Source organism: Saccopteryx bilineata, chromosome 4 (assembly GCF_036850765.1).
Source record: "Saccopteryx bilineata isolate mSacBil1 chromosome 4, mSacBil1_pri_phased_curated, whole genome shotgun sequence".
NCBI classification, from domain to species: domain Eukaryota; kingdom Metazoa; phylum Chordata; class Mammalia; order Chiroptera; family Emballonuridae; genus Saccopteryx; species Saccopteryx bilineata.
In genome coordinates this window covers 298,829,523-298,958,428 of record NC_089493.1, presented here as the reverse complement: position 1 = coordinate 298,958,428, position 128,906 = coordinate 298,829,523, and the positions used below count along the sequence as shown (strand labels likewise).

The following is a 128,906-nucleotide window of genomic DNA, read 5'->3' as shown; positions in this document are numbered from 1 at the left end:
TGTGAGCAGTGGCAAAGGCGTACCTGCTGTCCGTGTAAATGTTGGCCACTTTGCCCTCAGCTATCTGGAGGGCCTGTGTAAGTCCAATTAGCTCTGCTCGCTGTGCAGAAGTACCTTTTGGTAATGCTCTCTGCCATAAGACACTGTCCTGGGTAGTTACAGCTGCTCCTGCATATCTTTGTCCATCTCGGACATAACTGCTTCCATCAGTGAAGAGCGTGAGGTCTGCCTTCTCATAGGCCTGGTCCCTGAGGTCCGGTCTGGCCCCTGTGACAGTGTCCAATATCTGTCTGCAGTCATGGACCACTGATGGGTCTGGCAACGGTAGCAAAGTGGCAGGATTTAAGACTGCCGTCTTCAAGAACTGCACTGCTGGGGGATTCAATAACTGTGCTTGGTACTGTGTCAATCGAGCATTGGAGAGCCACCTATCCAGTGGGGCACGCAGCACTTGTTCTAGATAGTGTTCTCCAATAACCTGGATGTCCTGACCCAATGTCAGTTTGTTGGCCTCCTTAACTAGGATTGAGGTAGCAGCAAGTGCCCTTAAACAGGTTGGCCAGCCAGACGCTACGGGGTCTAGCTTCCTGGATAGGTATGCTACAGGCCTCTTCTATGGCCCAAGCTCTTGGCTGAGGATTCCCAAGGCTATCCCTCCCTTCTCAGCAATGTACAACTGGAAAGGTTTGGCCATATCTGGTAGGGCCAATGCTGGGGCAGCTACTAGGGCCTCCTTCAGTGCCTGGAAAGCCTTCCTTTCCTTGTCTGTCCAAATAAACTGTTCTTCTTTGCCCTGCATCAATTCATGGAGGGGCCTGGCCAGCTCTGCAAATCCTAATATCCAGAGTCTGCAATATCTTACTGCTCCCAGAAATTCTCGCACTTGCCTTTTGTTAGTGGGTTCTGGGATCTGCAACACAGTTTGAATCCTTTGACTGGATAATGTCCTTTGTCCCCCTTGTAAGTTATATCCCAAGTAACTTACAGTTTGGGTGACAATCTGGGCCTTCTTGGCAGAGACTCGATACCCCATCTGCTGGAGATCCTGGAGTAGGTCTAAGGTGGCCGTCTTACATTGCTCTTCTTCGGCTGCAGCGATGAGGAGGTCATCCACATATTGGAGCAACACAGTTAAAGGGTGGGCAGCTCGAAACCCCTGCAAGTCCTTACACAAAGCTTCATTAAAGATAGTGGGAGAATTCTTAAACCCTTGAGGAAGCCTGGTCCATGTATACTGTCCCACTAGTCCATTTTCCAGATCATTCCATTCAAAAGCAAATATCTCCTGGCTCTTGGGGGCCAATGGAATGCAAAAGAAAGCATCCTTCAAATCCAGTACTGAATAATATGTACAAGTAGGGGGTAAAAAACTTAGCAAAGTGTAGGGATTTGGCACCGTTGGGTGAATAGTCTCTACCCGGGTGTTTACTTCTCACAGATCTTGCACCGGATGATAGTCCTGGGTCCCAGGCTTCTGGACTGGGAGCAAAGGTGTGTTCCAGGCTGACTGGCATTCCCGGAGGATACCTGCCACTAGTAAGCGCTTCAGATGCTGCGCTATGCCCTGCTTAGCTCGTGCTGGTATGGGATATTGCCTTACCCGCATGGGGCTAGCAGTGCTCAGCAACTGCACTATGACAGGTGGCTGATGAGCGGCTAAGCCTGGTGGGTTGGTTTCTGCCCACACCCCTGGCACCTTTTCCCATATTTCCTCTGGGACCCCGATGACTTCATCCTTACCTTCCTGTAGGACTGCCATCAAGTATTCTTCAGATATGGGCACCGTTACCTCGAGACTGACTTTTTCCTTCCCCTCCTGGGAACTGCTGTCCTCTTGCTTAAAGGTTATTGTTGCTTGAAGTTTCTGCAAGAGATCTCGGCCCATGAGAGGATAAGGACAATCTGGAATGACTAGAAATGAGTGAGTAATAGTGCCTCTACCTAAATTTGTGATTCTTGCGGTGGTCCGTGGATAAGCTACTGCTTTTCCCATTACCCCTATTATTTTTGTATTTTCTTTTTGTATGTGTCCTTGTGGCTTCTTTAAAACTGAATAGGTGGCTCCCGTGTCAACCAGGAAGTCTATTGGCTTTCCTTCGACTGTTAGGGTGACCATGGGCTCCTGGGAGCCGACAGAAATGGAGCCCTGGCCCCGTCAGTCCAAGGTTTGGAGCAAGACCTCTGGATCTTGCTTTAGCTTCTGACTGTTAACCCGTAACTTTGGGCAATCTCTCCTCCAGTGTCCTTTCTCCTTGCAATAGGCACACTGATCCTTGCCTATTTGCTTCCATAGTTGACCTGTCTCTTTGCCTATTTGCTGCTCTCCTTTTCACTTCTTCTCTGACTTATGAGCTGCAATGAGGATCTTGACAGCTGCTCTCCCTAGTTCTGAGTCATCCCTATTTATATATACTTTCTGAGCTATTTCAATTAGCTCACTTCTATTTTTCCCTTCAAATCCTTCTAATTTCTGAAGCTTCTTCCTAATGTCTGATGCAGCTTGTGTCACAAAAGCTATATTTACTAACCTGCGATTCTCCTCAGCTTCTGGATCTATAGGGCTATAAACCTAGTAGGCCTCCATTAGCTGCTCTAAAAATGTGGTGGGGGATTCTTCCCTTCCCTGGATAATCTCACTTACCTTACTGAAATTAGTGGGTCTCCTGGCTGCTGCTTTTAAACCCCACAACAGAGCCCGGTGATACTGGAAGAGTGCTTCCCTTCCCCCTGAGGTATTCGGGTCCCAGGCCGGGGGCTGCTTGGGAAGGACATTCTCGGCTTCCCCATCCATTCCCCCGTCCTCTAAAACTGCTTTTACTGCTTCTCTCATTATTCTATTTCTTTTTTCTGTAGTAAAAAGAGTTTGTAAGACCTGTTGGCAGTCATCCCACGTTGGCTGGTGGGTCCTAAAAACTGTCTCAAGCAAGGATATTAGTCCCTGCGGTTTCTCAGAAAAAGGAGGATTTTCCCGCTTCCAATTGTACAAATTACTTGTGGAAAAAGGCACATAGATGAAGCGAGGGGGTTTTCATGGACCAGCATCTGGTGCCGGTGGCGCTTCCTGGAGTGGTAAAATGGCTGCACTTCCCTTGGCACCTCCTGCAGGAGACAAATGCAAGATGGCGGCACCTCCTGTAGAAGGAGGCAAGATGGCGACACCTCCTGCAGGAGACAAAGTCAAGATGGTGGCACCTCCTGCAGAAGGAGGCAAAATGGTGGTGCCTCCTGCAGGAGACAAAGGCAAGATGGTGGCATCTCCTACCTAAGGAGAAGGTGAATATATCGCCCCTCCTCGGGTGTATGGTGGACTCAAAAATCCACTTACGTCCTGCTGCGTGGAATCAGGTCCTCCCTGGTGCCAATAGGGAGGAGGGAAATTTACTGGGTCTAAGGGATCCTCCAGTGGTTCAGGCAAGACAGGGTAAATTCTAGATGACGGTACAGTGGACTGTACCGGGGAATTGGTCTTCTCCTTTTCCTCCCTACTGCCTTTCCCTGTCCTCTGGTTACTTGCAGTTACACATATTGCCCTTCTCTCTCTCTTGCCATTCTTATTTATTTATTTATTTGTTTATTATTTTTTTTGCATTTTTCTGAAGCTGGAAACTGGGAGAGACAGTCAGACAGACTCCTGCATGCGCCCGACCGGAATCCACCTGGCACGCCCACCATGGGGCAACGCTCTGCCCACCAGGAGGCGATGCTCTGCCCATTCTTGGTGTCGCCATGTTGCGACCAGAGCCACTCTAACACCTGGGGCAGAGGCCAAGGAGCCATCCCCAGTGCCCGGGCCATCTTTGCTCCAATGGAGCCCTGGCTGCAGGAGGAGAAGAGAGAGAGAGGAAGGTGTGGCGGAGGGGTGGAGAAGCAAATGGGTGCTTCTCCTGTGTGCCCTGGCCGGAAATCCAACCTGGGTCCTCCGCACGCTAGGCCAATACTCTACTGCTGAGCCAACCAGCCAGGGCCTCTTGCCATTCTTTATGTACTTTCTGATATACCCTGTCTTATCTGTGGAAATATCAACCCACACATCTATATACAAATATTGGTCTGGATGGGGCACCTGGTAGATAATAGCTCGGACAGCAAACACAATAGGAAGATCAAAAGTTCCCTCAGTGGGCCACTCTACGTCAAAGGCGGGCCATTCCAACTGACTCAATGTCTGTAAGGTCTCTCGGTCTGGAGGTGGCCCTCCGTACCCCTGGGCTCTTTTCTGAAAATCAGAAAAGTTGTTTAGCAGGCACTCAAGTGGAGAACCGGGTACAGACTCTTGTTGTCCCATTCTTCTTTATCTTTCTTTGTCTGCTTCTAAACCTTCAAGAATTAACAAAACAATTATCAAAATACCCCAACCAATAAGCAAAAAAAGGCTAGAGTAAAAGATTGTCTCACACTCAATTCAGGCATTCACACACAGACAAAACGTAGTGCAGCGTGGCGCAGAGATTTTAATGTGACCGGTCACTTCTAGAGTTAACTCCTAGAGTTAACAATTCCTTTCAGAAAACAGCGTCCTCTTCTGAAAGCCCTGGGTAGGTTACCAGCGGCGTCCCACCTACTACCTCAGGTTTATATGCTCCGGAGCTCAAAAACAAAACCAAATGAGGATCCTCAAAGAGTACTTACTCAACTCGAGCTGTCCCTCTGGTCTCCGACCAAAAAACTTTACCAAGGGAAATCCCAGGCAAGCCCCCAGAGATGTAGCATCCACCGGGTCAAGAACAAACATCGGAGACTTTCAGGAGTATAGATGTAACTTTATTGGCCAGTTTTACCTGCGCAGGGGCAAATTCCCGAGGTGTCCAGAGACACCGTGCTCACAAGGAGCTACAGATGGGAATCGCACCTAGCGCTCACAGCTAAATCTTTTTATAAGCTAAGGAAGCAAGCCTAATACAGAAGCAGATGTGGTGGTAACCTATTTGCTAAGGGGGCTTCACATAGCATAGCAACAGGGGCTGGGGTCTAGATCATTGGCAAATTCCAAAACTAAACTTCTGATAAGGGTCTTTTAACCAATAGAATGCAAACCTTTGTCTCTTTTTCTTTTTCTTTTTGTCTTCTCTCTCAGCTTCCCAGAGTCCCTATCTGTCTCTTCTTCTTGAATGATCTTGGGCATGTTACTCCTAACAGAACAGGAGCAGGACCTGCCTGTAACCCTTAATTTCCCTGTTCCATTAGTGCCCTGCTTATTTTCTGATCTTCTCTTCGTCCTTACATTGCCCTGCCATACCTACCTGCTGGGTCGATATCCGGGAAGAGGAGCTCTCTTTACACCAGCTATGCTTCCCTCATGATTCTGTTGTGTTTAATGCTAGGCGGGTGGCAGGGGATGTCTGTAGTGCCCTGTGGTTGGCCATAGAGCCTGGATGGAGCTACTACAGTCTTCTATCCACATGCCCGGGAGGTGTAAACAGTGGTCCTCACTGGTTTCTGCAGTCCTGAGCTGTTTCTTCACCTCCTGCAGAGCACTCATGTTTCCTCAGCCTTCTCTATGCATGCTCTCTCTCTCTCTCTCTCACTTTCTCTCTCTCTCTCTCTTTCTCTCTAGCTTGTTGTGCAGAAGCTGTTTAGTTGTTTCTCAGTTGTCTTTCAGGAGGAATTGTTCTAACCAAAGGGGTACTGTGCATGGGTTTTCGGGAGGGTACAAGCCCAGCGTCCACATGTGCTATTAGGTTGGACCCACAGGACAGTTCTGAAATAGTCTGATATTGGCTGCAGCTACAGCCTTCTGCACTGATACATTCTTATTTTCCATATTCAAATTTCTATACAATTTTTGAGACAGTAATTTTCCCTCTGACTTCAACTACTTGTTGGATCCAGGAGGAATAGTTTATTTTCACCTTGTTTAGCGTTTTTCTCCTGTGAGAATGGGCATGATAACTGCCAAGCTTCTTACTTGTAGGACCAGAAACCGGAAGTCTTGCATTAGTCGCTTATCTCTTGGCTTTGTGTTCCCTATTTGTAAAATAAAGGGACCAGATCATTCCATGGTGCCTGAACTCCCTCTAGCTCCAGCATTCTGTTCATTCAATAGGCACTGACGTGTGAATGACAGTGTCAATTTGTGGCATTTGCTACCATTCTGCAGGTTGAACTGCATGTGGACAAAGAGAGGCACATTTTTTTCGAGTCCTCCCTTGATTACGTTTATGAAATCCAGAAGATTAGGAGTGCAAGAAATTCAACATTGTAGAGCCAGTAAGTTCCATTTATTTTTTGATGCTCTAAAAATGTTTTCTGAATACTTGGTAAATATGGAGAACTGTTTTTTTATTCATTTTAGAGAAGAGAAAAAAAGAGAGAGAAGTTGGGGAGGAGCAGGAAGCATCAATTCCCATATGTGCCTTGACCAAGCAAGCCCAGGGTTTCAAACCAGCAACCTCAGCATTTCCAGGTCGATGCTTTATCCACTGTGCCACCACAGGTCAGGCAAATGCAGATAAATTTTATCATCAGCTTGGGATCTCAAATATTGTGAATGTGTATAATTGTGATGAATCTCTTTAGTCCTTCCCATTTTTTCTCTCTAGCTATGATTTGTTTATCTTTTTATTTCTTCTTCTTTCCCTCCCTGGATTTCTCTATTACCCTTCTTTTCATCTTGTTTTCCTTCTTTCCTTCCTGCCATGCTTTCATAAAGCCTTTGAAAGCGCCCATTATATACCAGGCACTGTGCTCAGAACTCATGTCCCTGCACTCAATGACTTTCCATTCTACTATTTTTAATTCTGTCTTTTTAACTATTTTATTTAAATCTTCTTAATTTATTGTAAAATATGATGTACCTTGATTTGACAAGTATATTGAATTTTAACAACTTTTTTATTATAAAATATGTATTCTTATTGCAGAAATGCTAGAAAAAAATATGAGGAAAATAAAAGAACAAATTTTCCATACAGAGACATTTTCTTGCCATAGTCTCTGTGTACCTATTGTATTTCTCTATGTATATGTACCCAAGTATATTGGGTGTGTGTACATCTGTGTGCATAGATGTTCATTGCACATGAGCATATCTCTCTGTGTTCACAGTGTCTGTCATTTGTGTATATCTGTATATGTATACAAATGACTATTTATTCACTCATTCAATAAAACTTATTGTACTTCTGTTATGTGCCAGGCACTGTGCTCGACACTGGTTGTCTGTAGTGAATAAGACAGATTCACTTTCTGTCTTTATGAATACTATGCTGTCATGGAGTAGACAGAGGGAATGAAAAATATACATAAATAAAATAATTATAAGTTGTGACAAGCACTGGATTTGGCAGTGCAATGCCTTTGGTCCCAGTTTTGATTGATCATGGAGAGGTTCCTTATCTCAGTTTCTCAGAAGGCAGAGCTGAGACCTAAGTCTCAGTACTTTAGCAATGTGTGTTCTCAGCTATAAAACTGAGAAAATTTACAAGTGATGAAACAAAGACCCTGGGAGGTGTTCTGTGACCAAAAGAACCTAGCTTGTAAGTGGTGCCCCAGGCTCAGATAACTTCTGGATTCCCAGAGCTTAGGAGGTGTCTCAGTCTGGACTGCTGCCACAGCACAAGAGAAACTGCATGTTAGAAAAGGGATCACTTTGTGCTAAACTATTAGAAATAGTGTTTATGCCCCCTGACTGTCAAGAGCAAAGAAAAGGACTTCTGGTGTTGTCACCACAGCAGATTATTCTTTTATTTTTTAATTACCTCAGGTTTTCTCTGGTACTTTTTTCTCCCAAAAGAGACAATGGCTTGCTCTCACCAGAGAGTTCAGTAGGTTAGAGCATCACACGCATACACTAATGTCATAGGTTTGATCCTGGGTCAGGGCACATACAGAAACAGATTGATGTTTCTGACTATCTGTCTGACTGTCTCCCCCTCTTCCTCTCTCTAACATTAATAATTAAAATTTTAAAAAGGCTCATGACAATCCAAAGTGTCTGCATACATTGCAGTTGTCCCTGGGGCCACCATCCGACCTGGGTGAGAAACATGTGTTCAAAGATCATCCTGGAACCTGAATAATTATCCTGGGAATGTAGAAACCACACTCCATTAGTGCAGTGAGTTAACCTCAGAGGATTGAGGAGTAATCTAGAATGTTATCCATTGATGAATACGTAGGGTCACAGTGTTTTCTGTGTTGTTCTTCCTGTCTCAGTGTGTAATGTTATGGGGGAAATGTTCACATTCTGAGGTTTATAGTCAGGAAACGTTGAATGAGTCAGTTCTAGAATGACCGTCTTTTCTGTTTGGTTGAATGTGGAACCTCCCCATCAACTTCCTCAATGGCCAGGTGAGACTGGGAGCAAGGAAAAGGTGTAGGGTTCTGAGAAACTCGGTTTTCTCATGTAGCCTCTACGAGCAGGTAGTTATTGTCCTCCAGTCCTTCTATATGGACCTAGTGAGTGCATGGGGTGGAACAAGAGGAGAAGATGAGGAAATCCAGTCTGTAGCAGAATAGCTGTTCTCCCAGCTGTTTCGTACACTTTGGATGGGGTCTCTCTTAGTAGATATGGGCTCTATTTCTGTTCACATGTCAGAATCCAGATGTGAAGTGAGCAATGTGTGATACTAGGTAAGTGTAGGGGATGAGGTGAGAGAGAGTGGGGAACAGCTACAGGCAGCTTGTGAGGACCCAAAAAGGGTACCCAGACTATTTCTGAGGTACATGCCTCATGTCTCAAATTAGATGAACTATTCCCATGGGGCCACTTTTTGTGAGCCCTTCCTATAGATGCAAAGCAGATTCAGAAGCACACTGTGGTCCCAGTTTATTGACCATGGTGAGGTCTAACCTCACAGGCTTCCAGGCAGCAGAGCCAAGTCCAGAGCCTAGATGTGTGTTCCAAGCTCCAGAAAGAAGAACTTTTATAAGCAATAGGAGAAAGACCCTGAGAGGTTTGTTCCCTGGATCCACATGTCTGACATCTGGTGAAGTGGGATGAGGAGTGAGGTGACACCTGGAGGCAGACTTTCTATCCCAATTCCCAGCAACCATGGAAGAGAAGAGAGTACGTCTGGAGAAGGAGGCAGCTGAACTTGTGGCAAGTTTTCCATGGAGGCTTGAGGTCAGTGTGTGAGGGCAGAGCAGATGTTTTAGCTAAGGGATGAGGAGAGACCAGAGATGAATATTTATTTCCTCTGCATGCATCTCTTGAAGGGGGGCATGGGAAAACTGGAAGGAGAGACTAACCAGTGAATTTTCCCTCCTTGCTCAGGCCAGGATGGGAAGAGCACAGTGAGTCTTCAGTTCACTGGCCAGGAAAAACCGTGAGCAGGATTCTGCATCCCAGCTGCAGTAGCTTGTGTGGTGACAGAGGTCGTCTGGGTCTGAATTTCCACCCCTGCTTTAGCCAGAATAATGGGCAGGAGAGGTTTTCATAGGAAGGGGCCAGGAGAGGCCTGGAGGAGAACTGTTTCTCCTGACTCCAGCCCAGCATTTCATGGGCAGGTGGAGCCTCCAGAAACAGATGAGGAGAGACCTGGAGCCACTTCTTTCTTCCTGGCTCCAGCAGATCTGTGCTGGGCAGAAGGTGCGCTGAGGTCAAGGGTGAGGAGATTCCTGGACGAGGCTTCTAAACAGCCTGTGAGAGGTAGTGGGGTTTCTGGGGTGAGGGGTGCACTTCAGGCAGCACGAGTCTGGCCACGCCACTGCCGGGCAGCCCTGTCAAAGCTGCTCAGCTCAGGTCAGGGCTCACTGGTCCTGAAGCTTTCCCCAGCCGGCCAGGTTCCAGAAGCACTTCTCAGATCACAGCCTCCCTCAGCCTTTGCCCGTCTCTCCTCTGCTTTTCCCTCCCCGCGGTGTCAGGACCTGAGATGCCCAGTGCGGATGAATCTGCATGGGCAGATGTGGTGGCAGAAGTCGTTCGGGCTGTCAGGTCAGACAGGGTACAGGCTGCCAAGGTTCTAGTGGTGGAATATTGATGGGAGAGGGTGGTGATGTCAAGACAAATAACCTCCAGAAAAACAAGTGACTAGGACGCTGCCAGGTAGGGGAGGGGATGGGTGAGACAGTGGAGGAAGGAGTTCAGCTCTGGTGGGAGGTGAGAGAAGGGCTAGACTGGGCAAGGTGAGGAGTGTAGTGTAAGCGGAGGTGGAAGCAGGCGCGACCGCATCACTTTGGGGCTGGAGAAACCCAGGTGAGAAGGGAAGGGGCTGTGGCCTGTGTTTGGAAGGAGGACGGGGCTGTTGTGAGGGGCGCTATGAAGAGGTGGGTAAGGAAGAGGAGGGGTGTGTGCCTATGGTAGAGTAAGGTGCAATAAGAGAGGACTGAGGCTTTCAGAACAGAGAGCCTGGGTGCAACGAGGTCATGGAGAGAGAGAGAGAGCTGAAAGAAGGAAAATGGAATGGAAACCAATACCGTGGGATACCCGGTGACCTGTCTAAACTCCTATTTCCCCCGCAGAATGGAAGAGACAGCAGGGTCCACCAGCATCAGTTGCAGCCAATTCCAGTAGCCAGGCCTTCAGCTTTAAAAAATGTTTATTGATGAGGGAGAGATTTGTTGTTCCATTTACGTAAGCATTTACTGGTCGCAGCAGTTGGAGGACTCGTGACAAGACCCCCTAGTCCCAGGTGGGACCCCTGCACCCAATGACAGGGTCAGATCTCATGATTCAGGGCTCCGTAACACCTCAGGGAAGATCCCTGGGCACACTCAGTGGCGGCAGAGCCCATGTGACCGGACTCTCCATGCTGAGTGAATCCATGCACACACTCGGTACAGAGCAAACAATCTTCTCTGCTGCCATCTAGTGTGCACCGTGGGAACAGCACTCGTTTACCGAGCATCTGCTATTGTCATGTTACAGGGACACAGTGAATGTCCAAGGCGCGTCCCATCACCCCCAGCTCTGGATGTCTATGTCTCCATAATGGTAGGAACTAAAGTGCATGGGAGAAAGCTCACCACTCTGTCAGGTGGGACTCTTCTTTATGAAACAAAATCCAAAGGTCACATGACCCCCCCCTCACATGACCACCACATGACTGTGGTGGGGTCCCTCACCACAGTCAGAAAACACAGCCATGCTGAAACATGACTCCTTTGTTAGGACCCCATTCTTACATCACAGAGTCCAGAGCCAATGTGGTCAAACCCAAACCCTCTACTATCTCAGTTGTGACCCTTCCACACCGTCAAATGACACAGAGCATGTGTGATGGGATGCCCTATGCTCTCAGGGAAAGACATTTTCTTGCAATCACGCGGATCAAAAATGACGTGATGTCCTTATTACTCTCTCAGGGAGGGACCTCTCCTCATACTCACAGGTTCCAGCCCTGATGTGACAGGACCCCCTTCTCTCTGGTGGGCCTGTTTCCTATGCTCACAGGGAACAGAACCCATGTGACAGGACTCCCTGTGTCAGGCAGTACCCCTTCCACAATGCTTGGACCCAGAGCTTATGGGCACAACCCCTTAGTTTTACTAAGCAGAGCCTTCTTCCCGTGAGAGAACCCCCTGTTACTTTACTGTCTTGTATGAATATGAGTTCACTTTGAGCATGTATTATATGTTGAGTATCTCTTGTTCATTTGATTAAGTTGATTTGATTATTAGCACAGCTGTTGGGACTTACAAGGTACAAGGAAAATGTGTTTGTTTGTCTGTTTTTTATCCTCATCCTGTCAGTGAGCTGGGCATGTGAAGATAAATGATGAGAAACTAACTTCAGGGAAGTGCTGCAGCTGAGATGTGGACATCTGCCAGCTGGGGTTACTGTTCCTTTTGTTCACTGTCAGATGTTTTGTTAATTTTTGTAGAGTTTGGTGGAATTATGTAGTGCTTTCTCATTTACAGTGGCATGAAGACACATCTGAGAAGCTAGCTGCTTGGACTAAGAGAGTCATGAGTTTTCTGTATTGAGTCCCAGCTGTGTTTACATGGTAAGGATCTGGTTGAGATCTGGCATCTGCTGTGTGGAAACTCGGATGCGTTGCCTGGCTCCATGTCTGGAGTTTGGCTGTGGGGTCTCAGTTCCAGATGTGGATTCAGTCTGTGGCATCTGTGGTTGAATATGTGTTGAGCTGTGTGTCATCTGTGTGGGGTACCTCTGTGTGTCTCCATGTCCTGGTTTCCAGTGTGGGGCCCACACACTTCTCTAGCCATAAGATGTTGAAAAGCCAATAGCTATGGCCACCAATAGAGCTGCCTGGTCTGTGCAGGTTTGCATTAGATTTGGAGAGACAGTAATGAAACAATGGAACCAAGAACTGCTGGGCCATTGCCTTTAATTCTAGCTTGCACCCGGCAGGCAAGAAATACACACAGTGGGAAAACACTTTTCTTTTAATTCAGGGCTCCCAAAGGCACTGACTTATTTGAGTTTCCTAGAATCAAAGGTTTCTAACCCCAGGAGCCTTATTCATTCTGTTCCCCATCTCCTTCCTTCTCTCTGCACAAACTCTGCACAAACTGTCTTCTCCTTCAGCACTCCACCATCTTGGCTGCTTCTTCTTTTCTCCACGTGGCCTTTCTCTGCTCTCCTCTCTAATGCTAATCTCAGGAGCTGAGAGAGAGCAAGGTCCTGGTCTGTCCCACTTTATAGTGCAGAAATCAAAACCTTTAATCCAATATACAAACAAGGAAGTCTCTGAATCAAAGTCACTTATCTGAAGCATAATGGGATTCCTCAAAGACTGTATCACCCCCCATCATGCAACAGTCAAGGTTGTAGGAAAAAGCTTAGTCTTAAAACTAAGCCTTAAGCTATGACGACCCTGCCTGCTTACAGCCTGTCTCCCATAACCAATGCAAACTATTATATAAGCAAACAAACATATATATTATATTGATCAACATTTTACCACTTTTGCTCACTTCACAATCTAAAGCACAGGTATTCCTGCACAAGGAAATTAGGCATATTACATACATTATAATACATGACAAATTATATAATTTTGACCATTACAAAAGTATATTTTACCAGTCTCTGAGTATTTTTCCAAAAGCATAAAATGTCTTTGGCCTTTCTAGCCATTTGAAGAGGTTTCTGGGGCAGGGATGGTCCCCCAGCGGAGCCACCCCCACCCCTAGGAAAATATTTCACATTGTCCAAAATTTGTAAGTCCATCCAACAAAAAAGCTAGTGCCCAATCAGGTTGTAGTCCAGTAATCAGTCCGCACACATGGGGCCTCAGCCACCCCCCTCATCCCTGCTGTACTGGCAGGTCTTAAACTGTCCCAAAGAGCAGCATGTGGCAATGGTAGTCAGCATTTTCATCTTTGCTCTGGAGAGCATGATGGCAACCACTCCTATGTCCCAAAATCACAGACCTACCAGAGGCCTAGTAGGTACTCCTTGCTGCTGGGCTCTTACCTTCTGGAGACTGCAGACCACAAGTCCAGACCGATGCTCATCATCCTCCAAAGAGGAACTGAAAACTTCAGGTCCTGCTGTTGGGCTTAAGCCCTGGGCCTCCTGCTGCTGCTGGCTCTCCACAACGTGCAGAGCAATCTTCACCTCACGAACCTGTGATTGCTTCTCCAGCAGCTTTTTAATTTCCAAGCAAATTTCATGAACCTGGTCGGTCTTCTCCGGTGCTTGCTCCAGCTCCAGGGCCAGCATTTTTTCCCCACATTTGCTCCAGCTCCTTGCACTGCTCAGTTTGCGGGTCCCAGGCATCCTCTTTTACTGAGCTCTTGGTTTTCTTCTGCATGGCTATAAAAGTCAGCCAGCCTAAGGCCCCCAGAAGGACAGCCATGGGGAACCGTAACAGCAGCCAGTCCTCTACTTTACTGCTCAAAGGTGTTAGTAGCCTCATAACAATCTGTATCAAATCCTGCCAACTATGCCAAATGGAAAGCCAGTAGCCATGGCCACCATTACAGCCACCTGGCTTGTGCAGGTTTGCATTACTACAGACTACACCAAATACGAAGCCATTTTTATAGTGTAGAAATCAAAAGCTTTAATCCCATATACAAACAAGGAAGTCTCAGATACAAAGTCACTTATATGAGGCATAATAAGATTTCTCATATAAGTGTACTACCGCACATCATGCAACAGTCAAGGGTGTAAAAAAAAGCTTATTCTTTAAACTAAGTCTTAGGCTATAATGACTTTGTCAACGTACAGCCTGTCTTCCACACCCATTGCAAACTATAAGCAAGCAAACATATATATTATATTTACAAACTTATTTGACCAACGTATGTAATGCCAGGCATCTGGTGTGCAAATTCTTGTGTCAGTCTCTGGTGTCTGGTGCTGGGGTTCTCGTGTCTGACTTGGGTCTGCAGAACAGTTTTTGGTTTGGTACCTGAGGTGTAGGGTCTGACTTTTGTTTGGGGTCTATTGTTTAGGTGGAAAAATATAGGGTCTGTGTCTGGGGTCCTCAGTCTTCTCTGCTGTGACTTTGTCAATCAGCAGTTGTGGATCTTCTTCTGCTGTGACCTTGTCAGCCAGCAGTTGTTGATCGGCTCCCGACACTGGATCCATGACCTTGGTATAGAGTTTTATTTCCCATGTTTTTCCCTTACTCCAACTTGGGTCTTGAGGCCTTTTGATGGTGACAATGGTAGAGTTACAATTGCTTATAGAACATTGGTAATCTCCTGCATCAATAGGCTCTTTCCCTCCAAACTTAGTTCCCAGGCAAAAAAGATCTATGTCTGGGTCAGGTCTTGGTGGCTTCCATTTACTAGCAAGCGTTTCACACCCCCATGCCTTACAACAATAGTCAGTGGTAGATCCACAAGTGTGGCGCCGCCCTAGAAGAGGCTCAGGACACGCATAATGTGGAGTATACCACAATGCTCTATTATTGCGAGTGGGCCAACACACCTCATGATTCCATTGTGGTGAGCACAGAGGTTTTCTAGGTCCTAATCTTATAGACCCGTGTGCTGCAGGAGAGTCACAGAACTCATCATCAGAGAACTTTGAAAACTCTACTCTGAAAGTTACTTGGTTGCCCCATGTTTTGTTTTGTGCTATTATTGTTCCATCCGTTGTCCTGATTAATACCCATTCCTTTAATTCTAACCCATTTACAGAAAGACAATAAACAATTAGCAGTTTTCACATGAGAAAGTGAGTTTTAGAGGTTCTCCGGAGGTTTGCTTGACTTGCCATGTTCAAGACTCCTCCCCAGGGGGTTGAGCCGGTTTCACATGGAAAAGGTGGATCCAGTAAGGTTGACCGCAGAGGGGGTGCTGAGCAGTACCTGGAATGGTCGTTGCCACCACAGATCTAGGTTCCCTCATCGGTGGTTAAGGATCCAAACCCACTGTCCAGGGTCCGGTGGTGAAAACTTCTGGGTGTTGTCTCCTGATGCTGCAGCCCTCTCCTCACGTAGCTCTCTTACTTCTCTCCAGATCTGCTGCAATGCATGTATGGGCTTAAGGAAGTTATGATTAGATACCTCTATTTTCTTTCTAGTGAGTTGAGGAACTAGAGGAACTGGTTGTCCAAACATGAGCTCATAGGGGGTCCATTTATTAGTGTACAGTGTACATCTAACCCAGAATAGGGCAAAAGGGAGTAACTCTACCCAGTTTTTTCTGGTCTCCTCCCTCAACTTAATTACAGTTTCCTCTAAAATCCTATTCATTCTTTCTACTTGCCCTGAGCTTTGAGGCCTGTAAATACAATGTAATTTCCAATCAATTCCTAACCTCTTAGCTAACTCCTGAGAAATCTTAGAGATGAAAGCTGGTCCATTAGCAGATCCCATTGCTATGGGGATTCCATGTCTAGGGATGATCGCCCTTAGTAGGATCTTACAAACTGTGGAAGCAGTTTCACCCTTGGTGGGAAAGGCTTCTGTCCATCCTGTATAGGTATCTATTAGTACAAGTAGATAATTGTATCCTGGTTTTCCTTGAGTCATTTCTGTAAAATCTATTTCCCATAATTCTCCTGGGCACTCTCCCTTATATCTAACTAAGGGGGGAAGCTTCTTGTTTATGGCATTGACCTTAGCACAAGTCTTGCATCTGGAAACTATTGATTGTACTATATTTCTCATCTGGGGTCCCACATAGTACTTTATGATTAGTTGTTCTATCTTATTGTGCCCTAGGTGGGAACTTACATGGATTTCCTTTACTATTTCTCTTATAATTCCCTGGGGTAAGTAGATTCTGGTATCTGGAAGTTCTATCCATCCTTGCTAATTTCTTTTACCTCCTAATTGCTTTACTTCTTGCTCTTTTTCAGGAGTATACTTAGGGTCTGAGGGCAGCAAAGGTTGAGGCAAGAGTGAAAGAATGCCTGCAGTTCCTTCTTCCTCAGCTTCTCTGGCAGCAGTGTCAGCAAAACGGTTTCCTTGAATAATTGGAGAGTCCCCTTTTTGATGTCCTTTGCAATGAATTATGGTCACTTTAGAGGGAAGCCAAATGGCCTCAAGCAGGGCCAGGATCTCAGTTTTATTTTTAATTTCTTTTCCTCCAGTTAGCAGACTTCTTTCTTTGTAAATGGCACCGTGAATGTGGGCAGTGGCAAAGGCATACCTGCTGTCCGTGTAGATGTTGGCCACCTTTCCTTCAGCTATCTGGAGGGTCTGCGTCAGTCCGATCAGCTCCGCTCGCTGCGCAGACGTACCTTTTGTCAACGCCCTTTGCCACAAGATTCTTTCCTGGGTAGTTACCGCTGCTCTTGCATATCTTTGTCTATCTCGGACATAACTGCTTCCATCAGTTAACAGCATGAGGTCTGCCTTCTCGAAGGTTTGACCTGGCCCTTGTTTCAGTGCCCAGTATCTGCCTGCAATCATGGAGCACTGTTGGGACCGGTAAGGGTAGCAAAGTAGCAGGGTTTAGGGCTGCCGTCTTCAAAAACTGTACTGCCGAGGGAATTTATAGCTGCGCCTGGTACTGCGTCAATTGCGCATTGGAGAGCCACCTATCCGGTGGTGCACACAGCACTTGCTGTAGGTAGTGTTCCCCAATAACTTGAATGTCCTGGCCCAATATCAGCTTATTAGCTTCCTTAACTAGGGTAGAGGTAGCAGCAAGTGCCCTTAAAGAGATTGGCCAGCCAGCCGCTACAGGGTCTAGCTTCTTGGACAGATATGCTATGGGCCTCCTCCATGGCCCAGGCTCGTGGCTCAGGATTCCCAAGGCTACCCCTCCCTTTTCAGCAATATACAGCTGGAAGGGTTTGGCATGTCTGGTAGGGCCAATGCAGGGGCAGCTACTAAAGCTTCCTTCAATGCTTGAAAGCTTTCCTTTCCTTATCTTTCCAATTGAACTGTCCTTCTTTACCCTTGAGTCAACTCATGTAGGGGCCTGGCCAGCTCTGCAAACCCTAGTATTCAAAGTCTGCAATTGTCCACTGCTCCCAGAAACTCCCGTACTTGCCTTTTGTTAGTGGGTTCTGGGATCGGTAACACAGGCTGGATCTTTTGACTGGATAATGTCCTTTGTCCCCCTTGTAAGTTATACCCTAGATAACTTACAGTTTGGGTGATGATCTGGGCCTTCTTCGCAGAGACTCGATACCCCAATCTGCTGGAGGTCCTGGAGTAGGTCTAGGGTGGCCTCCTTACATTGTTCTTCTATTGCTGCGGTGATGAGGAGGTCATCCACATATTGGAGCAGCACAATCGATGGGTGGGCAGTGCGGAACCCCTGCAAGTCCTTGCTCAAAGCCTCATTAAAGATAGTGGGGGAGTTCTTGAACCCTTGGGGAAACCTGGTCCATGTATATTGCCCCACTAGTACATTCCATGGATCATTCCATTCAAAAGCAAATATCTCTTGGCTCTTGGGGGCCAGTGGAATACAGAAGAAAGCGTCCTTCAAATCTAGTACTGAGTAATAGATAAGAGTAGGGGGCAATGAGCTTAGCTAAGTGTAGGGATTTGGCATTGTGTGGTGAATAGTCTCTACCCGGGCATTTTCTTCTCGCAGATCCTGCACTGGGCAATAATCCTGGATCCCAGGCTTTTGGACTGGAAGCACAGGTGTGTTCCAGGCCAACTGTTATTCTCACAGGATGCCTGCCATTAATAAGCATTTCAAATGCTGTGCTATGCGCTGCTTAGCCCGTGCAGGTATGGAGTATTGCCTTACCCATCCTGGGCTAGCGGTGCTCAGCAACTGCACTGTGACAGGTGGCTGGTGAGCGGCTAGGCCTGGTGGGTTGGTTTCTGCCCACACTCTGGGCACCTTTTTCCACAACTCTTCAGGGACCCTGGTGCCTTCGTCCCTAAGCTTTCTGCAGGGCTGTCATCAAGTATTCTTCAGATAGGGGCACCGTTACATCTAGGCTGACTTTTTTGCCTTCTTTTTCGGAACTGCTGTCTCCTTGCTTGAAGGTGATCATGGCTTGAAGTTTCTGCAAAAGGTCTTGGCCCATGAGAGGATAAGGACAATCTGGAATGATTAGAAATGAGTGGGTGATAGTGCCTCGGCCCAAATTATTAATTCTCACAGTGGCCCATAGGTAAGCTTCTGCTTTTCCCATTATCCCTACTATCTTTGTAGTTTCTTTCTGTATTTGGCCCTGTGGTTTCTTCAGAACTGAGTAGGTGGCTTCTGTGTCAACTAGGAAGTCTATTGGCTTTCCTTCAACTGTTAAGGTGACCATGGGCTCCTGGGAGCTGATGGAAATGGAGCCCTGGCCCCATCAGTCTCAGGTTTGGAGCATCACCTCTCGGGCTTGCTTTGGCCTATGGCTGTCGGCCCTTCACTTTGGACACTCTCTCCTCCAGTGCCCTATTTCCTTGCAGTATGCACACTGGTCCCTGTGTATTCGCTTTCGCGGTTGACCTCTGTCCTTGCCTCATTGTTGCTGCTTCCCTTCTCCTTTCCCTTCAGACTTATGAGTGTCAAGGAGGATTTTGACAGCCGCTCTCCCTAAGTCTGGGTCGTCCCTATTTATGAATATCTTCTGAGCTATTTCTAGCAACTCACTTCTATTTTTCCCTTCAAATCCTTCTAACTTCTGAAGCTTCTTCCTAATGTCTGACGCAGCTTGCGTCACAAAGGCTATATTCACTAGCCTGCGATTTTCTTCAACCTCTGGATCTATGGGGTATAAACCCGGTAGGCCTCTATTAGCCACTCTTAAAATGTGGCAGGGGACTCTTCCTTTCCCTGGATAACCTCACTTACCTTACTGAAGTAAGTGGGTCTCCTGGCTGCTGTCTTTAAGCCCCGTAACAGAGCCCGGCAGTACTGGAAGAGTGCCTCCCTTCTCCCAGAGGTATTTGGGTCCCAATTTGGGGGTTGTTTAGGAAGGACATTCTCGACTTCCACATCCGTTCCCCCATCCTCTAAAACAGCCTTTGCTGCTTCTCTCATTATCTTGTTCCTTTCTTCTGTAGTAAAAAGAGTTTGTAAGAGCTGTTGACAACCATCCCACGTTGGCTGGTGGGTCCTAAAAATGGTCTCAAGCAAGGATATTAATCCCTGCGGTTTCTCAGGAAAGGGGGGATTTTGAGGTTTCCAATTGTATAAATCACTGGAAGAGAAAGGCACATAAATAAAATGGGGTGGCGCACAGGAACTCGCATCTGGTGCCGGTGGCGCCTCCCAGAGCGGCAAGATGGCTGCCCCTCTCGCCGAAGGAGGAACGGCCACACATCCTGCCAAAGAAGGGAAAATGGCGGCAGCTCCTCCCGCCAAAAGAGACAAGATGGCGGCTGCTTTCTCCGCCCCATAAACCGCCCCTCCTCTGGTGTAAGGTGGACTCGAAAACCCGTTCACAACTTTTTGGGAAGAATCAGGTTCTGCCTGCAGCCGATAGGGTGGAGGGAAATTCACTGGGTCTAGGTGGTCCTCTAGAGGCTCGGGCAAAACAGGGTAAAGTCTAGATGATGGCACGCTGGGCTGTGCCAGGGGGCCAGCTTCTCCCTTTTCTTTCTTGTCACCTTGCCCCGCCTTCTGATTATCTGCTTTAAGGCACACTGCCCTTCTCTCTCTTGCTATCCTTTATGTATTTCCTGATATAACCTGGCTTTTTAGTGGCGATATCAATCCACACATCTATATACAAGAATTGGTCTGGATGGGGCACCTGGTAGATAATGACCTGAACAGCAAACACAATAGGGAGATCAAAAGTGCCCTCAGTGGGCCACCCTATGTTGAAGGCGGGCCATTCTAACTGCCTTAATGTTTAGAGGGTTTCTCCATCTGTATGTGGCCCCCTGTACCCCTGGGCCTTTTTCTGGAAGTCAGAAAAGTTGTTTAACAGGCACTTGAGTGGAGAACCGTGCACAGACTCTTGTTGTCTCTCTTGTATCCTGCTCTGTCTGCTTCTAAACCTTCAAGAATTAACAGAACAATCATCAAAATCCCAGCACCAGCCCTGGCCGGTTGGCTCAGCAGTAGAGTGTCGGCCTGATGTGCAGGGGACCCGGATTTGATTCTGGGCCAGGGCACATAGCAAAGGCATCCATTTTCTTTTGTACCCCTCCCCTCCTTCCTCTCTGTATCTCTCTTCCTCTCCCACAGCTGAGGCTTTAGTGAAGCAGGGATGGCCTGGGCGCTGGAGATGGCTCCTTGGCCCCTTTCCCAGGCGCTAGAGTGGCTCTGTTTGTGGCAGAGCAATGCCTTGTAGGGGCAAAGCATCGCCCCCTGGTGGGCATATGGTTGCCCCTGGTGGGCGTGCTGGGTGGGTCCTGGTCAGGCGCATGCAGGAGTCTGTCTCACTGTCTCTCCTTGTTTCCAGCCTCAGAAAAATACCAAAAAAAAAGTCCTGGAATGTCAGGAACCCCTCCTGGGGGCGGCTTGTCACCTTCTTGGAATTCCTGACTCAGGGGCGATAGTCCTGTAAGGATAAGGTCTGACAGATAAGCGGAAAATCAAGAGGGCAGTTTTATATAGTGGAGAGAGAAAAGCAATTTTTTATTTCTTTTTCTTTTTTTTTTTTGCTTTAGACTGACAGAGGGACAGATAGGGAAAGACAGGAAGGGAGAAAGATGAGAAGCATCAATTCTTTATTTGGGCTCCTTAGTTGTTCATTGATTGCTCTCATATGTGCCTTGACCAGGAGCTCAATCCAGCAACCTTGGGCTCAAGCCAGCAATCATGGGGTCATGTCTATGATTGGTGTTGACCTTCCAATAGCACTTAAAAAACCGTTTGTCTAGCTCATCTCTTATTGTGAAAGCAAAGAATTTGTTTAACCAGTTACATCTGTACAAATTACTCTTGTGAGGGAAGGGGTCAGTAAACTCCTTCTGAAGTTACCTCAGAGCTGGGATATGACCCATGTAATAGCTATGGCTGTGGAGATGCAATTTTATGCTAATAACTTGCTACCCTCTATGCAAACATAATGCTTCTCCCCTGAATGTGTTCTCTGGTGACTGAGGAAATGTGCCTTCAGTGTAAAGACTCACTCACACACCCTGCAAACATAGGGCTTCTCCCCTGAGTGTGTCCTCTAGTGTATAAGATTTACCTTCTATGTTAAGCCTTGCTTGCACTCCCTGCAAACATAAAACTTCTCCCCTGAGTGTATTCTCTGGTGTCTAAGGAGCTGGAATTTCCTTGCAAAGCCTCGTTCACACTCCCTACAAACATAGGGCTTCTGCCCTGAGTGTGTCCTCAGGTGTGTGAGAAGATGAGAATTCTGTGCAAAGCCTTGGTCACAATTTTTGCAAACATAGGGCTTCTCCATTGAGTGTGTCCTCTGGTGTCTCAGGAGATATGATTTCTGGGCAAACCCTCGCTCACACTCCCTGCAAACATATGGCTTCTCCCTTGAGTGTGTCCTCTGGTGTCTGAGGAGATCTGCCTTCCATGCAAAGCCTCGCTCACACTGCCTGCAAACATAGGGCTTCTCCCCTGAGTGTGTCCTTAGGTGTGTGAGGAGATGAGACTTATGAGCAAAGCCTCGTTCACACTCCCTGCAAACATAGGGCTTCTCCCCTGAGTGTGTCCTCTGGTGTCTGAGGAGATTTGACTTCAGTGTAAAGCCTCGCTTACAGTCCTTGCAAACATAGGGCTTCTCTCCTGAGTGTGTTCTCTGGTGTCTGAGGAGATTTGACTTCCTTGCAAAGCCACGCTCACACACCCTGCAAACATAGGGTTTCTCCCCTGTGTGTGTCCTCTGGTGGTTGAGGAGATCTGACTTACACAGAAAGCCTCGTTCACACTCCCTGCAAACATAGGGTTTCTCCCCTGAATGTGTTCTCAGGTGTTTGAGGAGATGAGACTTATGTGCAAAGCCTCGTTCACACTGCCTGCAAACATAGGGCTTCTCCCCTGAGTGTGTCATCTGGTGTCTGAGGAGATCTGCCTTCCGTGCAAAGCCTCGCTCACACTCCCCGCAAACATAAGGCTTCTCCCCGGAATGTGTCCTCAGGTGTTTGAGGAGATTTGACTTCAGTGTAAAGCCACGCTCACACAACCTGCAAACATAGGGTTTCTCCCCTGTGTGTATCCTCTGGTGGTTGAGGAGATCTGACTTACACAGAAAGCCTCGCTCACACTTTCTGCAAACATAGGGTTTCTCCCCTGAACGTGTCCTCTGGTGTCTGAGGAGATGTGACTTCTGTGAAAAGCCACGCTTGCACATCCTGCAAACATAGGGTTTCTCCCCTGAGTGTGTCCTCTGGTGTCTGAGGAGATCTGCCTTCTGTGCAAAGCCTCGCTCACACTCCCCACAAATATAAGGCTTCTCCCCAGAGTGTGTCCTCTGGTGTCTGAGGAGCTCTGACTTCCATGTAAAGCCTCGTTCACACTCCCTGCAAACATAGAACTTCTCCTCTGAGTGTGTCCTGTGGTGTCTGAGAATATGTGACTTATCTTCAAAGTCTTGCCCACACTCTCCATACTTGACAGCTACAATTCTTGACATTCCCACTCCCATAGATACTTTGCCTGTGTCCACTGAATTTACTTCCTGGCCTGTGCTGGGCATTTCCTGCATCATTCTTTCTTGCTCACTAGAGCTTCCCATGTGTCCTTTAGGAGGTTTGAAAAAAGCCCTTGAAATACTCCTCTGCCTGGTCCTTTTAAGCAAAGGTCTGGACTTTTCTTTGTCATCTTGACCTTCAGATTTGTCATCCCAGCTGTGTGTATCAGTATGTTGCTGCTGCTGATTTGGATCCTCTGGGCAGGGATCCTTTGATTGGAGCTGTTTTCTTGTAGATGTTCCTGGGAGAATCTCATTGGGGTGACTGCGTTTCACGTGCTGGGTGAAGAATTTCTGACTGGAGAAGGCCAGAGAGCATGAAGAACACAAATGTATCTCTGGCTTTGGTTCTGCGGAAAGAGTAAATTTTTGTCAGGGTAGATGTTGATAAGAGTGTGTGGGTCATATGTTTTGTCTGCAGTTAAGACTTCTCTCATGAGTCATTCTTATGGGGTTCACAGTGTAAGCTCTGTCTTCCACAAAGTGGTTTGTTTAAAAAATATTTTATATATTTATTTTAGAGAGGGGGGGAAGTAGCAGGAAGCATCAACTTCCATATGTGCCTTGACCAGCCAAGCCCAGGGTTTTGAACTGGCGACCTCAGTGTTTCTAGGTTAACACTTTATCCTCTGCGCCACCACAACTCAGGCCCACAAAGTGTTTCTTTATATTGTTTTTTTTTGTTTTTTAGCGGTTTTTTTTCTGAAGCTGGAAACAGGGAAAGACAGACTCCTGCATGCACCCGACCGGGATCCACCTGGCACGCCCACCAAAAGGCAATGCTCTGCCCCTTCGCGGCATTGCTCTGCTGTGACCAGAGCCACTCTAGCGCCTGGGGCAGAGGCCAAGGAGTCATCTCCAGCGCCTGGGCCATTTGTTGCTCCAATGGAGCCTTGGCTACGGAAGGGGAAGAGACAGCGAGGAAGGAGGGGGGGTGGAGATGCAAATGGGTGCTTCTCCCATGTGCCCTACCTAGGAATCGAACCCGGGTTCCCCGCACACCAGGCCGACGCTCTACCACTGAGCCAACCGACCAGGGCCTGTTGTTTTTTTTTTACAGTCTGTTTTATCTTTTAATTTTTGTACTGTATCTTTACAAATACAGAAATCCCATAAAAGGGTCCTTTCTGTGCATTGCCAGATTAGGGACTGTCAGGGGCTGTTTCACCCCTTGTGTGAGTGGAACAATGCTGACCTTCCTTATATACACCTAGCTTTTAACACAGTTGTTTGGAAAGACAATTGGCCCCAATTAACATTTGCTTCCCTCATAGTTTCCCACAGGTGATACACTGAAAATGTCCTTCCTCAAGCCTCACACCAAATATTCATACTTGATTTTATTTAGTGTCAGTTCATTTCATATACAATGGAAAGTCCTGTTTCAAAATATTTTTCTAACCATACTTTTTAAAAAATTGATTGATTTTAGCGAGACAAAGACAGGAGGAAGAAGTAGAAGAAGAAAAAGAAAAAGATAGAGAGAGAAAGATAAAGGCATTTATTCATTTTTCTACCTAGACATGCAGTCATTGGTCATTTCTCGTATGTGTCTTTACCCGGTTCAACCTTGGTATTACAGGATGCTGTAACCGACTGAGCTAACCAGCCAGGGCCCCCAACCATACTTCTAACAAGCTTTACTCCTATCCCTCTCCAGCTAATCTACCATCCTCTCTCACTTGGAGATGAAGTAATCTCTGAGAGAATTCCCCACTGAAGTGCATTTTCAAAAAATTAACAAAGCAAATCTTAGAGAATAAGCTGAGAACAGCACCATTGTCCCACCTCATTCAGGAAGGTTTCCAGTGTCTCAGCTTAATCACAGCATTGTATTTCCAGACTGCTGGGCATCTATCCGACATCTGCTCTTACCCTGTATGCTAGACAAGTGCGGCCCTCAGAAAACAGGCCCTGGCCTGTTTGCTCAGTGGTCAGAGTGTTGGCCTGGCATGTGTAAGTCCTGGTCAGGGCACAAATGAGAAGTGACTATCTGATTCCCTTCTCCTCGCTCTCTCCCTTCTCTCTCTCTTCCCCTCCCAGAGCCAGTGCCTCAACTTGTTCAAGCACCAGCCTGATATCTCAGTTGGGTCAAGTGTTGACCTCTGGCCCTGAGGATAGCTTGGCTAGTTAAGCGTGGACTTGAGACTAGGGTTGTTGTGTGGATCCTGGCCGGGGCACATGAAGGAATCTGTCCATCTCCCCTACTCTCACTTAAAAAAATTAAAATTAAATCTGAAGTAAAAATATAAAGATTTTTCCTAAGAATCAAAGGCATATGAAATCAATCCTTCATTTCTGAAGCATCTGATTTGAAATCTTACTGACTTTAGAGTGTACTGTGAAAATTTCTAAGGTGAGTGCTCTCTTTTCTTTCCATTTAGAAGAATAGTTGTGCCCACCTCCAGCTGCTGCGAGCTCACTCTTCTGCTTGCTGCCGCACTTGATGCCCAGCTTCTGGCCAAACTCATCAGTGTACCCAACCAGCAGCTCACAGTCTGGCCTGATGACCCGGCAGGTACGGTAGAAAATCTGCCTGTGATACTGAAAGGCCACCAGGTTCTGCTCTTCATCATCCTGGGCACAGTTCACATACCTGGGATTGAGGCAGATGAAAGAAAAGAAACCCACAAACGAAGAGTTCTTACTACCTTTCAGATCCACGTCTATCTCTGCCCCTGACACTCAGGCTCTGATGTCACTCGGTCCCACAGTGTTCCCGGAGAACCTCCTGTTCAATGTCTGAGCCTGTCACCATGTCATATGACTTCCAATGTCCAGGTCCTGCATACGGTGCTCATCCTGCCTAATACCATTTTCCAAAGCCAATTCCACACATACCCTTTACCCTGATTGGCCATAAAACCCAGTGACCTCTAGCTTCTCTAACTCGGGTTCTTTTTTATATCACAGAACTTGCTACTTGATGTTGAAATCTGTGCCTAGATTAGTTACATCATTCAATACTCAGCCCAAGTCCATCTTTTCTTGAGAGGCTTTTCTCCATTCTCCTCACATTTTATTTAGGTAGCATTTGATGCCTCACCCAGGTTTTCATAAAAACCTGGAGGTCTCCTCCCACCCCAGAAGTGGGGAGGCAGACAAACTCCTGCATGCGCCTGAGCGGGATCTGCCCAACATGCCCACCAGAGGGCGATGATCAGCCCATCTGGGGCATTGCTCTACTGCAACCAAAGCCATTCTAGTGCCTGAGGTGGAGGCCATGGAGCCATCCTCAGAGCCGGGGCCAACATTCCTGCAATGGAGCATCAGCTGTGGGAGGGGAAGAAAGAGACAGAGAGGAAGGAGTGGGGGAGGGGTAGAGAAGCATATGAACGCTTTTCCTGTGTGCCCTGGCCAGGAATCTAACTTGGGACTCCTGCACTCCAGGCTGATGCTCTACCACTGAGCCAACCGGGCAGGACTTGGAGGTCATTTTGTCTTATCAAAATCATAAAGAACAATAATAGCTTATTCACATTCTGTAGCACCTGATAAAAGATCCCCTCAGGAAAGTGTCCCTTGATCATTGATCTGCAGGCTTCAGAACTCAGTTCTAGTTAGAAGGGAGGCTGGGATAATTCGCTGCCCTCACAGGTTTAGGCCAGTGGTTGGCAAACTCATTAGTCAGCAGAGCCAAGTACCAACAGTACAGCAACTGAAATTTCTTTTGGGAGCCAAAATTGTTAAACTTATACTATATAGGTAGGTACAATCCTTATTGAGGTAGTGTCTGCATGTGGTATTTTCAGGAAGAGACACATTCACGGGTCCAAAGAGCACCGTGTGGCTCACAAGCTGCAGTTTGCTGACCACTGCTTTAGGCTATCCTTGGTTTCAGTATGCTGGCACTGTGCAGTTCTCAAAAAATAAAAAAAATTAAGTTTTGTAAAATCAATTGTTTCACTGTGTCTGCAACTAGTTCTACATAAGAAGATGGGTTATATGACCTGCTTAAGTAATGAATACCTTCCTGTAAACTGGAATATAGGAAGAGCTTAAATAATGTTTATTAGATTAATTAAAGTGTAACCCAGGACCTCACAGTTTTTCTCCAGTGCCTAAATTTTGTCTAGCATAGAGATTTATATTTTGAGGACATATGCTATAGTTTTTATCCCCTGTTTTCCTCTATATACCTCTTGCTTTGAAAGAGGACCACATGGAGAAAAAAGAGGAACAGATGATTGAGGGAGGCCACTGAGGGAGGCAGGATGAGAAGGAAAGATGTATGGACCTGAGAGGGATGAGTGTTCTCATGACTCCCAGAAACTTCTTGGCTTTACCTCATCCAGTTGGCCCAGGATTCATCCTTCCCATCCACATACTGATAGCAGTTTCTCCCTTTAGTGATCTGCATTTCAGGAAAAAAAATTAAAGGTTTTTTTCTGTTGAGGAGGTAATAGAAATATTATTTCACCCTACTGTCAACAAAGCTCTTTCAGCTTGCATGCATTGCCACTTGTGACCACATGATACTTTTCTTACTCGTCACATCTGAGTTGACCTGTCCACTCAGGGCTGGGAGGAGGCATTCCTTTGTGTTTGTACCATTTTGCTCCCACTTAAGCTGCGATCCTCAACAGGAGCTCTCTGGTCTGCAAAGTCTACCATATTGTCTCCATCCATGTCCTAGCATGTAGAAGGGCAGGTCCCATCATGCCATGGGAAGGATGTGGGAAGCCACAAGACAGAGGAAGAGGTAAATACTTCTTACTTGCCAGGAGTATCCGTTGTTGCCTGCCTCTTCATCTTCTGTGATCTGGCCCTTATAAGGGCCAAAGTGCAGACCCACTGGCAGAGCAGATTCCTCGTTCCACACTCCAAGACCAGCCTCAGGGATGCCCGATGCTCTGATTCTCAACCCAGGGGGCAGAGTGAGGGCTGCGTTGTTTGGATGTTCCTTATCCACTGCATTGTCTTTTACAAATGTAGGGGGCACATGCACATCACAACTGTCAATGAAGGAGTTCTGACACTTCTCACAATCTGGGGGTGAGAGCATCAGGCATTAGGGAAGGTGTAATGCATGTTCTTGGATGTATAGAGCTTCAGAGAGAGAGCCCAAGCACTCATATCATTGAGCCTCAATTCTGTAGTGCATGTCCATAGGGGAACAGAATGCCCTAAGGGCCAAATAACCAGATGAAATTATTGTATGAAGACATGACATGCTTTCAGAGGGTCACTTACAGAGGTAGTCATCATCCTGGGGTTTGCTGACCTCTTGGTGCACATGGCCTTTTCTTTCTCGTAGGCTATACATCTTTACTTCAGTCTCCTTTCTTTTGGTTCTAAGTTGGAGAAGAGTGAGTTTGGTACAGTTTGGAGTGTTAGTGTCTATTTTGTCAGAAAACACACAATCTCCTCCCATCAAATTATCACCTGTCTTTCTACATACTCTGGTATTTTCCTTTGTCAACTATTGTCTCAGAAATTCTCTACAATAGTAAGCCTCTACACTGACTACATATGGCCAATTCCATTTTTGTTTCTAGATCTTCCCATTCTGAGGTTTAAATTCCCAAATTTTGTTATTCATAAAATATTTATTAAGGGCACAGTATATGTTAGGTATTGAGGAAAGGCCTGGTATACAACACCCACAACATATGATTGCTGTTATCAGAGATATATTTATCAGACAACGTGTATTTGTCAGATATTTTACATTGAATTTAAGCTCTAGCCAGTGGCTCAGTGGATAGAGGGTTGACCCAGTGTATGTCCCGGGTGTGATTCTGGTCAGGGTACATAGGAGAAGCGACCATCTCCTTCTCTACTACTCCTTCTCCCTCTTCTCCCCTTCTTCTTTTCCTACAGCCAGTGGCTCAATTGGTTCAAGCATTGGCCCTGGGTACTAAGAATGGCTCAGTTAGGCAAAGCACATCACCCTGAGGTGCTAAAAACCAGCTCAGTTCTCGAGAATTTGGGTTGCCGGGTAGACCCTGGTAAGGGTGAATATGGGATTAGCCTCACTGTCTCCTCTCCCCTTATCTAAAAAAATACATACACAAATAAATAAATTGAATACTGTCCAAGAATACATGCTCGTATCTTCATCTTACATATTAGCATTTAAGAGGTCAGAGAATTTGTAAGATTTTCCCAAAGCTCCAATTCTAAATTCACTCTCAGTTTAGTAGAGCTTAAATCCAGGCCTATCCAAAATCCACCCCACATACCTAAGCTATACTTATTAGCCTTTAGAGGACTCAGAGGAACTGAAATCTACCAATGGTTTTCTCCTATCGAATTTTTATCCAGAGTGTTGTCCAGAGGGTCTTGCTTCTCCAGGATGGACTGTGATGCTGAGGACCCAGGTTTGAAACTGGGTCCACTGAGTCTGCCGGCTTAGGTGCGGGCTCATCTAGCTCTAGTGCAGGCTTACCAGCTTGAGCACAGGGTTGCCAGCTTGAGCGTGAGATCATAGGCATGACCCCATGGTTGCTAGCTCAAGTCCAAAGTAGCTGGCTTGAGCAAGGGGTCACTCACTGTGCTGTAGCCCCCTCAGTCAAGGCTACTATGAGAAAGAAATCAATGAACAACTAAAAAGCTGCAATGAAGAATTGATGCTTCTCATGTCTCTCCCTTTTAGCCAGTCTGTCCCTCCTTCTCTATCTCTCACTAAACTAAAAAAGAAAAAAATTGGCTGTTTGGCCCTGGCCGGTTGGCTTAGTGGTAGAGCGTCGGCCTGGCGTGCAGAAGTCTTGGGTTTTAGTCCCGGCCAGGGCACACAGGAAAAACGCCCATCTTCTTATCCACCCCTCCCCCTCTCCTTCCTCTCTGTCTCTATCTTCCCCTCCCGCAGCGAGGCTCCATTGGAGCAAAGATGACCCAGGCGCTGGGGATGGCTCCTTGGCCTCTGCCCCAGGCACGAGAGTGGCTCTGGTCGGGACAGAGCGATGCCCCGGATGGGCAGAGCATCGCCCCCTGGTGGGCGTGCTGGTTGGATCCTGGTCGGGCGCATTTGGGAGTCTGTCTGTGTCTCTCCGTTTCCAGCTTCAGAGAAATACAAAAGAAAATTGGCTGTTCATGTCAAAAATAGAATAAAGGTCACTTAACTGGACAGAAAATCCACTTCTTTAACATAAAAATTTCTCTTTTCTGTCTTTTTAATTAAAAAAAATTTGCGTGACCTGGGGTGGCACAGTAGATAAAGCCATGACCTGGAACACTGAGGTCACCAGTTTGTAACCCTAGGCTTTCCTGGTTCGGACATATACAAGAAGTAACTACTAGAAGTTGACGCTTCCTTCTCCTGTCTGCCTCCCCCTTCTCACTTTCTTTCTCTCTCACTCCTCTCTCTAAAATCAAAAAATTAAATTTTTTTATTGATTTTAGAGAGAGAGAGGAGAGAAGTGAAAGAAAAACATTGATTTTTTGTTTCACTTATTTATGCATTTAGTGGTTGATTATTCTTTTTATTTTTTTATTTTTTAGATAGAGAGACAGACAGGAGGAAGGAAGAGGAATGAGAAGCATCAACTTATAGCTGCATCTTAGTTGTTCATTAATTTCTTTCTCATATGTGTCTTGACCAGGGGACTCTAGCTCAGTCAGTGACCCCTTGCTCAAACCAGCAACCTTAGGCTCAAGCCAGCAACCTTGGGCTTCAAGCTAGTGACCATGGGGTCACATCTATGACCCCACGCTGCAGCCAGTGACCCCACACTGAAGCTGGTGAACCCATTTTCAAGCCACAACCTTGAAGTTTGGAACCGGGGTCCTTACATCCCAGGTTGATGCTCTATCCTCTGTGCTACCACCTGGTCAGGCTTCAGTTGTGGATTCTTATATAGGCCCTTACTGGACATCAAACCCAGAACCTTGCTGTATGGGGACGACTCTCTAACAAATGAAGCAACTTGGCCAGGGCTCCTTTCTGTCTTTTTGTTCCAGAGTGGCCTTTTCCAGTCTAATGGTACAGTGACCACCTTGCCTCCTTTCCATCTTATCCTTTCAACTTTACACATTTAACCGTCCTTGCCCTTCCTTTATCACCAGAGACTTTGGACCACAGAAACCATTTGGGTCAAGTTAGAGATCACATCTGGACTTCCGCTGTGTTTCAATGCTTGACCATGAACGCAGCAGAACCTTTCTGACCACACCCTCATAAAACCAGACACACTGAAAAAATGGCTGACACAGGGCCTGATACAATGGTCCCTACCCTGGCCCACAACCCCAGCTGCCTTAATCACCATGAATAATCCTTTCCGGTCTGCATGTGGCTTGTGCAGCCAGGCAGCCCTGTCCTGGAGCACTGCTCACCGGCCAGACCTTCCTCCTCCTCTTGTGATGAGAACTGTTCTGAATGAGTTATTTCTTACATGCTTTTATACATTTATACCGTTCCTGCTCATTAACACATCTATAAGTACGTGTAATCATTTACACATGGAAGCAGTGGAGCAAATCGCCCCATACTGCACAATGCCCTGTTTGCATCTGGCTCATTTGCTAAACTCAAGCTCTTTCTCTTGTTATTGTTGAGACGCTGGGGACCTGACCCTGGGTCGGTTTCAAATGGGCAGCGCCCCTGCGGCCCCTCACCTCGCTGCCTCTGAATCCATTCTTCCTGCGAGTCCTCAGTGTCCTTTGCCGTGGTCTAGTGGCCTGCCGGCGGTGAACCATAAAAGTGGGCCGATGCGCTCTGGGCCCTGAAGAGAAACAAAATCGTGGTCTCGAAACCGAAGCACTAGTAGGAGCAGCCCCGACACTTAGCCGGCCCTCAAGTCGCCTGCGATTCCTGCCCGCGCGCCGTCACCTTTGCGCAGCAGCGCGTCCAGTTTCCTCTACACGTTGGGGCAGCGCGCTTTATCCCAGTCAAGCATGGCCGCCACCCATCCCGGGAGAAGTAGGCGCGTACGTCCCTGAAGGCGTGGAGCCTGGGGGGAGATGCGGCCACGTGACCCCACGTAGCTGCCAAAAGGGACCGCCTCTCGCCCCGCTGGGTTCTGTCCGCCCAGCGCTCACCTGCAACGCCGCCCACACGCTCCCTCCGCGCCGCTCCGCAGCCTCCTGTGCGCGTCATGCTCCAACCACCGGGCGCGCCCTGCCCCGGCGTGGCTGCACAGGAGAGGGCGCTGAGGCTGACTGCTTGGCCCACAGGGTGCTCATGTGGGGCCCGCCCCAGGAACGCAAGGACGGGTCAGACTGGTGACTCCAGCCATGTCAGTGACCCCCTTGCTCAAGCCAGCAATTTGGGCTTTAAGCCAGCGATAGGGTCATGTCTATGATCCTGCGCTCAAGCCAGTGAATCTGCGCTCAAGCCAGATGAGATTATTACATTTTCTTGTTGTTCAAGCGCTCTCTTGAGTTCTTTTATTCTACTCTGAAGTGTATTGAACATCATTATGACTGTTTGCTTGGAAGTCTTTATCTGTCGGATTACACATCTCCATTTCATTAGAATATTTCTCTGGAGTTTCTTTCTTGTTCCTTCATTTGGTGTATATTCTTCTGCCTCCTCATTTTCTTTGACTTTCTGTTTTTGTTCCTTTTAGTTGAATGGAATAGTCATCCCGCCCAGTCTTGAAACAGTTGTCTTTGTTACATTGTGTGTTAAGTAGCTTCAGCCTGCCAGTTGTAGTTGGGGGGGAGGTGCTAGCAGTGCCTGTCACCTGACCTGAAGGAGTGGGTTCTGAATGGGTCACCTGGGGTGTGTGAGTTTTGGGCAGATACTATGCTCACTTTGTTAAAAATAGCGCTGCCCATGTGAGGCCATGGCCCAGGTGATATTAATTTGTGTTGAGAATTATTGTAGCCTGGGGCTTGGTTTTTGGATTAAGCCTTTCCCACCCTTTTTGATGTGGGGTTACAATCCAATCATGCCTCAGAGAAGTGACTTTGTATTAGAGACTTCCCTATTTTGTATATTGGATTAGAGGTTGTGAAGCTACAATATAAAATGGGGGCAGAACGAGAGTTTGTTCTCTTGGTTCCTGGGATGATTAGCATGAGAGAGCTGAGAGAGCAGAGCAGAGAGCAGAAAGAGGCCATGTGGCCAGGAGAAGCAGCCAAGATGGCGGAGTACTGAGTGAGATGCCAGTTTGTACAGAGTTTGTATCTGGGATAAGGATGGAGATGGGGAACAGAGAAGAATAAGGCTGGTAAGCTAGAAACCTTTGATTCCAGGAAACTTGGATAAGTCAGTGGCTTTGTGAGCACTGAATGTGATTGGGTTTTGGAGCCTAGTGTGTGTTTTTACTTGCCCGCCGGGTGCAAGCTAGGATTAAAGACTATGGCCCACCAGTGTGTGGCTCCGTTGTTTCTTTACCGACTGTCCGAATCCAATGCGAACCTGCATGAGCTGGGCTGCTGTGATAGTGGCCCTGGCCATGCCCCCTGGCTTTACAGTGAGTCTCCTTCCCTTTTAAATTTTTATTTATTTATTAATTTATTTTTTACAGAGACGGTGAGTGAGTCAGAGAGAGGAATAGACAGGGACAGACAGAAAGGAACAGAGAGAGATGAGAAGCATTTATCATTACTTTTTATTGTGTGTTGCAACACCTTAGTTGTTCATTGATTGCTTTCTCATATGTGCTTTGATCGCGGGCCTTCAGGACACCGAGTAACCCCTTGCTTGAGCCAGCGACCTTGGGTCCAAGCTGGTGAGCTTTTGCTCAAACCAGATGAGCCCGTGCTCAAGCTGGTGACCTTGAGGTCTCAAACCTGGGTCCTTTCACATTTCAGTCCGACGCTCTATCCACTGCAACATCTCCTGGTCAGGCTCCTTCCCTTTTAATCTGGGCAGGACTCCTGTTGTAAAAAGGGCTGCATTTTGTGTGCTTTGCGTGTCCTGTTTTAATTATCTGTTGTCAGAGCACAGTGTGCGCTGTGTTACCTGATTGGTTTCTTGTGTCTCATTCTCCATTAGATCCACCCTTTGTCCTGGTGGGGTATCCTGGGTGCACACACAGCCTTAATATGTTCATTCTTCACCTTCTCGGGGCTTGGCAGCCCTGTGCACATGCACGGCATTGCCCCCCTCACTCCTCACTGGGCTGCAGGGTTTTGCTAGCTTTGTGCTTTTCTTGGGTAGAGCAGCTCGACCAGTGTGAGCAGTAGTGCACCCCAATCTCTGCACTTTCTCTGGGTCGAATCGTCCTGCAGCTGGTACCAAAGTGCTTTGCTAGCTCTGCACTCTCTCTAGGTGGGAGGCCCAGCATGCACATGCAGCTCAGTGGGTGAAGTGCCCCCAGCCATACCTACCTGCTGGGTCGATATCTGGGAAGAGGAGCTCTCTTTACACCATCTATGCTGCCCTCATGTTTCTGTTGTGTTTACCTTCAGAAGGGTGGCTGGGGATGTGCTGCAGTGCCCTGTGGTTGGCCATAAAGCCTGGATGGAGATACAGTCTTCTATCCACATGCCTGGGAGGTGTAAACAGTGGTGCTCACTCATTTCTTCAGTTCTTAGTTGTTTTTTCACCTCCTGCAGAGCTCTCATGTTTCTTCAGCCTTCTCTATGCGCTCTCTCTCTGTCTCTCACTTTCTCTCTCTCTTTCTCACTTTCTCTCTCTCTCTCTCTCTTCTCTCTCTCTCTCACTTGTTGTGCAGAAGCTGTTTATTTGTTTCTCAGTTGTCTTTCAGGAGGAGTTGTTATAACTAAAGGGGTACATTGGATGGGTTTTTGGGAGGGTGCAAGCCCAGCATCCACATGTGCTATTATGTTGGACCCACAGGACAGTTCTGAAATAGTCTGATATTGGCTGCAGCTACAGCCTTCTGCTCTGATACATTCTTATTCCCCATATTCAAATTTCTATTCAATTTTTGAGACAGTGGTTTTCCCTCTGACTTCAACTAGTTGTTGGATCCAGGAGGAATAGATTATTTTCAGCTTGTTTAGTGTTTTTCTCCTGTGAGAATGGGTATGATAACTGCCAAGCTTCTTACTTGTAGGACCAGAAACCGGAAGTCTTGCATTAGTCGCTTATCTCTTGGCTTTGTGTTCCCTATTTGTAAAATAAAGGGACCAGGTCACTCCTTGGTGCCTGAACTCCCTCTAGCTCCAGCATTCTGTTCATTCCATAGGCACTGACGTGTGAATGACAGTGCCAATTTGTGACATTTGCTACCATTCTACAGGTTGACCTGCAGGTGGACAAAGAGAGGGGCACATTTTTTTTGAGTCCTCCCTTGATTACATTTATGAAATCCAGAAGTTCAGGAGTCCAAGAAATTCAACATTGTAGAGCCTGTAAGTTCCATTTATTTTTGATGCTCTAAAAATATTTTCTGAATGCTTGGTAAATGCGGAGAACTTTTTCTTAATTATTATTTATTTCAGAGAAGAGAGAGAGAGAGAGAGAGAGAGAAGGTGGAGAGGAGTAGGAAGCATCAACTCCCATATGTGCCTTGACCAGGCAAGTCCAGGGTTTTAAACTGGCAACCTCAGCATTCCAGGTCAAGGCTTTATCCACTGCACCACCACAGGTCAGGCAAATGCAGAGAACTTTTATTGTCAACTTGGGATCTCACAATTTTGTGAATGTGTATAACTGTGATAAATTTCTCTTAGTCCTCCCCATTTTTTCTCTCTAGCTATGATTTGTTTTTTTCTTTTTTCTTCCTGTTTTCTTTTTTTTTACATGAATTTTTGTATCACCCTTCTTTTCCTCTTGTTTTCCTTCTTTCCTTCCAGCAATGCTTTCATAAAGCCTTTGAAAGTGCCCATCTTATACCAGGAACTGGTACTCAATGACTCATGTCCCTGCACTCAATGACTTTCCATTCTACTATTTTTAATTCTGTCTTTTTAACTATTTTATTTAAATTTTCTTAATTTGTTATAAAATATGATGTACTTTGATTTGACAAGTATATTGAATTTTAAAACTTTTTTATTATAAAAAATATATTCTTATTTCAGAAATGCTAGAAAAATTATGAGGGAAACAAAACAACAAATTTTCCATACAGAGATATTTACTGTTAATATTATGACATTTTCTTCCCATATTCTCTGTGTACCTATTATATTCTCTATCTGTATGTACCCAGGTATATTGGGTGTGTATACATCTGTGTGCATAGATGTTCATTGCACATGAGCATATCTCTCTGTGTTCATGTGTGTCTGTCATTTGTGTATATATCTGTATGTATACAAATGACTATTCACTCATTTAGGAAACACTTATTTTACTTCTATTATGTGCCAGGCACTGTGCTTGACACTGGTTGCCTATAGTGAATGAGGCAAACTCACTTTATGTCTTTACAAATACTACACTGTCATGGGGTAGACAGAGGGAATGAAAAATATACATAAAATAATTATAAGTTGTGATAAGCACTGGATTTGGGAGTGAAATGCCTTTGGTCCCAGTTTTGATTGATCATGGTGAGGTCCAATATCTCAGCTTCTCAGAAGGCAGAGTTGAGACCTAAGTCTTGATCCTTCAGCAATGCGTGTTCTCAGCTATAAAACTGAGAAAATTTACAAGTGATGAAACAAAGACCCTGGGATGTGTTCTGTGACCAAATGAACCTAGGTTTTGAGTGGTGACCCAGGCTCAGATAAATTCTGAATGCCCAGAGCTTAGGTGGTTTCTCAGTCTGGACTGCTGCCACGGCACAAGAAAAAGTGCATGCTAGAAAAGGGGTCACTTTGTGCTAAACAATGAAATAGTGTTTATGCCCCTGTCTGTCAAGAGCAAAGAAAAGATTTCTGGTGTTGTCACCAGAGCAGACAGATTATTATTTTATTTTTTAATTACCTCAAATTTTTTCTGGTACTTTTTTCCCCAAGAAAAGATAACAGCTTGCTCTCACCAGAGAGTTCAGTAGGTTATAGCATCACACGCATACACTAATGTCATAGGTTTGATCCTGGGTCAGGGCACATACAGAAACAGATTGATGTTTCTGACTATCTGTCTAACTGTCTCCCCATATTCCTCTCTCTAACATTAATAATTAAAATTTTAAAAAGGCTCATGACAATCCAAAGTGTCTGCATACATACATTGCGGTTGTCCCTGGGGCCACCATTCAACCTGGGTGAGAAACACATGTTGAAAGATCATCCTGGAACCTGAATGATTGTCCTGGGAATGTAGAAACCACACCCCATTAGTGCAGTGAATTAACCTCTGAGTATTGAGGAGTAATCTAGAATGTTATCCATTGATTAATACGTAGTGTCACAGTGTTTTCTGTGTTGTTCTTCCTGTCTCAGTGTGTAATGTTATGGGGGAAATGTTCACATTCTGAGGTTTATAGTCAGGACATGTTGAATGAGTCAGTTCTAGAATGACCGTCTTTTCTGTTTGGTTGAATGTGGAACCTCCCCATGAACTTCCTCAATGGCCAGGTGAGACTGGGAACAAGGAAAAGGTGTAGGGCTCTGAGGAAGCTCAGTTTTCTCATGTAACCTCTACGAGCAGGTAGTTATTGTCCTCCAGTCCCCCCCATGTGGACCTGGTGAGTGCATGGGGTGGAACAAGAGGGGAAGATGAGGAAATCCAGTCTGTAGCAGAATAGATGTTTTCCCAGCTGTTTAGTACACTTTGGATGGGGACTCTCTCAGTAGATATGGGCTCTATTTCTGTTCACATGTCAGAATCCAGATGTGAAGTGAGCAATGTGGTCCAGGAGATTCTAGGTAAGTAAAGGGGATGAGGCAAGAGAGAGTGGGGAACAGCTAGAGGCAGCTTGTGAGGACCCAAAAAGGGTACCCAGACTATTTCTGAGGTATATGCCTCATGTCTCAAATTAGATGAACTATTCCCATGGGGCCACTTTTTGTGAGCCCTTCCTATAGATGAAAGCAGATTCAGAAGCACACTGTGCTCCCAGTTTATTGAGCATGTTGAGTTCTAACCTCACAGGCTTCCAGGCAGCAGAACAAAGCCAAGAGCCTATATGTGTGTTCCAAGCTCCAGAAAGGAGAATTGTTATAAGTGATAGGAGAAAGACCCTGAGAGGTTTGTTCCCTGGATCCACATGTCTGACATCTGGTGTCCTGGGGTGAGGAGTGAGGTGATACCTGGAGGCAGACTTTCTATCCCGATTCCCAGCAAACATGGAGGAGAAGAGGGGACAACTGGAGAAGGAGGCCACTGACTTTGTGGCAAGTTTTTAATGGAGGCTTGAGGTCAGTGTGTGAGGGCAGAGCAGATGTTTTAGCTAAGGAATGAGGAGAGAACAGAGAAGAATATTTTTCTCCTCTGCATGCATTTTTTGGAGGGGGTTATGAGAAAAATGGAAGGAGAGACTGTCCAGTAAATTCTCCCTCCTTGCTCAGGCCACGGTGTGAAGAGCACAGTGAGTCTTCAGTTCACTGGCCAGGAAAGACGTGAGCAGGATTCCGCATCCCTGTTGCAGTAGCTTGTGTGGTGAAAGGGGTCGTCTGGGGCTGAATTTCCACCCCTGCTTTAGCCAGAATGATGGGCAGGAGAGGTTTCTCTAGGAAGGGGCCAGGAGAGGCCTGGGGGAGAATTGTTTTTTTCTGACTCCAGCCCAGCCTCTCATGGGCAGCTGGAGCCTCCGGAAACAGGTGAGGAGAGACCTGGAGCCACTTCTTTCTTCCTGGCTCCAGCAGGTCTGTTCTGGGCAGAGGGCACCCTGAGGTCAAGGGCAAGGAGAGACCTGGGCGTGGCTTCTCACCAGCCTGTGAGAGGTAGTGGGGTTTCTGGGGTGAGGGGTGCACTTCAGCCAGCATGAGTCTGGCCATGCTACTGCCAGGCAGCCCTGCCCCAGCTGCTCAGCTCAGGTCAGGGCTCACTGGTCCTGAAGCCTCCCCCAGCCGGCCAGGTTCCAGAAGCACTTCTCAGATCACAGCCTCCCCCAGCCTTTGCCCGTCTCTCCTCTGCTTTTCCCTCACAGCGGTGTCAGCACCTGAGATGCCCAGTGCAGATGAATCTGCATGGGCAGACGTGGTGGCAGAAGTCATCCGGGGTGTCAGGCCAGACAGGGCACAGGCTGCCAAGGTTCTAGGTGAGGAACGTTGATGGGAGAGGGTGGTGATGTCCAGACATATAACCTCCAGAGAAACAAGGACTAGGACGCTGCCAGGTGGGGGAGGGGAAGAGGTTAGACAGTGGGGGAAAGAGCGCAGCTCAGTTGGGAGGTGAGAGAAGGGCCCAGGCTGGGCCAGGTGAGGGGTGTAGTGTAGGCGGAGGTGGAAGCGGGGCGCAGCCACATCACTTCGGGGCTGGAGAAACCCGGGGTGAGAAGGGAAGGGGCTGTGGCCTGTGTTTGGAAGGAGGACGGGGCTGCTGTGAGGGGCGCTATGAAGAGGTGGGTAAGGGAGGGGAGTGCATGCCTATGGTAGAGTAAGGTGCAATAAGAGAGGACTGAGGCTTTCAGAACAAAGAGCCTGGGTGTAACGAGGTCATGGAGAAAGAGAGAGAGAGAGAGCTGGAGGAAGGAAAATGGAATGGAAACCACTACCGTGGGCTACCCGGTGACGTGTCTGAACTCCCGTTTCCCCCACAGAATGGAAGAGACAGCAGGGTCCACCAGCATCAGTTGCAGCCAATTCCAGTAGCCAGGCCTTCAGCTGTAAAAAATGTTTATTGATGAGAGAGAGATTTGTTGTTCCATTTAGGCAAGCATTTACTGGTCGCAGCAGTTGGAGGACTCATGACAGGAACCCCTAGTCTCAAGTGGGACCCCTGCACCCAATGACAGTGTCAGATCTCATGTCTCAGGGCTCCATACCCCCTCAAGGAAGACCCCTGGGCACACTTAGAGGAGGCAGAGCCAATGTGACCAGACTCTCCACGCTGAGTGGATCTATGCACACACTCGGTACAGAGGAAACAATCTTCTCTGCTGCCATCTAGTGTGCACCGTGGAAACAGCATGCGTTTACCGAGCATCTGCCATTGTCCTGTTGCAGGGACACAGTGAATGTCCAAGGCGCCTCCCATCACCCCCAGCTCTGGATGTCTGTGTCTCCATAATGGTAGGAACTAAAGCGCATGGGAGAAAGCTCACCACTCTGTCAGGTGGGACTCTTCTCCACAAAACAAAATCCAAACTCACATGACCCCCTCCTAGGTGGGGCCCCTCACCACAGTCAGAAAACCCAGCCATGCTGAAACATGACTCCTTTGTTAGGACCCCCTTCTTACATCACAGGGTCCAGATGCAATGGGGTCAAACACCGACCCTCTACTCTCTTAGTTGTGTCCCTTCCACACCATCAAATAACACAGAGCATGTGTGACGGGATGCCCTATGCTCTCAGGGAAAGAACTTTTCTTGCACTCACGTGGATCAAAAATGATGTGATGTCCTTCTTACTCTCTCAGGGAGGGACCTCTCCTCACACTCACAGGTTCCAGCCCTGATGTGACAGGACCCCCTTCTCTCTGGTGGGCCTGTTTCCTATGCTCACAGGGAACAGAACCCATGTGACAAAACTCCCTGTGTCAGGTGGTACCCCTTCCACAATGCTTGGACCCAGAGCTTATGGGCACAACCCCTTTGTTTTACTAAGCAGAGCCTTCTTCTCGTGAGAGAAACCCCTGTTACTTTACTGTCTTGAATGAATATGAGTTCACTTTGAGCATGTATTATATGTTGAGTATCTCTTCTTCATTTGATTAAGTTGATTTGATTATTAGCACAGCTGTTGGGACTTACAAGGTACAAGGAAAATGTGTTTGTTTGCCTGTTCTTTATTCCTCATCCTGTCAGTGAGCTGGGCATGTGAAGATAAAGGATGAGAAACTAACTTCAGGGAAGTGCTGCAGCTGAGACATGGACATCTGCCAGCCGGGGTTATTGTTATTTTTGTTCACTGTCAGATGTTTTGTTAATTTTTGTAGAGTTTGGTGGAATTATGTAGTGCTTTCTCATTTATAGTGGCATGAAGACACATCTGAGATGCTAGCTGCTTGGACTAAGAGAGTCATGAGTTTTTGGTATTGAGTCCCAGCTGTGTTTACATGGTAAGGATCTGATTGAGATCTTGCATCTGTCGTGTGGAAACTCGGGTCCGTTGCCTGGCTCCATGTCTGGAGTTTGGCTGTGGGTTCTCAGTTCCAGATGTGGATTCAGTCTGTGGCATCTGTGGTTGAATCTGTGTTGAGCTGTGTGTCATCTGTGTGGGGTACCTCTGTGTGTGTCTCCATGTCCTGGTTTCCAGTGTGGGGCCCACACACTGCTCTAGCCATAAGATGATGTAAAGCCAATAGCCATGGCCACCAATAGAGCTGCTTGGTCTGTGCAGGTTTGCATTAGATTCGGAGAGACGGTAATGAAACAATGGAAACAAGAACTGGTGGGCTATTGCCTTTAATTCTAGCTTGCACCCAGCAGGCAAGAAATACACACAGTGGGAAAACACTTCCCTTTCTATTCAGGGCTCCCAAAGGCACTGACTTTTTCGAGTTTCCTAGAATCAAAGGTTTCTAACCTCAGCAGCCTTATTCATTCTGTTCCCCATCTCCTTCCTTTTCTCTGCACAAACTCTTCAAAAACTGTCTTCTCCTTCAGCACTCCACCATCTTGGCTGCTTCTTCTTTCCTCCACGTGGCCTTTCTCTGCTCTCCTCTCTAATGGTAATCTCAGGAGCTGAGAGAGAGTGAGGTCCTGGTCTGTCCCACTTCATAGTGCAGAAATCAAAACCTTTAATCCAATATACAAACAAAGAAGTCTCTGAATCAAAGTCACTTATCTGAAGCATAATGGGATTCCTCAAAGACTGTATCACCCCCCATCATGCAACAGTCAAGGGTGTAGGAAAAAGCTTAGTCTTAAAACTAAGCCTCAGGCTATAATGACCCTGCCTGCTTACAGCCTGTCTCCCATACCCAATGCAAACTATCATATAAGCAAACAAACATACATATTATGTTGATCAACATTTTACCCCTTTTGCTCACTTCACAATCTAAAGCACAGGTATTCCTGCACAAGGAAATTAGGCATATTACATACATTATAATACATGACAAATTATATAATTTTGACAATTACAAAGGTACATTTTACCAGTCTTTGAGTATTTTGCCAAAAGCACAAAATGTCTTTGGCCTTTCTAGCCACTTGAAAAGCTTCCTGGGGCAGGGGTGGACCTCCAGCAAAACCGCCCCCACCCCTATCAAAGTATTTCACATTGTCCAAAATCTGTAAGTACATCCAACAAAGAAGGTAGTACCCACTCTAGTTGTAGTGCAGTAATCAGTCCACACACATGGGGCCTCAGCCACCCTCCTCATCCCTGCAGTTCTGGCAGGTCTTAAACTGTCCCAAAGAGCAGCATGTGGCAATAGTAGTCAGAATTTCCATCTTTGCTCTGGAGAGCATGATGGCAACCACTCCTGTGTTTCAAAATCTCAGACCTACCAGAGGCCTAGTAGGTACTCCTTGCTGCTGGGCTCTTACCTTCTGGAGACTGCAGACCACAAGTCCAGACCGATTCTCATCATCCTCCAAAGAGGAACTGAAAACTTCAGGTCCTGCTGTTGGGCTTGAGCTTTGGGACTCCTGCTGCTGCTGGCTCTCCACAATATCCAGGGCAATCTGCAACTCATGAACCTGTGATTGCTTCTCCAGCAGCTGTTTCATTTCCAAGCAAATTTCATGAACCTGGTTGGCCTCCTCCGGTGCTTGCTCCAGCTCCAGGGCCGGCATTTTTCCCCATGTTTGCTCCAGCTCCTTGCACTGCTCGGTTTGCAGGTCCCAGGCAGTCTCTTTTACTGAGCTCTTGGTTTTCTTATGCATGGGTATAAAAGTCAGCCACCCTTATGGCCTCCAGAAGGACAGCCATGGGGAACCGTAACAGCAGCCAGTCCTCTACTTTACCGCTCAAAGGTGTTAGTAGCCTCATAGCATTCTGTATCAAATCCTGCCAACTATGCCAAATGGAAAGCCAGTAGCCATGGCCACCATCACAGCCACCTGGTCCATGCATGTTTGCATTACCACAGACTATGCCAAATAGAAAGCCATTTTATAGTGTAGAAATCAAAACCTTTAATTTTATATACAAACAAGGAAGTCTCTGATACAAAGTCACTTATCTGAGGCATAATGGGATTTCTCATAAGAGTTTACAACCCCACATCATGCAACAGTCAAGAGTGTAGGAAAAAGCTTATTCTTAAAACTAAGCCTTAGGCCAGGGTTTTCCAAACTACGGCCCGTGGGCTGCATGCGGCCCCCTGAGGCCATTTATCCAGCCCCCACTGCACTTCCAGAAGGGGCATCTCTTTCATTGGTGGTCAGTGTACTGTATGTAGCGGTGCCGCAAAGCATGGTGTCACTCACATACGGTACTACTTCTGGTGACACGGGACAGATGCGTTACGGCTCCTGGAGCGTGTCATATCACTTGTTAAGGCTAGCAGTGACAAATATGGAACCAGACATTTACCTTCTCATTAGCCAAAAGCAGGCCTAAAGTTCCCTTTGAAATACTGGTCAGTTTGTTGATTTAAATTAATGTGTTCTTTATTTTAAATATTGTATTTGTTCCCATTTTGTTTTTTTACTTTAAAATAAGATATGTACAGTGTGCATAAGGATTTTTCATAGTTTCTTTGTAGTCTGGCCCTCCAACAGTCTGAGGGACAGTGAACTGGCCCCCTGTGTAAAAAGTTTGGAGACCCCTGCCTTAGGCTATAATGACTTTGTCAACTTAGAGCCTGTCTTCCACACCCATTGCAAACTATAAGCGAGCAAACATATATATTATATTTACAAACTTATTTGACCAACGTATGTAATGCCAGGCATCTGGTGTGCAAGTTCTAGTGTCAGTCTCTGGGGTCTGGCACTTGGGTTCTAGGGTCTGACTTGGGTCTGCAGAACAGTGCTTGGTTTGGTGCCTGAGGCCTAGGGTCTGACTTTTGTTTGGGTCTATTGTTTAGGTGGAGAAATGTAGGGTCTGTGTCTGGGGTCCTGAGTCTTCTCTGCTGTGACTTTTTCAATCAGCAGTTTTGTATCTTCTTCTGCTGTGACCTTGTCAGCCAGCAGTTGTTGATCGGCTCCCGGCACTGGATCTGAGCCCTCGGTATAGAGTCTTATTTCCCATGTTTTTCCCTAACTCCAACTTAGGTCTTGAGGCCTTTTGATGGTGACAATGGTAGGGTTACAATTGATTATAGAACATTGTAATCCCCTGCATCATTAGGCCTTTTCCCTCCAAATTTAGTTTTTAGGTGGAAGAGATCTATGTCTGGTTCAGGTCTTGGAGGCTTCCATTTACTAGCAAGCGTTTCACACCCCCATGCCTTACACTAAAAGTCAGTGGTAGATCCACAAATGTGGTGCCGCCCTGAAAGAGACTGAGGACACTCATAATGTGGAGTATACCACAATGCCCTATTATTGCAAGAGGGCCAACACACCTCATGATTCCATCGTGGTGAGCCCAGAGGTTTTCTAGGTCCTAATCCTATAGACCTGTGTGCTGCAGGAGAATCACAGAACTCATCATCAAAGAACTTTGAAAAATCTACTCTGAAAGTTACTTGTTTGCCCCATGTATTGTTTTGTGCTATCATTGTTCCATCAGCTGTCCTGATTAATACCCATTCCTTTCATTCTAACCCATTTACAGAAAGACAATAAACAATGAGCAGTTTACACAGGAGAAAGTGAGTTTTAGAGGTTCTCCAGGGTTTGCTTGACTTGCCATGTTCGAGACTCCTCCTCAGGGGGTTGAGCCGGTTTCACATGGGAAAGGTGGATCCAGTAAGGTTTCTCAGCTACCTTGACTGCAGAGGGGGTGCTGAGCAGAAACTGGAATGGTCCTTGCCACCGCGGCTCTACGTTCCCTCGTCGGTGGTTAAGGATCCAAACCCACTGTCCAAGTTTTGGTGGTGAAAACTTCTGGGTGTTGTCTCCTGATGCTGCAGCCCTCTCCTCATGTAGCTCTCTTACTTCTCTTTGAATTTGCTGCAATGCCTGTAGGGGCTTGAGGAAGTTATGATTAGATACCTCTATTTCCTCTCTAGTGAGCTGGGGAACTAGAGGAACTGGTTGTCCAAACATGAGCTCATAGGGGGTCCATTTATCAGTGTACGGTGTACATCTCACCTGGAATAGGGCAAAAGGGAGTAACTCTACCCAGTTTTTGCCAGTCTCCTCCCTCAACTTAATTAGAGTTTCCTTTAAAGTCCTATTCATTCTTTCTACTTGCCCTGAGCTTTGAGGCCTGTAAATACAATGTAATTTCCAATCAATTCCTAACCTCTTAGCTAACTCCTGAGAAATCTTAGAGATGAAAGCTGGTCCATTATCAGATCCTATTGCTATGGGGATCCCATATCTAGGGATGATCTCCCTTAGTAGGATCTTACAAACTGTGGAAGCGGTTTCACCATGATAGGAAAGGCTTCTGTCCATCCTGTAAAGTATCTATTAGTACAAGTAGATACTTGAATCCAGTTTTCCCTGGAGTCATTCCTGTAAAATCTATTTCCCATAATTCTCCTGGGCACTCTCCCCTATATCTAACTAAGGGGGGAAACTTCTTTTTATGGCATTGACCGTAGCACAAGTCTTGCTTCTGGAAACTATTGATTGTACTATATTTCTAATCTGGGGTCCCATATAGTACTTCTTGATTAGTTGTTCTATCTTATTTTACCCTAGGTGAGAACTTGCATGGATTTCCTTTACTAATTCTCCTATAATTTCCTGGGATAAATAGAGTCTGGTATCTGGAAGTTCTATTCTTTCTTGCTTATTTCTTTTACCCCCTAATTGCTTTTCTTCTTGCTCTTCTTCAGGAGTATACTTAGGGTCTGAGGGCAGCAAAGGTTGAGGTAAGTGCGGAAGAATGTCTGCAATTCCTTCTTCCTCAGCTTCTCTGGCAGCAGTGTCAGCAAAACTGTTACCTTGAACAATTGTAGCGTCCCCTTTAGATGTCTTTGCAATGAATTATGGCCACTTTAGAGGGAAGCCAAATGGCATCAAGCAGGGCCAGGATCTCAGTTTTATTTTTAATTTCTTTTCCTCCTGCAGTTAGCAGACCTCTTTCTTTGTAAATGGCACCGTGAATGTGGGCAGTTAAAAGGCATACCTGCTCTCCGTGTAGATGTTGGCCACCTTTCCCTCAGCTATCTGCAGGGCCTGGGTCAGTCCGATCAGCTCCACTCGCTGTGCAGACGTACCTTTTGTCAACGTCCTTTGCCACAAGATTCTGTCCTGTGTAGTTACCGCTGCTCCTGCATATCTTTGTCCATCTCGGACATAGCTGCTTCCATCAGTGAACAGCGTGAGGTCTGCCTTCTCGAAGGTCCGGCCAGGCCCCTGTTACAGTGTCCAGTATCTGCCTGCAATCATGGACCACTGTTGGGTCCGGCAGGGGTAGCAAGGTAGCAGGGTTTAGGGCTGCTGTCTTCAAAAACTGTACTGCTGGGGGATTCGATAGCTGTGCCTGGTACTGTGTTAATCGCACATTGGAAAGCCACCTATGTGGTGGTGCACACAGTACTTGCTCTAGATAGTGTTTCCCAATAACTTGAATGTCCTGGCCCAATGTCAGTTTATTAGCTTCCTTAACTAGGGTAGAGGTAGCAGCAAGTGCCCTAAAGCAGGTTGGCCAGTGAGCCGCTACAGGGTCTAGCTTCTTGGACAGATATACTACGGGCCTTCTCCATGTCCCAAGCTCTTGGCTGAGGATTCCCAAGTTACCCCTTCCTTTTCAGCAATATAGAGCTGGAAGTGTTTGGCCATGTCTGGTAGGGCCAATGCAGGGGAAGCTACTAAAGCTTCCTTCAATGCTTGGAAAGCTTTCCTTTCCTTATCTTTCCAATTGAACTGTCCTTCTTTACCCTGAGTCAACTCATGTAGGGGCCTGGCCAGCTCTGCAAACCCTATTATCCAAAGTGTGCAATAGCCCACCGCTCTCAGAATATCCCGTACTTGCCTCTTGTTAGTGGGTTCTGGTATCTGTAATACAGTCTGGATCCTTTGACTGGATAATGTCCTCTGTCCCCTTATATGTTATATCCCAGATAACTTACATTTTGGGTGATGATCTGGGCCTTCTTGGCAGAGACTCAATACCCCATCTGCTGGAGGTCTTAGAGTAGGTCTAGGGTGGCCTCCTTACATTGTTCTTCTTCTGCTGCAGCGATGAGGAGGTCATCCACATATTGGAGCATCACAATCGGTGGGTGGGCAGTGCGGAACCCCTGCAAGTTTTTGCTCAAAGCCCCATTAACGATAGTGGGGAAGTTCTTGAACCCTTTGGGAAGCCTGTTCCATGTATACTGCCCCACTAGTTCATTTTCTGGATCATTCCATTCAAAAGCAAATATCTCTTGGCTCTTGGGGGCCAGTGGAATACAGAAGAAAGCATCTTTCAAATCTAGTACTGAGTAATAGATATTAGTAGGGGGCAACAAGCTTAGCAAAGTGTAGGCATTTGGCACTGTGGGGTGAATAGTCTCTACCTGGGCATTTACTTCTTGCAGATCCTGCACTGGGTGATAATCCTGCATCCCAGGCTTCTGGACTGGGAGCAAAGGTGTGCTCCAGGCCGATTGGCATTCTCGAAGGATGCCTGCCATTCATAAGTGCTTCAAATGCTGTGCTATTCCCTGCTTAGCCCGTGCAGGTATGGGGTATTGCCTTACCCGTACTGGACTAGCGGTGCTCAGGAACTGCACTATGACAGGTGGCTGGTGAGCGGCTAGGCCTGGTGGGTTGGTTTCTGCCCACACTCCGGGCACCTTTTCTTACAACTCCTCTGAGACCCCGGTGGCTTCGTCCTTACCTTTCTGGAGGGCTGCCATCAAGTATTTTTCAGATAGGGGCACCGTTACCTCTAGGCTGACTTTTTTGCCTTCTTCTTGGGAATTGCTATCTTTTTGCTTAAAGGTGATCGTAGCTTGAAGTTTCTGCAAGAGGTCTCGGCCCATGAGAGGATAAGGACAGTCTGGAATGACTAGAAATGAGTGGGTGATAGTGCCTTGGCCCAAATTAGTAATTCTCGCAGTGGCCCTTGGGTAGGCTTTCGCTTTGCCTGCTACCCCTACTATCTTTGTAGTTTCTTTCTGTATTTGGCCCTGTGGTTTCTTCAGAACTGAGGAGGTGGCTCCCGTGTCAACTAGGAAGTCTATTGGCTTTCCTTCGACTGTTAAGGTGACCATGGGCTCCTGGGAGCTGACGGAAATAGAGCCCTGGCCCCGTCAGTCTCAGGTTTGGAGCATGACCTCTGGGGCTTGCTTTGGCCTATGGCTGTCGGCCCTTGACTTTGGGCACTCTCTCCTCCAGTGTCCTTTTTTCGTGCAGTATGCACACTGCTCCTTGTGTATTCGCTTTCGCGGTTGACCTCTGTCCTTGCCTCGTTGTTGCTGCTTCCCTTCTCCTTTCCCTTCAGACTTATGAGTGTCAAGGAGGATTTTGACAGCCGCTCTCCCTAAGTCTGGGTCGTCCCTATTTATGAATATCTTCTGAGCTATTTCTAGCAACTCACTTCTATTTTTCCCTTCAAATCCTTTTAACTTCTGAAGCTTCTTTCTAATGTCTCACGCAGCTTGCATCACAAAGACTATATTCACTAGCCTACGATTTTCTTGAGCCTCTGGATCTATGGGGGTATAATCCCGGTAGGCCTCTATTAGCCGCTCTAAAAATGTGATGGAGGACTCTTCCGTTCCCTGGATAACCTTACTTACCTTACTGAAGTTAGTGGGTCTCCTGGCTGCTGCCTTTAAGCCCCATAACAAAGCCCGGTGGTACTGGAAGAGTGCATCCCTTCCCCCAGAAGTATTTGGGTCCCAATTTGGGGGCTGTTTAGGAAGGACATTCTCGACTTCCACATCTGTTCCCCCATCTAAAACAGCCTTTGCTGCTTCTCTCATTATCCTGTTCCTTTCTTTTGTAGTAAAAAGAGTTTGTTAGACCTGTTGACAACCATCCCACGTTGGCTGGTGGGTCCTAAAAATCGTCTCAAGCAAGGTTTTAATTCCTGCGGTTTCTTAGAACAGGGAGGATTTTGATGTTTCAAATTATGTAAATCACTGGAAGAGAAAGGCACATAAATAAAATGGGGTGGCACATGGGGACTCCCATCTGGTGCCGGTGGCGCCTCCCAGAGCGGCAAGATGGCTGCCCCTCCCGCCAAAGGAGGAACGGCCACACATCCTGCCAAAGAAGGGAAAATGGTGGCAGCTCCTCCCGCCAAAGGAGACAAGATGGCGGCTGCTTTTTCCGCCCCATAAACTACCCCTCCTCGGGTGTGAGGTGAACTAGAAAGCCCGTTCACATCTTGTCGGGAAGAATCAGGTTCTGCCTGCTGCCGATAGGGTGGAGGAAAATTCACCGGGTCTAGGTGGTCCTCTAGAGGCTCGGGCAAAACAGGGTAAAGTCTAGATGATGGCAGGCTGGGCCGTGCCAAGGGGACTAGCTTCTCCCTTTTCTTTCTTCTCACCCTGCCTTGCCGTCTGATTATCTGCATTAAGGCACACTGCCCTTCTCTCTCTTACTATCCTTTATGTATTTCCTGATATAACCTGGCTTTTTAGTGGCGATATCAATCCACACATCTATATACAACAATTGGTCTGGATGGGGCACCTGGTAGATAATGGCCTGAACAGCAAACACAATAGGGACATCAAAAGTGCCCTCAGTGGGCCACCCTACATTGAAGGTGGGCCATTCTAACTGGCTTAAGATCTGGAGGGTTTCTCGATCTGGATGTGTCCCCCCGTATCCCTGGGCCCTTTTCTGGAAGTCAGAAAAGTTGTTTAACAGGCACTCGAGTGGAGAACAGTGCACAGACTCTTGTTGTCTCATTCTCTTGTATCCCGCTCTGTCTGCTTCTAAACCTTCAAGAATTAACAGAACAATCATCAAAACCCCAGCACCAAGAGTCAATCCAATAAGAGTAGCAAATTGTATCACACTCAACTCAGTCATTCGATCTCAGACAAAACGCAATGCATTGCGGCGCAAAAATTTCTAATGTGACCGGTCACTCCTAGAGTTAACAAATCTTTTCAGAAAGCAGCGTTCCACTTGTGAAAGCCCTGGGAGGTTACCAGTTGCGTCCCACCTACTACCTCAGGTTTATATGCTCCAGAGCCTAAGAGCCACACCAAATGAGGATCCTCAGTAAATACTTACTCACCCCGAGCTGTTCCTCCAGTCTCTGACCCAAAAACTTCACTGAGGGAGATCCCGGATGAGCCCCCAGGATGTAGCATGCACCGGGTATGAGAACAGACGTTGCAGACTTTCAGGAGTATAGATGTTTCTTTATTGGCCAGATTAACCTGCGCAGGGTTGAACTCCCAGGTGTCCGGAAACAACGTACCCACAAGCAGATACAAACGAGAATCGCCCCTGGCGCTTACAGCTAGGTCTTTATATATCCTAAGTAAGCAAGCATTAAAAGAAGCAGATCTAGTAGTTACCTATTCGCTAAGGGGGTCACACACAGCATAGCAACAGGGGCTGGGTCTAGCTCATTGGCAAATTTCAAACATAAACTTCTGATAAGGGTCTGTGACCAATGGAATGCAAACTTTTATCTTCTTTGTTCTCAGCCTTACAGGGTCCCTATCATTACCTCCCTGTCTCTGCTTCTACACTCTGTCAATCTTAGCACACTTTCCTAAATCTAACAATTTGAACTTCCCTTGGTTCTTTCAATTCCATGTATACAAATTCGCTGGGCTAGAAAGAGAGAGAGAGTAGGAATAAGACAGGAATGTGGCCAGTCCCCCTGCCCCTAGACCTATTTTTGTAGAGATTTTTAAAGCAACAAGAAGAGGGATTACCTCTACAGCTTGCTTGGACCTTAGATTTATGACTAATGTACTAGGAATTAAAAAAGGCTCATGGGGTAGGATTAGGTTGATATTTGGGGTGAGATAGATTAGGGTACAGGTTTCTGTTCAATTAGTAAGCAGACATATATAGGTGTTGGTCCCATATGAAAAAAACCCTGATTTGGTGAGGCAGGCTGAGACATGAATAGAGACTAGAAGGACAAGGGGTCAATTTTGTTTCTCTGTTTCTGAGCTCTAGATGGTCAGGGTGGATGAAAGAGTCACCCTTAGCAGCAGTGGGAGTTGTCAGGATCATGGTGTGTGGACTTGTCTGCATGAAACTCAGTCCTTTTGTGATGTACTGCTGGAAGCGCCTCTTGGACAGTCTTTGAACAGTTTGCTGAGTAAACTATAAATACTGCAAGTACTTAGGGAAATTGTGGTAACAGTTCTATATTTTGCATTAGAGTTTAGGTCCTATTGATCACTGCTTCTAGCTGGAATTTGCAGCAGGTTTCAGCCCACCATAGGAATGGGGCATTGAGACAAGAGGTATAAAGGATATACTATACATTAAATATAGCAACAAAATCAAACTGTCAATACCCACAGTAGAGATCTTTGAGGGATAAATAAAACTCAAATATTCAAGTAAGGCAGTGTAGATGGCCTTTGTGTTTACAAGAAATGAGATTAGTTTATCTGCTATTTGAAAGAAGTTCTTTAGGTTCCTGAATGATGTCCTTGGGCCTTCAGTGGCAATTCCCAGCATGCTGGGCAAGGTCATATAACAGGTAGCTGGAGCAGGGCTAGAAGAGACCGAACCCTCCTTACATGGAGCAAGGGAACAGCTTACCTTCTCGTATTTTTTTTTCCACAGAAAATACGTGTCTATAGGTGTGGCTAGGAAGCCTGGCAGACTTCAGTTTAATGACCTTTCTTTCCACTCTGGAGGAGGGCCCTGATGATATCCTATGAAGCCCTTTATGGTTCTGAAGCCTTTAAGAGCATATGCCAAAAGCTGGTATTTCCTGACTTCTTTAGGGTCTTATTTTTCTTTTCTGGTACTTCCTTGGTCATTATAGACCTTAAAAGCCATGTACAGCAGATGTCACTTAGGGGCTTGACTAAGAGAGCAAACTTGGGAATCCAGTGTCTAAAAAAGCCTATTAGACCATAAACAGAATATATTTGATTTGTGGTGGTAGGTGGTTGGAGATTATGGAGGTTCTGAGTTAGATCTAGGGTGAGACTTCAGGTGGTGGGGGTTAAGGCGATGCCCAGATAGATTACAGACTTAGAGTGAAGTTGAGCCTTAGCAGAGAAGATACGATATCCCTTCACAGTGAGGAAGTTAAGAATGGTGCATGTGTGTTTCCTTGAAGCAGGCAGGGAGAGGCTGCAGAAGAGTAGATCATTTACATATTGTAAGAGAGTACTAATTTTGAGATTGCATGCTGCTAAATCCTGAGCTAGTGCCTGCACAAACAGGTGTGGGCTTTTTTGATTGCCTAGGGTAAGACAGTCTATGTACAGGTAAACAGAAAGTAAAGAGTCAGGGTGTAGAGGATGGTAAAGAAGACATTCTTGAGGTCCACGATCCTGAAGTGAGTGGTGTTTGAGAAAATATGTGACAATAACTTGTAGAGATTATGGACTACTGGATGGAGGGAAACTATTGCCTCATTGATTAGGCATAAGTCTTTTAGGAGGTGATAATCCCCTGAAGGTTTTCGGACAGCAAGGTTGGGAGTATTGCAGGGAGAGTCTGTAAAGAGGAGGAACCCTGGTTTAAAAGATGGGTAATTATTGGTTTAAGGCCTTAGAAACAGACACAGTTACACATTAAAAAAAGACTTTACATAAAAGTTATGCATTAAGGAATTTAAATGAATGGGCTTTACTTGTTTCAATTCAAATTATACTAGAGATATTTTCTAACAAAGAAACATGACGGATTACTTACATAGCTTTATATACAATTCTGCTTTTTAAAGTTTTTCGAGATGGCAGGGGGTTGCCATAGAGGGGAGGAAGTGGGAATGCAGACGATGGACAGTGTGAGCAGCTGGATGAAAAAGGAGGGTCAGAATATGCAGGACGATGGGGAGAAGGGCACAGCTATAGCAAAAACTGGTGGGGAGAGGGAAATGGGTAAAATACAGCGAAGCCAGTGGGGAGGGGTCAAAGAAGAGAGACAGACACTGCAGCCAGAAACACAGCTTCTAAGGAGAGGGGAGGGAATGAAGAACACAGTGGAGAAGTGAGGGGGGCCCTTGGAGGGAAGAGAATAGAGCAAAAGAAATTTGTAGAGGAATTAGAGAAGGTTCCTGAGAGAAGGGTGCCCTCGGAGGTCAGGCAGGAGAAGGAGAGAGTTGGGAGTCCACGGAGAAAAAAATGTTAGGAGCAGAGGTTTTAGGTGAAGTTTGTTTGGCCAAAACCGGCCTGCATGTAGAACAAGCAGTACAGAAATTAAGGACAGGAGAGAAGGGGGAATAAAGCCTGTTACTCTGGTCTTCTGGACTCCCATGTATCCGCTCATTTAAATTCCTTAATGCATAACTTTTATGTAAGGTCCAAGGCCTGCACACGTAAGGAATCTCTAATGCCTTCCCCATCCGGTGGCAGAAATGGTCAAGACTCTTAAGATATAGTGATGGTACTAGAAAGCAACCTGGCAAGGTTCCTAGACTTTTAAGGAAGTGTGTAGAAACTAGCCGCTCAGAGTAGAAACCTCTCAAACTGTGAAACTCAGAGAGTAGGTTGAGTCCCGAAGGAGTAGAGGAGTAGTCTCTGAGGCCTGAGATTGGGAAAAGCCCATGTTCCGAGGGGAGCCTGGCTGGACGGTTTGGATGGATAGGAGCCCACACTTGAGCAGAGTGGTGAGAGAAGGGGGGTCCCCGCCTTCAGTCACATTTCTGAGAGGAGAAAATCTCCATAGAAAGAGAGACTCAGATAAGAGGTCGTCACCCCAATGCCGAGATCCCAGGACGTAGTAAAAGGCCTGGCTAGGCAGGCCCAGATTTTTGTATAAGTCCATAAAGGAGTAGAGGCAGACCACCCATAGATATGGGGTCCGAAGTCAAAACCGTCCATCCAGGAAGGGGTGTTTTCGATTGAAATGTGGAGGCCAACCTGGAAAGGGGAAGGGAAAATATTTTTATTTTTCTGATTTAGCAGGGGTTCAGGACAGGGTTAGACTACCGGCCAATCAACCTTACAATTACACGTCCAAATAGAATCAGGGAGTAAGCCTGGGACGAGCTGCCGCTGCCCATTACTTCCCTGTTTTAAGTTTGAACGGCAAAGAGGGATCGTCCAGGCAGTTAGTATTCTGTCCCGGGTTCGGGCACCAAATGTTGGAATCCATGGGAGTCCGGAACCAGAGTAACAGGCTTTATTGAAAGGAAGAAAGGAACCCTGCCGGGCACTTCACCAGGCAGAAGAGCACCAGCTACAAACTAGGGGCGAGTTATATAGTTTTTAAAAGAGCCTGAGGGGATACTGAGGCAAAAGTTCTGGTATGTCTGGAACGCTCCTCCCTGGGGGGGCTTTGAACAGGTGGGTGTTGAATCAAAAGACCTGGTATGGGCCTTGGCTGGTTGGGTCAGTTGTAGAGCGTCGCCCCGACATGCATGGGACCCGGGTTTGATTCTGGGACAGGGCACATAGGAGAGGCGCCCATTTGCTTCTACACCCCCCTCCCCTCCTTTCACTCTGTCTCTCTCTACCACTCCCACAGCTGAGGCTCCAGTGGAGCAGGGATGTCCTGGGCACTAGGGATGACTCCTTGGCCCCTGCCCCAGGTGCTAGAGTGGCTCTAGTCGTGGCAGAGTGATGCCTCAGAGGGGCAAAGCATCGCTCCCTGGTGCATAGAAGGTCGCCCCTGGTGGGCGTGCCTGGTGGACCCTGGTCGGGCGCATGCAGGAGTCTGTCTGACTGTCTCTCGCCATTTCCAGCTTCAGAAAAATACCAAAAAAAAAAGTCCTGTTATGTCAGGAGCCCCTCCTTGGGGCGGCTTGTCAGCTTCTTAAAATTTTTGTCTCAGGGGCAATAGTCTAGTAAGCATAAGGTCTGACAGGTAAGCGGAACATCAAGAGGGCAGTTTTATATAGTGGAGAGAAGCAATTTTTTCTTTCTTTTTTTGCATGAGACTGACAGAGGGACAGATAGGGAAAGACAGGAAGGGAGAAAAATAAGCATCAATTCTTTTGGGGGGCTCCTTAGTTGTTCATTGATTGCTCTCATATGTGCCTTGACCAGGAGCTCAATCCAACAACCTTGGGCTCAAACCAGCAATCATGGGGTCATGTCTATGATTCCACACTGAAGCCTGCAACCTCACGCTCAATCAAGCTGGTGAGCTTGGAATTTTGAACCTGGCTCCTCTGTGTCCCAGTTTAGTGCTTTATTCACTGCTCCACTGCTTGTCAGGCACCATTCTCATTTTATAGAATAAAATTTAAAAAAAAAGGAAGTTGAGAAGCTTGCCTTAGGTAGCACAGCTGGTGTGGGCAGAGCTGAGATTCAAAGCAACTACTGAATGATCCAGAGTGCATGTAGTATGCACTATGAGATTCTTACCCTGTAGAGGCCAGTGAGGAGAGTGAGGGAGACCAGGTGCCCAGACTGAGCCAGGTACACAGACATGAACAAGCACAAGCACATGTTCTTCACTGGTTTGCACCACTGAGACACAGAGGTCAGAGGAAATATGACAGGAGCCAAGAGAAGCCCAGGAAGGAATGTTTTGAGCCTACTAGAAAAAAAGGCTCCACTTTTTGGGAATCAAGGAAATTCCTTTTCTGGTGAGTCTGTCACAAATCCCTCCCCCTGGGCAGTAAGGGAAGTAGATTGTCAACAGACTTCCACATTTCCAAGGGTTGAGTTTCTGTGCATGAGTGGGTGAGTTCTCTGTGGCTCTCCTGGAACTCTCTGGTTTCAGTGACAGGAGGGAATGAGGTTTGTGCTCTTCAGACTTTTTTTTAAACTTTATTCATTTTAGAGAGGAGACATAGAGAAAAGGGAGGAGCAGAAAGCATCAATTCCCATATGTGCCTTGACTAGGCAAGCCCAGGGTTTTGAACCAGCGACCTCAGCGTTCCAGGTCAAAGCTTTATCCACTGTGCACCACAGGTCAGGCGGTCTTCATAGTGTTATTGTGATAAGATTTATTAGAACAGGAGGCCAAGAGACCATGGAGGATTGGTGTTGACATTCCCATAGCACTTAAGGGACCGTTTGTCTAGCTCATCTCTTATTGTGAAAGCAAAGAATTTGTTTAACCAGTTATATCTGTACAAATTACTCTTGTGAGGGAAGGGGTCAGTAAACTCCTTCTGAAGTCCCCTCAGAGCTGTGATATGACCCATGTAATAGCTATGGCTGTGGAGATGCAATTTTATGCTAATAACTTGCTACCCTCTATGCAAACATAAGGCTTCTCTCCTGAATGCATTCTCTGGTGACTGAGAAAATGTGCCTTCAGTGTAAAGACTCACTCACACACCCTGCATAGGTCTTCTCCCCTGAGTGTGTCCTCTAGTGTATGAGATTTACCTTCTATGTTAAACCTTGCCTGCATTCCCTACAAACATAGGGCTTCTGCCCTGAGTGTGTCCTCAGGTGTGTGAAAAGATGAGACTTCCGTGCAAAGCCTTGGTCACACTCCATGCAAACATAGGGCTTCTCCCTTGAGTGTGTTCTCTGGTGTCTGAGAAGATATGATTTCTGGGCAAAGCCTCGCTCACACTCCCTGCAAACATAGGGCTTCTCTTCTGAGTGTGTCCTCTGGTGTCTGAGGAGATCTGCCTTCCGTGAAAATCCTCGCTGACACTTTCCGCAAACATAGGGCTTCTCCCTTGAGTGTATTCTCTGGTGTTTGAGGAGATGTGACGTACATGTAAAGCCTCGTTCACACTCCCTGCAAACATATGGCTTTTCTCCTGAGTGTGTCCTCTGGTGTATGAGGAGATCTGACTTTCGGGCAAAGCCTCGCTCACAGTCCTTGCAAACATAGGGCTTCTCCCCTGAGTGTATTCTCTGGTGTCTGAGGAGCTGTGACTTTCTTGCAAAGCCACGTTCACACACCCTGCAAACATAGGGTTTCTCACCTGAGTGTGTTTTCTGGTGTATGATGAGATTTGACTTCCATGCAAAGCCACGATCACACAACCTGCAAACATAGGGCTTCTCCCCTGTGTGTGTCCTTTGGTGTCTGAGGAGGTCTGACTTGCATAGAAAGCCTCTCTCACACTCCCTGCAAACATAGGGTTTCTCCCCTGAATGTGTCCTCTGGTGTATGTGGAGATGTGACTTCCGTGCAAAGCCACGCTTGCACACCCTGCAAACATAGGGTTTCTCCCCTGAATGTGTCCTCTGGTGTATGAAGAGATTTGTCTTTCGTGCAAAGCCATGCTTGCACACTCCGCAAATATAGGGTTTCTCCCCTGAATGTGTCCTCTGGTGTATGAAGAGATCTGTCTTCCGTGCAAAGCCACGCTTGCACACTCTGCAAACATAGGGTTTCTCCCCTGTGTGTGTCCTCTGATGTATGAGGAGATCTGACTTCCATAGAAAGCCTCGTTCACACTCCCTGCAAACATAGGGTTTCTCCCCTGAATGTATCCTCTGGTGTTTGAGGAGATCTGACTTCTGTGCGAAGCCACGCTCACACACCCCACAAACATAGGGTTTCTCACCTGAATGTGTCCTCTGGTGTATAAAGAGATATGACTTCCGTGCAAAACCATGCTTGCACACCCTGCAAACATAGGGTTTCTCCCCTGTGTGTGTCCTCTGGTGTCTGAGGAGCTCTGACTTCCATGTAAAGCCTCGTTCACACTCCCTGCAAACATAGGGCTTCTCCTCTGAGTGTGTCCTGTGGTGTCTGAGAATATGTGACTTATTTTCAAAGTCTTGCCCACACTCTCCATACTTGACAGCTACAATTCTTGACATTCCCACTCCCATAGATACTTTGCCTGTGTCCACTGAATTTACTTCCTGGCCTGTGCTGGGCACTTCCTGCATCATTCTCTCTTGCTCACTAGAGCTTCCCATGTGTTTTTTAGGAGGTTTGAAAAAATCCCTTGAAATACTTTTCTGCCTGGACCTTTTAAGCAAAGGTCTGGACTTTTCTTTGTCCTCTTGACCTTCAGCTTTGTCATCCCAGCTGTGTGTATCAGTATGTTGCTGCTGCTGAATTGGATGGTCTGGGCATGGATCCTTTGATTGGAGCTGTTTTCTTGTAGATGTTCTTGGGAGAATCTCATCGGGTTGACTGCGTTTCACGTGCTGGGTGAAGAATTTCTGACTGGAGAAGGCCAGAGAGCATGAAGGACACGGATGTATCTCTGGCTTTGGATCTGCTGAAAGAATAAATTTTGATCAGGGTAGATGTTGATAAGAGTGTGTGGGTCATACGTTTTGTCTGCTGTTAAAAGACTTCTCTCATGAGTCATTCTTATGGGGTTGACAGTGTAATCTCTCTCTTCCACAAAGTGTTTCTTTTTTTATTTTTTATTTATTTATTCATTTTAGAGAGGGGAGGAAGGAGAAGGAAGCATCAACTTCCATATGTGCCTTGACCAGGCAATCCCAGGGTTTTGAACTGGCAACCTCAGTGTTTTTAGGTTGACACTTTATCCTCTGCGCCACCACAGGTCAGGCCCACAAAGTGTTTCTTTACAGTGTATTTTTTTGTTTTTTTTGTGTTTTTTTTTAAAGCTGGAAACAGGGAGAGACAGACAGACTCCTGCATGCGCCCGACTGGGATCCACCTGGCACGCCCACCAAAGGGTGATGCTCTGCCCTTCTGGGGCGTCACTCTGCTGTGACCAGAGCGACTGTAGCACCTGGGGCAGAGGCCAAGGAGCCATCCCCAGTGCCCGGGCCATCTTTTCTCCAATGGAACCTTGGCTACGGGAGGGGAAGAGAGAGACAGAGAGGAAGAAGGGGGGGTGGAGAAGCAAATGGACGCTTCTCCCATGTGCCCTACCTAGGAATCAAACCCGGGTCCTCCGCACGCCAGGCCGATGCTCTACCACTGAGCCAACTGGCCAGGGCCTGGTTTTTTTTTTTACATTCTGTTTTATCTTTTAATTTTTTGTACTGTATCTTCTTTACAAATCCAGAAAGCCCATATCAAGGGTCCTTTCTGTGCATTGCCAGATTAGGGACTGTCAGGGGCTGTTTCACCCCTTGTGTGAGTGGAACAATGCTGACCTTTCTTATATACACCTAGCGTTTAACACAGTTGTTTAGAAAGACTATTGGCACCAATTAACAATTGCTTCCCTCATAGTTTCCCACAGATGATACACTGAAAATGTCCTTCCTCAGGCCTCACACCAAATATTCATACTTGATTTAATTTAGTGTCAGCCCATTTCATATACAATGGGAAGTCCTGTTTCAAAATATTTCCCCAACTATACTTTTTAAAAAATTGATTGATTTTAGAGAGACAAAGACAGGAGGAAGAAGAAGTAGAAGAAGAAAAAGAAGAAAGAGAGAGAGAGAGAAAGATAAATGCATTTATTCATTTTTCTACCTAGACATGCAGTCATTGGTCATTTCTCGTATGTGACTTTACCTGCTTCAACCTTGGTATTACAGGATGCTGTAACTGACTGAGCTAACCAGCCAGGGCCCTCAACCATACTTCTTACATGCTTTACTCCTATCCCTCTCCAGCTAATCTACCAATCTCTCTCACTTGGAGATGAACTAATCTCTGAGAGAATTCCCCACTGAAGTGCATTTTCAAAAAATTAACAAAGCAAATCTTAGAGAATAAGCTGAGAACAGCACCATTGTCCCACCTCATTCAGGAAGGTTTCCAGTGTCTCAGCTTAATCACAGCACTGTATTTCCAGGCTGCTGAGCATCTATCCGACATCTGCTCTTACCCTGTATGCTAGACAAGAGCGGCCCTCAGAAAACAGGCCCTGGACAGTTTGCTCAGTGGACAGAGTGTTGGCCCGGCATGTGGAAGTCCCCAGTTCAATCCCAAAATGAGGAAGTGACTATCTGTTTCTCTTCCCCTCCCTCTCTCCCTTCTCTCTCTCTTCCCCTGCCAGCGCCAGTGCATCAACTGGTTCAAGCATCGGCCTGATAACTCAGTAGGGTGAAGTGTTGACCTCTGGCCCTGAGGATAGCTTTGCTAGTTCAAGCGTGGACTTCAGACTGGGGTTGTTGTGTGGATCCTGGCCGGGGCACACGAAGGAATCAGTCTATCTCCCCTACTCTCACTTAAAAAAATTAAAGATTTTCCCTAAGAATCAAAGGCATTTGAAATCAATCCTTCATTTCTGAAGCATCTGATTTGAAATCTTACTGACTTTAGAGTGTACTTTGAAAATTTCTAAGGTAAGTGCTCTCTTTTCTTTCCATATAGAATAGTTGTGCCCACCTCCAGGTGCTGCGAGCTTTCTCTTTTGCTTGCTGCCACACTTGATGCCCAGCTTCTGGCCAAACTCATCACTGTACCCGACCAGCAGCTCACAGTCTGGCCTGATGTCCCGGCATGTTCGGTAGAAAATCTGCCTGTGATACTGAAAGGCCACCAGGTTCTGCTCTTCATCATTCCGGGCACAGTTCACATACCTGGGATTGAGGCAGATGAAAGAAAAGAAACCCACAAACAAAGAGTTCTTACTACCTATCAGATCCACGTTTATCTCTGCACCTGTCACTCGGTCTCTGATGTCACCTGGTCCCACAAAGTTCCCGGAGAACCTCCTGTTCAATGTCTGAGCCTGTCACCATGTCATATGACTTCCAATGTCCAGGTCCTGCATACGGTGCTCATCCTGCCTAATACCATTTTCCAAAGCCAATTCCACACGTACCCTTTACCCTGATTGGCCGTAAAACCCAGTGACCTGTAGCTTCTTTAACTCAGGTTCTGTTTTATATCACAGAACTTGCTACTTGATGTTGGAATTTGTGCCTAGATTAGTTTACATCATTCAATACTCAGCCTAAGTCCATCTTTTCTTGAGAGGTCTTTCTCCATTCTCCTCACATTTTATTTAGGTAGCATTTGATGCCTCACCTAGGTTTTCATAAAAACCTGGAGGTCTCCCCCCACCCCAGAAGTGGGGAGGCAGACAAACTCCTGCATGCGCCTGAGTTGGATCTGCCCAAAATGCCCACCAGAGGGCGATGATCAGCCCATCTGGGGCGTGTGTCCACTGCAACCAAAGCCATTCTAGTGCCTGAGGTGGAGGCCATGGAGCCATCCTCAGAACCGGGGCCAACATTCCTGCAATGGAGCCTCGGCTGCGGGAGGGGTAGAGAGAGACAGAAAGGAAGGAAAGGGGGAGGGGTAGGAAGCAGATGGACGCTTTTCCTGTGTGCCCTAGCCGGGAATCTAACTTGGGACTCCTGCACGCCAGGCTGATGCTCTACCACTGAGCCAACCAGGCAGGACTTGGAGGTCTCTTTGTCTTAGCAAAATCATAAAGAACAATAATAGCTCATTCACATTCTGTAGCCCCTGATAAAAGATCCCCTCAGGAAAGTGTCCCGTGATCATTGATCTGCAGGCTTCAGAACTCAGTTCTAGTTAGAAGAGAGGCTGGGATAATTTGCTGCCCTCACAGCTTTAGGCCAGTGGTTGGCAAACTCATTAGTCAGCAGAGCCAAGTACCAACAGTACAGCAACTGAAGTTTCTTTTGGGAGCCAAAATTTTTAAACTTAAACTATATAGGTAGGTACAATCCTTAATGAGGTAGTGTCTGCACGTGGTATTTTCAGGAAGAGACACATTCACAGGTCCAAAGAGCTGCATGTGGCTCACAAGCTGCAGTTTGCTGACCACTGCTTTAGGCTATCCTTGATTTAAGTATAGTGGCACTGTGCAGTTCTCAAAAAATAAAAAAAATTAAGTTTTGTAAAATCAATTGTTTCACTGTGTCTGCAACTAATTCTACATAAGATGGGTTATATGACCTGCTTAACTAATAAATACCTTCCTCTAAACTGGAATATATTAAGAGCTTAAATAATGTTCATTAGATCAATTAAAGCAGGGATCTCAAACTCACGGCCCGCCGAACAATTTTGTGCGGCCCGCAGACTAATCCACGAAGTTCAAAATATTTTGGATAAAATTAAGTAAGCCTAGGGGCCTACTTGTATTTGCCAAATGGCTGTGATCTTGCTCTGTGGTCCGCATGCTGAGTTGAGTTTGAGACCCCGGAATTAAAGTGTAACCCAGGACCTCAGAGTTTCTCTCCAGTGCCTAAATTTTGTCTAGCATAGAGATTTATATTTTGAGGACATATGCTATATTTTTTATCCCCTTTTTTCCTCTATATACCTCTTGCTTTGAAAGAGGACCACATGGAGAAAAAAAAGGAATAGAGGATTAAGGGAGAACACTGAGGGAGGCATGATGAGAAGGAAAGATGTATGGGCCTGAGAGGGATGAGTGTTCTCATGACTCCCAGAAACTTCTTGTCCATACTTCATCCAGTTGGCCCAGGATTCATCCTTCCCATCGACATACTGATAGCAGTTTCTCCCTTTAGTGATCTGCATTTCAGGAAGAAAAAATACAGGGTTTTTTTGGTTGAGGAGGTAATAGAAAAATTATTTCACTCTACTGTCAACAAAACTCTTTCAGCTTGCATGCATTGCCACTCGTGACCACATGATACTTTTCTTACTCATCACATCTGAGTTGACCTGTCCACTCAGGGCTGGGAGGAGGCATTCTTTGCGTCTGTACCATTTTGCTCCCACTTAAGCTGCGATTCTCAACAGGAGCTCTCTGGTCTGCAAAGTCTACCATATTGTCTCCATCCATGTCCTAGCATGTAGAAGGGCAGGTCCCACCATGCCATGGGAGGGATGTGGGAAGCCACAAGACAGAGGAAGAGGTAAATACTTCTTACCTGCCAGGAGTATCCGTTGTTGCCTGCCTCTTCATCTTCTGTGATCCGGCCCTGATAAGGGCCAAAGTGCAGACCCACTGGCAGAGTCGATGCCTCGTTCCACACTCCAAGACCAGCCTCAGGTATACCCGATGCTCTGATTCTCAAGCCAGGGGGCAGAGTGAGGGCTGTGTTGTTTGGATGCTCCTTATCCACTGCATTGTCTTTTACAAATGTAGGGGGCCCATGCACATCACAACTGTCAATGAAGGAGTTCTGACACTTCTCACAATCTGGGGGTGAGAGCAACAGGGATTAGGGAAGGTTTAGTGCATGTTCTTGGATGTATAGAGCTTCAGAGAGAGAGCCCAAGCACTCATATCATTGAGCCTCAATTCTGTAGTGCATGTCCATAGGGGAACGGAATGCTCTAAGGGCCAAATAACCAGATGAAATTATTGTATGAAGACATGACATGCTTTCACAGGGTCACTTACAGAGGTAGTCATCGTCCTGGGGTTTGCTGACCTCCTGGTGCACATGGCCTTTTCTTTCTCGTAGGCTATACATCTTTACTTCAGTCTCCTTTCTCCTGAGTTCTAAGTTGGAGAAGAGTGAGTTTGGTGGAGTCTGGAGTGTTAGTCTCTATTTTGTCAGAAAGCACACAATCTTTTCCCATCAAATTATCACCTGTCCTTCAACATACTCTGGTATTTTCCTTAGTCAAATATTGTCTCAGAAATTCTCTACAATAGTAAGCCTCTACACTGACTAGAGATGGCCAATTCCCTTTTTGTTTCTAGATCTTCCCATTCTGAGGTTTAAATTCCCAAATTTTAGTTATTCATAAAATATTTATTAAGGGCACAGTATATGTTAGGTATTGAGGAAAGGCCTGGTATACAACACCCACAACATATGATTGCTGTTATCAGAGATGTATTTATTGGACAATGTGTATCTGTCAGTTATTTTACATTGAATTTAAGCCCTAGCCAGTGGCTCAGTGGATAGAGCGTTGACCCAGTGTATGTCCTGGGTGTGGTTCTGGTCCGGGTACATAGGAGAAGCGACCATCTCCTTCTCTACCACTCCTTCTCCCTCTTCTCTCTCTCTTCTTTTCCTACAGCCAGTGGCTCAACTGGTTTGAGCATTGGCCCTGGGCACTGAGAATGGCTCGGTTAGGCAAAGCACATCATCCTGAGGTGCTAAAAACCAGCTCAGTACTCGAGAATTGGGGTTGCCAGGTAGATCCTGGTGAGCGTGAATATGGGATTAGCCTCACTATCTCCCCTCCTCTTATCTAAAAAAATACATACACAAATAAATAAATTGAATACTGTCCAAGAATACATGCCCATATCTTCACCTTACACATTAGCGTTCAAGAACTCAAAGAATTTGTAAGATTTTCCCAAAGCTCCAATTCTAAATTCACTCTCAGTTTAGTAGAGCTTAAATCCAGGCCTATCCAAAGTCCACCCCACATACCGAGGCCATACTTATTAGCCTTTCTAGAGGACTCAGAGGAACTGAAATCTACCAATGGTTTTCTCCTATCAAATTTTTATCCAGAGTGTTGTCCAGAGGGTCTTGCTTCTCCAGGATGGACTGTGATGCTGAGGACCCAGGTTTGAAACCGTGAGGCTGCCGGCTTCAGTGCGGGCTAATCTGGCTTTAGTGCAGGCTTACCAGTTTTAGCACAGGGTCACCGGCTTGAGCGTGCAATCATAGGCATGACCCCATGGTTAGTGGCTCATGTCCAAGGTAGCTGGCTTAAGCAAGGGGTCACTCACTGTGCTGTAGCCCCTGGTCAAGACATATATGAGAAAGAAATCAATGAACAACTAAGGAGCTGCAATGAAGAATTGATGCTTCTCATCTTTCCCTTTTAGCCAGTTTGTCCCGGTCTGTTCCTCCCTCTCTATCTCTTACTAAAATAAAAAAGAAAAAGAAAAAAAATTGGCTGTTCATGTCAAAAATATAATAAAGGTCAGCCTGACCTGTGGTGGCACATTAAATAAAGTGTGAACCTGGAAACACTGAGGTCGCCGGTTCAAAACCCTGGCTTGCCTGGTCAAGGCACATATGGGAGTTGATGCTTCCTGCTCCTCCCTTTTCTCTCTCTCTCTCTCTCTCTCCCCCCTGCTCTCTAAAATGAATTAAAAAAATAATAATAATAAAGGTCAACTAAACTGGACAGAAAATCCATTTCTTTAACATAAAACTTTCTCTTTTCTTTTTTTTTTTTTAAATTAAAAAAAATTTACCTGACCTGTGGTGGCACAGTGAATAAGCTATGACCTGGAACACTGAGGTCACCAGTTTGTAACCCCAGGCTTGCCTGATCAGGACATATACAAGAAGTAACTACTAGAAGTTGATGCTTTCTGCTCCTGTCTGCCTCCCTGTACTTTCTTTCTTTCTCTCTCATTTCTCTCTCTAGAATAAAAAATTAAAATTTACTGATTTCAGAGAGAGAGAGAGAGAGAGAGAGAAAGGAGAGAAGTGAAAGAGAAACATTGATTTGTTGTTCTACTCATTTATGCATTTAGTGGTTAATTATCTGTTCTTTTTATTTTTATTTTTTAGATAGAGATAGACAGGAAGGAAGGGAGAGGAATGAGAAGCATCAACTTATAGCTGCATCTTAGTTGTTCATTGATTGCTTTCTCATATGTGCCTTGACCAGGGGACTCTAGCTCAGTCAGTGACCCCTTGCTCAAGCCAGCTACCTTGGGCTTCAAGCCAGTGACCATGGGGTCACATCTACGATCCCACGCTGCAGCCAGTGACCCCACAGTGAAGCTGGTGAACCCATTTTCAAGCCACAACCTTGAAGTTTGAAACCTGGGTCCTTACATCCCAGGTTGATGCTCTATCCTCTGTGCTACCACCTGGTCAGGCTTCAGTTGTGGATTCTTATATAGGCCCTGACTGGACATCAAACCCAGAACCTTGCTGTATGGGGACGACTCTCTAACAAATTAAGCAACTTGGCCAGGGCTCCTTTCTGTCTTTTTGTTCCAGAGTGGCCTTGTCCAGTCTAATGGTACAGTGACCACTTTTCCTCCTTTCCTTCTTATCCTTTCACCTTTACACATTTAACCGTCCTTGCCCTTCCTTAATCACCAGAGACTTTGGACCACAGAAACCATTTGGGTCAAGTTAGAGATCACATCTGGACTTCCTCTGTGTTTCAATGCTAGACCATGAACGCAGCAAGACCTTTCTGACCACACCCTCATAAAACCAGACACACTGAAAAGAAGGCTGACACAGGGCCTGATACAATGGTCCCTACCCTGGCCCACAACCCCAGCTGCCTTAATCACCATGAATAATCCTTTCCGGTCTGCATGTGGCTTGTGCAGCCAGGCAGCCCTGTCCTGGAGCACTGCTCACCGGCCAGACCTTCCTCCTCCTCTTGTGATGAGAACTGTTCTGAATGAGTTATTTCTTACATGCTTTTATACATTTATACCGTTCCTGCTCATTAACACATCTATAAGTACGTGTAATCATTTACACATGGAAGCAGTGGAGCAAATCGCCCCATACTGCACAATGCCCTGTTTGCATCTGGCTCATTTGCTAAACTCAAGCTCTTTCTCTTGTTATTGTTGAGACGCTGGGGACCTGACCCTTGGTCGGTTTCAAATGGGCAGCGCCCGGCCTGCGGCCCCTCACCTCGCTGCCTCTGAGTCCATTCTTCCTGCGAGTCCTCAGTGTTTTTTGCCGGGGTCTAGTGGCTTGCCGGCGGTGAACCATAAAAGTGAGCCGATGCGCTCTGGACCCTGGGGAGAAACAAAATCGTGGTCTCAAAACCGAAGCACTAGTAGGAGCAGCCCCGACACTTAGTCGGCCCTCAAGTCGCCTGCGATTCCCGCCCGCGCGCCATCACCTTTGCGCAGCAGCGCGTCCAGTTTCCTCTACACGTTGGGGCAGCGCGCTTTATCCCAGTCGAGCATGGCCGCCACCCATTTCGGGAGAAGTAGGCGCGTACGTCCCTGAAGGCGTGGAGCCTGGGGGGAGATGCGGCCACGTGACCCCACGTAGCTGCCGGAAGGGACCGCCTCTCCGCCGCTGGGTTCTGGCCGCCCTGCGCTCACTTGCGGCGCCGCCCACACCCTCCCGCCGCTCCCTCCGCGCCGCTCCGCAGGCTTCTGTGTGCGTAATGCTCCGACCACCGGGCGCGCCCTGCCCTGGCGTGGCTGCACAGGAGAGGGCGCTGAGGCTGACTGCTTGGCCCACAGGGTGCTCATGTGGGGCCCGCCCCAGGAACGCAAGGACGGGTCAGACTGGTGACTCCAGCCATGTCAGTGACCCCCTTGCTCAAGCCAGCAATTTGGGCTTTAAGCCAGCGATAGGGTCATGTCTATGATCCTGCGCTCAAGCCAGTGAATCTGCGCTCAAGCCAGATGAGATTATTACATTTTCTTGTTGTTCAAGCGCTCTCTTGAGTTCTTTTATTCTACTCTGAAGTGTATTGAACATCATTATGACTGTTTGCTTGGAAGTCTTTATCTGTCGGATTACACATCTCCATTTCATTAGAATATTTCTCTGGAGTTTCTTTCTTGTTCCTTCATTTGGTGTATATTCTTCTGCCTCCTCATTTTCTTTGACTTTCTGTTTTTGTTCCTTTTAGTTGAATGGAATAGTTATCCCGCCCAGTCTTGAAACAGTTGTCTTTGTTACATTGTGTGTTAAGTAGCTTCAGCCTGCCAGTTGTAGTTGGGGGGGAGGTGCTAGCAGTGCCTGTCACCTGACCTGAAGGAGTGAGTTCTGAATGGGTCACCTGGGATGTGTGAGTTTTGGGCAGATAAAATATATTGTAACCGTGAGTGCAAAAATTCTGCTTGACCTTTTGTCTAAAATTAAAGAAAGCAGGAATTGACCGCTCCCTACCATAAACCACTGAAAAATTTGCTTAGAGCTAGTGTAACAGTAAAAATAGAAAATTCCTTCTGTATTTTGCTTGGCTAATTTTGGCTTGCAGAACAAGAACTGGCCCTCCTCGCCCCGATGTAATCATAGGTAAATGCTCTTCCGCAAGTACCTGGGGCAATCACCCTGAGAGCCCTTGCAAATTCCCTATCTCATGACTCCTGAATTCCTGACCTGAGATAATATATAAAACTTGCTTGCTGAAGATTGTTCGGGGCTCTTGGCCATCTCCTTGCCTTGGGCCCGCTCGCGAGTGTAATAAACTTTTTCTTCTGTTTTATCCACACACTTGGGTCTAGAGTCTTCGTGGTGCACCCTCGGTCAACCTTTGGAGGTTCCACCGAGATCCCGCTTCCTCACAGACCACGAGACGCACACCTGACGCTTGGTGAGTGAAACTGGCGGTGGCTGTCAGGCAGGGACGTGAGTCCCTCCTGGCTGCGACCGACAGACGTGTTAGGGGGTCGCAGGCCACGACTCCGGGGGACGCCCTGGAGTGTGAGGATGACCAAGGACGCTTGGAAGTCCATATGCTGTCTCAGACAGAATCTGTAGATTTGTTGCCAGTTTCCAATCGAGCTCGTTGGTCCGGACCGCTAGGTTTATTTTTAGTTTCATTTTGCCGATCACAGCGCAGTCGGCTTAGTCTATTCGTCTTTGTGATTGTCCTGGTTATTGTCTTATTTGTGTGTTATTGTCTTTTTGGGTTTGAAATGGGACAGAAAACTTCCATCCCACTGTCCCTGACTTTATCTCATTGGTCTGAGGTTGATGCCTGAGCCCATAATCTGTCTCTTCTTGTTAAGAAGCGCAAGTGGCAGACTTTCTGTGCCTCCGAGTGGCCCACCTTCGGAGTAGGTTGGCTGACCACTGGAACCTTCCACAAGGACACCATAAAGGCGGTTAAAGCAGTTCTCTTCAATCCAGGACCTCATGGCCATCCGGATCAACAGCCTTATATTTGGGTTTGGGAAGACCTGGCCGACGACCCTCCTCCTTGGATCCAACCTTTCCTTCCTCCCCCTGCACCCTCCCTCCCAACAACCCTCTCCACCACTCCAGGCACTCCCAGACCTGCTCCAACTCATCCAGACCTCTGCTCTATGCTTTCATTCAAACCTCCGGAGCCAACGGCGCCTGCTTCATTCCTGTATTCTTTCCTTCCCTCCTCCGTTCTCCCTGAATCTCAAACTGACCTTATTCTTTTTGATTTGGGACTCCCGCCTCCCTATCCCAGGGATGTCCCTGCCAGCACTGCAGGCCCCCAGCTTGGGGCCCCACATCAGGACAAACGGGGACCATCAGTGGAGGGTCCAGCCCAAGACACCCGGAGCCGGAGATCACAAAACCCAGATGACGTGGCCGTCACCCTGCCCCTTCGACCTTTCGGACCCCTTGTCCCTGACGGCCAAGGGGAGAACATGCCAGCGCTTCAGTATTGGCCCTTCTCCTCCTCAGATTTATACAATTGGAAAAACAATAATTCACCTTTTTCAGAGGACCCTGTCAAACTTACTGACCTTCTCGAGTCTCTTATGTTTTCCCATCAGCCCACTTGGGATGACTGCCAGCAGCTTTTAGTATCCTCTTCACCTCAGAAGAAAGAGACCAAATTCTCCTCAAGGCCAGGAAATTGGTTCCTGGAGCTGATGGTCGTCCTACTCAACTCCCCAACATTATAGATGAGGCTTTTCCCCTGAGGCAGCCTAACTGGGACCCTAATATGCCTGAAGGTAGGCAGCGACTCTTACTCTATCGCCAGACTCTGATGATGGGTCTCCGAGCGGCGGCAAGATGCCCCACTAATTTGGCTAAGGTAAGAGAAGTAATTCAAGGGCCAGAGAAATCCCCATCCAGATTCCTAGAGAGACTAATGGAAGCCTATAGGAGGTATGCCCCTTTTGACCCTGAGTCTGAAGATCAGAAAGGGGCACTGGCTATGGCTTTTATAGGACAGTCAGCTACTGATATTCGGAGGAAACTCCAGAGGATGAATGGGTTACAGGACATGGCTCTGAGAGATTTAGTCAAGGAAGCTGATAAGGTATACTATAAAAGAGACAGCAGAGGAAAAGGAGCAAAGATTAGAAAAAGAACGTGAGGATCAGGAAAGTAAGGGAGATAAACGGAGAAATAAAGAGTTAACGAAGATTTTGGCTACCGTAGTAGGGAAACAAGATAGAAGAGGAAAGCATAGTACCTTGGGCCCAAACCAAAAACCAAAATTAGGACCTAACCAGTGTGCCTACTGTAAAGAAGAAGGACACTGGGTCAGGGATTGCCCTAAGAAGAAGAAAAAGAAGATGAGGAAATCCTTGCCCTAGGAGATTAGGGGCGTCGGAGTTTGGACCCCCTCCCCGAACTCAGGGTAACATTCAATGTGGAGGGGACACCAATCGACTTTGAGGTAGATACTGGAGCAGTTTACTCCGCCCTGCAGAGCCCGCTGGGTCCCCTCTCAAACAAAAAATCCTTGGTCCAGGGGGCAAATGGATGCCAGCATAGATCATGGACAACTAAAAGGACAATGGACCTGGGGAGGGGAAAAGTACAGCACTCCTTTCTGGTCATACCAGAATGCCCTGCCCCGCTGCTGGGGAGGGATTTGCTTACCAAGTTGGGGGCGAGTATTGATTTCAAACCTCAGGGACCAGAAGTAAGATTCAGTATCCCTCTTGTCAGTCAGCCTGTTGTGACCATGCTGACCTTGTCTGCTGAAGATGAGTATAAACTGTATGAGACCCCTGCCCCTGGACCCCATTCAACAAAAGACAGGTGGCTTCAGAGCTTCCCAGAGGCCTGGGCAGAAACGGCAGGGCCAGGATTGGCAGTACAAAGGCCTCCGGTGGTAGTATACTTAAAACCCTCCGCCACCCCCATAAGGGTCAAACAATACTACATGAGTAAAGAGGCCCGGGAAGGCATTAGACCTCACATTCAGAGGCTGCTAGGACAAGGGATCCTGAGGCCTTGTCAATCAGGTTGGAACACCCCTCTGCTACCAGTGAAGAAACCAGGGACAGGGGACTATAGACCGGTCCAGGATTTGAGAGAGGTTAACAGTCGGGTAATGGACATACATCCAACAGTCCCAAACCCTTACAACCTCCTCAGTACCCTCAGCCCTGACAGGAAGTGGTATACAGTACTGGACCTGAAAGATGCCTTCTTCTGCTTGCGCCTGCATGAGGACAGCCAACCCCTGTTTGCTTTTGAATGGACTGACCCTGAGAATGGACTCAGCGGACAGCTCACCTGGACGCGGCTACCCCAGGGCTTCAAGAACTCTCCCACCATCTTTGACAAAGCGCTGCACCAGGACTTGAGTGCCTACCGAGCCTCCACCCCTGAGGTAACTCTGTTGCAGTATGTTGATGATCTGTTACTTGCAGCTGCCACCATAGAGCAGTGCAAACAGGGAACTGAGAAACTGCTTGTCGAACTGGCCAAACTGGGATACCGGGCATCCGCCAAAAAGGCCCAGATCTGCCAACTCGAAGTCACCTTCCTGGGCTACTCTCTCCGAGATGGTAAGAATGGCTAACTGAGGCCAGGAAAAAGACTGTTACTCAAATCCCGCCTCCAAAAAATCGGAAGGGCCTCAGGGAGTTCTTGGGCACAGCAGGTTTTTGCAGACTATGGATACCCGGCTTTGTTGCACTAGTCGCCCCTCTGTACCCCTTGTTAAAGGATGGAACTGAGTATACCTGGGGAGATGAACAGCAAAAGGCCTTTGACCAAATCAAGAGGGCACTGTTGTCAGCCCCGGCCTTAGCACTCCCCAACATAGAGAAGCCATTCACTCTCTATGTAGACGAGAAGGAAGGGATAGCTAAAGGAGTATTGACTCAGTCTCTGGGACCCTGGAAACGGCCGGTGGCTTATCTCTCTAAGAGGTTGGACGCAGTTGCAAAAGGGTGGCCGGGATGCCTATGGGTGATCGCCGCTGTGGCCCTCCTGGTCAAAGATGCCGACAAACTGACTCTGGGCCAGAAATTGACTGTTGTCACCCCCCATGCCCTGGAAAGCATAATCAGACAACCTCCAGACTGCTGGCTAACCAATGCCCGCATTACTCATTACCAAAGCCTCCTGTTAGATAAAGACAGGATCACCTTTGGCTCTCCAACTGTTTTGAACCCAGCCACCCTGCTACCCAGGAAAGAGGGGGAAACTGTCCACCATCAGTGCAGGGATATCCTAGCCGAGGAGGCTGGGATCTGGAAAGACTTGTGGGACACACCATTGCCACAATCTGACTTAATTTGGTATACTGATGGAAGCAGTTTTCTGTATGAAGGAGAACGCAGAGCTGGGGCTGCAGTGGTAGACAAGGAAAAAGTAATCTGGTCAGAGAGACTTGCCCCAGGAACCTCAGCCCAAAAGGCAGAACTAATAGCTCTAACAAAGGCCTTAGAACTGGCTAGTGGTAAACGGGCCACCGTCTACACGGACAGCAGGTATGCATTTGCCACTGCACATGTGCATGGGGCAATTTACAAAGAAAGGGGCCTGCTCACATCAGCAGGTAAAAACATTAAGCACAAACAAGAAATCCTAGCCCTCTTAGATGCTGTCATGCTCCTATGGGAGCTGGCCATTGTCCATTGCCCTGGGCACCAGAAAGGGCAAGATCCAGTAGCCAAAGGCAACAGGAAGGCCGATAAGGAGGCTCGAGCGGTAGCCATGAGGACTGCCTCCAACATCCTTACTATAGAAGCAGAGCCATCCCCCACCCTGACCCACTTAAAGGAACCTGAGGATGCTCGGACGTTCCTCCAGATGGCCCACTGTCTCACCCACCTTGGGACTGACAAACTGGTACAACTGCTTCAGGATGATAAAACATTGACCACCCCCAAGAAGAGGCAAATGGCAAAGGAAGTAGTCAAAGCTTGTAAGGCCTGCCAAATGGTGAATGCCTACCCAGCCAAAGGAACCAGAGGAACCCGTCTCCGAGGCCCCACACCAGACCAATATTGGGAAGTAGACTTCACTGAGGTAAAACCTGCCAAGTATAGACTAAGGTATCTCTTAGTTTTTGTAGACACCTTTTCAGGATGGGTAGAAGCCTTCCCTACCAAACATGAGATGGCGGCGGTGGTAATTAGGAAAATTATGGAAGAAATCTTTCCTAGATTTGGCCTTCCAAAGGTAATAGGGTCTGATAACGGACCGGCGTTTGTGGCCCAGGTAAGCCAGGGGGTAGCCAAAATATTGGGAATTAATTGGAAACTACATTGTGCTTATAGACCCCAAAGTTCAGGACAGGTAGAGAGAATGAATAGAACAATTAAAGAGACCTTAACTAAATTAGTCATAGAGACTGGCCATAGAGATTGGGTAATGCTCCTACCATACGCTCTTTTCCAGGCTCGGAATACCCCTTCTGCTAAAACTAACCTAACTCCTTTTGAAATCCTTTTTGGTACCCCTCCGCCTATTCGGGATTTATCCCTCTCTGACATAAATATCCCAAATACCCCCTTGTCTGTTAGGTTACAGACCCTGGCCAGAGTGCAACATTGCCTATGGAAGCAGTTGTCTGACCTTTACCAGCCGGCAGGAGACGGGACCCCGCATCGCTACCAGGTTGGGGACTTCGTCTATGTCTGGAGACACCAACACCGAACACTCGAACCCCACTAGAAGGGACCCTACCAGGTCCTCCTCATCACACCCACCGCTGTAAAAGTCGATGGCATCGCTGCTTGAATCCATACTTCACACCTCAAGCCTGCTCCTGCTCCTGATGACCAGTGGACCATGGAGAAAACAGATAATCCCCTCAAGCTGCGTGTCTGCCGCCGCCGTAACAAATCCCCATCAATCGACCCGTCAGACATGGCAGGTGATATCGGGGACCAGTGACATAGTATGGGAAGTGACTGGACAGGGGATATGCCTGGGGACCCCGTCTGCCTCAGACAAGGCCCGATGCCTGCAGACTATTTCAATTTCCCCTAACAGTTCCTATTTGATCCCTGAGAAAGGAACTCGGTGGGCATGCAGAACGGGCCTGACTCCCTGTGTGTTCACTCAGGCCTTTAACAACTCTCAAGATTTTTGTGTAATGGTTAGGGTTTTCCCCCGCCTTATATATCATGGAAATAAGGACTTTGAAGAAGCGATTGAAGGGCGGACCAGGTATAGAAGAGAGCCTGTCACACTCACCCTAGCAGTACTGCTGGGAGCTGGGGTATTGGCAGGAGTGGGAACAGGAGCTGCTGCCCTAGTTGAAGGACCCAGACAAATGGCCTTGCTAGAGTCTGCTATTACCCAGGATTTAAGGGCCGTAGAGCAGTCAATAGAAGCTTTAGAAAAGTCACTGACTTCCCTCTCTGAGGTCGTGTTGCAAAACCGATGAGGCTTAGACTTGTTATTTTTAAGAGAGGGTGGTTTATGTGCTGTTTTAAAAGAAGAATGCTGTTTCTATGCCGACCACACTGGAGTAGTAAGAGACTCCATGAGCAAATTAAAAGAAAGGCTGAAGGCTAAAGAAAAGAGATTACAGGACCAGCAGGGATGGTTTGAAGGGTGGTATACCAAATCACCCTGGTTGACTACCCTCATCTCCACCTTGGCAGGACCCCTTATAGTACTACCGCTAGTTGTCACTATTGGACTGTGTGTCTTAAATAGACTAACCACCTTCCTGCAGGGGCAAATAGGGACCGTAAAACTCATGATTGTAAGACAGCATTATGAAAGATTAAACCAGGACTCAGATCTCTAGGATTAGAGATATGCAAGAGAAAGAGGAGGAAATGTAACCGTGAGTGGAAAAATTCTGCTTGACCTTTTGACTAAAATTAAAGAAAGCAGGAATTGACCGCTCCCTACCATAAACCACTGAAAAATTTGCTTAGAGCTAGTATAACAGTAAAAATAGAAAATTCCTTCTGTCCTTTGCTTGGCTAATTTTGGCTTGGAGAACAAGAACTGGCCCGCCTCGCCCCGATGTAATCATAGGTAAATGCTCTTCCACAAGTACCTGGGGCAATCACCCTGAGAACCCTTGCAAATTCCCTATCTCATGACTCCTGAATTCCTGACCTGAGATAATGTATAAAACTTGCTTGCTGAAGATTGTTCGGGGCTCTTGGCCATCTCCTTGCCTTGGGCCCGCTCGCGAGTGTAATAAACTTTTTCTTCTGTTTTATCCACACACTTGGGTCTAGAGTCTTTGTGGTGTGCCCTCGGTCAACAATATTATGCTCACTTTGTTAAAAATAGCGCTGCCTACGTGAGGCCATGGCCCAGGTGATATTAATTTGTGTTGAGAATTATTGTAACCTGGGGCTTGGTTTTGGGATTAAGCCTTTCCCACCCTTTTTGATGTGGGGTTACAATCCAATCATGCCTCAGAGAAGTGACTTTGTATTAGAGACTTCCCTATTTTGTATATTGGATTAGAGGTTGTGAAGCTACAATATAAAATGGAGGCAGAACGAGAGTTTGTTCTCTTGGTTCCTGGGATGATTAGCATGAGAGAGCTGAGAGAGCAGAGCAGAGAGCAGAAAGAGGCCATGTGGCCAGGAGAAGCAGCCAAGATTTCGGAGTGCTGAGTGAGATGCCGGTTTGTACAGAGTTTGTATCTGGGATAAGGAAGGAGATGGGGAACTGAGGAGAATAAGGCTGGTAAGCTAGAAACCTTTGATTCTAGGAAACTTGGATAAGTCAGTGGCTTTGTGAGCACTGAATGTGATTGGGTTTTGGAGCCCAGTGTGTGTTTTTACTTGCCCGCCGGGTGCAAGCTAGGATTAAAGACTATGGCCCACCAGTTTGTGGCTTCATTGTTTCTTTACCGACTGTCCGAAGCCAATGCGAACCTGCACAAGCTGGGCTGCTGTGATAGTGGCCCTGGCCATGCCCCCTGGCTTTACAGTGAGTCTCCTTCCCTTTTAAATTTTTATTTATTTATTAATTTATTTTTTACAGAGACAGTGAGTGAGTCAGAGAGAGGGATAGACAGGGACAGACAGAAAGGAATGGAGAGAGATGAGAAGCATCAATTATTACTTTTTCATTGCATGTCGCAACACCTTAGTTGTTCATTGATTGCTTTCTTATATGTGCTTTGATCGTGGGCCTTCAGGAGACCGAGTAATCCCTTGCTTGAGCCAGCGACCTTGGGTCCAAGCTGGTGAGCTTTTGCTCAAACCAGATGAGCCCGTGCTCAAGCTGGTGACCTTGAGGTCTCAAACCTGGGTCCTTTCACATCCCAGTTTGATGCTCTATCCACTGCAACACCTCCTGGTCAGGCTCCTTCCCTTTTAATCTGGGCAGGGCTCCTGGTGTAAAAGGGGCTGCATTTTGTGTGCTTTGCGTGTCCTGTTTTAATTATCTGTTGTCAGAGCAGGGTCTGCGCTGGGTTACCTGATTGCTTTCTTGTGTCTCACCCCCCATTAGATCCACCCTTTGTCCTGGTGGGGTATCCTGGGTGCACACACAACCTTAATTTGTTCATTCTTCACCTTCTCAGGGCTTGGCAGCCCTGTGCACATGCACAGCATTGCCCCCCTCACTCCTCACTGGGCTGCAGGGTTTTGCTAGCTTTATGCTTTCTTTAAGTAGAGCAGCCCAACCAGTGCAAGCAGTAGTGCACCCCAATCTCTTCACTTTCTCTGGGTCGAATCATCCTGCAGCTGGTACCAGAGTGTTTTGCTAGCTCTTCACTCTCTCTAGGTGGGGGGGCCCCGCATGCACATGCAGCTCAGTGGGTGAAGTGTCTGCCAGCCATACCTACCTGCTGGGTCGATATCCGGGAAGAGGAGCTCTCTTCTACAACAGCAATGCTGCCCTCATTATTCTGTTGTGTTTAAATCCAGAAGGGTGGCTGGGGATGTGCTGCAGTGCCCTGTGGTTGGCCATAAAGCCTGGATGGAGCTACAGTCTTCTATCCACATGCCCAGGAAGTGTAAACAGTGGCGCTCACTGGTTTCTTCAGTCCTGAGCTGTTCCTTCACCTCCTGCAGATCTCTCATGTTTCTTCAGCCTTTTCTATGCGCTCTCTCTCTCTCACTTTCTTTCTCTCTTTCCCACTTTCTCTCTCTCTCTTCTCTCTCTCTCTCTCTCTCTCTCTAGCTTGTTGTGCAGAAGCTGTTTATTTGTTTCTCAGTTGTCTTTCAGGAGGAGTTGTTCTAACAAAAGGGGTACATTGGATGGGTTTTTGGGAGGGTGCAAGACCAGCATCCACATGTGCTATTATGTTGGACCCACAGGACAGTTCTGAAATAGTCTGATATTGGCTGCAGCTACAGCCTTCTGCTCTGATACATTCTTATTCCCCATATTCAAATTTCTATACAATTTTTGAGACATTGGTTTTCCCTCTGACTTCAACTAGTTGTTGGATCCAGGAGGAATAGATTATTTTCACCTTGTTTAGCGTTTTTCTCCTGTGAGAATGGGTATAACTGCCAAGCTTACTTGTAGGACCAGAAACCAGAAGTCTTGCATTAGTCGCTTATCTCTTGGCTTTGTGTTCCCTATTTGTAAAATAAAGGGACCAGGTCACTCCTTGGTGCCTGAACTCCCTCTAGCTCCAGCTGAGGGAGCTGTTCATTCCATAGGCACTGACATGTGAATGACAGTGCCAATTTGTGATGTTTGCTACCATTCTACAGGTGGACCTGCAGGTGGACAAAGAGAGGGGCACAATTTTTTTTAGTTTTCCCTTGATTACATTTATGAAATCCAGAAGTTCAGGAGTCTAAGAAATTCAACATTGTAGAGCCAGTAAGTTCCATTTATTTTTTGATGCTCTAATAATATTTTCTGAATGCTTGGTAAATGCGGAGAACTTTTTTTAATTATTATTCATTTCAGAGAAGAGAGAGGGAGAGAGAGAGAAGGTGGAGAGAAGTAGGAAGCATCAACTCCCATATGTGCCTTGACCAGGCAAGTCCAGGGTTTTAAACTGGCAACCTCAGCATTCCAGGTCAAGGCTTTATCCACTGCACCACCACAGGTCAGGAAAATGCAGAGAACTTTTATCGTCAACTTGGGATTTCACAATTTTGTGAATGTGTATAATTGTGATAAATCTCTCTTAGTCCTCCCCATTTTTTCTCTCTAGCTATGATTTGTTTTTCTCTTTTTTCTTCCTGTTTTCTTTTTTTTACATGAATTTTTGTATCACCCTTCTTTTCATCTTGTTTTCCTTCTTTCCTTCCAGCAATGCTTTCATAAAGCCTTTGAAAGTGCCCATCATATACCAGGCACTGTGCTAGGAACTCATGTCCCTGCACTCAATGACGTCCCATTCTAATATTTTTACTTCTGTCTTTTTAACTATTTTATTTAAATTTCCTTAATTTGTTATAAAATATGATGTACTTTGATTTGACAAGTATATTAAATTTTAAATTTTTTATTATAAAATATATATTCTTATTGCAGAAATGCTAGAAAAATTATGAGGGAAACAAAACAAATTTTCCATACAGAGATATTTACTGTTAATATTATGACATTTTCTTCCCATATTCTCTGTGTACCTATATTTCTCTATCTATATGTACCCAGGTATATTGGGTGTGTATACATTTGTGTGCATAGATGTTCATTGCACATGAGCATATCTCTCTGTGTTTATGTGTGTCTGTCATTTGTGTATATATCTGTATGTATACAAATGACTATTTATTCACTCATCTAATAATAAACACTTATTTTACTTCTATTATGTGCCGGGCACTGTGCTCGACACTGGTTGCCTATAGTGAATGAGGCAAACTCACTTTCTGTCTTTACAAATACTACGCTGTCATGGGGTAGACAGAAGGAATAAAAAATATACATAAATAAAATAATTATAAGTTGTGATAAGCACTGGATTTGGGGGTGAAATGCCTTTGGTCCCAGTTTTGATTGATCATGGTAAAGTCCAATATCTCAGCTTCTCATAAGGCAGAGGTGAGACCTAAGTATTGATTTTTCAGCAATGCGTGTTCTCAGCTATAAAACTGAGAAAATTTACAAGTGATGAAACAAAGACCCTGGGAGGTGTTCTGTGACCAAAGGAACCTAGGTTATGAGTGGTGACCCAGGCTCAGATAAATTCTGGATGCCCAGAGCTTAGGTGGTTTCTCAGTCTGGACTGCTGCCACGGCACAAGAAAAAGTGCATGTTAGAAAAGGGGTCACTTTGTGCTAAACTATTAGAAATAGTGTTTATGCCCCTGACTGTCAAGAGCAAAGAAAAGACTTCTGGTGTTGTCATCACAGCAGACAGATTATTTTTTATTTTTTAATTACCTCAGGTTTTCTCTGGTACTTTTTTCCCCAAGAAAAGATAACAGCTTGCTCTCACCAGAGAGTTCAGTAGGTTAGAGCATCACACACATACACTAATGTCATAGGTTTGATCCTGGGTCAGGGCACATACAGAAACAGATTGATGTTTCTGACTATCTATCTGACTGTCTCCCTCTCTTCCTCTCTCTAACATTAATAATTAAAATTTTAAAAAGGCTCATGACAATCCAAAGTGTCTGCATACATTGCGGTTGTCCCTGGGGCCACCATTCGACCTGGGTGAGAAACACATGTTGAAAGATCATCCTGGAACCTGAATGATTGTCCTGGGAATGTAGAAACCACACCCCATTAGTGCAGTGAGTTAACCTCTGAGTATTGAGGAGTAGTCTAGAATGTTATCCATTGATGAATATGTAGTGTCACAGTGTTTTCTGTGTTGTTCTTCCTGTCTCAGTGTGTAATGTTATGGGGGAAATGTTCACATTCTGAGGTTTATAGTCAGGACACGTTGAATGAGTCAGTTCTAGAATGACCATCTCTGTTTGCTTGAATGTTGAACCTCCCCATCAACTTCCTCAATAGCCAGGTGAGACTGGGAACAAGGAAAAGGTGTAGGGCTGTGAGGAAGCTCGGTTTTCTCATGTAGCCTCTACGAGCAGGTAGTTATTGTCCTCCAGTCCCCCCCCATGTGGACCTGGTGAGTGCATGGGGTGGAACAAGAGGGGAAGATGAGGAAATCCAGTCTGTAGCAGAATAGCTGTTCTCCCAGTAGTTTAGTACACTTTGGATGGGGTCTCTCTCAGTAGATATGGGCTCTATTTCTGTTCACATGTCAGAATCCAAATGTGAAGTGAGCATTGTGGTCCAGGAGATTCTAGGTAAGTAAAGGGGATGAGGCGAGAGAGAGTGGGGAACAGCTACAGGCAGCTTGTGAAGACCCAAAAAGGGTACCCAGACTATTCCTGAGGTATATGCCTCATGTTTCAAATTAGATGAACTATTCCCATGGGGCCACTTTTTGTGAGCCCTTCCTCTAGATGAAAGCAGATTCAGAAGCACATTGTGGTCCCAGTTTATTGAGCATGTTGAGGTCTAACCTCACAGGCTTCCAGGCAGCAGAACAAAGCCCAGAGCCTAGATGTGTGTTCCAAGCTCCAGAAAGGAGAACTTTTATAAGTGATAGGAGAAAGACCCTGAAAGGTTTGTTCCCTGGATCCACATGTCTGACATCTGCTGTCCTGGGGTGAGGAATGAGGTGACACCTGGAGGAAGATTTTCTATCCCAATTCCCAGTAACCATGGAGAAGAAGAGGGGATGTCTGGAGAAGAAGGCGGCTGACCTTGTGGCAAGTTTTTCATGGAGGCTTGAGGTCAGTGTGTGAGGGCAGAGCAGATGTTTCTGCTAAGGGATGAGGAGAGACCATAGATGAATATTTATCTCCTCTGCATGCATCTCTTGGAGGGGGTCATGGGAAAACTGGAAGGAGAGACTGGCCGGTGAATTCTCCCTCCTTGCTCAGGCCAGGGTGTGAAGAGCACAGTGAGTCTTCAGTTCACTGGCCAGGAAAGAGCATGAGCAGAATTCTGCATCTCAGCTGCAGTAGCTTGTGTTGTGAAAGGGGTCATCTGGGGCTGAATTTCCACCCCTGCTTTAGCCAGAATGATGGGCAGGAGAGGTTTCTGTAGGAAGGGGCCAGGAGAGGCCTGGAGGAGAATTGTTTCTCCAGACTCCAGCCCAGCATTTCATGGGCAGGTGGAGCCTCCAGAAACAGATGAGGAGAGACCTGGAGCCACTTCTTTCTTCCTGGCTCCAGCAGGTCTGTGCTGGGCAGAGGGCGCCCTGAGGTCAAAGGGAAGAAGAGACCTGGATGTGGCTTCTCACCAGCCTGTGAGAGGTATTTGGGTCTGGGGTGAGGGGTTCAGTTCAGCCAGCATGAGTCTGGCCAGGCCACTGCCGGGCAGCCCTGCCCCAGCTGCTCAGCTCAGGTCAGGGCTCACTGGTCCTGAAGCCTCCCCCAGCCGGCCAGGTTCCAGAAGCACTTCTCAGATCACAGCCTCCCCCAGCCTTTGCCCGTCTCTCTTCCGCTTTTCCCTCCCAGCAGTGTCAGGACCCAAATGCCCAGTGCGGATGAATCTGCATGGGCAGATGTGGTGGCAGAAGTTGTTCGAGGTGTCAGGCCGGATAGGACACAGGCTGCCAAGGTTCTAAGGGAGGAACGTTGATGGGAGAGGGTGGTGATGTCCAGACAAATAACCTCCAGAGAAACAAGTGACTAGGACGCTGCCAGGTGGGGGAGGGGAGGGGTGAGACAGTGGTGGAAGGAGCGCAGCTCTGGTGGGAGGTGAGAGAAGGGCCTAGGCTGGGCAAGGTGAGGGCTGTAGTGTAGGCGGAGGTGGAAGCAGGCGCGACCACATCACTTCAGGGCTAAAGAAACCCGGGGTGAGAAGGGAGGGGCTGTGGCCTGTGTTTGGAAGGAGGACAGGCCTGCTGTGAGGGGTGCAATGAAGAGGTGGGTAAGGGAGGGGTGGTGCGTGCCTATGGTTGAGTAAGGTGCAATCGGAGAGGACTGAGGCTTTCAGAACAGAGAGCCTGGGTGCGACAAGGTCATGGAGAGAGAGAGAGAAAGAAAGAAAGAGAGAGAGAGAGTGTGTGTGTGTGAGCTGGAGGAAGGAAAATGGAATGGAAACCACTACCGTGGGCTACCCGGTGATGTGTCTGAACTCCCGTTTCCCCCGCAGAATGGAAGAGACAGCAGGGTCCACCAGCATCAGTTGCAGCCAATTCCAGTAGCCAGGACTTCAGCTTAAAAAATGTTTATTGATGAGAGAGAGAGATTTGTTGTTTCATTTACGTAAGCATTTACTGGTCGCAGCAGTTGGAGGACTCGTGACAGGATACCCTAGTCCCGGGTGGGACCCCTACACCATATGACAGGGTCAGATATCATGTCTAAGGGCTCCGTACCCCCTCAGGGAAGACCCCTGGACACACTAAGAGGAGGCAGAGCCGATGTGTTCGGACTCTTCACGCTGAGTGGATCCACGTACACACTCCAGTACAAAGGAAACAATCTTCTCTGCTGCCATCTAGTGTGCACCATGGGAACAGCACCCGTTAACCAAGCATCTGCCGTTGTCCTGTTGCAGGGACACAGTGAATGTCCAAGGCGCCTCCCATCACCCCCAGCTCTGGATGTCTGTGTCTCCATAATGGTAAAACTAAAGCGCATGGGAGAAAGTTAACCACTCTGTAAGGTGGAACTCTTCTCTACGAGACAAAATCCAAAGCTCACATGACCCCCTCCTAGGTGGGGCCCCTCACCACAGTCAGAAAACCCAGCCATGCTGAACCATGACTCCTTTGTTAGGACCCCCTTCTTACATCACAGGGTCCAGAGGCAATGTGGTCAAACACAGACCCTCTACTCTCTCAGTTGTGACCCTTCCACACCGTCAAATGACACAGAGCATGTGTGACTGGATGCCCTATGCTCTCAGGGAGAGACCTTTTCTTGCACTCACGTGGATCAAAAATGACGTGATGCCCTCCTTACTCTCTCAGGGAGGGACCTCTCCTCACACTCACAGGTTCCAGACCTGATGTGACAGGATACCCATTCTCTCAGGTGGGCCTGTTTCCTATGCTCACAGGGAACAGAACCCATGTAACAGGACTCCTGTTTCAGGTGAGATCCCTTCCACAATGCCTGGACCCAGAGCTTATGGGCACAACCCCTTAGTTTTACTAAGCAGAGCCTTCTTGTGAGAGGACCCCCTGTTACTTTACTGTCTTGTATGAATATGAGTTCACCTTGAGTATGTATTATATGTTGAGTATCTCTTGTTCATTTGATTAAGTTGATTTGATTATTAGCACAGCTGTTGGGACTTACAAGGTACAAGGAAAATGTGTTGTTTTTTTTATTCCTCATCCTGTCAGTGAGCTGGGCATGTGAAGATAAAGGATGAGAAACTAACTTCAGGGAAGTGCTGCAGCTGAGATGTGGACATCTGCCAGCTGGGGTTACTGTTCTTTTTGTTCACTGTCAGATGTTTTGTTAATTTTTGTAGAGTTTGGTGGAATTATGTAGTGCTTTCTCATTTACAGTGGCAAGAAGACACATCTGAGAAGCTAGCGGCTTGGACTAAGAGAGTCATGAGTTTCTGGTATTGAGTCCCAGCTGTGTTTACATTGTAAGGATCTGGTTGAGATCTTGCATCTGTTGTGTGGAAACTCGGGTCTGTTTTCTGGCTCCATGTTTGTAGTTTGGCTGTGGGGTCTCAGTTCCAGATGTGGGTTCAGTCTGTGGCATCTGTGATTGAATCTGTGTTGAGCTGTGTGTCATCTGTGTGGGGTACCTCTGTGTGTATCTCCATGTCCTGGTTTCCAGTGTGGGGCCCACACACTGCTCTAGCCATAAGATGTTGTAAAGCCAATAGCTATGGCCACCAATAGAGCTGCCTGGTCTGTGCAGGTTTGCATTAGATTCGGAGAGACGGTAATGAAACAATGGAACCAAGAATTGGTAGGCCATTGCCTTTAATTCTAGCTTGCACCCGGCAGGCAAGAAATACACACAGTGGGAAAACACTTCCCTTTCTATTCAGGGCTCCCAAAGGCACTGACTTATTTGAGTTTCCTAGAATCAAAGGTTTCTACCCTCAGCAGCCTTATTCATTCTGTTCCCCATCTCCTTCCTTTTCTCTGCACAAACTGTCTTCTCCTTCAGCACTCTGCCATCTTGGCTGCTTCTTCTTTTCTCCACGTGGCCTTTCTCTGCTCTCCTCTCTAATGCTAATCTCAGGAGCTGAGAGAGAGCAAGGTCCTGGTCTTTCCCACTTTATAGTGCAGGAATCAAAACCTTTAATCCAATATACAAACAAGGAAGTCTCTGAATCAAAGTCATTTATCTGAAGCATAATGGGATTCGCAAAGAGTGTATCACCCCCCATCATGCAACAGTCAAGGGTGTAGGAAAAAGCTTAGTCTTAAAACTAAGCCTCAGGCTATAATTACCCTGCTTGCTTAGAGCCTGTCTACCATACCCAATGCAAACTATCATATAAGAAAACAAATGTATATATTATATTGACTAATATTTAACTCCTTTTGCTCACTTCACAATCTAAAGCACAGGTATTCCTGCACAAGGAAATTAGGTATATTACATACATTACAATACATGACAAACTATATAATTTTGACAATTACAAAGGTACATTTTACCAGTCTCTGAGTATTTTGCCAAAAGCATAAAATGTCTTCAGCCTTTCTAGCCATTTGAAAAGCTTCCTGGGGCAGGGGTGGACCCCCAGCAAAGCCGCCCCCACCCATATCAAAATATTTCACATTGTCCAAAATCTTTAAGTACATCCAACAAAGAAGCCAGTGCCCAATTTGGTCATAGTCCAGTAATCACTCCACACACATGGGGCATCAGACACCCCCCTTATCCCTGTGGTTCTGGCAGGTCTTAAACTGTCCCAAAGAGCAGCATGTGACAATGATAGTCAGCATTTTCATCTTTGCTCTGGAGAGCATAATGGCAACCACTCCTATGTCCCAAAATCACAGACCTACCAGAGGCCTAGTAGGTACTCCTTGCTGCTGGGATCTTACCTTCTAGAGACTGCAGACCACAAGTCCAGACCGATTGTCATCTTACTCCAAAGAAGAACTGAAAACATCAGCTCCTGCTGTTGGGCTTGAGGCCCGGGCCTCCTGCTGCTGCTGGCTCTCCACAACGTCCAGGGCAATCTGCAACTCACAAACCTGTGATTGCTTCTCAAGCAGCTGTTCCATTTCCAAGCGAATTTCATGAACCTGGTTGGCCTCCTCCGGTGCTTGCTCCAGCTCCAGAGTGGGCATATTTTCCCCACGTTTGCTCCAGCTCCTTCCACTGCTCGGTTTGCAGGTCTCATGCATCCTCTTTTACTGAGCTCTTGGTTTTCTTCTGCATGGCTATAAAAGTCAGCCAGCCTAAGGCCCCCAGAAGGACAGCCATGGGGAACCGTAACAGCATCCAGTCCTCTACTTTACCTCTCAAAGGTGTTAGTAGCCTCATAACAATCTGTATCAAATCCTGCTGAATATGCCAAATGGAAAGCCAGTAGCTATGGCCACCATCACAGCCACCTGGCCCTTGCAGGTTTGCATTACCACAGACTACAGGAAATAGAAAGCCATTTTACAGTGTAGAAATCAAAACCTTTAATCCCATATACAAACAAGGAAGTCTCTGATACAAAGTAACTTATCTGAGGCATAATGGGATTTCTCATAAGAGTGTACCACCCCACATCATGCAACAGTCAAGAGTGTAGGAAAAAGCTTATTCTTAAAACTAAGTCTTAGGGTATAATGACTTTGTCAACTTACAGCCTGTCTTCCACACCCATTACAAACTATAAGCGAGAAAATATATATATTATATTTACAAATTTATTTGACCAACGTATGTAATGCCAGGCATCTGGTGTGCAAGTTCTTGTGTCAGTCTCTGGTGTCTGGCACTTGGGTTCTTGGGTCTGAGTTGGGTCTGCAGAACAGTGTTTGGTTTGGTGCCTGAGGCCTAGGGTCTGACTTTTGTTTGGGGTCTATTGTTTAGGTGGAGAAATGTAGGGTCTGTGTCTGTGGTCCTGAGTCTTCTCTGCTGTGACTTTGTCAATCAGCACTTGTGGATCTCCTTCTGCTGTGACCTTGTCAGCCAGCAGTTGTTGATCCGCTCCTGACACTAAATCCGTGCCCTCGGTATAGAGTCTTATTCCCCATGTTTTTCCCTTACTCCAACTTGGGTCTTGAGGCCTTTTGATGGTGACAATGGTAGGGTTACAATTGCTTATAGAACATTGGTAATCTCCTGCATCAATAGGCTCTTTCCCTCCAAACTTAGTTCCCAGGTGGAAAAGATCTATGTCTGGGTCAGGTCTTGGTGGCTTCCATTTACTAGCAAGTGTTTCAAACCTCCATGCCTTACAATAAAAGTCAGTGGTAGATCCACAAGTGTGGCACCACACTGGAAGAGGCTCAGGACATGCATAATGTGGAGTATACCACAATGCTCTATTATTGCGAGAGGGCCAACATACCTCATGATTCCATCGTGGTGAGCACAGAGGTTTTCTATGTCCTAATCTTATAGACCCATGTGCTGCAGGGGAGTCACAGAACTCATCATCAGAGAACTTTGAAAACTCTACTCTGAAAGTTACTTGGTTGCCCCATGTATTGTTTTGTGCTATTATTGTTCCATCAGCTGTCCTGATTAATACCCATTCCTTTAATTCTAACCCATTCACAGAAATACAATAAACAATGAGCAGTTTACACAGGAAAAAGTGAGTTTTAGAGGTTTTCCAGGGTTTGCTTGACTTGCCATGTTCGAGACTCCTCCTCAGGGGGTTGAGCCGCTTTCACATGGAAAAGGTGGATCCAGTAAGTTTTCTCAGCTACCTTGACCGCAGAGGGGGTGCTGAGCAGTACCTGGAATAATCCTCACCACCGCGGCTCTAGGTTCCCTCGTCGGTGGTTAAGGATCCAAACCCACTGTCCAGGGTCCGGTGGTGAAAACTTCTGGGTGTTGTCTCCTGATGCTGCAGCCCTCTCCTCCTGTAGCTCTCTTATCTCTCCGAATTTGCTGCAATGCCTGTAGGGGCTTGAGGAAGTTATGATTAGATACCTCTATTTCCTCTCTAGTGAGCTGGGGAACTAGAGGAACTGGTTGTCCAAACATGAGCTCATAGGGGGTCCATTTATTAGTGTACAGTGTACATCTAACCCAGAATAGGGCAAAAGGGAGTAACTCTACCCAGTTTTCGCCGGTCTCCTCCCTCAACTTAATTAGAGTTTCCTTTAAAATCCTATTCATTCTTTCTACTTGTCCTGAGCTTTGAGGCCTGTAAATACAATATAATTTTGAATCAATTCCTAGCCTTTTAGCTAACTCCTGAGAAATCTTAGAGATGAAAGCTGGTCCATTATCAGATCCTATTGCTATGGGGATCCCATATCTAGGGATGATCTCCCTTAGTAGGATTTTACAAACTTTGGAAGCGGTTTCACCCTTGGTGGGAAAGGCTTCTTTCCATCCTGTAAAGGTATCTATTAGTACAAGTAGATACTTGAATCCTGTTTTCCCTGGAGTCATTTCTGTAAAATCTATTTCCCATACTTCTCCTGGGCACTCTCTCCTATATCTAAAAGGAGAAGCTTCTTGTTTATGGCATTGACCTTAGGACAAGTCTTGCATCTGGAAAGTATCGATTGTACTATATTTCTAATCTGGGGTCCCAAGTAGTACTTCTTGATTAGTTGTTCTATCTTATTTTGCCCTAGGTGGGAACTTGCATGGATTTCCTTTACTATTTCTCCTATAATTCCCTGGGGTAAGTAGAGTCTGGTATCTGGAAGTTCTATCTATCCTTGCTTATTTCTTTTACCCCCTAATTGCTTCCCTTCTTGCTCTTCTTCAGAAGTATACTTAGGGTCTGAGGGCAGCAAAGGTTGAGGCAAGAGCGGAAGAATGTCTGCAGTTCCTTCTTCCGCAGCTTCTCTGGCAGCAGCGTCGGCAAAAATGGTTTCCTTGAATAATTGGAGAGTCCCCTTTTTGATGTCCTTTGTAATGAATTATGGCCACTTTAGAGGGAAGCCAAATGGCATCAAGCAGGGCCAGGATCTCAGTTTTATTTTTAATTTCTTTTCCTCCTGAAGTTAGCAGACCTCTTTCTTTGTAAATGGCACCGTGAATGTGGGCAGTGGCAAAGGCATACCTGCTGTCCGTGTAGATGTTGGGCACCTTTCCCTCAGCTATCCAGAGGGCCTGCATCAGTCCGATCAGCTCTGCTTGCTATGCAGACGTATCTTTTGTCAACGCCCTTTGCCACAAGATTCTGTCCTGGGTAGTTACCGCTGCTCTTGCATATCTTTGTCCATCTCGGACATAGCTGCTTCCATCAGTGAACAGCGTGAGGTCTGCATTTTCAAAGGTCCTGCCTGGCCCCTGTTACAGTGTCCAGTATCTGCCTGCAATCTTGGACCACTGTTGGGTCCGGTAAGGGTAGCAAAGTAGCAGGGTTTAGGGCTGCCATCTTCAAAAACTGTACTGCAAGGGGATTCAATAGCTGTGCCTAGTACTGCATCAATCATGCATTGGAGAGCCACCGATTCGGTGGTGAATGCAGCACTTGCTCTAGATAGTGTTCTCCAATAACTTGAATATCCTGGCCCAATGTCAGCTTATTAGCTTCCTTAACTAGGGTAGAGGTAGCAGCAAGTGCCCTTAAGCAGGTTGGCCAGCCAGACGCTACGGGGTCTAGCTTCTTGGACAGATATGCTATGGGCCTTCTCCATGGCCCAAGCTCTTGGCTGAGGATTCCCAAGGCTACCCGTCCCTTTTCAGCAATATAAAGCTGGAAGGGTTTGGCCATGTCTGGTAGGGCCAATGCAGGGGCAGCTACTAAAGCTTCCTTCAATGCTTGGAAAGCTTTCCTTTCCTTATCTGTCCAATTGAACTGTTCTTCTTTACCCTGAGTCAACTCATGTAGGGGCCTGGCCAGCTCTGCAAACCCTAGTATCCAAAGTCTGCAATAGCCCACTGCTCCCAGAAACTCCTGTGCTTGCCTCTTGTTAGTGGGTTCTGGGATCCGTAACACAGGCTGGATCCTTTGACTGGATAATGTCCTTTGTCCCCCTTGTAAGTTATACCCTAGATAACTTACAGTTTGGGTGATGATCTGGGCCTTCTTGGCAGAGACTCGATACCCCATCTGCTGGACGTACTGGAGTAGGTCTAGGGTGGCCTCCTTACATTGTTCTTCTTCTGCTGTGGTGATGAGGAGGTCATCCACATATTGGAGCAGCACAATTGATGGGTGGGCAGTGTGGAACACCTGCAAGTCCTTGCTCAAAGCCTCATTAAAGATAGTGGGGGAGTTCTTGAACCCTTGGGGAAGTCTGGTCCATGTAGATTGCCCCACTAGTTCATTCCCTGGATCATTCCATTCAAAAGAAAATATCTCTTAGCTCTTGGGGGCCAGTGGAATACAGAAGAAAGCATCCTTCAAATCTAATACTGAGTAATAGATATGAGTAGGGGGCAATGAGCTTAGCAAAGTGTAGGGATTTGGCACTGTGGGGTGAATAGTCTCTATCTGGGCATTTACTTCTCGCAGACCCTGCACTGGGTGATAATCCTGGGTCCCAGGCTTCTGGACTGGGAGCAAAGGTGTGCTCCAGGCCGATTGGCATTCTCAAAGGATGCCTGCCATTAATAAGCACTTCAAATGCTGTGCTATGCCCTGCTTAGCCCGTGCAGGTATGGGGTATTGCCTCACTCGTACTGGGCTAGCGGTGCTCAGCAACTGCACTATGACAGGTGGCTGTTGAGCAGCTAGGCCTGGTGGGTTGGTTTCTGCCCACACCCCAGGCACCTTTTTTCGCAATTCCTCAAGGACCCCGGTGGCTTCGTCCTTACCTTCCTGGAGGGCTGCCATCAAGTATTCTTCAGATAGGGGCACTGTTACCTCTAGGCTGACGTTTTCGCCTTCTTCTTGGGAACTGCTATCTCCTTGCTTGAAGGTGATCGTGGCTTAAAGTTTCTGCAAGAGGTCTCGGCCCATGAGAGGATAAGGACAATCTGGAAAGACTAGAAATGAGTGGATGCCTCAGCCCAAATTAGTAATTATCGCAGTGGCCCGTGGGTAAGCTTTCGCTTTTCCCGTTACCTCTACTTTCTTTGTAGTTTCTTTCTGTATTTGGCCCTGTGGTTTCTTCAGAACTGAGTAGATGGCTCCCGTGTCAACTAGGAAGTCTATTGGCTTTCCTTCGACTGTTAAGGTGACCATGCGCTCCTGGGAGCTGACGGAAATGGAGCCCTGGCCCCGTCAGTCTCAGGTTTGGAGCATGACCTCTGGGGCTTGCTTTGGCCTATGGCTGTCGGCTTGTAACATTGGGCATTATCTCCTCCAGTGTCCTTTTTTCTTGCAGTATTCACACTGGTCCTTGTCTATTTGCTTTCGCGGTTGACCTCTGTCCTTGCCTCATTGTTGCTGCTTCCCTTCTCCTTTCCTTTCAGACTTATGAGTGTCAAGGAGGATTTTGACAGCTGCTCTCCCTAAGTCTGGGTCATCCCTATTTATGAATATCTTCTGAGCTATTTCTATCAACTCACTTCTATTTTTCCCTTCAAATCCTTCTAACTTCTGAAGCTTCTTCCTAATGCCTGACGCAGCTTGCGTCACAAAGGCTATATTCACTAGCCTGCAATTTTCTTCAGCCTCTGGATCTATGGGGGTATAAACCCGGTAGGCCTCTATTAGCCGCTCTAAAAATGCATCGGGGGACTCTTCCCTTCGCTGGATAACCTCACTTACATTACTGAAGTTAGTGGGTCTCCTGGCTGCTGTCTTTAAGCCCCGTAACAGAGCCCAGAAGTACTGGAAGAGTGCCTCCCTTCTCCCAGAGGTATTTGGGTCCCAATTTGGGGGTTGTTTAGGAAGGACATTCTCGACTTCCACATCCATTCCCCCATCCTCTAAAACAGCCTTTGCTACTTCTCTCATTATCCTGTTCCTTTCTTCTGTAGTAAAAAAGTTTGTAAGACCTGTTGAAAACCATCCCACGTTGGCTGGTGGGTCCTAAAAACAGTCTCAAGCAGGATATTAATCCCTGTGGTTTCTCAGAAAAGGGAGGATTTTGAGGTTTCCAGTTTTATAAATCACTGGAAGAGAAAGGCACATAAATAAAATGGGGTGGCGCACAGGAACTCGCATCTGGTGCCGGTGGCGCCTCCCAGAGCAGCAAGATGGCTGCCCCTCCCGCCAAAAGAGAAACGGTCACACCTCCTGCCAAAGAAGGGAAAATGACGGCAGCTCCTCCCGCCAAAGGAGACAAGATGGCGGCTGCTTCCCCCGCCCCATAAAGCGCCCCTCCTCGGGTGTGAGGTGGACTTGAAAGCCCGTTCACATCTTGCCGCGAAGAATCAGGTTCTGCCTGCCGCCGATAGAGTGGAGGGAAATTCACCGGGTCTAGGTGGTCCTCTAGAGGCTTGGGAAAAACAGGGTAAAGTCTAGATGATGGTACACTGGGCCATGCCGGGGGGGGGGGGGGCTAGCTTTTCCCTTTTCTTTCTTGTCACCCTGCCTCGCCTTCTGATTATCTGCATTAAGGCACACTGCCCTTCTCTCTCTTGCTGTCCTTTATGTATTTCCTGATATAACCTGGCTTTTTAGTGGCGATATCAATCCACACATCTATATACAAAAATTGGTTTTGATGGGGCACCTGGTAGATAATGGCCTGAACAGCAAACACAATAGGGATATCAAAAGTGCCCTCAGTGTTCCTCCAGTCTCTGACCCAAAAACTACACCGAGGGAGATCCCGGATGTGCCCCTAGGATGTAGCATGCACCGGGTATGAGAACAGATGCCGGAGACTTTCAGGAGTATAGATGTTTCTTTATTGGCCAGTTTAACCTGCGCAGGGGTGAATTCCCAGGTGTCCGGAAACAATGTACCCACAAGCAGCTACAAACGGGAATCGCCCCTGGCGCTTACAGCTATATATCCTAAGTAAGCAAGCATTAACAGAAGCAGATCTGGTACTTACCTATTGGCTAAGGGGGTCACACACAGCACAGCAACAGGGGCTGGGTCTAGCTCATTGGCGAATTTCAAACATAAACTTCTGATAAGGGTCTGTGACCAATGGAATGAAAATGTTTGTCTTCCTTTGTTCTCAGCCTTACAGGGTCCCTATCATTACCTCCCTGTCTCTGCTTCTACACTTTGTCAATTCCAGCACACTTTCCTAAATCTAACAATTTGATCTTTCCTTGGTCCTTACAATTCCATGTATACAAATTCACTGGGCTAGAAAGAGAGAGATAGAGTAGGAATAAGACAGGAATGTGGCCAGTCCCCCTGCCCCTAGACCTATTTTTGTAGAGATTTTTAAAGCAACAAGAAGAGGGATTACCTCTACAGCTTGCTTGGATCTTAGATTCATGACTAATGTACTAGGAATTAAAAAAGGCTCATGGGGTAGGATTAGGTTGATATTTGGGATGAGACAGATTAGGGTACAGGTTTCTGTTCAATTAGTAAGCAGACATATATAGGTGTTGGTCCCATATGAGAAAACCCCTGATTGGGTGAGGCAGGCTGAGACATGAATAGAGACTAGAAGGACAAGGAGTCAATTTGTTTCTCTATTTCTGAGCTCTATATGGTCAGGGTGGATGAAAGAGTTACCCGTAGCAGCAGTGGGAGTTGTCAGGATCACGGTGTGTGGACCTGTCCACGTGAAAGTCAGTCCTTGGGTGATGTACTGCTGGAATCGCCTCTTGAACAGTCTTTGAACAGTTTGCTGAGTAAACTATAAATCCTACAAGTACTTAGGGAAGGGGTGGTTACAGTTCTATATTTTGCATTAGAGTTTAGGTCCTATTAATCACTGCTTCTAGCTGGAATTAGCAGCAGGTCCCAGGCCACCATAGGAATGGGGCATTGAGACAAGAGGTATAAAGGATATAGTATACATTATATATAGCAACAAAATCAAACTGTCAATACCCACAGTAGAGATCTTTGAGAGATAAATAAAACTCAAATATTCAAGTAAGGCAGTGTAGATGGCCTTTGTGTTTACAAGAAATAAGATTAGTTTACCTGCTATTTAGAAGAAATACTTTAGGTTCCTGAATGATGTCCTTGGGCCTTCAGTGGCAATTCCCAGAATGCTGGGCAAGGTCAGATCACAGGTAGCTGGAGCAGGGCTAGAAGAGACCGAATCCTCCTTCCATGGAGCAAGGGAGCAGCTTACCTTCTCGTATTCCTTTTTCCACAGAAAAGACGTGTCTATAGGTAGGGCTAGGAAGCCTGGCAGGCTTCAGTTCAATAACCTTTCTTTCCACTCTGGAGGAGGGCCCTGATGATATCCTATGAAGCCCTTTAGGGCTTCTGAAGCCTTTAAGAGCATATGCCAAAAGCTGGTATTTCCTGAATTCTTTAGGGCCTTATTTTCCTTTTCTGGTACTTCCTTGGTCATTATAGACCTTAAAAGCCATGTACAGCAGATGTCACTGAGGGGCTTGACTAAGAGAGCAAACTTTGGAATCCAGTGTCTAAAGAAGCCTATTAGACCAAGGACAGAAAATATTTGATTTGTGGTGGTAGGTGGTTGGAGATTGTGAAGGTTCTGAGTTAGATCTAAGGTGAGACTTCAGGTGGTGGGGGTTAAGATGATGCCCAGATAGACTACAGACTTAGAGTGAAGTTGAGCCTTAGCAGAGAAGACACGATATCCCTTCACAGTAAGGAAATTAAGAGGGGTGGATGTGTGTTTCCTTGAAGCAGGCAGGGAGGGGCTGCAGAAGAGTAGATCATCTACGTATTGTAAGAGAGTACTTGTTTTGAGATTGCATGCTGCTAAATCCTGAGCTAGTGCCTGCCCAAATAGGTGTGGGCTGTTTTTGATCCCCTAGGGTAAGACATTCCACATAAAGGTAAACAGAAATTAAAGAGTCAGGGGGAAGAGGAATGGTAAAGAAGACATTCTTGAGGTCTACGATCCTGAAGTGAGCGGTGTTTGAGGGAATGTGTGGCAATAACTTGTAGAGATTAGGGACTACTGAATGGAGGGGAACTATTGCCTCATTGATTAGGCGTAAGTCTTGTAGGAGGCAATAATACCCTGAAGGTTTTCAGACAGCAGGGTGGGGGTATTGCAGGGAGAGTCTTTGGAGATGAGTAAGCCTGGTTTAGAGGTGGGTAATTATTGGTTTAAAGCCTTAGAAACAGACACAGTTACACATTAAACAAAGACTTTACATAAAAGTTATGAATTAAGGAATTTAAATGAGCATGCTTTACTTGTTTCAATTAAAATTATACTAGAGATATTTTCTGAAAAACAAAGAGAAAAGACAGATTACTTACATAGCTTAATATACAATTCTGCTTTTTTAAGTTTTTTGAGATGGCAGGGGGTTGCCAGCATAGAATGGAGGAAGAGAGAAGGCAGATGGATGGACAGTGTGAGCAGGTGGATGGAAAAGGAGGGTCAGAATCTGCAGGACGAGAGGGAGAAGGGCACAGCTGTATCAGAAGCTGGTGGGGAGAGGGAAATGGGTAAAATACAGTGAAGGCAGTGGAGAGGGGTTAAGAAGAGAGACAGGCACCTCATCCAGAGCCACAGCTTTTAAGGAGGGGGGTGGGAATGAAGAACACAGTGGAGAAGGGAGGGGGCTCTTGGAGGGAAGAGACAAGAGCAAAAGAGATTTGTAGAGGAATTAGAGAGGGGTTCCAAGAGAGGGGTTCACTCAGGGGTCAGGCAGGAGAAGGAGAGATTTGGGAGTCCGCAGAGAAGATATTATTAGGAGCGGAGGTTTTAGGTGAGGTTTCTTAGGCCAAAACCAGCCTGTGTGTAGAACAGCAGCACAGAAATGAAGAATTACAGAGAAGGGAGAAGAAAGGCCTGCACACGTAAGGAATCTCTGATGCCTTTTCCATCAGAAATTGTCAAGATATCTTAGGATATTGTAATGGTATTAGAAAGCAACCTGGCAAGGTTCCTAGACTTTTAAGGAAGTCTGCAGAAACTAGCCGCTGGGACTAGAAACCTCCCAAAATGTGAACCTCAGAGAGTAGGGTGAGTCCCGAAGGAGTAGAGGAAGAGTCTCTGAGGCCTGAGATTGGGAGGAGCCCATGTTCCGAGGGGAGCCTGGCTGGACGGTCTGGACTGAGAGGAGCCCACAGTAGAGGAGACTGGTGAGAGAAGGGGGGTCCTCACCTTCAGTCACAGTTCTGAGTGGAGAAAATCTCCGTAGAAAGAGAGACTCAGATAAGAGGTCGTCATCCCAAGGCCGAGATCCCAGGACGTAGTAGAGAGGTCTGGCTAGGCACGTCTAGATTTTCGTAGAAGTTCATAAAGGAGTAGAGGCAGACCACCCGTAGATATGGGGTCCAAAGTCAAAACCGTCCATCCAGGAAGGGGTGTTTTCGAGAGAAATGTGGAGGCCAACTGGGAAAGGGGAAGGGAGAATATTTTTACCTTTCTGATCCAGCAGGGGTTCAGGACAGGGTTTATACTACCGGCCAATCGATCTTACAATTACACGTCCAAATAGAATCAGAGAGTAAGTCTGGGATGAGCTGCCGCTGCCCATACTTCCCTGGTTTACATTTGGATGGCAAAGAGGGATCATCCAGGCAGTTAGTACTTTGTCCCGGGTTCCGGCACCAAATGTTGAAATCCATGGGAGTCGGGAAGACCAGAGTAACAGGCTTTATTGAAAGGAAGAAAGAAACCCTGCCGGGCACTTCTCCAGGGAGAAGAGCACCAGCTACAAACTAGGGGAGAGTTATATAGTTTTTGGGAGAGCCTGAGGGGATACTGAGGCAAAAGATCTAGTATGTCTGGAATGCTCCTCCTTGGGGGGCTTCGAACATGTGGGTGTTGAATCAAAAGTCCTGGTATGGGCCCTGGCTGGTTGGCTCAGTGTTAGAGCGTCAGCCTGCTGTGCAGGGGACCTGGATTTGATTCTGGGCCAGGGCACATAGGAGAGGCACCCATTTTCTTTTGCACCCCTCCCCTCCTTCCTCTCTGTCTCTCACTTCCCCTCCCGCAGCCGAGGCTCTAGTAAAGCAGGGATGGCCTGGGCGCTGGGGATGGCTCCTTGGCCCCTGTCCCTGGCGCTAGAGTGGCTCTGGTCGTGGCAGAGCAATGCCTTGGAGGGGCAAAGCATCGCCCCCTGGTGGGCAGATGGTTGCCCCTCGTGGGCATGCCGGGTGGATCCTGGTCAGGCGCATGCGGGAGTCTGTCTCACTGTCTCTCCCAGTAAAAGTCCTGGTATGTCAGGAACCCCTCCTAGGGGCGGCTTGTCAGCTTCTTGGAATTCCTGTCTCAGGGGCGATAGTCCAGTAAGGATAAGGTCTGACAGATAAGCGGAACATCAAGAGGGCAGTTTTATATAGTGGAGAGAGAAAAGCAATTTTTTCTTTCTTTCTTTTTGCTTTAGACCGACAGAGGGACAGATAGGGAAAGACAGGAAGGGAGAAAGATGAGAAGCATCAATTCTTTATTTGGGCTCCTTAGTTGTTCATTGATTGCTCTCATATGTGCCTTGACCAGGAGCTCAATCCAGCAACCTTGGGCTCAAGCCAGCAATCATGGGGTCATGTCTATGATCACACACTGAAGCCTGCAACCTCACACTCAATCAAGCTGGCAAGCTTGGGGTTTTGAACCTGGGTCCTGTGTCCCAGTTTAGTGCTTTATTCACTGCTCCACTGCTTGTCAGGCACCATTCTCATTTTATAGAATAAAATAAAGAAAAATGGAAGTTGAGAATCTTGCCTTAGGTAGCACAGCTGGTGAGGGCAGAGCTGAGATTCAAAGCAACTATTGAATGATCTGGAGTCCATGTGGTATGCACCATGAGATGCTCACCCTGTAGAGGCCAGTGAGGTGAGGGAGACCAAGTGCCCAGACTGAGCCAGGTACACAGACATGTACAAGCACAAGCACATGTTCTTCCCTGGTTTGCACCACTGAGACACAGAGGTCAGAGGAAAGATGACAGGAGCCAAGAGAAGCCCAGGAAGGAGGGTTGTGAGCCTACTAGAAAAAAAGGCTCCACTTCCTGGGAGTCAAGGTAATTCCTTTCCTGATGAGTCTGTCACAAATCCCTCCCCCTGGACAGTAAGCGAAGTAGATTGACTCCAGACTTCCACATTTCCAGAGGGTTGAGTTTCTATGCATGAGAGTGTGAGTTCTCTGTGGCTCTCCTGGAACTCTCTGGTTTCAGTGACAGGGGGGAATGAGGTATGTGGTCTTCATAGTTTTTTATTTAAATTTTATTCATTTTAGAGAGAGAAAGAGAGAGAGGAGCAGAAAGCATCAACTCCCATATGTGCCTTGACCAGGCAAGCCCAGGGTTTTGAACCAGCGACCTCAGCATTCCAGGTCAAAGCTTTACCCACTGTGCACCACAGGTCAGGCGGTCTTCATAGTGTTATGGTGATAAGATTTATTAGAACAGGAGGCCAAGAGACCATGAAGGATTGGTGTTGACATTCCCATAGCACTTAAGGAACTGTTTGTATAGCTCATCTCTTTTTGTGAAAGCAAAGAATTTGTTTAACCAGTTACATCTGTACAAATTACTCTTGCGAGGGGTCAGTAAACTCCTTCTGAAGTCCCCTCAGAGCTGTGATATGACCCATGTAATAGCTATGGCTGTGGAGATGCAATTTTATGCTAATAACTTGCTACCCTCTATGCAAACATAAGGCTTCTCCCCTGAATGTGTTCTCTGGTGACTGAGGAAATGTGCCTTCAGTGTAAAGACTCACTTACACACCAGCAAACATAGGGCTTCTCCCCTGAGTGTGTCCTCTAGTGTATGAGATTTGCCTTCTATGTTAAGCCTTGCTTACACTCCCTGCAAACATAGGGCTTCTCCCCTGAGTGTATTCTCTGGTGTCTGAGGAGCTGGAATTTCCTTGCAAAGCCTTGCTCACACTCCCTACAAACATAGGGCTTCTCCCCTGAGTGTGTCATCAGGTGTGTGAGTAGAACAGACTTCCGTGTAAAGCCTCGTTCACACTCCCTGCAAACATAGGGCTTCTCCCCTGAGTGTGTCCTGTTGTGTCTGAGGAGAGTTGACTTCTCTGCAAAGCCTTGGTCACACTCCCTGCAAACATAGGGCTTTTCCCCTGAGTGTGTTCTCTGGTGTCTGAGGAGATGTGACTTCCGGGCAAAGCCTCGCTCACACTCCCTGCAAACATAGGGCTTCTTTCCTGAGTGTGTTCTCTGGTGTCTGAGGAGAGCTGACTTAAATGTATAGCCTCGCTCACACTCCCTACAAACATAGGGCTTCTGCCCTGAGTGTGTCTTCATGTGTGTGAGGAGATGAGACTTCCGTGCAAAGCCTTGGTCACACACCCTGCAAACATAGGGCTTCTCACTTGAGTGTGTTCTCTGGTGTCTGAGGAGATGTGACTTCTGGGCAAAGCCTCGCTCACACTCCCCGCAAACATAGGGCTTCTCCCCTGAGTGTGTCCTCAGGTGTGTGAGGAGATTTGACTTCAGTGTAAAGCCTCGCTCACACTGCTTGCAAACATAGGGCTTCTCCCCTGTGTGTGTCCTCTGGTGTCTGAGGAGATCTGACTTCCGTGCAAAGCCACGCTCACACACCCCGCAAACATAGGGTTTCTCACCTGAGTGTGTGCTTTGGTGTATGAGAAGATGTGACTTCTGTGCAAAGCCTCGCTCACACTCCCTGCAAACATAGGGTTTCTCCCCTGAGTGTGTCCTTTGGTGTATGAGGAGATGTGACTTCTGTGCAAAGCCTTGCTCACACTCCCTGCAAACATAGGGTTTCTCCCCTGAATGTGTCCTCTGGTGTATGAGGAGATGTGACTTCTGTGCAAAGCCTCGTTCACACTCCCTGCAAACATAGGGCTTCTCCTCTGAGTGTGTCCTGTGGTGTCTGAGAATATGTGACTTATCTTCAAAGTCTTGCCCACACTCTCCATACTTGACAGCTACAAATCCTGACATTCCCACTCCCATAGATACTTTGCCTGTGTCCACTGAATTTACTTCCTGGCCTGTGCTGGGCACTTCCTGCATCATTCTCTCTTGCTCACTAGAGCTTCCCATGTGTCCTTCAGGAGGTTTGAAAAAGGCCCTTGAAATACTCCTCTGCCTGGTCCTTTTAAGCAAAGGTCTGGACTTTTCTTTGACCTCTTGACCTTCAGCTTTGTCATCCCAGCTGTGTGTATCAGTATGTTGCTGCTGCTGATTTGGATGCTCTGGGCAGAGATCCTTTGATTGGAGCTGTTTTCTTGTAGATGTTCCTGGGAGAATCTCATTGGGGTGACTGCGTTTCACATGCTGTGTGAAGAATTTCTGACTGGAGAAGGCCAGAGAGCATGAGGGACACGGATGTATCTCTGGCTTTGGTTCTGCTGAAAGAGTAAATTTTGGTCAGGGTAGATGTTGATAAGACTGCGTGGGTCATATGTTTTGTCTATTGTTAAGTTTTCTCTCATGAGTCATTCTTATGGGGTTGACAGTGTAATCTCTGTCTTCCACAAAGTGTTTCTTTACAGTCTGTTTTTAGTTTTTTGGGTTTTTTTTTCTGAATCTGGAAACGGGGAGAGACAGACTCCCGCATGCGCCCGACCAGGATCCACCTGGCATGCCCACTAGGGGGCGATGATCTGCCCCTCCGGGGCATCACTCTGCCATGACCAGAGCCACTCTAGCGCCTGGGGCAATGGCCAAGGAGCCATCCCAAGTGCCCGGGCCATCTTTGCTCCAATGGAGCCTTGGATGCAGGAGGGGAAGAGAGAGACAGAGAGGAAGGAGGGGGAGTGGAGAAGCAAATGGGAGCTTCTCCCAAGTGCCCTAGCCGGGATTCAAACCCAGGTCCCCCGCACGCCAGGCCGACGCTCTACCACTGAGCCAACTGCTTTATTACAGTCTGTTTTATCTTTTAATTTTTTGTACTGTATCTTCTTTACAAATCCAGAAAGCCCATATCAAGGGTCCTTTCTATGCATTGCCAGATAAGGGACTGTCAAGTAGCATCAGGGGCTGTTTCACCCCTTGTATGGGTGGAACAATGCTGACCTTTCTTATATACATGTAGCTTTTAACACAGTTGTTTAGAAAGACAATTGGCCCCAATTAACAATTGCTTCCCTCATAGTTTCCCACAGATGATAAACTGAAAATGTCCTTCCTCAAGCCTCACACCAAATATTCATACTTGATTTCATTTAGTGTCAGCCCATTTCATATACAATGGGAATTCCTGTTTGAAAATATTTCCTCAACCATACTTTTTAAAAAATTGATTGATTTTAGAGAGACAAAGATAGGAGGAAGAAGTAGAAGAAGAAAAAGAAGAAAGAGAGAGAGAGAGAAAGAAAGATAAAGGCATTTATTCATTTTTCTACCTAGACATGCAGTCATTGGTCATTTCTCGTATGTGTCTTTACCCGGGTTCAACCTTGGTATTACAGGATGATGCTGTAACCGACTGAGCTAACCAGCCAGGGCCCCCAACCATACTTCTTACATGCTTTACTCCTATCCCTCTCCAGCTAATCAACCATCCTCTCTCACTTGGAGATGAAGTAATCTTTGAGAGAATTCCCCACTGAAGTGCATTTTCAAAAAATTAACAAAGCAAATCCTAGAGAATAAGACACACTATAGCCGAGAACAGCACCATTGTCCCACCTTATTCAGGAAGGTTTCCAGTGTCTCAGCTTAATCACGGCACTGCATTTCCAGGCTGCTGGGCATCTATCCGACATCTGCTCTTACCTTGTATGCTAGACAAGAGCGGCCCTCAGAAAACAGGCCCTGGCCGGTTTGCTCAGTGGAGAGAGTGTTGGCCTGGCATGTGGAAGTCCCAGGTTCAATCCCCGGTCAGGGCACAAATGAGAAGCGACTATCTGTTCCTCTTCCCCTCCCTCTCTCCCTTCTCTCTCTCTTCCCCTCCCAGAGCCAGCGCCTCAACTGGTTCAAACATCAGCCCGATAACTCAGTTGGGTCAAGTGTTGACCTCCGTCCCTGAGGATAGCTTGGCTAGTTAAGCGTGGACTTCAGACTAGGGTTGTTGTGTGGATCCTGGCCGGGGCACATGAAGGAATCTGTCTATCTCCTGTACTCTCACTTAAAAAAATTAAAATTAAATCGGAAGTAAAAATATAAAGATTTTTCTAAGAATCAAAGGCATATGAAATCAATCCTTCATTTCTGAAGCATCTGATTTGAAATCTTACTGACTTTAGAGTGTACTGTGAAATTTTCTAAGGTCAGTGCTCTCTTTTCTTTCCATTTAGAAGAATAGTTGTGCCCACCTCCAGCTGCTGTGAGCTCTCTCTTCTGCTTGCTGCCGCACTTGATGCCCAGCTTCTCGCCAAACTCATCACTGTACCCGACCATCAGCTCACAGTCTGGCCTGATTACCCGACAGGTTCGGTAGAAAATCTGCCTGTGATACTGAAAGGCCACCAGGTTCTGCTCTTCATCATCCCAGTTCACATACCTGGGATTGAGGCAGGTGAAAGAAAAGAAACCCACAGATGATGAGTTCCTACTACCTCTCAGATCCACATCTATCTCTGCACCTGACACTCAGGCTCTGATGTCACCCACTCCCACAGTGTTCCCGGAGAACCTCCTGTTCAATGTCTGAGCCTGTCACCATGTCATATGACTTCCAATGTTCAGGTCCTGCTTACGGTGCTCATCCTGCCTAATACCATTTTCCAAAGCCAATTCCAGACGTACCCTTTACCCTGATTGGCCATAAAACCCAGTGACCTCTAGCTTCTCTAAACTAACTCAGGTTCTGTTTTATATCACAGAACTTGCTACTTGATGTTGGAATCTGTGCCTAGATTAGTTCACATCATTCAATACTCAGTCCAAGTCCATCTTTTTCTTTTCTTTTCTTTTCTTTTTTTTTTCATTTTTCTGAAGCTGGAAACAGGGAGAGACAGTCAGACAGACTCCCGCATGCGCCCGACCGGGATCCACCCGGCACGCTCACCAGTGGGCGACGCTCTGCCCACCAGGGGGCGATGCTCTGCCCATCCTGGGCGTCACCATATTGTGACCAGAGCCACTCCAGCACCTGAGGCAGAGGCCACAGAGCCATCCCCAGTGCCCGGGCCATCCTTGCTCCAATGGAGCCTTGGCTGCGGGAGGGGAAGTGAGAGACAGAGAGGAAAGTGTGGCGGAGGGGTGAAGCAAATGGGCGCTTCTCCTGTGTGCCCTGGTCGAGAATCGAACAAACCGGGGTCCTCCACATGCTAGGCCGACGCTCTACCGCTGAGCCAACCGGCCAGGGCCATCTTTTCTTGAGAGGCCTTTCTCCATTCTCCTCACATTTTATTTAGGTAGCATTTGATGCCTCACTCAGGTTTTCATAAAAACCTGGAGGTCTCCCCCCACCCCAGGAGAAGTGGGGAGGCAGACATACTCCTGCATGCGCCTGAGTGGGATCTGCCCAACATGCCCACCAGATGGCAATGATCAGCCCATCTGGGGCGTTTCTCTAATGCAACCAAAGCCATTCTAGTGCCTGAGGTGGAGGCCATGGAGCCATCCTCAGAGCCGGGGCCAACTTTCCTGCAATGGAGCCTTGGCTGCGGGAGGGGAAGAGAGAGACAGAGAGGAAGGAGAGGGGGAGGGGTGGAGAAGCAGATGGACGCTTCTCCTGTGTGCCCTGGCCGGGAATCAAACCCTTGAATTCCACAGGCCAGGCTGATGCTCTACCACTCAGCCAACCGGGCAGGACTTGGAGGTCTCTTTGTCTTAGCAAAATCATAAAGAACAGTAATAGCTTATTCACATTCTGTAGCCCCTGATAAAAGATCCCCTCAGGGAAGTGTCCTGTGATCATTGATCTGCAGGCTTCAGAACTCAGTTCTAGTTAGAAGGGAGGCTGGGATAATTCGCTGCCCTCACAGGTTTAGGCCAGTGGTTGGCAAACTCATTAGTCAGCAGAGCCAAGTACCAACAGTACAGCAACTGAAATTTCTTTTGAGAGCCAAAAATTTTAAACTTAAACTATATAGGTAGGTACATTCCTTATTGAGGTAGTATCTGCACGTGGTATTTTCTGGAAGAGCCACATTCAAGGGGCCAAAGAGCTGCATGTGGCTCACGAGCTGCAGTTTGCTGACCACTGCTTTAGGCTATCCTTGGTTTCAGTATGCTGGCACTGTGTAGTTCTCAAAAAATGAAAAAAATTAAGTTTTGTAAAATCAATTGTTTCACTGTGTCTGCAACTATTTCTACATAAGAAGATGGGTTATATGACCTGCTTAAGTAATGAATACCTTCCTCTAAACTGGAATATATTAACAGCTTAAATAATGTTCATTAGATCAATTAAAGCAGGGGTCTCAAACTTGCGGCCCACCGAACAATTTTGTGCGGCCTGCAGACTAATCCACGAAGTTCAAAATATTTTGGATAAAATTAAGTAAGCCTAGGGGCCTACTTGTATTTGCCGAACGGCTGTGATCTTGCTCTGTGGCCCACATGCTGAGTTGAGTTTGAGACCCCTGAATTAAAGTGTAACCCAGGACCTCACAGTTTTTCTCCAGTGCCTAAATTTTGTCTAGCATAGAGATTTATATTTTGAGGACATATGCTATATTTTTATCCCCTTTTTTCCTCTATATACCTCTTGCTTTGAAAGAGGACCACATGGAGAAAAAAGAGGAACAGAGGATTGAGGGAGAACACTGAGGGAGGCATGATGAGAAGGAAACATGTATGAGCCTGAGAGGGATGAGTGTTCTCATGACTCCCAGAAACTTCTTGTCCATACCTCATCCAGTTGGCCCAGGATTCATCCTTCCCATCCACATACTCATGGCAGTTTCTCCCTTTAGTGATCTGCATTTCAGGAAGAAAAAACAAAGGTTTTTTTTGGTTGAGGAGGTAATAGAGGAATTATTTCACACTACTGTCAACAAAGCTCTTTCAGCTTGCATGCATTGCCACTCGTGACCACATGATATTTTCCTTACTCGTCACATCTGAGTTGACCTGTCCACTCAGGGCTGGGAGGAGGCATTCTTTGTGTTTGTACCATTTTGCTCCCACTTAAGCTGTGATTCTCAACAGGAGCTCTCTGGTCTGCAAAGTCTACCATATTGTCTCCATCCATGTCCTAGCATGTAGAAGGGCAGGTCCCACCAAGCCATGGGAAGGATGTGGGAAGCCACAAGACAGAGGAAGAGGTAAATACTTCTCACCTGCCAGGAGTATCCCTTGTTGCCTGCTTCTTCATCTTCTGTGATCTGGCCCTGATAAGGGCCAAAGTGCAGACCCACTGGCAGAGCAGATGCCTCATTCCACACTCCAAGCCCAGCCTCAGGGATGCCCGATGGTCTGATTCTCAACCCAGGGGGCAGAGTGAGGACTGCATGGTTCGGATGCCCCTTATCCACTGCACTGTCTTTTACAAATGTAGGGGGCCCATGCACGTCACAACTGTCAGTGAAGAAGTTCTGACACTTCTCACAATCTGGGGGTGAGAGCAACAGGGATTAGGGAAGGTGTAGTGCATGTTCCTGGACGTATAGAGCTTCAGAGAGAGAGCCCAAGCACTCATATCATTGAGCCTCAATTCTGTAGTGCATGTCCATAGGGGAACGGAATGCTCTAAGGGCCAAATAACCAGATGAAATTATTGTATGAAGACATGACATGCTTTCACAGGGTCACTTACAGAGGTAGTCATCGTCCTGGGGTTTGCTGACCTCTTGGTGCACATGGCCTTTTCTTTCTCGTAGGCTATACATCTTTACTTCAGTCTCCTTTCTCCTGGTTCTAAGTTGGAGAAGAGTGAGTTTGGTGGAGTCTGGAGTGTTAGTCTCTATTTTGTCAGAAAGCACACAATCTTTTCCCATCAAATTATCACCTGTCCTTCAACATACTCTGGTATTTTCCTTTGTCAACTATTGTCTCAGAAATTCTCTACAATAGTAAGCCTCTACACTGACTACAGATGGCCAATTCCATTTTTGTTTCTAGATCTTCCCATTCTGAGGTTTAAATTCCCAAATTTTAGTTATTCATAAAATATTTATTAAGGGCACAGTATATGTTAGGTATTGAGGAAAGGCCTGGTATACAACACCCACAACATATGATTGCTGTTATCAGAGATGTATTTATTGGACAATGTATATCTGTCAGTTATTTTACATTGAATTTAATCCCTAGCCAGTGGCTCAGTGGATAGAGCGTTGACCCAGTGTATGTCCCGGGTGTGGTTCTGTCCGAGTACATAGGAGAAGCGACCATCTCCTTCTCTACCACTCCTTCTCCCTCTTCTCTCTCTCTTCTTTTCCTACAGCCAGTGGCTCAACTGGTTTGAGCATTGGCCCTGGGCACTGAGAATGGCTCGGTTAGGCAAAGCACATCATCCTGAGGTGCTAAAAACCAGCTCAGTACTCGAGAATTGGGGTTGCCAGGTAGATCCTGGTGAGGGTGAATATGGGATTAGCCTCACTATCTCCCCTCCTCTTATCTAAAAAAATACATACACAAATAAATAAATTGAATACTGTCCAAGAATACATGCCCATATCTTCACCTTACACATTAGCGTTCAAGAACTCAAAGAATTTGTAAGATTTTCCCAAAGCTACAATGCTAAATTCACTCTCAGTTTAGTAGAGCTTAAATCCAGGCCTATCCAAAGTCCACCCCACATACCGAGGCCATACTTATTAGCCTTTCTAGAGGACTCAGAGGAACTGAAATCTACAAATGATTTTCTCCTATCAAATTTTTATCCAGAGTGTTGTCCAGAGGGTCTTGCTTCTCCAGGATGGACTGTGATGCTGAGGACCCAGGTTTGAAACCGTGAGGCTGCCGGCTTCAGTGTGAGCTAATCTGGCTTTAGTGCAGGCTTACCAGTTTTAGCACAGGGTCACCGGCTTGAGCGTGCAATCATAGGCATGACCCCATGGTTAGTGGCTCATGTCCAAGGTAGCTGGCTTAAGCAAGGGGTCACTCACTGTGATGTAGCCCCTGGTCAAGACATATATGAGAAAGAAATCAATGAACAACTAAGGAGCTGCAATGAAGAATTGATGCTTCTCATCTTTCCCTTTTAGCCAGTTTGTCCCGGTCTGTTCCTCCCTCTCTATCTCTTACTAAAATAAAAAAGAAAAAGAAAAAAAATTGGCTGTTCATGTCAAAAATATAATAAAGGTCAGCCTGACCTGTGGTGGCACAGTGGATAAAGTGTGAACCTGGAAACACTGAGGTCACCGGTTCAAAACCCTGGCTTGCCTGGTCAAGGCACATATGGGAGTTGATGCTTCCTGCTCCTCCCTTTTCTCTCTCTCTCTCTCTCTCTCTCTCTCCCCCTGCTCTCTAAAATAAATAAAAAATAATAATAATAATAAAGGTCAACTAAACTGGACAGAAAATCCATTTCTTTAACATAAAACTTTCTCTTTTCTTTTTTTTTTTTTAAATTAAAAAAAATTTACCTGACCTGTGGTGGCACAGTGAATAAAGCTATGACCTGGAACACTGAGGTCACCAGTTTGTAACCCCAGGCTTGCCTGATCAGGACATATACAAGAAGTAACTACTAGAAGTTGATGCTTTCTGCTCCTGTCTGCCTCCCTGTACTTTCTTTCTCTCTCATTTCTCTCTCTAGAATAAAAAATTAAAATTTTTTACTGATTTCAGAGAGAGAGAGAGAGAGAGAGAGAAAGGAGAGAAGTGAAAGAGAAACATTGATTTGTTGTTCTACTCATTTATGCATTTAGTGTTTGATTAACCGTTCTTTTTATTTTTATTTTTTAGATAGAGATAGACAGGAAGGAAGGGAGAGGAATGAGAAGCATCAACTTATAGCTGCATCTTAGTTGTTCATTGATTGCTTTCTCATATGTGCCTTGACCAGGGGACTCTAGCTCAGTCAGTGACCCCTTGCTCAAGCCAGCTACCTTGGGCTTCAAGCCAGTGACCATGGGGTCACATCTACGATCCCACGCTGCAGCCAGTGACCCCACACTGAAGCTGGTGAACCCATTTTCAAGCCACAACCTTGCAGTTTGGAACCTGGGTCCTCATCATCCCAGGTTGATGCTCTATCCTCTGTGCTATCACCTGGTCAGGCTTCAGTTGTGGATTCTTATATAGGCCCTGACTGGACATCAAACCCAGAACCTTGCTGTATGGGGATGACTCTCTAACCAATTAAGCAACTTGGCCAGGGATCCTTTCTGTCTTTTTGTTCCAGAGTGGTCTTGTCCAGTCTAATGGTACAGTGACCACCTTGCCTCCTTTCCTTCTTATCCTTTCACCTTTTCACATTTAACCGTCCTTGCCCTTCCTTAATCATCAGAGTCTTTGGACCACAGAAACCATTTGGGTCAAGTTAGAGATCACATCTGGACTTCAGCTGTGTTTCAATGCTAGACCATGAACACAGAAGGACCTTACTGACCACACCCTCATAAAACCAGACACTGAAGAGATGGCTTACACAGGGCCTGATACAATGTTCCCTACCCTGGTCCACAACCCCAGCTGCCTTAATCACCATGAATAATCCTTTCCGGTCTGCAATGTGGCTGGTGCAGCCAGGCAGCCCTGTCCTGCAGCACTGCTCACCGGCCATACCATCCTCTTCCTCTTGTGATGAGAACTGTTCTGAATGAGTTATTTCTTACATGCTTTTATACTTTTATACCTTTCCTGCTCATTAACACATCTACAAGTATGTGTAATCATTTACACATGGAAGCAGTGTAGCAAATCGCCCCATACTGCGCAATGCACTGTTTGTATCTGGCTCATTTGCTAAACGCAAGCTCTGTCCCTTGTTATTGTTGAGACGCTGGGGACCTGACCCTGGGTCGGTTTCAAATGGGCAGCGCCAGGCCTGCGGCCCCTCACCTCGCTGCCTCTGAGTCCATTCTTCATGCGAGTCCTCAGTGTCCTCCGCTGGGGGGTCTGGTGGCCTGCCGGCGGTGAACCATGAAAGCGGGCCGATGAGCGCTGAGCCCTGGGGAGAAACAAAATCGTGGTCCCGAAACCGAAGCACTAGTAGGAGCAGCCCCGACACTTAGCCGGCCCTCACGCCGCCCGCGATTCCCGCCCGCGCGCCGTCACCTTTGCGCAGCAGCGCGTCCAGGTTCCTCTACACGTTGGGGCAGCGCGCTTTCTCCCAGTCGCGCATGGCGGCCACCCCTCCCGGGAGAAGTAGGCACAGACATCCCTGAAGGCGCGGGGGCCTGGGGGGAGACGCGGCCACGTGACCCCGCGTAGCTGCCGGAAGGGACCGCCTCTCCCCCGCTGGGTTCTGGCCGCCCTGCGCTCACCTGCGGCGCCGCCCACACCCTCCCCTCCGCTCCCTCCGCGCCGCTGCGCAGGCTCCCGTGGGCGTCTTGCTCCGACCACCGGGCGCGCCGGCCCTGGCGCGGCTGCACAGGAGAGGGCGCTGAGGCTGACTGCTTGGCCCACGGGGTGCGCGTGTGGGGCCAGCCCCAGGAACGCAAGGACGGGTCAGACTGGGAACTCCAGCCATGTCAGTGACTCCCTTGCTTAAGCCAGCAATTTGGGCTTTAAGCCAGTGGTCTTTGGGCTCAGCCAGCGACCATGGCGTCATGACTATGATCCCGCGCTCAAGCCAGTAAATCTGTGCTCAAGCCGGATGAAATTATTACATTTTCTTGTTCTCTTGAGTTCCTTTATTCAACTCTCAAGTTTATTGAACATCGTTATGACTGTTTGCTTTGAATTCTTTATCTGTTTGATTACCCATCTCCGTTTCATTAGGATATTTCTCCAGAGTTTTTTCCTTGTTTTTTTGGGGGGGGTATATTCTTCTGTCTTTACATTTTGTTTGTCTGTTTTTGTTCCTTTGAGTTGAATGGAACAGTCATCTCGCCCAGTCCTTAAAAAGTTGTCTTTGTTACATTGTGTGTTGAATAGTTTCCCCATGCCGGTTGTCATTGGGGAGAGGTGCATGCAGTGCCTGTCTTGTCACCTGGCCTGAAGAAGTGGGTACTGAATGGGCAGTCAGAGGCGTCTGAGCCTCCTTGCCTTTTAATCTGGGCAGGGCTGCCTGGTGTAAAATGGGCTGCGTGGTGTGTGCCCTGCGTGTCCTGTTTTAATTATCTGTTGTCAGAGCACAGTGTGTGCTGAGTTTCCTGATTGGTTTCTGTGTCTTACCCCCCATTAGATCCACATTTTGTCCTGGTGGGGCAGCCTGGGTGTACACACAGCCTTAATTTGTTCATTCTTCACCTTCTCGGGGCTTGGCAGCCCTGTGCACATGCACAGCATTGCCCCCCTCACTCCACACTGGGCTGCAGGGTTTTGCTAGCTTTGTGCTTTCTTTGGATAGAGCAGCCCGACCAGTGCGAGCAGCAGTGCCCCCCATTCTCTGCACTTTCTCTGATCAGGGAGTCCAGTGTGCAGACCATAGCCCATTTTCCAGCTCCCCGTTTTCCAGGAGGGGTAATGCCAATAGTGACCCACTATCTCTGCACTTTCTCTGGGTTGAATTGTCCTGCAGCTGGTACCAAAGTGTTTTGCTAGCTCTGCACTCTCTCTAGGTGGGGGGCCCCACATTCACATGCAGCTCAGTGGGTGAAGGGTCGCCCTGCCATACCTACCTGCTGGGTCAATATCCGGGAAGAGGAGCTCTCTTTACACCAGCTATGCTGCCCTCATGATTCTGTTTTATTTAGCTCCAGGAAGGTAGCTGGGGATGTGCTGCAGCGCCCTGTGGTTGGCCATAGAGCCTGGATGGAGCTCCCCATCTTCTATCCACATGCCCGGGAGGTGTAAACAGTGGTGCTCACTGGTTTCTTTAGTCCTGAGCTGTTCCTTCACCTCCTGCAGAGCTCTCATGGTTCCTCAGCCTTCTCTATGCATTCTCTCTCTCTCTCTCTCTCTCTCTCTCTCTCTAGTTTGTTGTGCAGAAGCTGTTTAGTTGTTTCTCAGTTGTCTTTCAGGAGGAATTGTTCTAAGCAAAGGGGTACATTGGATGGGTTTTTGAGAGGGTGCAAGCCCAGCGTCCACATGTGCTATTATGTTGGACCCACTGGAGAGTTCTGAAATAGTCTGATATTGGCTGCAGCAACAGGCTTCTGCTCTGATACATTCTTATTCCCCATATTCAAATTTCTATTCAATTTTTGAGACATTGGTTTTCCCTCTGACTTCAACTAGTTGTTGGATCCAGGAGGAGTAGTTTATTTTCACCTTTTCAGCTTTTTTCTCCTGTGAGAATGGGCATGATAACTGCCAAGCTTCTTATTGTATTTATAAAACCAGAAACTGGAAGTCTTGCATTAGTTGCTTTTTATCTCTTGGCTTTGTGTTCCCTATTTGTAAAATAAAGGAACCAGATCACTCCATGGTACCTAAGTTCTCCTCTAGCTCCAGCATTCTGTTCATTCCATAGGCACTGACGTGCGAATGACAGTGCCAATTTGTGACATTTGCTACCATTCTACAGGTTGACCTACAGGTGGACAAAGAGAGGCACATGTTTTTTGAGTCCTCCCTTGATTACGTTTATGAAACGTCCAAGAAATTCAACATTGTAGAGCCAGTAAGTTCCATTTATTTTTTGATGCTCTAAAAATATTTTCTGAATGCTTGGCAAATATGGAGAACTTTTTTTTTATTCATTTTAGAGAAGAGAAAGAAAGAGAGAGAAGGTGGAGAGGAGCAGGAAGCATCAACTCCCATATGTGCCTTGACCAGGCAAGCCCAGGGTTTCAAACCGGCTACCTCAGCATTCCAAGTCAAGGCTTTATCCACTGAGCCCCCACAGGTCAGGCAAATGCAGAGAACTTTTATTGTTAGCTTGGGATCTCAAATATTGTGAATGTGTATAATTGTGATGAATCTCCCTTAGTCCTCCCCCATTTTTTCTCTCTAGCTATGATTGGGTTTTCTCTTTTTTTCTTCCTCTCTTCTTCTTTTTCTCCCTGGATTTCTCTATCACCCTTCTTTTCATCTTGTTTTCCTTCTTTCCTTCATAAAGCCTTTGAAAGCGCCCATCATATACCAGGCACTGTGCTAGGAACTCATGTCCCTGCACTCAATAACTTCCCATTCTACTATTTTTACTTCTGTCTTTTGACTTTTTTTTATTTAAATCTTCTTAATGGCCTGACCTGTGGTGGCACAGTGGATAAAGAGTCAACCTGGAAATGCTGAGGTTGCCGGTTCAAAACCCTGGGCTTGCCTGGTCAAGGCACATATGGGAGTTGATCCTTCCTGCTTCTCCCCCCCTTCTCTAAAATAAATAAATAAAATCTTTAAACACTAATTTTTATTTATTTATTTATTTTTACAGAGGCAGAGATAGACAGGGACAGACAGACAGGAATGGAGAGAGATGAGAAGCATCAATTATTAGTTTTTCGTTGTGACTTCTTAGTTGTTCATTGATTGCTTTCTCATATGTGCCTTGACCACGGGCATTCAGCAGACAGAGTAACCCCTTGCTGGAGCCAGCGACCTTGGGTCCAAGCTGGTGAGCTTTGCTCAAACCACATGAGCCATCGCTCAAGCTGGCGACCTCGGGGTCTCGAACCTGGGTCCTTCCGCATCCCAGTTTGATGCTCTATCCACTGCACCACCACCTGGTCAGGCAATAAATAAAATCTTTAAAAAAAATAAATCTTCTTAATGTATTGTAAAATATGATGTACCTTGATTTGACAAGTATATTGAATTTTAACAACTTTTTTATTATAAAAATGTATTCTTATTGCAGAAATGCTAGAAAAATTATGAGGAAAACAAAACAACAAATTTTCGATACAGAGATATTTAGTGTTAATATTATGACATTTTCTTCCCATATTCTCTGTGTACCTATTGTATTTCTCTATGTATATGTACCCAGGTATATTGGGTGTGTATACATCTGTGTGCATAGATGTTCATTGCACATGAGCATATCTCTCTGTGTCTATATGTGTCTGTCATTTGTGTATATCTGTATATGTATACAAATGACTATTTATTCACTCATTCAATAAAACTTATTGTACTTCTGTTATGTGCCAGGCACTGTGCTCAACACTGGTTGTCTGTAGTGAATAAGACAGATTCACTTTCTGTCTTTATGAATACTATGCTGTCATGGAGTAGACAGAGGGAATGAAAAATATACATAAATAAAATAATTATAAGTTGTGACAAGCACTGGATTTGGCAGTGCAATGCCTTTGGTCCCAGTTTTGATTGATCATGGAGAGGTTCCTTATCTCAGCTTCTCTGAAGGCAGAGCTGAGACCTAAGTCTCGATTCTTCAGCAATGCGTGTTCTCAGCTATAAAACTGAGAAAATTTACAAGTGATGAAACAAAGACCCTGGGAGGTGTTCTGTGACCAAAGGAACCTAGCTTGTGAGTGGTGACCCAGGCTCAGATAAATTCTGGATGCCCAGAGCTTAGGTGGTTTCTCAGTCTGGACTGCTGCCACAGCACAAGAAAAACTGCATGTTAGAAAAGGGGTCACTTTGTGCTAAACTATTAGAAATAGTGTTTATGCCCCTGACTGTCAAGAGCAAAGAAAAGACTTCTGGTGTTGTCACCACAGCAGATTATTTTTTATTTTTTAATTACCTCAGGTTTTCTCTGGTACTTTTTCCCCCCAAAAATACAATGGCTTGCTCTCACCAGAGAGTTCAGTAGGTTAGAGCATCACACGCATACACTAATGTCATAGGTTTGATCCTGGGTCAGGGCACATACAGAAAGAGATTGATGTTTCTGACTATCTGTCTGACTGTCTCCCCCTCTTCCTCTCTCTAACATTAATAATTAAAATTTTAAAAAGGCTCATGACAATCCAAAGTGTCTGCATACATTGCAGTTGTCCCTGGGGCCACCATTCAACCTGGGTGAGAAACACGTGTTGAAAGATCATCCTGGAACCTGAATGATTGTCCTGGGAATGTAGAAACCACACCCCATTAGTGCAGTGAATTAACCTCTGAGTATTGAGGAGTAATCTAGAATGTTATCCATTGATGAATACGTAGGGTCACAGTGTTTTCTGTGTTGTTCTTCCTGTCTCAGTGTGTAATGTTATGGGGGAAATGTTCACATTCTGAGGTTTATAGTCAGGACATGTTGAATGAGTCAGTTCTAGAATGACCGTCTTTTCTGTTTGGTTGAATGTGGAACCTCCCCATCAACTTCCTCAATGGCCAGGTGAGACTGGGAACAAGGAAAAGGTGTAGGGCTCTGAGGAAGCTCAGTTTTCTCATGTAGCCTCTACGAGCAGGTAGTTATTGTCCTCCAGTCCCCCCCATGTGGACCTGGTGAGTGCATGGGGTGGAACAAGAGGGGAAGATGAGGAAATCCAGTCTGTAGCAGAATAGATGTTTTCCCAGCTGTTTAGTACACTTTGGGTGGGGACTCTCTCAGTAGATATGGGCTCTATTTCTGTTCACATGTCAGAATCCAAATGTGAAGTGAGCAATGTGGTCCAGGGGATTCTAGGTAAGTAAAGGGGATGAGGCGAGAGAGAGTGGGGAACAGCCACAGGCAGCTTGTGAGGACCCAAATAAGGTACCCAGACTACTTCTGTGGTATATGCCTCATGTCTCAAATTAGATGAACTATTCCCATGGGGCCACTTTTTGTGAGCCCTTCCTATAGATGCAAAGCAGATTCAGAAGCACACTGTGGTCCCAGTTTATTGAGCATGGTGAGGTCTAATCTCACAGGCTTCCAGGCAGCAGAGCCAAGTCCAGAGCCTAGATGCGTGTTCCAAGCTCCAGAAAGGAGAACTTTTATAAGCGATAGGAGAAAGACCCTGAGAGGTTTGTTCCCTGGATCCACATGTCTGATGTCTGGAGTCCTGGGGTGAGGAGTAAGGTGACACCTGGAGGCAGACTTTCTATCCCATCCAACAAAGAACAGATTATAGAATGCCATCAGACAGGGAGGGTGGTAGAAGTGGGGAGGGCACTCTTAAAGAGATCTGTTGTTGGTTACCATCTGGGAAGGGCCAGGCCACCTCCTCCCTCTCCACCTATCCTATTTCATTTCCTGTCCAAGTTCCACCTCAAACACCACCTCAAGTGAGAACATGGCAAGCTGGATGTGAAGCCAGTGGCTGCGGCCACCATCACAGCCGCCTGGCCCATGCAGGTTCGCATTTGATTCAGACAGTCGGTAATGTAGCAACGGAGCCAAAACTGGTTAACCATTAGCATTAATCCTAGCTTGCACCCGATGGGCAAGTAATACACACAGTGGGCCCCAAAACCCACTCATTCAGTGCTCACAAAGCTACTGACTTATTCGAATTTCCTAGAATCAAAGTTTTCTTGCTCACTAGTGTTATTCACCTCTGTTCCCTATCTCCTTTCTGCACAAACTCTGCACTAACTGGCTTCTCCTTCAGCATTCGCCATCTTGGCTGCTTCTTTTCTCCTCCACGTGGCCTTTATCTGCTCTCTTCTCTAATGCTAATCTCAGGAACTGAGAGGGACAAGTTCCTGGTCTGCCACAGTTTATAGTGTAGAAACCAAAAAATTTAATCCAATATACAAATAAGGAAGTCTGATACAAAGTCACTTATCTGAGGCATAATGGGATTCCTCATGAGAGTGAACTATCCCATATCAAAAAGGGTGGGAAAGGCGTAGTCCCAACACCAAGCCCCAGGCTACAAGGATCTTGCCTGCCCACAGCCCGCCCCCAACACACGTCAATATAATCATGCCCATCCCAAGCAAGAAGGGCAACCAACACCATCACCTGGGCAACGGCCTTCCACATCAGCAGCGCCATCTTTAACAAAGTGAGCATCATATATTTTATCTGCCCAACACTGGACCATCAGTTTATGTGCAGGTATTCTTAAAAATATAAAAACTTTTAAAAAGTACAATATTCAACACACGGCTACAAGGAGTACTTGGATTGCTCGATTTGTCCAGGATACTGTGAGTGCGCAATCTTCTGGCCCATCTTGAATCATTGGTTCTGGACTTTGAACTATGTTAGAATCAGTGTTTAGTTCAAATATCTGTGAAATGGAGATAACAATTGTCCCTATCTCATTCGGCAAATGGGAGCAATAGATAAGGTGTGAGGCATGTGAGGGTCTTAAAATAGGAATTATTACCAGGTCTGGATTCTCATTTAATGCTGTGGGCACTGCCATTGTCTAATTTTTATTTTTTTTCTTTTTCAATGAATCCAGATAGGGGAAGGGGAGAGAGTGAGACAGAAGCATCAATCTGTTCCTGTATGTGCTCCAGCCAAGGATTGAACCAGCCACCTCTGCATCTCAGCACGATGCTCCAACCCACCGGGCCATCCAGCCAGGGCATGTGCTGCTCTGTTTTACACATATTTGGATCAACATCACAGTGGACCTCTCTAGGAAAAAATCCCACAAGTAGGTTTTTGCTGTCACCTCGTGTGTACCTTGAAAATGACAGCTAGGTAAAAGTCACCAGAAAGTTTTTTCCTCTGCTGCAATCTGGGTGCATGTAACCAAAAAACTGTCAACCTACTTCTGCATCACCGAAGTGTCTTTTCCCCTTTTTTCACTTTGAATTTCTTTGCACGCTTCTGTTTTAGGCATGGCCTGGGGCGGAAACAAGGAGAGGCGGGGACAACACCGGGTGGGGTCGGCGTGGGGCGAGGCGTGGGGATGGTGTGGTGCAGTGATAGTTGGGGGCGGGGACTATGAGGGAGCGGTGGGTGGGGCGGCCATGCGCGCAGACGGCCTGAGGCGCAGAAGGCCTGGGGCAAGGCTTACAGCGTGGGGCTGGGGATACAAACGGAGTGAGGGACACCGCGCAGGACGGTGTGGGGTGTGACTGCGAGGGGCGGGGACAGTGGTGGGTGGGACGGGGACAGGGCGTGGCGGAGGATGGTCAGAGGGCATGGGTAGTGGACTGCGCGGGTTGAGGGCAGGGACGGGGCAGTGAAAATGTGGTGCTGGAGGATGCGGGTGGGTCGGGGTTATGACGGCGTAGGGCGTGGACTGCGAGGGGCGGAGACTGCGAGAAGTGGGGAGGTCGGGGCGGAGCTGCGCGGGGCAGGGTGGATGGCGCTGTTCGGGGTGGTGCGGGGCTGGGCTAGCGAGGCACCCGAACAGTGTGGGGCAGGGATGGCGCGGGGTTCCACGGAGCCGGACGTGGACTGCGAGGGCAGGACACTTCCTTGTGGTTGGGTCAGTCCCTGGAAAGGAGCAGCAGCCTCGCCTTAGACAGGAGCTCCCTCCCCAGAGAGGGTACAAATTCCTGAGGAGGGTCTTCCTCCATGGATTTGGTGACCTTCCCAGTAAGGGGGCTGTAAGGCCAGGAGCCGTCATCGTGACCATTCACATGCAGGTTCCCATTGGATTCAGGCAGGCGATAAAGAAATGGCGGAGTCAGAGGATGGGGGGCCATCCTATTTATTGGTGTCTCACCAAGACAGGCAAACCACAAAAGAAGACAAGGGAAAAGCAGAAAACCAGCTCTTCCCATGAAGGGCAAGGGATCAGGGGAGCCCCTGCAATTGTGATAGCAGGAACTGTGTGTCTGAGCTCCTGGTCTGTCCCACTTTATAGTGTAGAAAACCAAAATCCCTTAATCCAATATACAAACAAGGAAGTCTCCGATACAAAGTCACTTATCCAAGGCATAATTAGATTTCTCATGAGAGTGCACCACCCAGATCATACAATCAGTCAAGGGTGTGGGGAAAAGCTTAGTCCCAAAACCAAACCTCAGGCTACAACAACCTGGCCTGCTTATAGCCTGTCCCCCACACCCATTATAAGTCACAAGCGAGCAAACATATATATCATGTTTACAAACTTATTTGACCAACAGGGGCCCTCCCTCTGTAGAGTGGCTCTCGTTCTTTGGAGGGGCGGCATCTCACTGGAGATGTTTCGTAAGGGGAGAGAGCCTCCCCTCCCCCAGGTCTCCCTTGTCAACTTAAACAACGTCCAGACCTGTAGAATATTTATGAGTTTATTTTAGCCAAACTGTTGACAATTGCTGGTAATCAAAGTCTCAGCAATTGAAAAAATGATCTGGAAAATGGCGTTTTGCCCAGTGTTTTGTACAACAGAATCGAAGTTGAAGACGTGGGGGTTACATGAAATTGATTGGTGATAGATTAGGGAGGCCAAGAAGGAGAATGCAAACTGGGGAAATCTGTGGGACTGATTAAAAGTAAAAATGTATATACTGAAATTTCTTTTACATGGGCAGGAATAAGATAGTTAACAATGACCGTGATAATAACAACAGTGTGGGTGGTTGGCTTCTGCTCTGCTGATCTGCTTGCTCTGAGGACTGCAGGAAAAAATTACCCTTACGTTTCAAAGGCGTGCTATTGTTAGATAGGATAGACAGGCATCAGCGCAGAAAAGTGAAGACGAAACAGAGGGGGTTTTGTCTCACTTATTGAAGGGGAGGTCAGCGATCACAGGGTTACCCTGCAGCCGGGAGGTTGGTCCACAGTTGAAAGTGAACTGAAAGGGTCCATTGCAAGGGCAGTGGAAGAGTCCGTGGGAAAGCAGGGCCCACCGACTTTAGCGAGTCTTTATGGGTGGGTGTGATCCGCCAAGCAGTGTCGGGTGGTCTCTGCCGACACTCCATGGCCAGTGAACAACTTGGTTGCATCCGTTGAAAAAAACCCAAAACTGTCCGCCTGTGGTGTCAGGAAATGTTATTCAGATTACCTGTCCTTTCCCGTGTGTCCCGGGTGTGCGGAGTGTGGCAGTGCTGTTGAGTTTGTGAGGGAGAGGTTTAGTAGTGTGAATCCAAGGGAGATGGAGTCAGCGTTCATCCTTTCTATGACTGAACACAGAGGGAAGGAAGGGTGTCCCCCAGACTGGGTCCCTGAGGCTCTGAGGAGAAGAGGAGCCCCGCGATGGGAGGTCTGACAGAGGAGCAGTGAAGTGACGTGCAAATCTGTCCTGAGAGGGCTCGGACGTAGGGTTGCAGTGACCTAGCACGGTGGAAGCTTTCTAAAATCCAGGGATGTTGGTTATTGCTGTGTCTAGTGAGTTGGGTTCCTGGTAGAGGGAGGGGAACAAAGTAGCCCATGGGGAAGCTGAGGCCATTCGAGCAGGGGGCTGGAGTGTATTAGTATTAAGGAAGGGAGAGGGTTAGGGTCATGGATAAGTGGAGGGGTCATTGGGTCACAGCTCACCCGACTGTCCCATAGCTTTCCTCTGAGTGTGCTGGGGTCCTGCCCCAGGGTGGATCCAGGGGTCCCCGCAGGAAGAGACAGCATCAGCCAGTGAGAAACGAGTGAGAGAGCCGAATTCTTTAGCATTCACTGCCAGGCATCTCTGCCAATGGCTAGTATAGCTTTATTTTTATACACTAAGTTATAATTACATGGTATGTGGAATATATTGATAAACAGTTATTTTTGCTTTAATATGAGTAAAAATTTCAGGAAAAGGTTAGTATATTTTTTAAGCTTTGAATCAGGTGGTAAGTCATTAAGAACAGTTATACAATAACTTGAGCAGCAGCAACAACAATATTGGCACAAACTTCTAAAAAGACTCTGTTGATTCTATTTTACTTAGCTACCTATTGTCTAGTAAAAGCTATGTTTGTCTACTATTTTTCACCTATTAGTAACTCCAACTATTACTCCCAGAACGTTCCACTATCTGAAGGCTAGGTATGTAAGAAGCTATGTGAGAGGAAATTTTTTCTATTCTTTTATAATGAGTAATGGACTGGGGGGTTAAGTAATGGATTGGGTTTAGGCTGAAAGGTGCTTTTGTGTTTAGTCTCTGAATTCTACCTATTCATAAGTCATAATGTAGATTTTTCTAATAGGATTTTAGGAGGGAGTTATTCCATAGATCTAGCCCCTTTTGGGGGATATCATAGCCAGCCTCCTAGGTCTATGGGCCTAGGTAAAGGTGTTTATAGGCTTTTCTGTGGAATTTACACCCTCTGTCTCACTTCCAGAGAAATTACTGCAAATCTGCAGGGAAAGTATGGTGCTATTCTCCCTGTGCCATAAAGGATAGCATACACACACCCCAGAGAAAAAGGGGGGGGAATAAAAGGCCAAATTAATTCAAGAAGTTAAAGGGGGAAGAATCATTGCGCCTCTCCTTTTGCTGTGACTGTGTCAACCAGCAGTTGCTGATTGGCTTCTGAAATGAGTGTATTCTTGTGGGTACATGGTGGGTTGTGAAGAGGTCAAAGTGGAGGCGATGCAGCTCACCATGGGTCTCCTTTGCCTTGGAGACTCATTGTCATGGGTGCCGGGAGGAGAGAGTGGAGTAAAGGGAGGTGAAGGTGGTTTCAGGTAAGTAAGAGTGAAGGAGAGGGAATAGGGATTGGAGACGGAGCTGAGGGTTTCTTAAGGCAGACTTTCTGCAATGGGTAGTGGCTGCTCGGTATGTTAGAAAGAAGTGTTCAGAGAGAGCCTGCTCGTGCATTTTCTGTGAAAGAAAATTTATTTCATGTCTCATGGTCGTTGTGATGGAAGAAATAGAATTTCTCCCCTCAGTGAGCTTTGAATGTAGAAACAGGGAATCCTTCAGTGGCAAAGTTAGGTTACTTTTGTAATAAAAAACGTGCCATGGATTAGGATGAGAAGGCTGTGAGGGGAGAGAAGCATCGTGCCATTTACTTTCTGTGATTTTTCCCTTCTGTGTTCCGAGGTTTTCTGTCAGCTGTGGTCTGTGTTTGGTTGGAGCCCACTGAGTAGATGCTTTCCGCCGGCCCCGTCTGTGAGGGCGCACAGTGTGCACATGAAGACAGATATGTCATGTCGCAGGAGGTGCCCATTGGTGTTCTTAGAACGGGTTCTTAGTCTAAGTTGGGTGACATAGCTCTCTGAGGATGAAAGTGTGTTGGACTCTGAAAAAACCTTACATGTAAATGGGGGCTCTTACCTTTAGTTATGAAGCTATGGAGTCTTCAGGGAGGTCGTTCACTTTCGTTTGGGGGGAATGGTGCCCTTTTGTGGAGTCTTCAGTTGTCAGCCTAGGGGGATGCGTTCCCGCCAGTCCGACTGGGGCCCACGGTTCCCGCTGGCGTCGTAGACCCGTCGCGGAAACTTCGCGGTGGAGTCGGGGGTGTCCAGGGCGTCCCTGTGGGGGGAGAGAAGCGAGGAAGGGTTTAGGTCGGAGGGGGGGAGGTCCCGGGGGAGTCTGTGGGGGCCGCAGTGGCCGAGTGGGGGAGTCACAGGGAAGGGAGCTCGGAGACGGGGTCAGGGTGGAGTCCGGAGCGCAGGTCCTGTGGGAAGGGACAGGGTGCGGAGGGGAGGGTGGGGAGGGAGGAGAGGAGAGGCACCAGCGCAGTCCGTGAGTGTTCCCGGGAAGCAGCGGTGTGTGGGCTGTGAGGAGTATTCTTACTGGGCTGGGTCATGGGGGTGTCTCTTAGGCTGGAGTCTCATAGAGTATTGAAATGAGGTAGCCCTGGGGAGGCTGTTCTCAGCTGCTTGTTCCGCGGGATTGATTATGAAATGGCATCTCTGATGCTGTCTGTGGGGATAGGGCATTGTGTATTTCGATGTCCACTGTGGGTTTTTTTTCTGTTTACCTGTTTTCAAAAGTTTCCCCAGTGTGCATGTCAAGAGAGGATCCTCAGTTTGATGCCCTGTGGCTGCATTCCCATAGTGAGTCTTAGGGGTTTGAGGACCTATTTGCTGTGCAGTGGTGCCTCCATGTCTGATGGTGCGATGACGACATGATTCCTGGGTCACTGGTCACTGCAATCTGTCTCTACGTCACATAGAAAGGAGAACTTGAGAAGGCTGCACCTAAGGTCTAGGATGGATCCTGGGAGCCAGGGTGAGGGTAGGCCACTGGGATTCAGATCTCGAGAGTGAGAGATTGTCTTCCAGGTGGGTTATTTCATGTCCTGGAAATGGAGGAGGAAGCAAGGTGGAGATCATAAGGGGCTGGGAGAGAGCAGTGAGGATTGCTGGAGTGAATGGTTCATGAGCTTGGGACTCTCAGGAGGATTTTCTTTTCTTTTTTAATTTATTTATTAAATTTAATGCAGTGACATTGATAAATCAGGGTACATATGTTGAGAGAAAACATCTCTAGATTATTTTGACATTTGATTGTGCTGTATACCACTCCCCCAAAGTTAAATTGTCTTCTGTCACCTTCTATCTGGTTTTCTTTGTGCCCCTCCCCTCCCCCACCCCCCACCCCCCACCCCTGTTGCCATCACATTCTTGTTCATGTCTCTGAGTCTCATTTTTATGTCCCTTCTATGTATGGATTCATATAGTTCTTAATTTTTTTTCTGATTTACTTATTTCACTCTGTATAATGTTATCAAGGTCCATCCATGTTATTGTAAATGATCCAATGTCATCATTTCTTATGGCTGAGTAGTATTCCATAGTATATATATACCAAAGCTTTTTAATCCACTCGTCCTCTGACAGACACTTGGGCTGTTTCCAGATCTTCGCTATTGTGAACAATGCTGCCACAAACATGGGGGTGCATTTCTCCTTTTGGAGCTGTTCTATGGTGTCCTTGGGGTATATTTCAGGAGGATTTTCTTTTTTTTTTTTAGACATTTTATTTATTTTTTTATGTGTTTTATTTTATTTTATTTTTTTTATTTACAGGGACAGTGAGAGAGTCAGAGAGAGGGATAGATGGGGACAGACAGACAGGAACAAAGAGAGATGAGAAGCATCAATCATCAGTTTTTCATTGTGGCACCTTAGTTGTTCATTGATTGCTTTCTCATATGTGCCTTGACCATGGGGGCTACAGCAGACTGAGTAACCCCTTGCTTGAGCCAGCGACCTTGGGCTCAATCTGGTGAGTTTGCTCAAGCCAGATGAGCCCGCGCTAAAGCTGGCAATCTTGGGGTCTCGAACCTGGGTCCTCCGCATCCCAGTCCGATGCTCTATCCACTGTGCAACTGCCTGGTCAGGCGAGGATTTTCTTAGGTGCTTTCTATTGCATTCCCATCAGTGACGATGGGGCTTGGTTATGGGGAGGATAGCTAATTCATTTAGGAAATTGTATGTCTGGGGCCTGGCTGCCTACTTCTATTGACAGATTTTGAAGGTCGGCATCCCATGAAGGAGAGACTATTTGCTGTCGACACCGTTTTTGTGTGCACAGTGAAGCATTGCTGGCACCTGCCTGTGATACTTTATTTCTTTCAGGATGTTCTCTGTTCAAGTGACCATGGTTGGCGTTAGGCAAGTGTATGCTTTCTCAAGCCTTGTGTTTGGGTGGCACACAGTAGTCATGTATTTAGGTTTGATATCTCTGTTGCCATGTGTGTGCTTTTTGGGGGACTGTTGTGAGGCAAGGTGTATGTGAGAACACAACAGTACAGTGCTTTGTGCCTGTTTTTTGGGGCCTTCACTGGTTTCTGTTGCTGTGTCTGCACCTGGTGTCTGTCCCCCATCCCCACCCTGTTTTTGTTCATAGGGTTTGGTGCTGCAATGCACATGGAGAGTGGTGATGCAGGACTTTCTGTGATTTGAATATTCATTTTGAGTCTTGAAGATGCTGTCAGAGCCCATTTTGTGTATTAAATAAATACGCCCTCACCCCAGGCTTCATGTTTGGATGAATCCTGTTCTCTCCAGTCAGAATCAGCCCCATTGAGTGTCTGACTGTGGGGTTTTCCTAATTTGTGGAGACTGGATTCTGTTGGAGAGGAGCGTGTGGGCCTTTGCCCCTGTGAACCATCCTGAGGTGATGCTGAGAGCTGGGAGGATCCAGAGAGGTGTGTGTGCCTCGGGGGCACTTGAAGAGTTCAGTGCTTTTACCTATGTACTGGTATTTTAAGGTTGTTGCTCTGGGTGGAATGTAGGTGGAAGACTTCATGAGTAAAAATAGGAATTTATCAAAGTATTCAGTTGTTTGGTGGTTCACATAGGCTTTTGAATTGAATGCAGAGTGTTTGACTGAGAGGGACTAGGCTGACAGCGGAGCTATTCAAACTGCGTGGACCCTGAGCCAGCGTGTGTGCTTGCAACGCTGTGATTCCTGTAGGAGGCATGTGGTGGAACCTTGAAGATGACATTTCAGGGTAGAACAGGTGTCTCCTAGGTTGGATCTCTTGCTCGTTCTTTTTACGCAGTTTTCTATTCCAGGGGTGAGCTTGGGAGGGAAGGAGAAGTTGTAGGTCCTCTAAGAGGTGTAGGGTTAGCCATACAGGCTGCTAGGCCAAGGAATGAAAAATTCCTTCAAGTTGTTCCAGGGGAAAGAAAGACATGGACTGTATAGGTGATGAGTTGAGAGATTTTTTGAGTACACATGGGGTACATTGATATTGTAGAGATCACAGTGCTCATGGTGAGGGTCTCCGTGATTCTAGAGTGAGGGTACATTTCCCTCGTTTTAGGAAGGAAGGAAACCTTTTTTTAGGAAGAATTGTTACCTTGCTTCTGTGTCATTTTGACCATTAGGTGGGTTGTTCCTGAGGTTTCCTGATGGCCATGAGATGAGGAATGATATGTATTGATGTGATTATGAGTACGTATTTATACTTGGTGTCCTCAGGTGTGCGGGGTTTCGGTACTTACTGGGAAATTGAACTTGCTGGTGACAGTGCTCTGTGTTCTTTCTGTGGATGCTTCTGTTAGATTCAGGGAGTACTGACATGCTGGGGCTGCCAAGAGTGTACAAGGTCCCTGTGACACTGAAAACAAAGAGTTCAGCAACATCCTGCATTGAGTCAGAGACCCTTATCAGAAGTTTATGTTTGAAATTCTCCACTGAGCAATACCCCCCCCCCGTAACTGCGCACGACCTCCCTAGCCAATGACTAACAGCCACATCAGCTTCTGTATGATGCTTGCTCATCCTAGACAGCCACCCTATAAAAAGGAGCCATTTTAGAAGCTCGGGGCTGCAGTCCCTGTGCAGGTTTGGGGGGCTGCAGTGCTCCCTTGCATGGGTTGCCTGCAGTCCCTGTGCAGGTCTGCAATAAAACTTATAAAATTTACTTTGTGTCTGCTGTGGCCTATCTCGCCGGGATGTAACACTTCCTACCTGGAGGTCTATTATGTTGCCTTGTGAACTTATGGTATGGTTGGATATTGCAGCATATTAAGTTTTTCTTTCTGTGTGTATTGATTGGTTTTATAGATATATGTTTCAGGTGTCTACCAATGTTTTCAGTTATGGATTTCTAGTATAGTCCATAAGGAATTCACATGGGTGGTGGATATTGTCCTGCGTGATCACAATGGTTTTCCTGTGGGGTGATCATTCGGTGTGTCATGGTAGGATTTCTTTTCATCTTTGGACCTGTAATGAAATATCTGTGGTTGGTCTTTCTCATTCTTCATATTCCATCCCTTCATCAGTTCCAGGGTGGTCTGAATAGTATGGCTTTCCAGTGGAATGTGTGTCTGCTTAGCTTAAAGGGGTTTTGTCTGTTGGCTTGAATGTTTTGAAGACATTTTAAATAATGTTTGTCTTTAAATGTGAAAATAAGCTATCTCTGTTTTAAATGTTGGTGAAGTCTAGATTCACAAACTGGTGAATGAATGAAAAGTTTTGTAAAATATCATGGCTGATAGATATGTAAATTCCGAACTGCCCTCTTGATGTTCCGCTTATCTGTCAGACCTCACCCTTACTGGACTATTGCCCCTGAGACAGAGGAATTCCAAAAAGCTGACAAGTTGCCCCAAGGAGGGGCTCCGGACACACCAGGACTTTTGATTCAACACCCACATGCTCCAAGCCCCCAAGGAGGAGCATTCTGGACATACCAGGACTTTTGTCTCAGTATCCCCTCAGGCTCTCCCAAACACTATATAACAGGGGTCCCCAAACTACAGCCCATGGGCCACATGCGGCCCCCTGAGGCCATTTATCCGGCCCTGCCGCACTTCCGGAAGGGGTACCTCTTTCATTGGTGGTCAGTGAGAGATGCAAAGCATGGCATCACTCACATACAGTACTACTTCCAGTGATGTGGGATGCACGCCTCATGGCTCCGGAAGCACGTCACATCACTTGTTACATCTGGCAGTGACAAATATGGAACCGGACATTGACCATCTCATTAGCCAAAAGCAGGCCCGTAGTTCCCATTGAAATACTGGTCAGTTTATTGATTTAAATTTACTTGTTCTTTACTTTAAATATTGTATTTGTTGCTGTTTTGTTTTTTTTACTTTAAAATAAGATATGTGCAGTGTGCATAGGGATTTGTTCATAGTTTTTTTTTATAGTCTGGCCCTCCAATGGTCTGAGGGACAGTGAACTGGCCCCCTGTGTAAAAAGTTTGGGGACCCCTGCCTTGCCCCTAGTCTGTAACTGGTGCTCTTCTCCCCCAGGAGAAGTGCCTGGCAGGGTTCCTTTCTTCCTTTCTGTAAAGCCAGGAGCCACGGCCACTATCAAAGCAGCCTTCTGGCCCATGCAGATTCACATTGGATTCGGACAGTCGGTAAAGAAACAACGGAGCCAAAAACTGGTGGGCCATAGTCTTTAATTCTAGCTTGCACCCAGCGGGCAAGTAAAAACACACACTGGGCTCCAAAACCCACTCACATTCAGTGCTCACAAAGCTACTGACTTATCCGAGTTTCCTAGAATCAAAGGTTTCTAGCTCACCAGCCTTATTCTCCTCAGTTCCCCATCTCCTTCCTCCTCCCAGATATAAACTCTGCACAAACTGGCATCTCACTCAGCACTCCGCCATCTTGGCTGCTTCTCCTGGCCACATGGCCTCTTTCTGCTCTCTGCTCTGCTCCCTCCTCTAATAATAATCTCAGGAACCAAGAGAGCAAGCTCCCGTTCTGCCCCCATTTTATAGTGTAGCTTCACAACCTTTAATCCAATATACAAAATAGGGAAGTCTCTAATACAAAGTCACTTCTCTGAGGCATGATTGGATTGTACCACCCCACATCAAAAAGGGTGGGAAAGGCTTAATCCCAAAACCAAGCCCCAGGCTACAAGGATCCTGCCTGCCCCCAACACACATTAATATCACCTGGGCAACGGCCTCCACGTTGGCAGCGCCACTTTAACAAAGTGAGCATAGTACATATTTTATCTGCCCAACACTTTCAATAAAGCCTGTTACTCTGGTCTTTCGGATTCCCATGGATTCCAACATTTGGTGCCGAAACCCGGGACAGGGTACTAACTGCCTGGACTATCCCTGTTTGCTGTCCAAACTTACAACCAGGGAAGCAATGGGCAGCAGCAGCTCGTTCTGGGCTTACTCCCTGATTCTGTTTGGACGTGTAATTGTGGGTTGTTGGTCAAATAAGTTTGTAAATATGATATACATGTTTGCTCGCTTGTGACATATTGGGTGTGGGGGACAGGCTATAAGCAGGCCAGATCGTTGTAGCCTAGGGTTTGGTTTTAGGACTAAGCTTTTCCCCACATCCTTGACTGATTGTATGATCTGGGTGGTGCACTCTCATGAGGAATCCAATTATGCCTTGGATAAGTGACTTTGTATCAGAGACTTCCTTGTTTGTATATTGGATTAAGGGATTTTGGTTTTCTACACTATAAAGTGGGACAGACCAGGAGCTGGCTCATTCAGTTCCTGCTATCACGATTGCAGGGGCTTCCCTGATCCCTTGCCCTTCATGGGAAAAGCTGGTTTTCTGCTTTTCCCTTGTCTTCTTTTGTGGTTTGCCTCTCTTGGTGAGACACCAATAAATAGGATGGCCCCCCATCCTCTGACTCTGCCATTTCTTTATCGTCTGCCCGAATCCAATGGGAACCTGCATGTGAATGGCCACGATGGCGGCTCCTGGCCCTACATGGGTTGATTGGCTGGCAGTCTAACCCTGTGCTGAACCCCTGCTGGACCAGAAGGTAAGGAGTTTCTCCCTTCCCCTCCCCCGGTTGACCTCTAAATTTCTCTCTAGAAACACCCCTTCCTGGTTGGATGGTTTTCTCTGACATACCTCATGTTTTGAGGGGTTTGACTTTCAGTCTCAGTGGACTGCACGGAAGACTAGCCAAACCTCTCCACTCTCTCGGACTTCTCGTCCTCGGAGCTCCCTGACAGGTGGTGACGACCTCTATCAGGGACGACTCCCCCACACGGAGATTCTCTCCTCTTGGGACAGTGACAAAAGGTGGGGATGTCCCCTCTTGCTCACCTGTCTCCACTATGGGCTCTTCAGGCCAGCTTCTTTCTCTTTGGGGAACTATTTTTAACTGGTTCAGTTGTTTTCTTTTGGTGAGGTTGCTTTTTATCCTTGTTACAAAAGTAGTACCTGTATATGTTCTCTGCGGAGAGTGAAGAGAAGACTGTCAACTCCCATTTTTATCTGCAGTGGGTTCAGGTGAATTCAGTTACTCGGTGCTCTGGCTGTGAAGGGCTGAAGCAGCCATGAGCACAGTGCCCACTGTGGTTACTGTCACTCTTCTCAGAGGGGGCAGAGGGTGAGACCCCAGGAACATGCTGGAATAACAAGCATAGGTCCTGAAACTTCCTCTGGGTATCTGGACTGGATGAACACTAAGCGTCTGTTTTGCTGGTGAATTAGGTGGAGCTGCATTGCTCTTCTCCGAGGGGGCACTGGTTCCCAGGGGCTCCAGGTCATCAGGTCTCCGGTGGGCATGCGTGTTGTATCTTGGCCCCGACCCCCCACTCATAGCATCATTTCACAGGCCTTGTGGTTTTATTAAATAAGAACATGCTTTTATTTAAGCGAATTAAAATAAGACCACATAAACTGATACACTACACAGAAATAAACTAACCACTATTAATGTTTTAAACTTTTTATTTAGAGATATTTTCTGCTTAGAGATAAATGACAAGTATAAAAATTCCCCTTATCCAGAGTGTCTTATTCTTGACATTTTTTACTGTTCTCATTTATCTCTCTCTCTTACTGTCTGTCTGTGTACACACACGCGTGCACATATAAATACAAATGGATGTAAATTTTTCTTTTTTTTTTTTTTAAATATTTTATTGATTGATTTTTTTTAGAGAGAGAGGAGTGAGAGAGAGAGACAGAGAGAGAGAGAGAGAAGGGGGAGGAGCAGGAAGCATCAACTCCCATATGTGCCTTGACCAGGCAAGCCCAAGGTTTCGAACCGGCGACCTCAGTGTTCCAGGTCGACGCTTTATCCCACTGCGCCACAACAGGTCAGGCGGATGTAAATTTTTCTTAAGCATCTCTTTCCTAAGAATTCTTCAGTGTCTCTTTCCTAAGAATAGAGATATTTTTGCATAAGCACAGTATAGTTGTCAAAATCAGTAAATTCAACATTGACAACACACAGGTTTCAATTTGGTCAGTAGACCATATAATTTGATCCTTAACTTCAAGATCCAGTCTAGGGTTAGGCATTGCGTTTTGTTTTCTTGTCCCTTCAGCACCCTTAATCTGGAACAGTTCTTCAGTTTTTTCTTTTTTTTTTTTTTTTTGTATTTTTCTGAAGCTGGAAACGGGGAGAGACAGTCAGACAGACTCCCGCTTGCGCCCAACCGGGATCCACCTGGCACGCCCACCAGGGGCGATGCTCTGCCCACCAGGGGGTGATGCTCTGCCCCTCTGGGGCGTCACTCTGCCATGACCAGAGCCACTCTAGTGCCTGGGGCAGAGGCCAAGGAGCCATCCCCTGCTCCCGGGCCATCTTTGCTCCAATGGAGCCTTGGCTGCGGGAGGGGAAGAGAGAGACAGAGAGGAAGAAGGGGGGTGTGGAGAAGCAAATGGGCGCTTCTCCTATGTGCCCTGGCCAGGAATCAAACCCGGGTCCCCCGCACGCCAGGCTGATGCTCTACTACTGAGCCAGCCGGCCAGGGCCCAGTTTTTTCTTGGTTGTCTATTATGACCTTCATACTATTGGAAAATACAGTTTTCTCCCCATCTAGCATGAAATTTCATTTTGGATTTGTCCACACGATTAGATCCAGGTTCTACATTCTTAGCCAGAATTCAGCTCAGGTAATGCTGGGTCCTTCCATAGGGGACCACAGTAGGGGTACCCATTGTCACTGGTTTGAGCACCCAGTGAAGTGTAATTGCTGGGTTCTATTCTACCTTACTGAAACCTCATGGTAAGCAATCCATGAGGAAACATTTTAAGACTTGGTGAAGACCTTGTTTCCCATCAGCATTTCTATCCAGGACTGCTGGGCGTTTTCTGATGGTGGTGGTGGCATGCAGTGCTCTGCCAGCTGCCACAGCCCCACAGCAGCGCTCCTTAGGGTGAGAGCCCTCTGCCCCTGTCCCCCCACCCCGTTTGTTCATCTGCCTGGTGTATACACTCATTAATTCCTGTTTTTCAATAGCTTTTAATTAAATGTTGTATTTAATTATGTTCATGCTCAAAGTGTCCCACACATGACAGTGGGAATCCCTTCGGGCTGGTTGCTGTGTGCTCTGACATGCCCCAGCACTTTTTTAAGGAGTTTGTATTTTCTGAAGTCAGATGCTTAGCCTCATCCAGTTCTTTCCCTGACCAGGCCTGGCATCAGGCATTTCTCCACAGAGACTGGTGTGTTTTAGTGTGGGGTGATATTAAAGGGTGCTTGGTGTGCTCGTTGCTACTCCGGCCCTTTCAGTGGAGTGGCCTGGAAATCCATGCATACATACACAAACACGCATGCACACGTGGACATGAGCATGCGTGCAGAGATCACGAGTTCACACTTGGACCTCCAGTCCCAGTGCAGCACTGTGAGTGCTTTGTCCGGCTTCCTCCACTCCTTATCTGTGTGTCCTTGCTGCAGGGTGGCACCTTGGCTCCTGACCAGCTTGCACATTTACTCGTTCCTATGACA

At 46.9% G+C, this 128,906-nt stretch overlaps 2 protein-coding genes across 2 annotated transcripts; both read right to left on the bottom strand.

Moving 5' to 3' along the window:
* Positions 1–56,093: 56,093 nt before the first annotated feature.
* LOC136334095 (histone-lysine N-methyltransferase PRDM9-like) lies at positions 56,094–107,324 on the bottom strand. The gene is made up of 9 exons (XM_066273877.1): positions 107,319–107,324; positions 107,103–107,211; positions 62,915–63,016; positions 62,439–62,710; positions 62,009–62,076; positions 59,947–60,140; positions 57,292–57,898; positions 56,987–57,126; positions 56,094–56,902 (listed from the first exon to the last, which is right to left on the bottom strand). The coding sequence occupies exons 3-9, from the start codon at positions 62,985–62,987 to the stop codon at positions 56,094–56,096; spliced, it is 2,163 nt and encodes a 720-aa protein (XP_066129974.1). The 5' UTR covers positions 62,988–63,016; positions 107,103–107,211; positions 107,319–107,324.
* On the bottom strand, positions 96,515–107,173 carry LOC136335002 (histone-lysine N-methyltransferase PRDM9-like). The gene is made up of 6 exons (XM_066275982.1): positions 107,103–107,173; positions 103,906–104,006; positions 103,430–103,701; positions 103,000–103,067; positions 100,514–100,701; positions 96,515–98,605 (listed from the first exon to the last, which is right to left on the bottom strand). Exons 1-6 carry the CDS (start codon positions 107,120–107,122, stop codon positions 97,050–97,052), a joined length of 2,205 nt encoding a protein of 734 aa, XP_066132079.1. The 5' UTR covers positions 107,123–107,173; the 3' UTR covers positions 96,515–97,049.
* Positions 107,325–128,906: the final 21,582 nt, after the last annotated feature.

What these genes read in the sequence shown, in the direction of transcription:
- LOC136334095 (XM_066273877.1), bottom strand. Translation starts at nt 62,987, where the DNA reads ATGTATAGCCTACGAGAAAGAAAAGGCCATGTGCACCAGGAGGTCAGC. An exon ending in CCAGGACGATGACTACCTCT is followed by an intron (nt 62,711 to 62,914) that starts GTAAGTGACCCT and finishes TCTCACCCCCAG; the next exon opens with ATTGTGAGAAGTGTCAGAAC. An exon ending in AAAGCTCGCAGCACCTGGAG is followed by an intron (nt 57,899 to 59,946) that starts GTGGGCACAACT and finishes TTCTTTCAGCAG; the next exon opens with ATCCAAAGCCAGAGATACAT.
- LOC136335002 (XM_066275982.1), bottom strand. Translation starts at nt 107,122, where the DNA reads ATGGACTCAGAGGCAGCGAG. An exon ending in CCAGGACGATGACTACCTCT is followed by an intron (nt 103,702 to 103,905) that starts GTAAGTGACCCT and finishes TCTCACCCCCAG; the next exon opens with ATTGTGAGAAGTGTCAGAAC. An exon ending in AGAGCTCACAGCAGCTGGAG is followed by an intron (nt 98,606 to 100,513) that starts GTGGGCACAACT and finishes TTACTCTTTCAG; the next exon opens with CAGAACCAAAGCCAGAGATA.